This window comes from Anolis sagrei, chromosome 2 (genome assembly GCF_037176765.1).
Source record: "Anolis sagrei isolate rAnoSag1 chromosome 2, rAnoSag1.mat, whole genome shotgun sequence".
NCBI classification, from domain to species: domain Eukaryota; kingdom Metazoa; phylum Chordata; class Lepidosauria; order Squamata; family Dactyloidae; genus Anolis; species Anolis sagrei.
The window spans coordinates 282,031,912-282,175,178 of NC_090022.1; the positions used below are offsets into that span (position 1 = coordinate 282,031,912).

At 41.3% G+C, this 143,267-nt stretch overlaps 2 protein-coding genes across 3 annotated transcripts; both read right to left on the reverse strand.

The window, feature by feature from the left end:
• Positions 1–21,448: 21,448 nt before the first annotated feature.
• Positions 21,449–35,046, reverse strand: GRP (gastrin releasing peptide). 2 transcript variants are annotated; one of them, XM_060760795.2, is made up of 4 exons: positions 34,798–35,046; positions 25,840–26,090; positions 24,410–24,447; positions 21,449–21,862 (listed from the first exon to the last, which is right to left on the reverse strand). In XM_060760795.2, the coding sequence occupies exons 1-3, from the start codon at positions 34,958–34,960 to the stop codon at positions 24,436–24,438; spliced, it is 426 nt and encodes a 141-aa protein (XP_060616778.1). In that variant the 5' UTR covers positions 34,961–35,046; the 3' UTR covers positions 21,449–21,862; positions 24,410–24,435. The 2 variants fall into 2 exon arrangements, with proteins under 2 accessions (XP_060616778.1, XP_060616777.2); XM_060760794.2 differs by lacking the exon at positions 24,410–24,447.
• Positions 35,047–50,504: 15,458 nt separating this feature from the next.
• SEC11C (SEC11 homolog C, signal peptidase complex subunit) lies at positions 50,505–82,764 on the reverse strand. The gene is made up of 7 exons (XM_060761344.2): positions 82,557–82,764; positions 77,503–77,562; positions 71,917–72,026; positions 69,715–69,864; positions 66,534–66,653; positions 57,001–57,058; positions 50,505–52,936 (listed from the first exon to the last, which is right to left on the reverse strand). Exons 2-7 carry the CDS (start codon positions 77,542–77,544, stop codon positions 52,883–52,885), a joined length of 534 nt encoding a protein of 177 aa, XP_060617327.1. The 5' UTR covers positions 77,545–77,562; positions 82,557–82,764; the 3' UTR covers positions 50,505–52,882.
• Positions 82,765–143,267: the final 60,503 nt, after the last annotated feature.

The window sequence follows — 143,267 nt, forward strand, 5'->3', positions numbered from 1 at the left end:
TAGCAAAGCCTACTGAAATGAATGGCTCTATAATTTTGACCAGAAGGAACTAGAAAATTCCCAGTGAATTTCTTAGGTTCCCCAATGTGACTCTATGTTAACTTCTGGCAGGAGTATACCATAAAATCACCTGGAAGACCTAGACAATTTCTAGAAAGGGCATATTTTGTTGAATGCTGGTAGGCAAAACTACAAAATATACAAAAATATACAAAACGACAAACCAAAATTAAACTATTAACTGTATTTATTTTATTTATTTACGACATTTATAGCCCGCCTTTCTCAACCATAAAGCGATTCAAGGCGGGTTACATATTGGCATGATTTGATGCCATGCATTCATTAAAGTGTGATTAAAAACAGTCAACATACCAATATAAAAACATATATAGGTAAAGGTAAAGGTTTCCCCCTGACATGAAGTCCAGTCGTGTCCGACTCTGGGGTATGGTGCTCATCTCCATTTCTAAGCTGAAGAGCTGGCGTTTTCCATAGACACCTCCAAGGTCATGTGGCCAGCATGACTGCATGAAGCGCTGTTACCTTCCCTCCAGAGTGGCACCTATTGATCTACTCACATTTGCATGTTTTCGAACTGCTAGGTTGGCAGAAGCTGGGGCTGACAGCGGGAGTTCACACCGCTCCCCGGATTCGAACCTGCGACCTTTTGGTCAACAAGCTCAGCAGCTCAGCGCTTTAACCCACTGTGCCACCGGGGGCTCCAAAACATATATAAAAACCATTAAAACATGTAATCACCGATGTCATCTTGTCAAAATCGTTTTCCAGTAACATCGTCTGGCCCTTCCATGTTTATCATTCATAGTTTCATGTTATCTATTCTGCTGCATTCTCAAAAGCTTGCTCAAAGAGCCAAGTTTTTACTTTTTTTTAGAAAGTCAGGAGGGAGGGGAATGATCTAATATCCCTGTATTCAAAATAAGCACTCATTTTTTTTTAAAAAAAGTTGCACAATACAACACTTACATCTTTGCCTGTTACCAAAAGAACAACAAAGAGAGGGAGGGCATTCTGGCCTTCAAAAGGATTGAGTTCTGCATTGTAGGGCCATCTACCAAGAAGGTCCTCTTTCATGTTCCCAGGAGCTGTACCTGTGAAGTGTGAGATCTGAGGGGAAGACCTCTTTGGTCCTGTGGAAACAAGCAGGTTCTTTCAGAAGATAAGATAGGCCATATGTCCTGGACCTAATCCTACATCTTCTAAGCTTGACCTGCTGTTGCTTCTGTCAAACTTTGTTCATGGAACAGGTGCCTTGTTGGCTAGCAAAATACTTTGGAGGGCTGTTTCTAAATGACAGTGAATGACTAAAAGTAGGCATGCTTAAGTTCTCAAGCAATGGATTATAGCCTTAAACCTGGTGGCTCAAGACTCTGCGGGAATATTTTCCATAGCACATCTCAAGACCCAAGGCCAGAGGTTCACATGGAATGTAACAAGAGTATGACTTCAGGGTATCAGTGGAAATAATTCACCTTTTAAAATTAACCTAGGCACACATTCTTTATCACTATATAACCAAGAGAACAGAAGGAGGCAGAACTAGAACCTTATTTGCTAGGGGACTTGGCTCGACTAGAACCTTATTTGCAGATGTGCTAAACTTAGCACAACTCAAACATATCTACCAGCACAGCTCAAAAGGGTTTTTTGTGCAAGTGCAGCCAGAAGACTATTAGCAAATCCATCAGATACAGCCAGAAACTTGTGGATGTGCCAAGTGCAGGGCAGTATGAGGTAGCATTGGAAAAGCTGATCTATCTGATCCTCCACCTGCATCTAAAGTGTCATGTCTCATTCTGCTATAAATGTAGCTATGACTCAAATCCTTCCTTGCCACTATAGACCCTTGCGGCTTCTGAAGCAGTCACTGCGAAGTGTGGCACATTTGAACTAAAAGGTCAACAATCATGCTCTTATTTCGAAACTGAATAAACAAATCCTGCTTTCAGCTTGAAGGTTTTGAGAGAATTCTCACTTTGGGTGCATGCGGGGCAAAGTGGGTTTTATCTGGCACAGAGAGAAGGAGGCAAATGCTTTTCCCTGAACCACAAGGCCAGGCTCATTGTCTTGGGACACCTAGATTTTTTTTCTAAAATATTTCTCGTCTGCCTATGTGTTCCTGCTTTTTATTTTATTTTATTTTGTTGTGTCAGGAGCAAGTCACTTCTGGTGTGAGAGAATTGGCCGTCTGCAAGGACGTTGCCCAGAGGACGCCTGGATGATTTGATGTTTTTATCATCCTTGTGGGAGGCTTCTCTCATGTCCCCGCATGAGGAGCTGGAGCTGATAGAAGGAGCTCATCTGCCTCTCCCTGGATTCGAACCTGCGACCTGTCGGTCTTCAGTCCTGTAACCCACTGCACCACCGTTCCTGCTCAATTGCATGATATCATGATCTTGCTCTATAGTTTTCACTGTTTGTCTCCTATCTAAATATGAACCAGGCCTGATCTTGCTTAGCTTCCAAGATTAGATGGGATCTAGTGCCTTTAGGATATTTAGGTCCAACTACATTCTTAGGCACAGTTCTACAGTGTTCCCTCACTTATCGCGGGGGTTCTGTTCCAGGACCACCCGCAATAAGTAAAAATCCGCAAAGTAGGGACGTCATATTAATTTTAATATTTATACATGCTTTTATATATTTTATATATTATTTTCTTACTGCACTTCCTTACCTGCCTCCTGGCCCATCCCAAGGGTACCCGCCTGCCTCCCTGGCCTCCACAGAGCCTCCAGAACCAGGGAAGCAGGCCTTTCCTGCTGCACCTCAGGCTGCCACACTTCGGGGTCCCTGGCCTCCCTGGCCTCCAATATTTAATACGTAAATGTTTAATATTTTATATTTTTATTAATATTTTCAAAAACCCGCAAAACAGTGAATCTGTTAAAAACGAACCACGAAGTAGTGAGGAAACACTGTATTTATTCTTATCTTTGTTTTCGGAAGGGTCTCATTTTCCACACTAGTTCTTTGGATTGTCTTCTCATAGAGTTTTCAAAGTAGATGACTTTCTGATACAACAAATTCCTGCCCTTGAAATTCTTTCATATTTGTGTGTATTTTTTCTTCCTCTTGACTCTATTTGGTTGAGCATAAAGTTGTCAAACCAAAACAAATCCCACAGGACTAAATCCCTTGTTTCAGCTAAAAGTGCGTTGTGATTCTGAAAAAAGTTAAACTAATTTCTCATTTTCTACTCTTTAAAGCAGTGGTTCTCAACCTTCCTAATGCTACAACCACTTAATACAATTCCTCATGTTGTGGAAACCCCCACCCATAACATTATTTTGTTGCTAATTCATAGCCATAATTTTGCTACTGTTACAAATCGTAATGTAAATATCTGATATGCAGGATGTATTTTCATTCACTAGACCAAATTTGGCACAAATATCCAATACGCCCAAATTTGGATACAGGTGGGGTTGGGGAGGGGGATTGATTTTGTCATTTGGGAGTTGTAGTTGCTGGAATTTATAGTTCACCCACACTCAAAGAGCATTCTGAACTCCACCAGTGATGGAATTGAACCAAACTTGGTACACAGAACTGCCATGACCAACAGAAAATACTGGAAGGGTTTGGTGGGCATTGAACTTGAGTTTTGAAGTTGTAGTTCACCTACATCCAGAGAGCACTGCTGACTCAAACCATGATGGATCTGGACCATACTTGGCACAAATACTCAATATGCCCAAATATGAAGACTGGTGGAGTTTGGGGGAAAATAGACCTTGACATTTGTTGTAGTTAAGGGATGTATAGTTCACTTACAATGAAAGAGCATGCTGAACCCCACGAATGATAGAATTGGGCCAAACTTCTGACACAGACCCCATGACCAACAGAAAATCCTGTGTTTTCTGATGGTTTCTGGTGACTACTCTAACACCCCCCTCATGACTCCCCCCCCCCCCAGGTTGAGAAACGCTGCTTTAAAGTGATACAATATTTTCAGAATGCTAGTGTATGCATATCCACTCAAAACATAGTTCAACTGAGTTCAATAGGATTTACTCCCAGAGTTTCCAGGTAAGTATAGGATTGAAGACTTAGTTGTGCCCTTGAAAAAGCTGTCTTAAATTCTTTTCACAGCTTGGAATAATAACTTACACTACAGACTGACCATCCCCTATTCTGAATCCCCAAATTCAAGTTACTCTCAAATTCAGAATTGTCTTCATGGGCAATTGAGATTGTGACATTGTTGCATGCTGCTGGTTCAGTGTATACAAACTTTGTTTGATGAACGAAATGGTTTAAAATGTTGCATATGCGTATAAATTGCATATGAAACATACATGAATTTCATGATTAGATTTGGGTCCCATCTCAAAGATACCTCATCATGTACATATATGCAAACATGGATATTCCAAAATCTGAAAAAAATCTAAAATCCAAAAGACTTCTGGTCCCAAGTATTTCGGATATGGGATACGCAGCATGTACCATTCCCAGAATCCTAAAACCAATGTGCTAAGTAATCATGAGGGCTCAAGAAGTTGGGAAGTTACCATTCAAAGAAAGTAACTATTCCAAGATCGGGTCTCTGTATTTCATGCCTGGTGGGTGGTCTGATGTCTAGGGGAGGTCCACTTCCTTCCAAAGTCCTGGTGGTCCTTGATTTCATTTATCTATTTATTTATCTATCTATTTATTTATTTATTTGTATGTCTCACTCCAATTTTCTACCAAATCCTTCCTGGCAATCCCATACCATCATTTTTTGTAAGAAGGAGCTGATTTCCCAGAACAAAAGTACGGAAATGTCTCAGCCATCTCAACATGGTTGACCCTGAGGATGAGAATCAGCCACAGTTGCCCATCTGCACCAAGCCCATTGCTATTGTCCAAGCTGGGTTGAATTTTTTTTTAAAAAAAACACACACACACAAGGATTTTTTTATTTTTCATTATCTCTGTTACCACATTTAATGGGGCTGAGAACCTTTTAAATAAAACACTCCCTCCCTCGCCTCTGCCCCTCTTCCTTGGGCACAGGGTGCTTTACACACTCTGGAAATTGTGGCAATTAACGTTTCTCACTAGAGAAGACGCGGGCTCACAAGCCCCGGCATTGTCTCCTGGGCAGGATGGTTCAATAAAGAGTGGAGGACCTCTTCTTTCAACATTTCCCACTCATTGTGGGCAGACAAAGAGAGGCCTCTAATTATATTTTCACAATCTGTGCGTATCTTTCAGGGGGCCTGTCAGAAACAAGCTCGTCATCTTTGTTCGGCTTCGTTTAGGGGAGCTTTTTAACCTTCGCAATTTCTCCACATCCCTCCCTGACGGGGCTGCCCAACAATGGCGCTCCCATTTCTCAACTGGAGGGCTTCTTTTCTCAGATAATAATGGGAATCGCTGTATTTTGAAAACAGCCCTCTCTCCTCCTTCCTTCTCCTTCCAAACCCTTTGGCCTTCTCCTTTCTCTTGTAACCAAGTCGACAAGCCCAGAATGGCAGGCAGACAATGGCTTGCTTTGGGTGGCTTGCAAGCTATCAGAAAAGCAGCCAGGAGGACTTGCTTGGGGAAACAATGTGTCCCTTCCAAAATGAGGAACCGGACTTTGAGAGAAAGGCAGTTTCTCAAAAATAGGCTATAACTCCCATGTGGTCTTCCGAAAGGCATTTTTCCAAACGTTGACTGGCCCATTTACCCATTTACCTATTTGAAATATTGACATCCAAACTGCTGTCTTATCCACTTAAAAGTTGACTTACTTGCACAATGACAAAAGCATCCTATGATAACTACTGTTCTTATGATAATATTATTATTTCTTACTTGGGTCTTCCCATGGATTGAGTCAAATAACGGCATCATATTAAAATACATTTTGGAGCTCATCACTTAAGGAGATTCTGCCTGACCCTTCCCATGGAAGAGAAATACAGAGCAACTCTCTGTAGATGACTCGGTACTGCTTGAAATGAGATGTTATCTATCAATATTTGTGGGGGTTTTTTCAATTCAATAAAATTAGTTATTTTTTGTTATTTGCCAAACAAGACTTTGATTTACAGTGGTACAATGAATGAGGTATTTCCAAGAGTCAATAAACAATTACCCTACTTAAGTCTTGTAAACTCTGGCTATGGCTTCCTTGATTGAATCAATCCACCTTTAGCCCTGTCTTCCTCTTTTCCTTCTGACTTCCACTTTACCAATTATGAGGGTTGAATGAAAAGTAATGCCTCCACCTTTGTTATTTTGGTTTGGATAGGAATATTTTAATAAATCAAACACAGAAATAATCCTTAGAATGTGCTCTTTAACTACCACTCTTCACTTTTCTACATAATTACCAGACAATTGGATACATTTCTGCCAACGATGAACATGTTTTCTGAAGCCGTCACGGAAGAAGTTGGCATTCTGTTTCCGCAACCAGTGTCTCATAGTTCTCTCAACATCTTCATCAGAAGCATAATGATGTCCCCACAGATCTTCTTTCATTATCGGGAACAAATGGAAGTCAGGCAGTGCTAAATTTGAACTGTATGGAGGATGCCATATGGTGGTGAGATCCAGTCTCTGAAGTTCTGCTGTGCGCTTTCATTTCAGGCATCAGCATCCTGGGTACCCATTGTGCACAGATCTTCCGATAGCCAAGCAAAGCAATAATGTGACCCACACGTTCTTGTAAAATGCCGATGGTGCTTGAAATTTCGCTCTGGGTGATATGGCCATCACCCTGAATCAATCTGTCAAGCTTTTGTTTGTGAAACTTAGTGATTGCTGTCCAGGACATCCAACTCTTTGTCATGCAAATCAGATGTTCCCACCTCAGCATCTTTAAACTTACTCACCCAATGACACACAGTACTCACATCAACACAATCACCATAAACAGCTTGCATTTTCTGATGAATCTCCTTTGGGACGACACCTTCTGCTGTCAAGAATTCAATGACTGCACATTGCTTAAGTCGCATTGACCGACTGTCTGTGCAGGGTTCCATACTTTGCACTTTAACAATACAACCATTCAATGCTAAGGCTTCCCACCAAAATGAAACTGTAGAGGAGAGTCTACTGAACAAGCCAGTACCTGCCACATACCAGTACTGCCATCTGTTGAAGGGTTACGAAGGTGGAGGCATTACTTCCATTCAACCCTCATAATATAGTGTTTTCCAATGAGTCATGTCATCTCATGATATGTTCAAATTAGGACAGCCTCAGCTGAGTCGTGCTCGCTTGATTGGCTCAAATTCATCTGTCTCTTTAACTGATCAGAATTCTCCTTCAGCACCATGTTCTAATTCAGTAGTTCCCAACCTCTTTTTTTTGACCAGTGACCACTTTGACCAAGGACCACTCTCCAATATTAATACCAAAAAGGTTACAAATCAGTTTTTGGTCAACTTTAGATTTGATTTGGTTATTTGGGATGCAGATTCAGACAATTGCATTGGCTAGACCACATCAGCTCTAGTTTCGGATACAGAACATATGCCATCCAGTAGTCGCCACCTGCTCGCTCACAGAAAACCACATTCAATAATCTAGAGCTGATGAGGTAGTAGTAATCTTTCGTGAGTAGTCAGCCTCTTCCCTCTCAATATCCCCGTTGCCTTGGCACTATAAGAGGGTTTCATGAGACCAGTCACTCTCGTCATGCGGTTTTGAGGCAACGGTGTAGTAATGGTGAGGCTGCGGACCATATTTTCGTTCTTGTGGATCACTGGTGGTCCACGGACCACAGGTTGGGAACCACTGTTCTAATTTAATTGGATTTTTTCCTATTACTTTTCACTTTCCAGCTTTCATGGATATAATTTGGAGATACTATGGCATGGATTATTCTGAGTTTGGTATTTAAAAACATTGGTGAGTAATGAAAAAATATAAGGGTCCTAGAGGACTAATCTAACTCTCTGAACTGAAGCTGGCCATTCTTGATCAATAGTTTATTGAAGTCTGCAGATAATTTCTTCTTTTTAGTTTGGCTTTTCTGTTACTCAGCATCAACATTCATACATGGGCACAAAAACAACACTAGAATCACTTCTAATGTCATGTGTGGAAACAAGAAAAATAGAAGGATAGATAAGGTATTTCCCAGTAAACCACAAGCTTGACAACGGTCACATTTGTGGATCAAAATGTACTTTTTTGGCTGCACAGGGGAAGTGGGCTCTCCTCCATTAAAAAGCCCCCTGGGTTTTGTTGTTGTTGTCATGCTGAAACAAATTAACACAATTACCTCATTGAAAATGCTCAGAAAGTAGAAAGTTTGAAAACCACCAGATTAAAGAGACTCAAAATCCAATTGTTAGTTCCAGCCAGCGCAGACCCATTGAATCAACAAAACCTACTTTTGTGTTGTTTTGCTATGCAATTGGTCTACTCTACTTAACAACTGAATTGAAGCCAATTGTTGCTGTAATTATTTTTTAAAAACCCTTTCATCAGCTCATACATGGATAACTGAAATGCATTACAAAAATCATTTAAATTTGCAGATGTCGAGGAAGAAGGGAAATAAAGAGTAGATAAAGTTCTGCCGCATTTTGAGACTCCACTTGTAGAGTTTTGTGGGTTCCTTTTTTCTTTTTCTTTTCTTTTTTTTTATAAATATCTTCTCCTTAATTGGGTGCCGGGTCTAATAATCCTGCCTCAGCTTGTTAACTGTACAATGGCAGTCAAAGTTAATGACCCATTAGTGATTAATTCCTTAACCAGCATCTAATTGCTCACTGTAAAACCTTTTCTTAAAACTGGATTAAATCATCTGGATCCTTAACCACTTCTTTACTCTAAATTCGCTAAGGCTCTTAAGTCAGCCCTCCTCCTTTCTTGAATTACCGATTTCCTCTTTCACTTAGACTGTTTCTAAGCAAAGAGGTCAAGATTTTAAATGCAAGCGGCTAAATGCAATCTAGAATAGTGTAGAGCTGGAGGTGGAGAGACCAAAAAAGAAAATAATAATAAAGAAATATATTTTTTAAAGTGAAAATGTGCTTTTTAATTTTCTTGGCTCACTTCCTCCTTTCTTTCCTCTTCCTTTTTGTTTCTGCCCTTCTTTCCTACCTTTCATTCTTCCTGCACTCTCCCTCTCTTCCTCCCTCCCTCTCTTTCTTTCTTTCTTTCTTTCTTTCTTTCTTTGCCTCTTTCTTTGCCCTTACACTCTTTCTTTCCTCCCTTCCCTTCTTCTCTTCCTTCCTTCCTTCCTTTGCCCTTACACACTTTCCTCCCTCCCTCCCTCCCTCCCTCCATTCCTTCCGCTTAGATCCCTTCCTTCCTTCCCTTTCCTTCTTTCCTTCCTTCCTTCCTTCATTCCCTTTGCCCTCCCCTCCTCCCTCCCTCCCTCCCTCCTTCCTTCCTTCCTTCCCTCCCTCTTTCCCCCTTTCCTCCCTTCTGTCATCCTTCCTCACTTTTATTCTTCTTCCTTCCCCTCCGCTGCCTCTTCCTAGCCCTTTTCAACATCAGCTCAGCTACAGAGAGGCAGAGCTGTGTCAGTGAGGCTAAAGGCTTCCAGGCACTCACATTGTTTGCGGGGAGGTAGAAGATTTGCTGTAGATTTGTCCTCACTAATCCCTCCTGAACATGATCAGGTGCATCTGCTGTTGCTGGGCTTCATGCCGATAAAGCCAAATACTTGGTCACAGAGGAGGTGGCTAAACATATGGCCTTTGCTATATTGGGCAAGTGATGGATAAAAAGCAGGATGTCACCCCAAAGTGAAAACTTTCACCTCATTGAAAATGATAGAAATCTAGTGTCCTTATAGCTTTGCTTAGATTACTACCACACTTACTGAGATAGTCATGGAAAGGATTATTTTTCTGTAATCTATTCATTATTAATGTATTTACTTTTGGTAATCAGGATGGTGTTGTTGCATGCCTTCATGTCAACTTTGACTTATGTTGACCCCATCATAACTAATATTTATGCAAAGGTTTGTCATTAGTTTCTTTTAAGACTGAGAGGATGCGACTTGCAAAGGTCACCCAGTAGGTTTTCATGGGAGATAAACAATTCAAACCCTGTCTTCTTAGCAGACCATTGCAGCAAATTTGCTCTCCAATTGGCTTGTCCTGTTCAGCATAAAGTGCAGGAGCAAATCCAAAAACAGCTCAGCACATCTTATCTTATGGAAAAGACTCTACAAGACTTGTCCTGCTTCTTGGCAGGGGGTTGGACTGGATGGCCCACGAGGTCTCTTCCAACTCGATGACTCTAAACCATTTTGCAGCTAAAACTCACATTATCTCCCAGCCAGAGTGGGCTGGAGAAACCAGAAGTTATATTTCCAGGCAGCTGTATGCATGCATCTCTATCTCTAGTCTATTTCCACAGTTACACATATATTCAGTCATGAAATCAGTCCTGTCCTGTTACTGCCTAAAACTACAAGAGAACACATATTATATTTATGCACAGGTTTCACTAACAAGCCATATTATTTTGTATGGAATTTTCTCAATTTTTTTCATTTCCCAGAATTTGCGCCCAGTTTTTGCTGACGGACGGATGCATTTCTGATTTTACAGTGTAACTCCTATGTCAACAGAGGATATGTTCCCAGACTTCTCATGGATACATAAATCCCATTGAAATGAAGAACTTTTGACTCAAAAATACTACAATCAAACCGCAAAATGCATAGAGGGGACATATTTTGTCAGACGTACGTAACTGAAACTGCATGTACCAATTCCATGGAGTCCAACAACATCTAGAACAGCGTTTCTCAACCTGTGAGTCGGGACCGCTGGAGGGCTCACGAGGGGGTATCAAAGGGGTTGCCAAAGACATTCAGAAAACACAGTATTTTCTGTTGGTCATGGGGTTTCTCTGTGGGAAGTTTGGCCAAATTCAATCATTGGTGGAGTTCAGAATGCTCTTTGAATGTAGGTGAATTATAAATCCCAGCAACTACAACTCCCAAATGTCAAGGTCTATTTTCCCCAAACTCCACTAGCTTTCACATTTGAGAATTCATGTCAAGTTTGGTCCAGATCCATCATTGTTTGAGTCCACAGTGCTCTCTGGATGTATGCGAACTACAACTCCAAAACTCAAGGTCCACCAAACCCTTCCAGTATTTTCTGTTGGTCATGGAAGTTCTGTGTGCCAAGTTTGGTTCAATTCCATCATTGGTGGATTTCAGAATGCTCTGATTGTAGATGAACTATAAATCCCAGCAACTACAACTCCCAAATGACAAAATCAACTCCCTCCTCAAACCCACCAGTATTCAAATTTGGGCACATCAGGTATTTGCGCCCAATTTGATCCAGTGAATGAAAGTACATCCTGCATATCAGATATTTATATTATAATTCATAACAGTAGCAAAATTACAGTTATGAAGTAGAAACAATTAATTTTATGGTTGAGAGTCACCAACACATGAGGAACTGTATTACAGGGTCGCAGCATTAGGAAAGTTGAGAACCACTACCCTATGGAATACTGTTAGGTGTAGTTTGGTGAGATACTATAGCTCTTTGGCAAATAATTCTAAAAGCTCATGAAACTACAAATCCAAGGATTCCATAGGAACTGTATTAAGGGGTCACGGCATTAGAAAGGTTGAGAACCACTGATCTAGAAGATTATGGCACAGATCAATGAACCCCTATTTTAAGGTTTGTTAACCTAGGGTGAGCAGCGTTATATAAAAGAGAAATTCAGAAAATGTCCTAAATCGAAGGGTATGAGCACGGATAATGTGGCTATGTGAACTGACTATGAATTCACTTGCCTATCAAGCAATCTTTAGAGGACAAAAAAGGAAATGACATGATACAAGAATTGCATGCATTTTTGTTCACATATCCTGGCAATTTTGGTTTTTTAACTCTGGATAAATCAATCCCCCCCCCCCCCCCCCCAAAATCACACTTTTGCTTGACTGGCAAAAAGATATTTTCCAGAAATGCAGTGTGCCTGCTTTCATGTGAAGGAAAGAAGGATCCACAACACAGATACAAGACAAAGATGATGAACTCTTAAGAACCATAAGTAAGAGTAAAGACTTGGAGGAGGAAAGTAGCTTTAAGGTATTAATCTAAGCTGTACTACCAAGGTCATCAAGGCACCGTCTGTTTGATAAAGGTACTTTTAAAACTTACTCTCTCCAAATGTATTGAGGTCAGAACAAATGGCTATTCTTGGTGCTGAAATAAAAATGCATATTTCAACTCTATCATGTGGACTCTGTGATTCAGTGGCATGAAAACAAAAGAAAGATAATGCAAAATTCTAATTTGGAAAGGACTGGCAGAGAAAACCACTTTTCTTTTGTAATAGAGTCTTTTGTAATAGATGAGGGCATAGGAACAATTATGAATGGCAGTCTGGCATTTCAAAATAAAGTTTAATGGACCCATGGTCTGGCTTGTGCCCCTTCAACTACTCAGCATCCCTCAAGGCAGCACTGCATCATCCAAATTAAAATAATACAGGCAGTATTCAGTCCAAGACCCCTGTGGATACCAACATCTCTGGAGGCTCAATTCCCATTATATCAGTGGTTCCCAACCTGTGGTTCGTGGACCACCAGTGGTCCGCAAGAACTAAAATATTGTCTGTGGCCTCACCATTACTACATTTATGTTGTTATTTCTTTTATTTCATACACTTCTCATCCTCAAGGGGGGACTCAGGGTGGCTTCAAAGCAAACACCATTCAGTGCCATCTCAATAATAAAAACATTCAACAAATTCATTAAAACAACATTAAATAAACAGTTGTTAAAAACAAGCCAGTTGAAACCAAAGTACGGGTCAGTTCATTGTCACTTCAGATTGCTTATGTCATCTTCTCACTTGCCACTATTCAATGATCAAACGCTTGGTCCCACAACCAAGTCTTGAGTTTCCTTCTAAAGGAAGGTGGCCAATCTGATGTCCCTGGGGAGGGAAATCCACAGGCGGTGAGGCCACTGCTGAGAAGGCCCTGTACCTTGTCCCCACCAATTGCATTTGCGACAGCGGTGGGATTGAAAGCAGGGCCTCTCCAGATGATCTTAAACTTCATGATGGTTCATAATGGGAGATGCATTTGGACAGGTCTGGGCCAGAACCATGTAGGGCTTTAAAGGTTAAAACCAGTACTTTGAATTGTGCTCGGTAGCAGATCAGCAGCCAGTGGATCTGGCGTAACAGAGGAATTGCATGCTCCCTGTATGCTGCTCCGGTGAGCAACCTGGCTGCCGACTGTTGGACTAATTGAAGCTTCCAGGCAGTCTCTCGTTACATCATTGCAATGAGAGCGTCTGGTCTCACGAAACCCTCTTATAGTGCCAAGAGTTATTAAATATGTTTAATCAATAAGATTAAAAGAAAATGTATACAAAGTTATATGGAGATGGTATACTACGCCAGTCAAACAACATCAGATGGATAGCAAGCAAAGTAACCTCTGCTGGAGATGTGGCAAACACAAAGTGACATATTTTCATCTATGGTGGGAATGCCCCCAAGTGAAGAATTTTTGGAAGGATATATTTACCGAAATAAACAACATTATAGGATCAAATATTATGCCGGATGCTAGGTTAGCATTATTAATGGACACCACGAAGCTGAATGTAGAAATAACTAAGAAAGAATTGGTGACTATTTTGCTCACAGTGGGAAGAATTATAATAGCAAAGAACTGGAAAATAATAACCAATCTAACACTGGATGCATGGTATAGGGAAGTTTGGAATGTAGCTTTAAACGATAAACTAACAATGGAAATGAGGGTATTCAGGGGGGAAATTAACAGGTCAGATTTTGAGACATACTGGTCGGTCTTTATTAAATATGTCTTAGAGAGCGAAAATGGAAAACAACAGAATTTGGTTGGTCAGGAATTTTGGAGATGACATTTGATTAATGGCTGATTTATAAATACATGGTGAAGGAAATTATACTTGTTCAGGCCTTGGTGGTGGGGTTATGTGTTTGTAAAATGTTCACTGTTTTGGGTTTTGTCTATTTTGTAAGTTGTTATTGTATTTAAATAAAATCTTATAAAAACATAAAAAAATTAAATATGTTTTTCTGTGGGCAAGCAGATGGCAACTACTGGACGGCATATGTTCTGTATCAGAAACTAGAGCTGATGTGGTCTATCCAATGCAATTTCCTGAATCAGCACTGCATCAAACCAAATCTAAAATTGACCAAAAGCTGATTTATAACCCCCACTAATATTTTTGAGATTTCATTGTTTGAATCCATAGATGCAAAACCTGTGGATATGGAAGGCCAACTGCATTCAGTTATTTGGCTGATCAGCTTCTATATGGGAAATGCCATTTTGACCATTTCTTCAGAATATAAAATGTCTTGGGCTTCTCCTGAATGTAATAAGATAAGGAAAACCAAATAGGTTTCTACTAAAGGTCCAACATATCCAGGTGATTGAAAAAGTTGGAAAGAAAGTTTGCCCATGCCTGCCCTACAGTTTTTCAGACAGCATAACCACTAGACTTCCAGGATGTGAGATTCTGAGAACTGTAGTTCAGAAAAGTATTTTGTTTCTAACATTTGCTTCCACTCGTCCTTATTAACTACCCTCAAATAATTGGATGAAGGATGGGACCCATCTAGTGTCATCATGTTGAAAGGGTCCCTATGAACCATCAGATCCTATCACCTTCCCAGTGCCAGGATCTTACCTGGAGGATCCCATTCTAAATTGATAGATTAATAGGCATTTCCTATTACAAGAAATGAGTTCTAGGTTATCTCCCTAAGATCCTGAATCATATACAAACATTTTAATTAAACAGTGTTGAACATTGTGAATGTTTTCAATCAATGCTGGAGCTTTGAATAAGGGCCAAATATTTTGCGTTCTCATGTTCATTAAATTAAATTAATAAACGAAAGTTGCATGTAGTACCGCTGCCTTTGGGCTAAATGATTTGTTAATACAATTAACTTGTATTATCCTATTATTTTACTACTGCAACCGATATTATGTCATATTGAGGGTTTAGCTTTTCCATTGGAGTAGGCATGGAAAGCTTTCCAAAGGTATGTTCCGAAAAGGATGCGCAGACCAAGAGTGCCGCCTGATGGAATTGAATGGAACTTCTTCTGAATTTATGGAAGGATTTTCCAAGAAGTCTTTACAAACAGTCAAAGGTTTGGGTTGCTGTTTTTTGAGTGTTGCTCTTTATTTACTGTCCTGATGGAGCCCCTGGTAGTGCAGAGGGTTAAACCCCTGTGCCAGCATGACTGAAGACCGACAGGTCGCAGGTTCGAATCTGGGGAGAGCACAGATGAGCTCCCTCTATCAGTTCCAGCTTCTCATTAAGGGACATGAGGGAAGCCTCCCACAAGGATGGTAACACATCAAAACATCTGGGTGTCCCCTGGGCAATGTCCTTGCAGATGGCCAATTCTCTCACACCAGAAGCGACTTGCAGTTTGTCAAATTGCTCCTGACACGACCAAAAAATAATATTATACTGTCCTGATTTTAGAGTTTTTAAATACTGGTAGCCAGATTTTGTTCAATTTCATGGTTTCCTTGTTTCTGTTGAAATTGTTCACATGCTTGTGGATTTCAGTGGCTTCTTTGTGTAGTCTGACTACACAGAGCAACACTCAAAAAACACGGGAATTCCAGAAAAGAATCAATCAGGGCCAGCTAACACTTCCCAACAAAGGATCCCTTTAGAAAGCAATCAGCCAGGCCATAAAGCCATTACATGCTAATCAAGTTGGCCAATGGCAACATTCACACTTGCCTCAAGCAGACAAAAGTTATTTCTCCCACCCTGGACATTCCACAGATATGTAAACCTCGCTTGCGTAGTTTCCAACAAGCCTCACAACCTCTGAGGATGTCTGCCATAGATGTGGGTGAAACATCAGGAGATAATGCTTTTGGAACATGGACATATAGCCCAGAAATTTTGCAAGCCAGTGATTCTGGCCATGAAAGCCTTTGATAACAGAGTCAAAGTTTTAAACAAATACGGGTAAGGATAGCTAACAATTCCCTTCCAAGTGTAGCCCTTCCTAAAAATTGCCCTTCCCACTTCCTGATAAATTTTAGAGTTGGAGTTAAATTGCTGAGAATGATCTAGGGAAGTAATAGTACCCCATATTCTGTCTTGGTCAGGCCTCACAAGGAATACTTGTGTCCAGTTTTGGGCACCTCAATTCAAGAAGGATATTGCTAATTGTTTATTGTTTATTGTCATCAGTACAAAAGAAAAAACCCGAGGCCTCAGGCATTATTCTTTTGATCAAATCAAAACCTAGTTCCAAAAATATAATCCAGATCAGGAGAATTCAGAAGTTTCATGTAGTAACTGGCCTCATCATTAAGGAAAATGTGGTAGCTGCGTAAGGCAGGCTTATTACCTGACTGCATTATTAGTAATACATGCTGAAATGCCCACTTCATGGAATCATAGAACAATAGAGTTGGAAGAGACCACATGGGCCATCTAGTTCAACCCCCTGCCATGCAAGAAATAACAATCAAAGCACCCCTGACAGATGGCCGTCCAGCCTCTGTTTAAAAGCTTCCAACAAAGGAGCTTCCACAACACTCTGAGGCAGAGAGTTCCACTGTTGGACAGTTCATACAGTCAGGAAGTTCTTCCTAATGTTCAGGTGGAATCTCCTTTCCTGTAATGTGAAGCCATTGTTTTCTGCTGCCCCTAGTCTCCAGGGCAGCAGAAAACAAGTCTGCTCCCTCTTCCCTCTTCATTGGGTTTTGCTTGAGACATGTACCTTAACAAGTTAGCTGGCTTTAGGTGACAGATACTGTGAGTTGAAGGAGGTTGCCATGTACTGCTCTGGTTTGGATACAGAAACATATGCTGGCCTTATTCTTTCTAGACCTGATTTCTAGATCTGAGCATCTGGTCCAGAACAATTCACAGAGCTTGAAACACTCCATCCAAGTCCTTGAGAAGCTGTATCTTCACCTTCAAAGTGATCCCCCCTCCCAGCTTTAGTACATGCACAAAAATGACACATTCCAGGCTAAGTTCTTAGAATCTCTTCAAAAAATAACCCTAGACTTTGAAATTATCTGAATGTGAGACAAGGTGATCTGCTTTTATTACAGCCTTTCCTTGAGGAATCCTATGATAGGAGTGGATAACTTCAGCAGATTCAAAAGAGATTCTTCTGCTTTTGGCACACTTGTGGGGTCATGCTAACTTCCAAGATGCTAGAAAACTAACCATCTCTCAAGAATTGGTAAGAAGTCCACTTGTGATTTTGAATAATTGCCATTTTTTTAATGTCACCAAAACAACCTGTGTGTACCACATGGTCTCAGAGCTACACTTTGACTTCTCCCTACAAGATTACCTCACCATCTTGTCTCACCAGATTAGCTCTACATAGACATGAATTAGCCAATTGAAATTACTAGGACTTCAGTGTGTGGTGACTGGGCTGCACTTATTTCAATTGGTCTGTTCTAAACATCAAGGCTGGATCCAATCTGTTAGTTCTGGACAGGTACCGATGAATCATCCTTTAAAGCAGTGGTCCTCACCCTGTGGGTCTCCAGATGTTTTGGCCTTCAACTCCCAGAAATCCTAACAGCGGGCAAACTGGCTGGGATTTCTGGGAGTTGTAGGCCAAAACACCTGGGGACCCACAGGTTGAGAACCACTGCTTTAAAGAAATGTCTCAAGCACCTTTATTGTTGCTGTGCAACTTCAATTTATTCCGAACTTGTGGCGACCATAAGACGAACTTGTCACTTGACTTTTTGGAAAGATTTGGTGGGGGAAGGGGGCTGCCTTTGTTTTCATCTGAGAGTGTGACTTGCCCAGATGACCCAGTTGGTTTCCATGGATGAATGGGGATTCACACCATGGTCTTCATGAGAATTTCGGGGGGGGGGGGGGCTGAAGCCCCTCAAGCCCCCCCCCCCCCCCGGCTACATGCCTGTGCATGTCCATGCCTTCAAGTTACCTGTTGACCTGTGTGAATTTCATATAGTTTCTTGAGCAAGGGATACTCTGGGGTGGTTTTGACAGCTCCTTCCTCTGAAATATAACCTACAGCATCTAGTATTCATTGGTGGTCTCCCATCCAAATACTAACCAGGACTAACTCTGCTTAGTTTCCAATATCAGATAAGATCTAGTGTTAGGGTGCTTAGTAAAGGTAAATGTTTTCCCCTGACATGAAGTCCAGTTGTGTCAGACTCTGGGGTGTGGTGCTCATCTCCATTTCTAAGCCAAAGAGCCAGCATTGCCCATAGACACCTCCAAGGTCATATGGCCGGCATGACTGCATGGAGCGCCGTTACCTTCCCCCTGGAGTGGTACCTATTGATCTATTCACATTTGCGTGTTTTCGAAAAGCTAGGTTGGGAGAAGCTGGGGCTGACAGTGGAAGCTCATGCCGCTCCCTGGATTCAAACCTGCGACCTTTCGGTCAACAAACTCAGCAGCTCACCCACTTTAACCCACTGTGCCATCGGGAGCTTAGGTATGCTTAAACTCATTGGTGTTGGCCAATATGTCAGCCGTTAGCTACTATTTGTTGCTGCTATTGGGAGCCACAACACAATATTGCAGTGGATTTTCATTTTCCAACAGCACTGCTCCCATTCAAGCCAGTCAGCTACATCTTTCTCCAAGATAGTCCACACATACTATATTCTTCCCTCTCAGCCCATTTTCTTTTTGTGGCTGCTGAGCATGCTCAGTCCTTATTACGCTGTCCTTGGGCATGGAGGGATTGCCTACATAAGTAGTTATGTTAAAACACAAACACTTCTGCAAATCTCAGGTTTCCTATGTGTGTATCTCTGTTTTTTTCACGGCTACCATTTTTTCTGGCCATCAGAAGAAACTACCTGAGTTTGTTTTTTAAGAGTATGATTTTAAAATATAAGGAATTAGTTGGCTCTACCTCAGCTCTCTGCCTCCAGCTCTCCCTTTTCCCCAGAGTCATGAGCTGGATTCCTTCGAAAGTTTAAAAAGAGGTATGCAAATGAGGGTGACCTATATTAATACAGGTGTGGGCAAATTAAATTGCAACAGAGCTGACTGGAGCCATGGCCAAACATCTGGACAGCCATCCATTGTTTATCTTTTGATCTACAAAATCCAAAAGTGTTTCTACAATGAATTTCAAAGTAGCAATTATGTACTAATGAATGTTTTACATTATTTTTCTTGGCTGGTATCCTGTTGAGCAGTTCTGAATGTGTTAATTAAGATGCCGGTCGAGAAAAATAACAGGGAATACCAACTGGTAAGCTAAACTTACACATTTTACACTATTTGGTATTCATGTTCACAATCCTTGAACTATTGCCTCCCCCCAAACCTATCTTATTAGCCAGCAGCTGCATCAAGTGACTGAAGTCTGTTCCGCTAGCAATCAGGATGCAAAAAGATAACATCAGACCTTTTGCACTAATTATCTCCAATGAGATGTGGTCCTGCTTCTGATTGTTGCATCAGGATTTGCTGACATAAGGAAGCAGGAAACATCATCAGCATCATCCTGCTGCATCTTGATAAGACAATGCAACAGATCACCCTCACTTAGTGCAGCTGCAACCCATTAAGATAGGCTTGGGAAAGGCTCATATCAGAGGGTATTCCAGTTATGTATTCATAACTGGAAAGCTATATCAGTGATGCAGGATCTTGGCCTTTATTAGTTTACCAAGGGGGCTCTGATTTTATTTATTTATTTATTTATTTATTTATTTATTTATTTATTTACAGCTTTTATATTCTGCCCTTCTCACCCCGCAGGGGACTCAGGGCAGATTATAGTGTACACATATATGGCAAACATTTAATGCCAATTTTTGACATACAAACATTTACAGACATAGACAGAGGCTATTTAACCTTTTCTGGCCACCAGGGGAGGTGTCGCTTTCATTGTCCATTTGCGATGCTGATGAAGCACTTCCGCATTCCCCGCATGCTGCCCCACTGGAATGCTTTGCTGGAGTCTTCTTTATGGCCTCATACATCAGTTAATTTAGCCTCCCCACACTTTAAGGTGGTACCTTATTTTCCTACTTGACAGATGCAACTGTCTTTCGGGTTGCAAAGGTCGACAACAGGCTACACACAATTGGTTGGAAACCCACTCCAACCCGGGCTGGCTTCGAACTCATGACCTTTTGGTCAGAGTGATCTTAATGCAGCTGACACTCAGCCAGCTGCGCCACAATCCCAGTGATGGCCTGTATGGCTGAACTGTGATTAATATCCAACATACAATAGTATATTCATCATGGGGAGCATACACTGGCTGCCAGTCTGCTACCAAGCACAATTCAAAGTGCTGGCTTTGGCCTATAAAGCCCTAAATTGTTCTGTCTAAACACATCTCCCTCTATGATTCGGGGGAGGCCCTGCCCTTGGTCCCACCTTCCTCAAAGCATTACTGGTGGGGATGAGAAACAGGGCCTTCTCAGTAGTTGCCCCTCGTCTATGGAACTTCCTCCCCAGTGAAATTAGATTTGTCCCCTCCCTCCTGGCATTCAGGAAAAAAATTAAAAACATGGTTCTAGGATCAGGCTTTTGGTCAATAATGGGAACAGTACAATAAGAGAATATAATTTAACTTAATGATGACCCGGACTGACCCTGGAATATGACCTGGATTATGTGATTTTAATTGTTGTTTTAGTCTTATGTTTTAATTGGTTGGTTTTTAATGTTTTTAAAAAAATGCATTGATGTATGTGTACATGTGGCATTGAATTGTTGCCTTTGTAAGGCTGCCTTGAGTCCCCTTTGGGGTTGAGAAAGGTACGATATAAGTATGGTAAATAAAAAAATAAATCATGATTCAGATTTTAATTGTCAAAGCCTTTCATGGCTGGAATCACTGGATTGTTGTAGGGTTTTCAGGTTGTAGGGCCATGTTCTAGAAGCATTCTCTCCTGATGTTTCACCCACATCTATGACAGGCATCCTCAAAGGGTGAGGGATCTGTTGGAAACTTCTGAGGATGCCTGCCATAGATGTGGGTGAAACGTCAGGATAGAATGCTTCTGGAACATGGCCATACACCCCAAAAAACTCACAGCAACCCTACCCACTATGGCAGGCATCCTCAGAAGTTGTGAGGTCTGTTGGAAACTAGGAAAATTGGGTTTATATTTCTGTGGAAAGTCCAGGGTGGGAGAAAGAACTCTTGTCTGTTGGAGCCAGGTGTGAATGTTTCAATTGGCCGCCTTGATTAGCATTTGAAGGCCTGGCAGTTTTTAGGTGTTTCTTGTTAGTACCTGGGGGAATCCTTTGTTGAGAGGTGATTAGCTGTCCTGATTGTTTCTTGTCTGGAGTTCCCCTGTGCTTGAGTTTTGTTCTTTTACTTTCAGGAAAAGGGCTTCAGCTATCTAAGAGGTAGAATCTTATTTCCAAAATACATTCAGCACCCAGGATATGGCACCTTTGGCTCAGTAAAAAAAATACTCACTCACAATCTTAGAGAGAGAGAGTTATTTATTGTGAATCTTGCTTGATTGTGTAACATAAAAGATGAAGTGACTGGATGGAGAGAAAGAGAAAGAGAGAGAGCAAAGTACCATCATAGAATTGGAAGACCCTTCATCGACAATTATGTAAAACAAAGCAGTTAAAAAGAATCAAATGCTGCTTGCAAGGGAGGAAGCCGCTGGGGAGTGTAAATCATCGGTGTTAGAAATACAAGGGAACAGGATATTTTACACGGAAAGTAAATCTCGCTCAACACAAAAGGAAATTCATCCGTCATCATATACAACAAAATGCTAATGAAAACATAGTCTCTTAAGGATATTAGTCTATGCCTTCAGTTCCAGGTGACAGCAGCTTCAACTAGGAGAAGATTCTTTTCTATCCAGTGCTTGCAGAAGATAATCCATCATCTGATGAAAAAAAGAGAAGAAAGAATTTGAAAATCTTCTCGTAAAAACATCAGGTGTCCTTTGACATGTATGCAGGGATAGCTGGAAGATTCCTTGTCAGTGAGGTGGTGGATCTACTCTAGTTTTTGTCCCAAACTTTAAAGGAGCCATCCCAAGTGATGAATCCTGTTCCCAAAATAAGTTAAGCAGCCTTAGATAGCAACTTTAGGGTCCAGAACAAGACCTGGAATGGATTCAATTATCTCACTGATCTAGAAGCCACTAGTTTACCTGTCTGAACGTATCTCCTGCTTAACCATCACGAAGCTTAAGATCATCAGGAGAGGCCCTGCTCTCGATCCCACCACTCTTGCAAACACTGTTGGTGGGGACGAGAGACAGGGCCTTCTCAGCAGTGGCCCCCCATCTATGGAACTCTCTCTCTAAGGACATCAGGTTGGTCACCTCCCTCCTGTGATTTAGAAGACAACTGAAAACCTGGCTCTGGGGCCAGGCATTCAATTAGAGGCCAGAGGCAATAGGAAAAGGAAATTTGGATTTTGCGACATGGATTCTCCCAGCTTGGCTTAGTTTTACTGGCAGGTTAATCTATTAATTTATTATTAAATTTTACTGATGATGCTGTACAATGTTTTAAAATGATTTTATTGTGAATTGTAATTTTTATTATATTTATGCTGTTAGCATCCTCTGATGCTCATGTGAGGCTGCACTGAGTCCCCCTTGTAGGGAGAAGGGCAGGATATAAATATATGAAATAAATAAATAGTGAGCATTATGTGTTGTTGAAGGCTTTCATGGCCAGAACCGCTGGGTTTCTGTGAGTTTTCTGGGCTGTATGTCCATGTTCCAGAAGCATTCTCTCCTGACGTTTTGCCCACATCTATGGCAGGCATCCTCAAAGGGTGAGGAATCTGTTGGAAACCTCTGAGGATGCCTGCCATAGATGTGGGTGAAACATCAGGAGAGATGTTTCTGGAACATGGCCATACACCCCGGAAAACTCACAGCAACCCTACCCATTATGTGTTTATTATAAGCACAGTTTAAGGTACTCTACTGTCTGACGCAAACAGTGTTCGCCTGCCCCCATCCACATATTAATATATTTAAAGGAAGCCTAGACTATATATAGTATATGAGACAGAAAATTATGTGAGCTGCTCTCTCTATCTTTCCGGCATTAAAAACCCTAAGGTAACGTAGTAAAATAGCAAAATTTGCTATCTTGGGCTGAACTCCCATTAGACTCCTACAAGTGTATACATTCCTTTTTAGAAAGGCTTGGATACTTCAGTTCGATGCAAAGCATCGGTTCTTCATTCAAGGCTCCAGAAGTGGAGGTATACATGCACACAGACATGTATGCAAAATAAGGTGGGTGTACTTGCCAATTTCACATGGATTAATTGTCAATTGTCAGTTAATGACCAAGTAAAGTGACAAAAAGCATGAGACATTTAGTGTTCACTGATGTTGTGATATCATTTAGCCTAAGTAAGTAAATGAAAAATATTTAAAGGCGCAGGAGCATACAATGAAAAGAATAAAAATAATTTTGAATTGTTAAACTCATTTGACTCATACTTAATAGAATTCTGTTGGTATCTTATCTGTACTTAAAACAATTTAATGTTTTTGTCCAACAAGGAACATTTGTTTCAAGATAGCAGAAGCAAGTTTGTACATATATACACCTATGCATTACATACTCTGCACAGGGGGCTATGAACATTTTTGTGCTCTCAGTTGTACTTTTGGTACCTCTTTTCAGTTGTGCAATGCTGGCATTGAATACATAAGGTAACTGATCTACCATATAGCATAACTGACAATATTTACCCAACACAACTGAAATGTAGAAGCTCAGGTTTCTGCTGGTGGCATTTATGAAGAGTAACTTTGGATTATGCTAGAACATGTAAAATTAGGGATGATACAAAAGGTGATAAGACAAGAGAATGCACAAAACTGGGGAAACTGCTTTTATAAAAATAGCAGTTTTAGTCCCAAGTTCCCAAAAAGCAATTAGTTGTCATTATCATATAATCCCCATATCCACATGGAGTATGTTGCTACACTTCCCAAAAACACATGAACTCATAGATAAATAGAAGCCCTACTGAAATGAACCACTTTTGGTGGATGGATGCCATGGAATTGTGCTGGAAGTCCTATAAAATGGATGTGAAGATTTTTTTTTTCTCAAATGTGAAACTATGGGTATTGGTTGTGTGGATATGATGGTTGTACCAAAGTTGCTTCAAAAAGAAAGATCAAAACACAATGAGTGGAAATTTTAGGAAGAGAGAAGCAGGATTAGTCTGTGTTTCACCAGTGGAAGCATTAAGTTATGTGAGAAAGTGGGAGGACGTCTTCTATGCAGTGGAATGCTAAATGCCTTGGAAGTCTGATTGGTGGCAATAGCAGCCTCATGTCAGTGCCAAGTTACAAGCCTCATCCAAAGTCCTGAACTAATTTAGAAAAAGGGACCAGCATCTCTGACTCCTCCTTTACAGTTAGGACTAAAACCCAGAGTAAACTCACCATCCCATGAACACTGGCATCACTGGTCACCACTGGCCCTGCACAAAAAGTATAGATCAGGCTTACCTTGCAGAAAATAAGGCAAAAGTAACCACAAGGTGTTTGCTTCTTGGCAGAGCTGTTTATCTCCTACACAGTTTACTTCCTGAGATGGTGTGATAAATATCCAGAGCTGCCTAGCAGAAAATTCTAAGGACCTCACTGAACTACAAATTCCAGAATTTGAGAGCATAGGGTTATGATAATTAAAGTGGTATCAAACTACTATAACTGTGCCTGCATCAATAGGATGTGCCTGCTTCCCCTCTATTTTGCCGTGGTCAGACCACACCTGGAATACTGTGTCCAATTCTGGGCACCACAACTTAAGGGAGATGTTGACAAGTTGGAATGTATCCAGAGAATGGCAACTGAAATGATCAAGGGTGTGGAGAACAAGCCCTATGACAGTGGTTCTCAACCTGTGGGTCCCCAGGTGTTTTGGCCTACAACTCCCAGAAATCCCAGCCAGTTTACCAGCTGTTAGGTTTTCTGGGAGTTGAAGGCCAAAGCATTTGGGGACCCACAGGTTGAGAACCACTGCCCTATGAGGAGTGGCTTCAAGAGCTGGGCATGTTTAGCCTGCAGAAGAGAAGCTGAGAGGAAACATGATATGGACCATGTATACATATGTGAGGGGAAGTTATAGGAAGGGGGAGCAAGCTGGAGACTAGGACAAAGAGCAATGGCTTCAAACTACAGGAAAGGAGATTCCACCTGAACATGAGGAAGAACTTCCTAACTATGAGAACTATTCAGTGGTGGAACTCTCTGCCCCGGGGTGTGATGGAGGCTCCTCCTTTAGAGGCTTTTAAGCAGAAGCTTGATGGCCATCTGTCAGGGGTGCTTTGAATGTAATTTTCCTGCTTCTTGGCAGAATGGGGTTTGACTGGATGGCCCACAAGGTCTCTTCCAACTCTATGATTCTTTCCATTCCAGAGATCCGTATTTTGATCTCCTCTTTATCACACACTCAGAAGTTGACTTTCCTTTTTTGCCTAATCCTCCATTCTCTAAATGTAGAACACATACTTGATAATGCTGATCCTCTGGCGTGATTCTAGGGTCCAAAAAAGACTGTTGTAGACATAACAAGTTACTGCATGTTAAGGACTATGAGCCCTGAAAGCCCCATAGACATGCTAGAAATCAATGAATCAATTTGGTGTATAGAGTGCTTGAACTGGAAACTTTGCACAATTCTGTATAATACTTGAAAATGAGTAATTACGTCTCTTGGTTGTTGAGTTTTTCAGGTGTATTTTCAGCTCTATTGAACCATGCTTTGTATCAAATACAGTGTTTTCCCAACAAGTAATTGAGCTGAATTGAATGGCACCTGGCACCTTTATGTATTCATAATTAGAGGTTATTGCAAGTGCGGCACTTACGTCTTTGAGACTGCTGTTGTCCTCTGCCTCCCAAGCGTTCTTGGCAGAAAATGGCAATTCTTCCCTGAGGACCTGAGAGCTTCGGTTTTCGTTCCCATCTAGAAGCTTGAGGAACTGCTTGAACGTCTCCTCCCATTGCAAATAGTCTCCCAGCTGCTTGATGTTATCGGACAGTGAAGAGAAGGGGGACTCATTCCGTTCTTCGTATATATAAGGAAAATCCCCTGTGCTCTTTTTCCCCATGAAGTGGCCTGAAAATGGAACAGGAAATGTCATTTAAATTACTGTCAAAAGCTACTACCTTGTCTTCAGATGAGCAGGAGTGGGACACAGCATTGTGGAGTCAGAAGCACTTTTGGGTGGAGTTGAAGTAGGTGTCAATAAAAATCTATCAGGGACAAGAAGTCCAAGACATTTCTGGGACGAGAGGTGCAAGATCCTTGCAAAAGTGAGAAACTGGATTTTTTAAAATGCTACTTTTAAATCTGAGAGTACACCTTGTTGGAGCATGTAAGAAATCAGTTAGAGAGTGTGTGTGAACTGTAGAATAAGATGCACAAAGCTGACTGGCCCGGAGAGCTGGCTGAGCCTGGGACTTTTGGATACTGTTAGATTTTCAGACTTGAGCTATGCAGGTACTTGCAGAAAGACACACACAGAGAGAGTGAGAGTTTGGAGTGTGCTTGTGCTTCATGAGCTGCTGGAAGGAGTTTCTCCACATGGACAAAGACCATTTTAAATCTCTCTAAAAGGACATTATGTAATTAGATGCAACTGACCACATGATTGTTCTTTATTGATAATCTACGTGACATATTTTCTTGCTCTGGCAAGACAGTATGTGGACTGGTCAATCGTGAACTACGTGTGATTTTACATTACATCACATACTTCTCTTAGGCAGGATCCACACTACCAAATAAAATCCAGATTATCTATTTTGAACTGGATTGTATAGCAATATAATCCAGTTCAAAACAGACAATGTGGATTATCTGATTTTATAATCTGGATTATATGGCAGTGTAGATCCAGCCAAGAATCTTTAGATCCTCTAGCGTGATTCTAGGGTCAATGCACACTGGAATTCACTTTTGATGTTGTTTAAGCAAAGCATGACACACTTCATGTGTCAGAAGAGAGCAAGTGTGCACTTGGAAAACTAGTTTTTTTGGGTGGAGGTAAAACACTCTGTGCTGTATTGAATCTCAAAAGCCCAAGGAGTGGTTGAATAAGATTTATCTGGCCCAGGACAGGGCTTTGATTAAAAAAAGAAGCAAAATGCACTATGAAATATACATGCCAGAGAATATACCTTTTCTTGGTGGACAGTTTGGACTGCATGGAATATTGGAATTTTTCTTGGGTGCTGAATATCAATGGCCAGAAATATTATTCCTTTTGTAATAATTTTTAACAATAAGAAAAATCCCAGTTGGCAAGCCAGGATTTGAGATCTCATGTACAGAGAAAGGGATAGATAGCTTGGTATTTTGAGACAGTTTATCTTTCTCCATAGCTTCTCTTCCTTTATTCTTTACCTCCTTCTTTCTCCTTATCTCTGTACAAACTGATCGCCCCTTTCTAAAATAACGTGAATCTCTCTCCCCACTCCAAAGTTATGGAAGTGATCAAAAATCAAAGTTAGCAATCAGAAAGACTTAATCTTTTCCTGCTCTAGGTGGGACTCTTTTTCACTTTCTTCTACTCTTTTACACTTTGTTGTGGTTTGGGAAAAGAAAAGACTATGGACTTCATCACACTGACAATTTAAAAGTGTGGAAAAGTGGAGGGAATTATCTTAATTTGTTCCCTACCATCTTTCCCATTCTACTGGGATGGCTGGCAATGCCACACACTTTTCTGTGCTTTCCCCACTTGCTCCTTGTTTTACTGAGTCAGGCAGCACCCAACTCCTGAAATGGAGTCTTCTCTCCATTTTAACATCCTTGCAACACAGATTCCCATGGGCAGCCACCAGAAGTAGCCATACATCGTGGGGTGGCCTCCATGGGAATCCATTTTGCCAATGTGTTAAGATGGAGAGAAGACTACGTGGAATGAAGTCCTACGTCTAAAAAAAGTGTGGATTGCATATTATCTGAAACTTGCCTTGTTGTATTGTTGAAAGCTTTCATGGCCGGAATCACTGGGTTATTGTAGGTTTTTTCAGGCTATATGGACATGTTCTAGATGCCTCTAGAACATAGCCATATAGCCTGAAAAAACCTACAACAACCCACTTGCCTTCGAACCTGTTCATATCCTATATTCAGTGAAATCATAAAAGCATTTCTTCAACTTCCTCAAAACTGGAATACAAGAAATATTATACTCTTGTCTCTTTAGCCACGTGATCTACTGGTTTTGAAAACAAGCCCTATGAGGAGTGGCTTAAAGAGATGGCATGGTTAGCATGCAGAAGAGAAGGTTGAGAGGAGACATGATGAGGGCTATGTATAAATATGTGAGGAGGGAGCAAGCTTGTTTTCTGCTGCCCTGGAGATTAGGATGCGGAACAGTGGCTTCAAACTACAGGAAAGGAGATTCCACCTGAACATTAGGAAGAACTTCCTAACTATGAGAGCAGTTCAGCAGTGGAACCCTGGAGTGTGGTGGGAGTTTCTTCTTTAAAGGTGTTTAAACAGAGGCTGGATGGCCATCTGTCAGGGGTGCTTTGAATGTGATTTTCCTGTTTCTTGATGGGGGGTTGGACTGGATGGCCTGCGAAGTTTCGTCCAACTCTAGGATTCTAAGTTGGCTAAAGCAGTTTAGGATTTTCAATTCACTTAAATATTTTATTACTTGAAGCCACTATTCCAAAGCAGTCACACTATTGCTGATAGTGGCTGCATATCGGCATGAGTACCTTCACTATTGCACATTTGCAGAACTGAGTCATGATCCCACATTCTCCAAATAACCTCAGAACTCTGCCCTCCTGCACTTCCGTGGGTTTGTAATATAAACTTACTCCCATCAAATCCAATGGTTCCAATCTCTTCCCTTATCCAGCTTATCTCCTCTGTCTCCCATGCAGCTAAAACTGCCACCTTACTTTGAAGACACCTAAACACCTTTTAAACTTGCTTCCATCAGATTCAGTGGCTCCAAGCCCCTCTTCAACTCCAGCTTGTACCATCCATCTCTCTCTGACATCAGAACCAATGCTGGCATACCAGGACAGAAGTGGAATAGCCCATAGGTGAAGGCAATATGGCACAACTGGCAGTTATTGATTAGTTTTGCCCATTGAATATGGGAAACGGGTTAACGGCAGGAAGAGGGAGATGTTATACAACAGACCAGCATTTCTCCACCTAGGGGTTGGGACCCCTGGGTGGTCATGAGGGGGTGTCAGAAGGGTTGCCAAAGACCATCACCAAACACAGTATTTTCTGTTGGTCATGGGCATTCTATGTGGGAAATTTGGCCCAATTCTATTGGTGAGGTTCAGAATGCTCTTTGATTGAAACATTTTCAGCTGCTGGGGAAAGGACAGCATGGTTGGAGCAATCCTAGCCTCTCTGCCTTGGAGTCATTTCCAATCTATGGCAACCCTAAGGCCATACAGGATTTTCTGTAGAGAAAAAATTACTATTGCCTTTATCTGAAGCTTAGAGAATGTAACTTCCCAAGGTCACTCAATAGATTTAATGGATGAGCAGGGATTCGAACTCTGGTCCCCAGAATCATAGTCCAGTGCTCAATCCACTACACTACGGAAGTTAAAAGCCTGGGAACAATCACTGACAAAAATAGGTTAGGTTCTTCCATATATGTCCTGAAGCAGCGTTTCCCAACCTGGGGGTCAGGACCACTGGGGGAGTCACAAGGGGGTGTCAAAGGGGTCACCAAAGACTATCAGAAAACCCAGTATTTTCTGTTGGTCATGGGGTTGCTATGTGGGAAGTTTGGCCCAATTCTATCATTGGTGGAGTTCAGAATACTCTTTGATTGTAGGTGAACTATAAATCCCAGCAGCCACAACTCCCAAAAATCAAGGTCTATTTTACCCAAACTTCACCAGTGTACACATTTGGACATATTGAGGATTCGTGCCTAGTTTGGTCCAGATTCATCATTGTTTGAGTCCACAGTGCTCTCTGGATGTAGATGAACTACAATTCCCAAAACCAATGTCAATGCCCACCAAACCCTTCCAGTATTTTCAGTTGGTCATGGGAGTTCTGTGTGCCACGTTTGGTTCAATTCCATCATTGGTGGAGTTCAGAATGCTCTTTGATTGTAGGTGAACTATAAATCCAAGCAACTACAACTCCCAAATGACAAAATGAACCCCTCCCCTCCAAAATTTGGGGTGTATCAGGTGTTTGTGCCAAATTTGGTCCAGTGAAAGAAAATACATACTGCATATCAGATATTTACATTAAAATTCATAACAGTAGCAAAATTACATCTATGAAGTAGCAATGAAAATGATGTTATGGTTGGGGGTCACCGCAACATGAGGAACTGTATTAAGGGGTTGCAGCATTAGGATGGTTGAGAAACACTGCAATAGAGACTATCACCAAAGTTGACAATCCTGCTTCAATGCCAGTTTGTCTCTCTCATGTGATAAAGTCCAGAGACTTTAAACTGCCTCAAGAATCCATTTGCTTTCTGGTTCATTAGTTTAGCTCTTCTTTGTCAGTTAGCTGATGAAGTAGTGGTGTTAGGCAATGACTTCCAGGCAAACTCTGCTTCAGTTTAATCAGACTGAATGATGGTGAAAAAGGAGCACAAATACAAAGTGGGTTTTTTTGTGTGCCAAATATTCTTCCAATGAGAGGCAATTCTGACTTTTAGGTAAGTGCTTATGAAGACAAACTCAGCAGTCTCTGGCACTCCAAGAGTATGAAAAAAAAGAAAGCAGAGCTCATCCAAGATATTTGGTTACCTGACATAAAGAACAGTGCTGCATTCTATGTACAGAAGCTGTTCTTGAAATTGATGGTTACTTTAGCACTAAACTGAGGTGTATATGGCTCAAGTCCTGGCTATTTGAAGGGATGTGTCACGTTATAAGCACCTGTTTGGGCCTGAAGATATTTGGGAGACAGTTTCTTTCAGTCCCATTACTTCCCCAGACACATTTAATGGGAACAGTATGTCTGGAGTCTTGGCAGGGGTGAAAAGGAATTTGGGGACACCAGGTTTTGAGCAAGGAAAAATGGACTGGATTAACTACGGAACTTCTGTTCAGAACTACAGCCACTTGAGGCTTCCTTGTCTTAAACCAAAGCTATATACAATCTGAGTGTAAAGGCTTGCTTACTCAAGCAATTACTTGACCACCACCCAAGACAAGCAGAGCTTGGAAAGGTATTTGCACTACATTTCCCAAACACCCCCTTTCCAGCATCCAAACCAGTTTAGGCATTTTGGGAGTTGAAGTTTGGAAAACTAACTAAAGTAAGCTATGCCATGGCAAAATAGGTCTGTGGATGCAGACAACAAGCAATATTTCTATTCATCACTTTCCTACTTTTTGTAATAAACTATCATCTGTCTCCAACTGGTCACTATCGTCTGCGGAAATTGAAGTGGTGGACTTGTGGGAAACCAAAGTATTATCATGTTTAAATAATTGCTGCCAACTAGACTTATTGACAAGATCATAAACATGAACCAAACTGTGTTTTCGAAGGCTTTCATGGCTGGCATCACTGGGTTGCTGTGAGTTTTCTGTTGTGAGGTTGCTGTATGGCCATGTTCCAGAAGCATTATCTTCTAACGTTTCACATGCATCTATGGCAGGCACCCTCAAAGTTTGTGAGGTCTGTTCAAAACTAGGCAAGTTGGTTTTAGATATCCAACACCTCCCAACAAAGGATTCCCTCAGGCAGGAAACAGCCAGGCTTTGAAGCTACAAGGCTATTCAATGCTAACCAAGGTGGTCAATTGCAACATTCACACTTGCCTTAGGCAGACAAGAGTTCTTTCTCCCACCCTGGACATTATTCCACAGATATATAAACCTCACTTGACTAGTTTCCAACAGACTTCATAACCTCTGAGGATGCCTGCCATAGATGTGGGTGAAATGTCAGGAGAGAATGCTTCTGGAACATGGTCAAACAGCCCGGAAAACTCACAGCAACCCAGTGAACCAGACTGTTTGTGCTTTCTATTTATCTGGATGAAGAGAAAGTCACTGAATCTTACTAAACTACAAGGGATATTGTCAGCATTGCAAAAATCTGGACACCACAGTAGACATAAGAGATGTACTTCCTCAAAACTTGGGAAGTACAGGCAGTCCTCAAGTTACAAACATTTGACTTACATACAATTCATAATTAAGAATGGGGTGAGACAACAGGAAGTGAGAAATCAATCCCTCGGATGGGAAATTCACTTCAGAAGAGTTATCATGGCAAAAAGATGTCCAGTTCACGAATCCTTCTTTACACAATAAGCCACATTTTTCAAAATCCAATTATCACAGGGACAGAAAATGAGGTGAAATTTTCTGAACAGGGGTACAGACAGCAAAACAAACACCACGGGGCTGTTAACTCTTCCCTATGCTATTCAAAGCATGTGCGCATGCGCGCGCACGCACACACATATACATACACATATGCACACATGCATATATATGGCTGGAGCTACACTTTAAAAATGTGCCTGTTCCAACTTACATACAAATTCAACCTGAGAACAAACCTACAGAACCTATCCTGTTTGTAACTTGAGGACTGCCTGTATACATTTTAGACTATCCCAATTTCTTTACTTAGCAATTTTTTTCATGTCAGGAGTGACCTCCCCCCGCCCCCCCCCCCCGCCCCCACTCTCTCTATATACCTTTTTCTTCCCTTCCTCATGAACTTTGGGGCAAAGACTCTTTTTCCAGGAGATTGCAAGCACTGAAACTTCAGACCTCCACCTTGCTCACAGATTGGTTCTTAGTGAAATTGCAGGTGCATTTGTAGTATCAACACCCCTTTCATTGCCCTGACTCAATATTATGGGATCCTGGGCTTTGTAGCTTGGTTAGGCTTCAGCACTCTGGGGAAGGCAAGAGCAAACCTCTTTGCTGGGCAAATGTTACCAGGAGTGCCTTAGGGTTGCCATATGTAGGAAAGGACTTGAAGAAAGACACACACCTTTTCCTTCCCTTCCCCAGGAGCTTTGGAGCAAAGACCCTTTTCTCAGGTGACTGCCAGCACTGAAACCTCAGATCCCCACCTCGCTTAAATACTGCTTCTTACTGAGATTACAGGTGCATTTGTAGCATCAACACCTCTTTCATTGCCCTGGCTCAAAGCTATGGGAATCTGGGCTTTGTAGCTTGGTGAGGTTCCAGCACTTGAGGAAGGGAAGGGCAAACATCTTAGCTGGGCAAATCTTACCAAGAGGACCTTAGGGTTGCCCTAACTAGGAAAGGGCATGAAGAGATGGATAGATAGATAGATAGATAGATAGATAGATAGATAGATAGATAGATAGATAGATAGATAGATAGATGATAGATCATACTTTACCCCCGGGAATTTGGGGGTAAAGCCCCTTTACTCAGGAGATTGCAAGCACTGAAACCTAAGACCCTCACCTCACTCACAGACAGCTTCTTACTGAGATTACAGGTGTATTTGAAATATCAATGCTCCTTTCATTGCCTTGGCTTGATACTATGGGATCCTGGGCTTTGTAGATTGGTGAGGTTCCAGCACTCCGAGAAAGGCAAGGGCAAACTTCTTTGCTGGGCAAATCTTACCAAGAGGACCTTAGGATTGCCCTAACTAGGAAAGGGCTTGAAGATATAGGTAGATCAATAGATAGACAGACACACACACATTCCGCTATTCGTTCCCTTCCCCAGGAACTTAGGGGCAAAGACCCTTTTTCACGAGACTGCAAGCACTGAAATCTCAGACCCCCACCTTGCTCACAGACTGGTTCTTACTGAGATTACAGGTGCATTTGTAGAATCTTTAGCCCTTTCATTGCCTTGGCTCAATACTATAGGATCTTGGGCTTTGTAGCTTGGTGAGGCTCCAGCACTCCAAGGAAGGCAAGGGCAAACCTCTTTCCTGGGCAAATCTTACCAAGAGGACCTTAGGGTTGCCCTAAGTGTGAAAGGGCATGAAGCTAGATAGATAGACAGACAGACAGACAGGCACACATCTTTTCCTTCCCTTCCCCAGGAACTTAGGGGCAAAGACTCTTTTCTCAGGAGATTGCAAGCACTGAAACCTTGGACCCCCACCTGTAAGAATCTCACAGACTGCTCCTTACAGAGATTACAGGTGCATTTGTAGCATCAATACAGTGACACCCCTTTCACTGCCCTGGATCAATGATATGAGATCCAGGGCTTTGTAGCTTGGTGGGGCTCCAGAACTCCAAAGAGTGCAAACCTCTTAGCTGGGCAAATCTTACCAAGATGACCACAGGGTCACCCTAAGTATGAAAGAGCTTGAGGATAGATAGATAGATAGATAGATAGATAGATAGATAGATAGATACCTTTTCCTTCCCTTCCCTAGCAAATTAGGGGCAAAGACCCTTTTCTCAGGAGATTGCAAGCACTGAAACCTCGGACCCCCACCAGCCGGTAGGCTTTTAGGAATTGTGGGAGTTGAAGTTCAAAACACCTGGAGGAGGACCGAAGTTTGCCCATGCTTGCCTGTGCTACAGCAGAGATGCACCCGCGCACTCTCAGCCTCAGGGGAAAGCAAGTCGCACTCTCTCAGCTTCGGGAAAAGCAAGTCGCACTCTCTCAGCCTCAGGAAAAGCCACGTCAAGGCTCGCCATCTCAGAGGACGGCAGTTCACGCACTCTGGGCTTTAGAGGAAGGCGAGGGCGACCCTCTTCTGAACCCACTTGCCCAGGGGACCTTGAGGGTGGCCCTAAATGGGGAAGGTGCATCAGAAGGACCCTGTTCCCAGCTCCCTCCCGGCGGAAGGGCACTCTTTGGGGTCCCACAAGTCCTGCCCGACTCACCGACGGCCCAGTGGCTCCCCCGCGGGTAGACCTTGGCCATGGGGGCGGCCCCGTCGTTGCCCGGCAGCGGGACTGCGCCCCCTCCGCGCCCCTCCAGCAAAAGGCCGGCGGCGAAGAGGGCCAGGCAGGAGAAGAGCCAGCGCGGCTTGCGGGGCAGAGCCATGGACGGAGAGAGCCTCGACGGGGCGGAGAGGAGCCAGAGAGGCAGGAACAAGGAAGGCGAGACTCGGGCGTCTCTGCTGCTGGCTCTGCCGGCTCAAGTCGCTCTTATAGGCGGTGTGGGCGCGGTGGGAGGAAAGGCCAGCCTCCGGGCGCCTCCCCTCCAGTTCGGGAGATATCCTTTCGAGGGCTGGATCCGGGCAGAGAGCCTTCTCATCCCTTTGGGAGCGCCTCCGACTGGCTGCCTCCTTCTCAGCCCCCAGAACTGGAAGACCCAAAGTCGGGCTTTGAGCTCCCGAAAGTGGAGACCCGGGTTCGAATCCTGACTCGGTGGTTTCGGTGGGTCGCGCTGTCTCAGCCTCAGAAAACCCCGTTAGAGGGAGGGAGAGAAGTGACTTGATTAAGTAACTTATTTATTCAGTTCTTGTGGGTTTTTTCAGGCTATATGGCCATGTTCTAGAGGAATTTCTCCTGACGTTTCGCCTGCATCTATGGCAAGCATCCTCAGAGGTGAAGTCTGACCTCACCTCTGAGGATGCTTGCCATAGATGCAGGCGAAACGTCAGGAGAAATGCCTCTAGAACATGGCCATATAGCCCGAAAAAACCCACAAGAACTGAGTGATTCCAGCCATGAAAGCCTTCGACAACTTATTTATTTACAGTATTTATATTCCACCCTTCTCATCCCGCAGGGGACTCAGGGCAGATTACAATTGTTGCACTCCAGGACAGGAAAAGCCCTCTGACTTTAAACACCACACCCTTGGATAGGAAAACAATCCTTTTACTGAAGATAATTAAAAAGCAGTAAAGTAAAAAGCACTTTAAAGAAATAGGTAAACCCGATTAGGTAGGAAGATAAGCAGGAACAAAGTAGTCCAGGGTAATAGTGCAGCAAAGTCCATGAAACAAAGGCAAAACTTCTCTAATAAAAATCAGGCAACATGAACTCAAGGCATGAATATAAAATCATAGAATCCAAGAATCAAAACCATGAAACGAAAAGCACTTAAACATGAATCTTCCAAGTATGGTTTCCATGAAACAAGGACGAGAGCTTGACTTGATTCCAAACGATGCTTCATCTGACTATATTCCCTGTACTTGGAAATTTTATCCCCTTGTTAAGCTATCCCAAATGCTCAGAAATTGGTTTCTCTTTAACTGGGATTCCCTTATCTTCTTCTGTCTGAACCTGGCAGAATGTCGAAGCCACTGTTTGGCTTTTCTGTTTTGACTCATCTCCTCCCATCTATCTATTTGCTCATTAATTTTTGCAGCTGGGCCAGGTGCCGAACTGTTTTCAAACCCGAAATCATGAGAACTCTCTGATAACAATTCAGGGAGCAGACCATCATCCCCACACCCTTCAGGGACATTCTCAGAGGAAACTACACTTTGAACAGGAATCTTCTGGTCATTTTCTCCATCATTATCATTAACCAAACCATTGCCATCTTGAAACTCATTGACATCACTCCCCACATCCAAAGCACCCGGATCCTGAAACACAATCACAGGCAGGGCTCCAACAACAATGTACATATATATGGCAAACAATCACCTTTACCTTTTAACATGATTTTTGTTCCAAGGTTATAAATGCCATTTCCTAATTGTTTCCATCATAAAAACATGGCATTTTTTCTTATTAAACTGCAAACACTTTTTATTTTTGCGGGAGATCCTGCAGCACATTTTGCTATAGTTTTCAATGAACATCGCGCTGAGTCGCAATCAAGTCAACAAACATGTTGGACTACACAGAGAAGCCACTGAAATCCACAAGCATGTAGAAAATTGCAAACAGAAAGGAGGAAACAATGAAAATGAACAAGATCTATCTACCAGTATTAAACAAATCCAGAATCAGGACACTAAATAAAGAGCAACATTCCAAAAACAAGGGAATTCCAGACAGGAAACAATCAGGGCAAGCTAACCCCTCCCAACAACAGATTCCCTCAGGCAACAACAGCCAGGCTTTGAAGCTACAAGGCTATTCAATACTAATCAAAGTGGACAATTGCAACATTCACACTTGCTTCAACATACAAGAGTTCTTTCTCCCACCCTGAACATTCCACAGATATATAATCCTCACTTGCCTAGTTTCCAATACACCTCACAATCTCTGAGGATGGCAGCCACAAATGTGAGCAAAATATCAGGAGAAAATTCTTCTGGACCATGGCCATAGTAAAGGTAAAGGTTTCCCCTTGACATTAAGTCTAGTTGTGTCCAACTCGGGGGGGGGGTGCTCATCGAAGATCCAGAGACACCTCTAAGGTCATGTGGCCAGCATGACTGCATGGAGTGCCATACACTTCCTGCTGGAGCGGTACCTATTGATCTACTCACATTTGCATGTTTTTGAACTGCTAGGTTGGCAGAAGCTGGGGCTTACAGCGGGAGCTCACCCCGCTACCCAGATTCGAACCACTCACCTTTCGGGCAGCAAGTTCAGCAGCTCAATGGTTTATCCCGCTGCGCCACCTGGGGCTCCAAACCTCACTTTCCTAGTTTCCAACAGACCTCACAACCTCTGAGGAGGACTGCCCTATAGATGTGGGCAAAACGTCAGGAGAGAATGCTTCTAGAACATGGCCATACTGCCCGGAAAACTCACAGCAACCCAGTGGCATAGGCATAGACAAGGCATAGTTTTGGCTCTCAGTCAAGAGATATAATAATAATAATAATAATAATAATAATAATAATAATAACAACAACAACAACAACAACAATAACAACACTTGACTTGAAATGGATTGAATGGAGACAGTAATTTACTCTCCTCCTACAAGTCCCTGCAGGTCAGCTTTGACTTATGGCAGCCATCAATTCAGATCTTGCAAAGACAGCCCTCTTTTAAGACAGTGGTTCCCAACCTTTATTTGACCAGGGACCACTCTGACCAGGGACCACTCTCCAACATTAGTACCAAAAGGGTTACAAATCAGTTTTTGGTCAACTTTAGATTCGGTTTGGTTATTTGGGGTGCTGATTCAAAAATTGCATTGGATAGACCACATCAGCTCTAGTTTCTGATACAGAACATATGCCATCCAGTAGTTGCCAACTGCTCGCCCACAGAAAACCACATTTAATAATCTAGAGCTGATGTGGTAGTAGTAATCTTTTGTGGGTAGTAAGCCTCTCCCCTCCCTCAGCACTATAAGAGGGTTTCGCGATACCACTCACTCTCGTTGCCACATAGTTTTGAGGCAACTGTGTGTAATGGTGAGGCCACAGAATATTTTTTGGTTTTTGCAGACCACTTATTTATTTATTATACTTTTTAAAATTTATTTTTTCTGCTACATGCTTTCTGTCATGTTATTTTATTTTATGGAAACTTTAATAAAGAATATTTTTTTAAAAAAAACAATGATTGTGGGAAGGATCCTCTGACCTGATCCATTCTTCAACAGCAAATGTTAGCACTAAAAGGGCAAGGTAAATATGTCCTTTAAGAAAGTGCAGAATTCCCACTCAGAGTGGGCACTACCAAGTCCCCTGTTCATTTGAGACATGATTGGAAAGGATAAGGTTGGAGAGGGAAGAGGGTGGGTAGTGTGGAACGGCACAGAGGATTAAATCTAGGCAAAATCACAATATCAGTATGAAGCCTTCACAAGAGAAGAGCTTTTATAGATTTTGGGGGGATGCTTCTGAGCAAAACTCCCACAACCCCATAGCATTGTGTCATGACAGTTGAAGTGGTGTCAACCTGTATTCATTCTATAGTGTAGATATACTTTGAGAAGGGAAGCTCAGGCTCAGTCCAATTATATTGTCAACTAAAGTAGACCCATTGACTTTCATCTGATTGGTGGTCCCAATTAAAGTTAGACCTATTGAGCCAGGAGAACGTATCTTAAGTACTGACTTACCAATGCCTTTCCTCTTACTGATACTAGTCTGATCATTAGTCTTAGGATGTTGGCTGATACCTTGGAGATGAAAGAGAAAGCAAGGGAGGGATGAGGTGCCTTGCTTGGAAGGAACTTATTATTAGCCATCAAGTCAGCTTTGACGTACAGCAAGCCTACGAATGGGAAGCCTCTGAGAGTCCTGGCCATCAACTCAGGCCTTGCAAAGTCAGGACTATGGCTACAACTGGGTCTGGTTCCAGGGGTAATGTAACCTGTTCAACAGCTTCACTGGTCACTGGTTCATTTCCAGGCAGCATTAAAAGTGGTGGTTTTGACCTATAAACACTTGCAGAACTTGGGTGTGACAGTTGTCATCCAGTGCTCAAATCACCACACCATGCTGGCTCCCATTGCTTGAGATCTAGGAAAGGACTTGCCTGCCATGATATTTGATAACATAGATCATGCAGGATTTATTTTTTCATGTCAGGAGCGACTTGAGAAACTGCAAGTTGCTTCTCATGTGAGAGAATTGACCATATGCAAGGACATCCAGGGGACGCCCAGATGTTTTGATGTTTTACCATCCTTGTGGAAGGCTTCTCTCATGTTCCTGCATGGGGAGCCAGAGTTGACAGAGGGAGTTCATCCGTGCTCTCCCTGGATTCGAACCTGCGACCTGTCGGTCTTCAGTCCTACCGGCACAAGGGTTTAACCTATTGCATCACCAAGGGTTCCTGTCATGCAGGATAAGCAATGCTGAGTAGATGGGCCTTTGGTCTGACTGAGAAGTAGTCCAATTGATCCATTCATGAAAAAAAACTCGCTTTTTCCATGGTAAGTTTAAGGTTCATGACTGATTTGACCAAGACTCTATCAATGCAATTTATAATTTATTATAAACTGCTACAAGCTGCAAGTCAGAGCCAGATTTCACTATAATTTCTTCTTTTCCCTCGTTCTCACCCATGCAGTTGCAAGCCCCTGATATTTTCTGATGAATATGCAGTCCTTCATTCCCACTCCTCTTTTGGCAGGCCATTCATTCCTATCTCTCCTATGCATTAAACAAGCCCCCCTCCAGAGCTGGGCTATCGATGAGGAAAGAAGGTTGGATTTCCTTGTCTAAAGCAACCTCCATCATCCCCCTCCCCATATGGGGAAACTCCCCCATCCATAAATGAAGGGAGGGTCTTTGTTTACGTCTGTGGATGGTGAGGCTTGATAAGGCTTTGAGTTGCTGTCCTATTATCAAAACAAGGGGAAGGGGCTCTGCGTTTGTGGAGTTACTGCCACTGATAACAGCAAGGGTTTCATACAGGGATGCTCTTGCTTTTGATTGATGGAGCCTCCCTCGCATCCCGGGTTATTGTGTCCTGCACAGTACATTATGCCTGCGGTCTTTCAGAGATACTGGGGAACACCTCTGCAAACACCCACAACTTTTCCCCGACTGTGGGTGATTGGTGTCATCCGTTATTTCCAAACGGATCTTTCATTTCTGTGCTCCCACTCTTCCTCTGGCTCCTACCTTCTCCTGCTTGGAGACACACCGTGTTGTTCTGATAGTATCTTTGCAAGCACCTTACTTCCTTTATGAAATCTGCAACATCGGTTTCTAATCTGTGTAAAGCTTGTGATCTCAAAGTTCCGTAATGTGGGTACATATCAGATCCATTTGAATGCAGATGGGTTGTGTGTCTCTCTCTTTCTTCCAGTGATGCATGTATTATATTTATTTATTCAGTTAGTTGGTTAATACAACACTTTTCTCTTCGTATAGGACCCAAGGTAACTTACAAGCAATTAAAAATCAAGGACAGATAAAAATATTTGAACAAAAGTTTTTCAAAAACACAATTAAACAGTTCAGTTAAAAACACAATGTTAAAACAATACAGCTGGCTAGCCATATCCATGGATTTTGCACCCATAGATTCAATCATCCACAGATAGAGGTTCTCCTGGCCAGTCTGAAGGTATTATTTATTTTTATTTCAAACATTTGTACCCTGTCCTTCTCAACTCCCGAGGGGGGACTCAGGGCAGCTTACGTCTGGCAGCAATTTGATGCCAATACATACAACAAAACAATATAACACAAATTTGACATTAATTAAAACAATAAGTTATAAAATATCCAATTAAAAACATTTCTAACAGCAATATAATCACATCCAAGTCCAGTTCAGCATCCATAGTTCCAGTCCATAGCCTGTCCCTTATCAGTTCTCACGAATCATTGCAATTACTTGTTGGCCTGCTACCCAAATGCCTGATTATTCATTCAGTCACTTCTGACTCTTCGTGAACTCTTGGACCAGCCCATGCCAGAGCTCCCTGTCGGCTGCCACCACCCCCAGCTCCTTCAGAGTCAAGTCAGTCACTTCAAGGATACCATCCATCCATCTTTCCCTTGGTCTGCCTCTCTTCCTTTTTCCTTCCATTCCCCCTAGCATCATTGTCTTCTCTAAGCTTTCCTGTCTTCTCCTGATGTGGCCAAAGTACTTCATCTTTGTCTCTGATATCCTTCCCTCCAGTGAGCAGTTGGGCATTATTTCCTGAAGTATAGGCTGGCTGGATCTTCTCACGGTCCAAGGCACTTTTCTTCCAGCACCACCGTTCGAAAGGGTCTATCTTCCTTCGCTCAGCCTTCCTTATGGTCCAGCTCTCACATCCATAGGTTACAACGGGGAATACCATTGCTTTAACCATATGGATCTTTGTTGCCAGATCTTCCTCCATTGTTCAGCAGATACTGGCAATTTGGTCTCTCATTCCTCTGCCTTTTCTAAACCCAGCTTGTACATCTGGCAACTCTCGCTCCATGTATTGCTGGAGTTTACCTTGCAGGATTTTGAGCATTACTTGATGTGTGTGTGTGTAAAATGGGTGCTCTAGTTTTAATTTTTTTTACTGTTAATTATATTTTAGATATTTTTTAGTTTCTTATTGTTTTTAATATGTTGTTTAGTTCTTTTTCAGACTTTTGTAAGATGATAAAAGGTAAAGGTTTTCCCCTGACATTAAGTCCAGTCATGTCTGACTCTGGGGTGTGGTGCTAATCTCCATTTCTAAGCCGAAGAGCCGGCGTTGTCCGTAGACACCTCCAAGTTCATGTGGCCGGCATGACTGCATGGAGCGCCGTTACCTTCCCGCTGGAGCAGTACCTATTGATCTACTCACATTTGCATGTTTTCGAACTGCTAGTTTGGCAGAAGCTAGGGCTGACAGCGGAAGCTCATCGAACCAGCAACCTTTCGATCAACAAGCTCAGCAGCTCAGCGCTTTAACCCACTGCTCCACCGGGGGCTCCTAGTTTATTTTATTATATGTTTGTGTGTGTATGCATATGTGTATTGTAAGACACTTGGAACCCCATCTTGGGAGAGAAATGGGGTATAAATCCAATAAAGAAATAGATAAATAAATAAGTATAATCTATTTTGTAAATTCCCACAAAACTGGAAAAAAGGAGATTCTATGCACATAAGAGAACATCTGCTTGTCTAAGGAAGCTGGCTTTTTCTGTTCATGAATGTCTTCCAGCTGAAGCAGGAGACGCTTTCTTCAGGAAACCTTTAAGAAATAGGCTAGAATCAGAATATGAATCATTAGAACTCCTTTCCTATGCTATCATTGTAACCTTCAAAATCATTTCATATAGATAGATGTGCTATCATAACTCTGCATTTATCTTCATTTTCATTTATTCTGAGTTACTAAGGCTATATAAACAAAGAAGAGCTCCAAGTGCAACAAGAATATGAATCCACTTTAAGTGATTCATCCATTTTCCTTTGAATTGGGGTTTCCTTCCTATACATAGCTTACAGAAACATCTGTGTACAAATTCAGTTGATCGTTCTGCCTGTGTTCAGACATTTGGCTGACTAGCTTTAGGCAAGGGCCAATCAAAATGTGTTTATTGGGAAAGCATTAAATAGGGCTTGATTGTTGTATTCACATTCCAATTAGTATATTTTTACTTATTTCCATTCCTACCAAAACCATTCCTTCTTTATTGGGAAGATTTTATTAAAATAAGAAATTGTGTTTCCCAGAAGTCAGATCTGAATGTTCAGAGGTTGCAAAACACATTGCCAATATCTGAGTTTGCATGTTTGCCAGGTTGTGTCTAGCCAATTGTAGGCCAAAGATACCCTTCTCCTTAAAACAGTGGTTCTCAACCCGTGGATCCCCAGATATGTTGGCCTTCAATTCCCTGAAATCCTAACAGCTAGTAAACTGGCTGGGATTTCTGGGAGTTGTAGGCCAAAACACTTGGGGACACACAGATTGAGAACTATTGCTTAAAACCTTTCCAACTTTTTCTTTTGTTGAAATGTGGTTTGTTGTGCTGCTTAACCCATTCCCATAAACCAACTATAGCTTCTTAGTTCAAAGCCATGGTTTGTAGTGATCTTATTACAAGTCAACTCTCCATATCCATGGATTCTGCACCCATAGATTCAACTTTTTACAGCTTGGAAAATATATATCTATATCTATCGATCTATCTATCTATATATCTCCCCCACAAAGCAAACATTGGTTTGACCGTTTTCTATAAGAGATGGCATTTTCCTACTCTGTGTGCGGGTTGGTAAATGTGAATAAGCAGAATAAGCAGAAGCTTTACTACAGTATTTAAACCAAGGTATATTCTGCAATATAATAAAATGTCACTCAGGCTTGTGAAACAAGTAACAGTATCTTTACTTTAGTTCAAAGGTTCAAACAGGGTAACAATATATACATCAGTCTGGGTTGTTGTAGGTTTTTTCGGGCTTTATGGCCATGGTCTAGAGGCATTCTCTCCTGACGTTTCACCTGCATCTATGGCAAGCATCCTCAGACGTTATTGCAGTCTAGGTGGAACTAGGAAAAAGGGTTTATATATCTGTGGAATGACCAGGGTGGGACAAAGGACTCTTGTCTGCTGGAGCTAGGTGTCAATGTTTCAGTCTCTTTGAATTCAGGTAGGGAGCAGAGGAATAAAATAGTCTTTTTAAATAGTCTTTGAAATTAGCCTCATGCCTTGAAATGCCTTGTAAAGTTGATATGTTTTAATTTCCCATTCAAAACAAAGCTGCACCAAAATACTTCGGAATGTACCAATTCCCAACAATCTTTTGGTGAGAAAGACCACTTCAAAGGAGCCCTCACTGGCACAATGGGTTAAACTCTTGTGCCGGCAGGACTGCTGACAGAAGGATCAGTGGTTTGAATCCAGGGAGCAGGGTGAGCTCCCATATGTCAGTTCTAGCTTCTCATGCAGGGTCATAAGGGAAGCCTTCCCAAGGGATGGTAAAACATCCGGGTGTCCCCTGGGCAACATCCTTGCAGATGGCCAATTCTCTCACAACAGAATCAACTTACAGTTTCTTAAGTCGCTCCTGACACACATACACAGACACACACACACACAACAAACAAAAACAAAACAATCCTAGTGTATATTGCCATTAAACTCTGAGGAAAGAGAGACACCACAGGGAGGTGGCAGATATCCTTGCTCCTGCAAAGCAGAAAGTCTTAGGATTTTAACCTAATGAGACCTGGTTCCATTATATCACATTTGGAGAGATCAGGTGAGGTTTTTCCTCGTGCTTCTTAGCTACATAGTTGTCACTTTAATGGATTTTTCATAATGTAAGAATTACGGCCACAAATGGAAAGGTTATTACGGACCAAACGTGTCTGTGAATGCTCTCCTCGAACTAGCCTTAACCGCTCCTTCCTTCACTTTAAAAAATATATAACTAAAAGGGCATATGGAACGGATAAAAAAAGGTTCATGTAAAGAGCACACAGTCTTTTAAAGAGCAACAGCCTATTTGAAAAATGTTATTTTTTCTCTTTCTGTTGTGTTCAATCTGAAAAATGAAATAGATTTTCAAGAAAGGGTTTATAATGGTCACTATATTATAGGCATTTTTCAAACCTACACTTAACTGTTAAAACAATACGATCTCTCTGTGTTTGGTGTTATGATATGCCACTCTGGATTTGACACATTTCATCCTAAAGCTGTATAACTAGAAGGCCAAACTGCCCAGAACTGGGGAATTCAATAGAGGGACATACCCTACCAGCTATGTGTTGTTACTTTATCTCACAAATGATTTTTAAAACAGAAAGATATGTGTCCAGTCATTACAATGCCCCAAAAGCTCTCTTCAGGCATTTCAATATTGTTGCGGGGAAGCCATTTCCTTCATTACTGAATCAGTCACTTTCCATACAAAGCAACTTTCTCAAAGGAAGAGGGTCAATGTATATGATTTGCATTAGCCCACTCCCATTCCCACAGATGCTCTTTTGCAAAGAGCATAAAAACTTAATTAAATATATTAAAATTAGCTTAAATATAGAAATTTATTTATTTATTACATATATTTCTATCCTGTCCTTCTCCCCACAAGGGGACTCAGGGTGGCCTTATATAAGCATCCAATGATGCAATCCACATATACCAATAAATACAATTAAAAAATCCGTTTAAAACATTATCCAGTCTCCACAGTAAATTCATCAACAATAAATAAATTAGTGTGCCAATACACCAAGACCAAGCCAGGATGTTCAAAAGTTTTCCTTTCATATTGCTGTTCCCCTCTAGTCAAATGCCAGGTTCCAGAGCCAGGTCTTCAGTTGTCTTCTAAAGGACAAGAGGGAGGTGGCCAACCTGATGTCCTTAGGGAGAGTTCCACAGGTGGGGGCCACTGTTGAAAAGGCCCTGTCTCTCATCCCCACCAACCGCATTTGCGAAGGTGGTGGGATTGTGAGCAGGGCCTCTCCTGATGATCTTAAGCTTCGTGATGGTTCATAGCAGGAGATACGTTAGGACAGGTAATCTGGGCATTGCAAATTGAATTGACTTTAGGGTACTAAATGGAGCTATAAACCTGGGTTACGTTTATAGATTCCCCACCCTGAATTCAGCTCTCCCACCAAAAAAGGGTGAACATTGAGAGATCCTCCTGTTTTCCTTTTCGATCATTGCATGCCAACTTACCAAGGCATGAAAGAAGTCAAGGGTGAGTGATGCACTGATGGATTGGTTGACTGAAGATGTTCCAGAAATGGTTGATTTTGTTCCTTCTTCAGCTGACAAACCTGAAGAGTTGCCTCTTAGGTTTGTGGATTGGTGGTGGTGATGCATATATACTTGGAACAACAAAAAAGCATGAAACCTAAAGAAATAAATAGTGCAAGAGGTCTTCAGTTGAATGAAAAGAGGAACTGATGATGCTGGCAACGCAAGCTAATAAAACAGATGTCATTTGGGATCAAGTTGTTCTCCACCATGATTCTGTCTCAAACAAAATGATGCCTGTTGGATCGCAAGTTGATACTGTGGTGAATAGGAGAGAGACACAGCAGACTCTTGGGAGGATTATTGAGATGAAGTGCTGAGAAAAGTCCATAGATTAAATGCCAAGAGGAGTAGAAGAAGCCATTTGATAGCTTCATCCAGTCACTTGAAGATTTTGGCAACATTTCATGTTGGGATTGGAATCAAGTGATATTTTCTGCTTTAGTGGGAATGATGAATCTGTTCAGTGTTTCAGTCTGAACTTTAAAGGACCCATCCTGAATGTTGAATCCATCCCACCAACTGCTACAATTGTGTTGATCATATGTGTCAATCTCCAGCCCTGTGGTCCAAATCTCGCCTTCCATGTCATGTTATGTGGCTCTCCAGAAGCTGGACTTCAACTCCTGTGTTTCTCATCATTAGATATCATGACTAGAACTGATGGGAGTTGTGATACAGTAACATCTGGAAGGCTGAAGCTTGTTCCATTTAGTCAGGATAGTGGAGTTTGAGTTTAGATACAAGGTGGATATGATCTCCGACATTAACTTCTCCCCAGCCTCAGAGCCACAAGTGCTGCTCGGTTGTAATTCCCAATTTCCCCAGGCCGCATGACAGATAATAAAAAATGATGGGAGTTGTCATTCAATAACATCTGGGGACCCAAAGTGAGTAAAAACTAAAGAGCACCAACCACTATGTAAAAAAATTATAACCATCTGTATCCACAGATTTTCCATCCATGGATTCAATGGCACTCTGAAGGCAACCATAAGGCTGATGTGGCCCTCAATGAAAATGCCCCGGTGTAGAAAAACTGTCAGTGGGAAAAGTACAACCCTCCTGATGTTGGATTGCAACTCCCAACAATCTCACCACTGGCTGGGGCTGCTAGGACTTGCAGTCCAACAACTTTTGGGAAGGGATACTTTGCCTGTCCTTACTCTACATCTGCCTGTGGCTAACACTTTATTTTCAGTAGGTTGTAAAACAGTGGGAAATCGAATGTTTCTTCCAAGCTTTGCTTATGGGCTTCCCAGAACCATCTAATGGGCCACTGTAAGAACATGCTAGTCCAAATGGGCTTGTTTGGTCTTCTTCAGCAGGACTTGTCTTCATCATTGAGATCTTACACCAGTATCTTTGTTGTGACCTGTACATAAACTTTGAAACAGATGGTGAGCATGGTGATAGTGTATACTGAACATGTAAATGCGATTAGCACATATGAAAACAATTGCCAATCACAAAGATGCCAAAATGAAATATAGTATTGCTAATCTAGGATTAGGGAGCCTGCAGGCATTGCTGTGGAACACTAGACGTTATTGCAGTCTAGGTGATGACAACCTTTTCTCAGCACAAATTTTAATAAGGTTACTTGCTAATAAATATGAGGTGATGAATTGTATGGGCTGTGGTGCATATACCCTACCTTATCTCTTGTGTCATTTTTGGCTTACCCTGACTGCAACTACGATTATGCTTTAATTCATCTGAGCAAGCACGCAATGTGAAGCAGATGGTTTCTTGGGATGGCAGAATGCTTTTGCCTAAAACAACCTGGGAAATATAAATCTACATATGGCTCCTCCGGAGATCTTTTGTTGCAACCATACATGTATTTCCAGCCATAGCCAAACAGCTTGCACTCGTTTTGTCACATTTTCTAGAAAGTCAAAAAGATACTGTTTATTGATAAGATGGTTCTCTTAGCGTAGTCAGGCCACATGTAGGCTTATCATTTAGAGATACAGGAAAACAAATCTAGGAAATGGCCTTTGAAATGCACTTCTCTTCCATACATTTGTAGGAACACAATGGATTGCAAGAATGGTTAATGTAGACCACAAAACCTAAAATGATTGGTTGCTTATGCTATGGATTTAAAAGCCACATATCAAAAGATGAATGGAGGGTTGGGGCTGGAAAGGTCATCCAAATGGGTTCAATCATGCAATGCAAAATTTAGCAATACTTCAATCTTTTGGAATAGCTAGTTAAATGCTACTGGATGCACTGGATCTATAACTCTGAATAAAGTTCATTTGGAAGCAGGTTGTCAAGCGGTTCTCTCAATAATAATTGGGATGTGCCTTTTGCTGTTTATTTGGGCATGGATGAACTTTTCTGGAAATGACTGGCATGGAAAAACTATCAGATATGTACATTCAGTCCTCCATATTGCAGATTTGATGAAAATGTTCTCTAGGAGTCACTAGATCCTCCAGTGCAACTTGCGGTCAATTTTCACCAGAAAATGTACAGACAGAGCCATGCTGGAAGACTTTGAGATTCCTAGAAAGAATATCCACCTTCCAGTGTGATTCTATGTTTAAATTATTTGGGGGTTTTCTCTATTGCTGAACATAGTATGATTGCATGTACTTGCTTAGTTACTTAGAAAACACACTTTATACATGCTCCTGGGTTATCAAATCAATGGGCATTTCTCAACAAGCCTCTCTTATTTTGTAGTATTATTTTTCAGCTTTTATTATTTTACTGCATTGATTTTGGTTTTCTGAAACATTAAGCAAGAGACTAGGTTTGGAAAAGAATATGACTCTTAAGAACATATAAAGGTTTCCCCTTTATTGGTACTCATCTCCATTTCCAAGCCGAAGTGCTGCCATTGTCCGTAGATGCCTCCAAGGTCACGTGGCTGGCATGATTGCATTGAGTGCCATTACCTTCCCACCTAAGTGATACCTATTGATATACTCACATTTGCATGTTTTCAAACTGCTAGGTTGGCAGAAGCTGGGGCTAACAGCGGGACCTTACCCTGCTCCTTGGATTTGAACCATTAACCTTTCGGTCAGCAAGTTTAGCAGCTCAATGGTTTAACCCACTACACTAAGAACAAAACCACTTTTGAAAGGTCAATGTGCTTTGTCTTCTAGGAGTGGATATGGAGTTTAACCAGCATGGCTTTCCAAAAGCTTCATAAACATACAATTAAGAACTCGAGACACTAAAGAATTTAAATGTAAGAGCAAACAGAATCACCCAGGCAGCCAGAATAGTTGCATGCTTAGCTCTTCAATCTTTTGATCCTTATCTATTTGATCATGTTTGTGATACTGAATCAGGGTTCATCCTGCTTTTTCTCACTGTCTCACCTTTACCATCTGCACAGCAGACAGGTACATGATCTTCGAGATGCTGATAATAGCTGTATCCTTTTGTTCCAAATGATTGAAATTCTAGTCAATTTGTTTTTGTTCAGTTTACCAACACGCAACACATTTCTTTCCAAGTTTACCAGAAAGAATGTGACACTTTTTGAATGTTCCAAACTAATAGATTCCAATCTCTCACATACTTTTCAGCATATGACCTGCTTTATGGCCTACTTAATGGTCTGCATCAATAGGAGTCTAGATCCAGGGAAGTCATGCTACCCCTCTATTCTATTCTACCTTGGTCAGATCACACCTGGAATACTGTGTCCAATTCTGGGCACCGTAATTGAAGGGAGAGGTTGACAAGCTGGAATGTGTCCAGAGGAGGGTGACTAAAATGATCAAGGGTCTGGAGAACAAGCCCTATGAGGAGCGGCTTAAAGAGCTGGGCATGTTTAGTCTGCAGAACAGAAGGCTGAGAGGAGGTATAATGGCCATGTATAAATATGAGAGAGGAAGTTGTAGGGAGGAGGGAGTAGGCTTGTTTTCTGACTAGGACACAGAAGAATGTCTTCGAACTACAGGAAAGGAGATTCTATCTGAACATTAGGAAGAACTTCCTGACTGTGAGAGCTGTTCAGCAGTGGAACTCTCTGCCCTGGAGTGTGGTGGAAGCTCCTTCCTTGGAGGCTTTTAACCAGAGGCTGGATGGCCATCTATTGGGGTGCTTTGAATGTGATTTCCCTGCTTCTTGGCAGGGGGTTGGACTGGATGGCCCATGAGGTCTCTTCCAACTCTGATTCTATGATTCTATGATGAGGAACACAGGAGTTGAAGTCCAGCTTCTGGAAAGCCACATAACATGACATGATTTTCCTGCTTCTTGGCAGGGGGTTGGACTGGATGGCCCACAAAGTCTCTTCCAACCCAATGATTCTATGATATGTTTGCAGTCTTCTAAAGACAGCTGAAACTAGCAAGAAGTTGAACTCTGAGTCCTATAGCATGTTCTCCACCATTTCAACTACACACTTGGAGGAATTTGATCACAGAGTTGTTCTGGAGGACCTTTTTTCCCCTCTCGGGTGAAAAAATGGCACTTTTCCTATTTTTCTGCAGTGTTCCTAAGTCTTAACCTCAGTGAATGTGGAAGCTCTGCTGTAAGTGAACCTAACTGTGCCTCACAGGAATGAGAAATAACAGAAAAACCAAAAGATAGAAGGCCAACATTATTTCTAAGCAGCCAAGCATGAAAATGGTACTGCAAAAGACCGTAATAAAATCAATCAAGTCATATAAACAATACATCGATCTTTTCATGATATTATTGCATAGCATGATAAGACAAAGGAAGAGATATTTTGGGGCATCGCATTTCATAACAAAAGAACCCACCCCATTTAACATTATCAGATAGATTTAGCAATTGATAGTTTCCTTTTTTCCCTCTTATTCAAAAGGCAGATGGAATGTGGAATTGACACGTTTGTATCCGTGATTATGCAAAACGCGAGAAATAGTCCTGAAAAATAAAATTATCCACAAGGTTAAAGGGACTTTTCTAAGGCCACAAAAGGGTTGTGAAATGCCAAGAACGGGCCTCAAATGGCAAGAGTGCTCTCAAGACAATTAACAATTGAGTGGAGGACTGTGAGCAGCTTTACAAAATTATATTTCATCTGCAACAAGTATTATATAACCCAGGGATGCCATTTCACAGAACACTTCTGTGGACCTTCCTTGGGAGCTTGTTTTAATAGCAGCACTCTTGCAAAAACCTTTGTTTAACAACCTGCTGTTTACTTTTAAAAGGTTGTTCTGCGAACAGGGATGAGACACTGGGATATCTGGTGAACTCATTCAGAAGAATGGGCAGGAAATGCTCGAGGAAAGCTCAGAGATTTCTTGAACTGATCGTTAAGAAATAGTGACTAGGAACCTTTCACTTTCATTCATGAATCAATGAAGGAAGGAAATATTTGGAGCATGATCTGGCTAGTCTATTTCACTATTAGCTATTTTGGGCTAATAGGGGAAAATGTGTTGTTAAGGGCTTTCATGGCCGGAATCACTGGGTCGCTGTGAATTTTCCAGGCTGTATGGCCATGTTCCAGAAGCATTCTCTCCTGATGTTTCACCCACATCTATGGCAGGCATTCTCAGAGGTTGTGAGGTCTGTTGGACACAGCATATTATTTGAGAACACAGAAATGCTGGACCACTCTGCCATGTCAGACTACACTGAGAAGCCACTGAAATGATATATTGGAAACTAAGCAAGAAAGGCTTATATATCTGTGGAAGGTCCAGGGTGGGAGAGAGAACTATTGTCTGTTGGAGGCAAGTGTGAATGTTGCAATTAATCACCTTGATTAGAATTGCAAAGCCTTGCAGCTTCAAGGTTTGGCTGCTTTCTACCTGAGGGAATCCTTTGTTGGTAGGTGTTCGCTGGCCCTGATTGTTTCATGTCTGGAATGCCTCTGTTTTCAGTGTGTTATTCTTTATTTACTGTCCTAATTTTAGAAATCAGAAAAAGCAAACCATTAAAATGAACAAAATGTAGCTACCAGTATTTAAAAAACTCTAAAATTCAGACAGTAAATAAAGAACAACACTCTGAAAACAGGGGAATTCCAGACATAAAACAATCAGGGCCAGCTAACAAAAGATTCCCCCAGGCAGGATTCAGCCAGACCTTGAGCCTGCAAGGCTTTGCAATGCCACTGAACATGAGGAAGAACTTCCTGACTGTGACTGAACATGAGGAAGAACTTCCTGACTGTGAGAGCCGTTCAGCAGTGGAACTCTCTGCCCGGAGTATGGTGGAGGCTCCTTCTTTGGAAGCTTTTAAACAGAGGCTGGATGGCCATCTGTCAGGGGTGATTTGAATGCAATATTCCTGCTTCTTGGCAGGGGGTTGGACTGGATGGCCCATGAGGTCTCTTCCAGCTCTTTGATTCTATGATTCTATAATCAAGGTGATTAATTGCAACATTCACACTTGCCTCCCAGCAAACAAGAGTTCTCTCTCCCACCCGGGCATCCCACAGATATATAAACCTCTCTTGCTTAGTTTCCAATATATCTCACAAACTCTAAGGATGCCTGCCATAGATGTGGGTGAAACGTCAGGAGAGAATGCTTCTGGAACATGGCCATACAGCCCGGAAAACTAATTGCAACCCACTAATGGGGAAAGTTTAGGAATCTTTTATCAGACCAACACATACATATGATAACTGCATACAGTAACTGTTTCCAATCATGTCCCTCCCAGTAATTCTGCACCACTGTTCTCGATTAACCGCAATTGTCTGGACATGGAGAAAACCAAAGCAATAACGTGACCCAAACAGCAATGGACAGTGCTATAATCCATAGAGGCTGCAGTTGTAAGAACACTTAGAAAGCTCGTCCCAATGAAAGTTTACACATACGGACTATTTTTTTTAGAATGGAGAAAATTCATGTTGACAACACAGTGTTGTTTGCACATCACATAATGCTATATACAGACACAGGGATGTTTCAAATATATTAGTATCTCTTCATAGGTCTCTGCGCTTGAGTTGTGCAAGGCAATCCCATCTTCTTTTACGATTCTCGTTTCAGTAGTACATAGGCGCCCATTACTGCCAGGAGAGCGTACTGTAAAGGAAGCAAACTGGTTACTACTGTGCAGATATATGCTGTTGTCTTCACAGACACACACACATTGCTTTCCATTCTTTGGATACTGTTTAACTGTATACAGTTCTGCCCTCCACGTTTGTGGGTTTGAGTTTTATGGATTTGATCAAAACGTTCTGTCTAAGAAATTCTAGGTCAGTGTTTCTCAACCTTCTTAATGACGCGACCCCCGAATAGAGTTCCTCATGTTGTGGTGACTCCCAACCATAAAGTTATTTTCGTTGCTACTTCATAACTGTAATCTTGCTACAGTTATGAATTGTAATGTAAGTATCTGATACACAGGATGTATTTTTATTCGCTAGACCAAATTTGGCAGAAACACCCAATACACCCAAAATTTAATGCTGGTGGGGTTGGGAGGGGGGATTGATTTTGTCATTTGGGAGTTGTAGTTGCTGGGATTTATAGTTCACCTACAATCAAAGAGCATTCTGAACTCCACCAACGATGGAATTGAACCAAACTTGGCCCACAGAACTCCCACAACCAACAGAAAATATTGGAAGGGTTTGGTGAGCATTTACCTTGCATTTTGGAGTTATAGTTCACCTACATCTGGAGAGCACTGTGGACAGAAACAATGATATCTCTGGACCAAATAGGCCCAAATGTGAACATTGGTGGAGTTGGGGGGAAATAAACCTTGACATTTGGGAGTTGTAATTGCTGGGATTTATAGATCACCTACAATGAAAAAGTATTCTGAATCCCACCAAAGATAGAATTGGGCCAAGTTTCCCACACAGAACTCCCATGCTTTGAATGGACTCTCTGGAGCAAGCCTCCCTCCAGCCTCACATGCTCTCATTCGGCCACACAGTCATGCACTGAGCATGCCAGCTCTCCTCTCCCCATGTGGAGTCTCAGAAACAGCCCTTCCCTGGATGAGAGGCTGGCTAATCTCAGCGGAGGAGGGCTTTTGGTGGGAGACTTCACTGTCTGTTTCCAAAAAGGAAGAGAAGGACAGGTGGAGTGATCTTCAGCCTTCTCTGCTAAAGGGGTTCCTAAGACTATCAGAAATATGTTTTCTGATAGTCTTTGGTGACCCCTCTGAAACTCCTTCAAGACCCCTGGGTTGAGAAACATTGTTCTAGTTTCTCCAGGGCAATTTCCACCAGAAATTGACTCTAGGGCAGGCATGGGCCAACTTTGGCTCTCCAGGTGTTTTGGACTTCAACTCCCACAATTCCTAACAGCCTACTGGCTGTTGAAGTCCAAAACACCTAGAGGGCCGAAGTCCAAAACACCTAGAGGGCCGAAGTTGGCCCATGCCTGCCCTAGTATCACAATGGAGGGCCTAAAGATCCCTAGAGATAATACATCTTTAGGAATCTCAAAGTTCTGTTCAAATCCAGCAGAAGTTTATTGCAGAAGCATCCTGCAGGATTGCAGTTTCTGGAAAACAACAACTAGTGCAGGTGTTCCTTTTCTTTGCTACACTTGTTATATTTATCCTTTGTGTGCATGTGTATGCAGAACAAGACGTCAATAGAGTAAGTCAATGGAGCGGTACTTCCAGGTGCTTGCACTACGGGAAGAACATGCAGGGCTCGGGACAAGAGAGTGTATATTCATCCATGGATATACATCCCCACTTGATCAGAGCTCTAAATATTTCATCCTCATTTTGCATCCAATAGTTACTAAAGCAAACCTCAGAACGCTCACAGGATGTGTGCTGTTACTGCATGGTTATTTGCATATGGAAATTATGCCTACAGGTGATCTATACAGCAGGGATATCTGAATGTTGCCTTTAGCAAACTTACTTGGTATTCAAAATCTGTCCTAGGCAAAATGAAAAAGCAAGACTTTTCATGAACTATAGATTTATATATTCCCCCCAGCCCCACGAAGGGCAAACTCTCAAAAATGTTTCTTTCTCCATTGGGGGACGCCTGGCTTGAGAGCAGTACGTGTGAAAAAGATCTTGGAGTCCTCATAGACAACAAGTTAAACATGCGCCAACAATGTGATGTAGCGGCAAAAAAGCCAATGGGATTTTGGCTTGCATCAATAGGAGCATAATGTCTAGATGTAGGAAAGTAATGTTACCCCTCTATTCCGCTTTGGTTAGACCACACCTGGAATATTGTATCCAATTCTGGGCACCACAATTCAAGAGAGATATTGACAAGCTGGAATGTATCCAGAGGAGGGCGACTAAAATGATCAAGGGTCTGGAGAACAAGCCCTATGAGGAGCGGCTTAAGGAGCTGGGCATGTTTAGCCTGAAGAAGAGAAGGCTGAGAGGAAATATGATAGCCATGTATAAATATGTAAGAGGAAGCCACAGGGAGGAGGGAGCAAGCTTGTTTTCTGCTTCCTTGGAGACTAGGACGCGGAACAATGGCTTCAAACTACAAGAGAGGAGATTCCATCTGAACATGAGGAAGAACTTCCTGACTGTGAGAGCCGTTCAGCAGTGGAACTCTCTGCTGTGTGTGTGCGTGTGGTGGAGGCTCCTTCTTTGGAAGCTTTTAAATAGAGGCTGGATGGCCATCTGTCAGGGGTTATTTGAAGGCAATATTCCTGCTTCTTGGCAGGGGGTTGGACTGGATGGCCCATGAGGTCTCTATAATTCTATGATCCCCTGCTGAGGAATATTGACCATGAAATTTTGTGGCATTTTGTGGAGAATTCTAGGTCAGATTCTGGCTCCCACAGCGTATCAGCTATTAGAAGTTACCTTTTTACTTGAGCAAGACAATTTGTCTATATAACTCAGGGATGGACCATTCCCACAACCTTTCCTCAAGGGCTATAGTGGTGGGGGAATGACATGACGACAGCTCCCATCATCCCTCAATATAGACTCTGCTTACCAGGATGATGGGAGTTACAGACAACCTCCAGAGCAGTGGTCCTCAACTTGTGGGTCCCCAAGTGTTTTGGCCTAGAAATCCTAGCCAGTGTACCAGCTGTTAGGATTTCTGAGAGTTGAAGGCCAAAACATCTGGGGACCCACAGGTTGAGGACCATTGGCCTAGAGAAATCCAGTCAATGGAACCTGATGCAGGCTGTATCCTACTCAACAGGCAACAGGCCTGCACTAGCCTTCTCTAATATTTTATTTATTTATTTATTTATTTCGAACATTTTTACCCCGCCCTTCTCAACTCAGGGCAACTGGCAATAATTCAATGCTGCATCATAAGATACAAAATAGCAAATATAACAATTAAAAACATGAACATTAAGAAATAAAGATTAAACAGTATAATTACAATCCATTTAGCTACTGCCAATCTGGTGGCTATTTATCTAGCCATATATTGATGATTACTCTGCTTAACTTATCCAAATCCACTTCCAAGCCATAGTCAAACATTATCAATTGTCCTTTAACCTAATTGCCCGAAGGCCTGGTCCCACAACCACGTTTTTACCTTCTTTCTAAAGGTGAGGAGGGATGACGATAACCTAATTTCCCCGGGAAGCGAATTCCACAGGTGAGGGGTTACCACCGAGAAAGCCCTGTCCCTCGTCCCTGCCAAATGTGTTTGAGACAAAGACAGGGCCAAGAGCAGGGCCTCCCCAGAAGATTTTAAGCTTCAAGGTGGGACGTAGAAGGAAATACGTTTGGACAGGTACGCTGGACCAGAACCATATAGGGTTTTATAGGTCAAGACCAGCTCTAAACCTGGACCACACAGTAGAAGTTCCCCAATTTAATCTCTAAGGCTAAACTAGGTGTTCCCTCTTCATTTAATAAACTCAGAAATAGGAATCCGAGACAAAATTTGCACAAGAGCAACATTCATTTTACAATGCAGGTCGAGCATCCCTTATCTGAAATTCCAAATTCCAAAGTCTTCTTGCTATTATTATTATTATTATTATTATTATTATTATTATTATTATTTACTATATTTATATACCGCCCCTCTCAGCCTGCAGGTGACTCGGGGCAGTTTACAGTTGGTATCAAGACTACCTTATCTAGAGAAATTCACTAATGCCAATGTACTACCAGAGACCTTAATGATGGCTTTTTAACAACCTACTGGTTCACTTACCTTAAATTTTGGATAGTCATTCATTATTATAGTCACCATTCCAACATATGGCAAAAACCTGAATGAAAACAAGAACACATAAAACATAAGATCACTATATCTCAGCACAAAATGTCACTTCTGTTTTAATACAGCAGTTCCTCCACTATTGCAGGGATTAGAGGAACAAGGTCTCTGCATAAGTGGAAAGCCACAAATACAAATAAAAAACAAACAAGTTTTCTTTACTTGACAGAACAATTCTCTAGGTGTTTCTAGGTCCTCCAGCACAATGTTATGATCAATCTCCACAATCGTGGACAATCGTGCTGGGGGACCTAGAAATGCCTAGCGCAGTGGTTCTCAACCTGGGGTCACCAGATGTTTTTGGCCTACAACTCCCAGAAATCCCAGCCAGTTTACCAGCTGTTAAGATTTCTAGGAGTTGAAGGCCGAAACATCTGGGGACCTGAGATTGAGAACCACTGGCTTAGCAGGAATATATGTTTTCAGCTGTGTATACAACTGCAGCTAAATCATCAGTAAATATAGTATAAATGTCATTTCCTAATGGGTTTTATCATAAAAACATGCAAAAGATTTATTAAACTGCAAAACCTTTTGTTTTTTGCAGGACATCCTGCAGCACATTTTGCTATAGTTTTTCAATGAGTATCTCACTGAGCCTCAACCAATTCAACATAGTTCGTGGCAGCCACAAAAATGAAGTTTCTGGAGTACAACAACTATTTTCAAAGTAAGTTCTATACAATTAAACAGGAAATTTCAATTTCAAGCCAGGAACAATTTATTTTCCAAAATTTGTTACGTAGTGTAATCAAATTGCCAAATGCTTGAGCTACAAATGTGGAGGAATGGCTGCAGTAAGCTAATGCAAATATAAGGAAAATGTTTCCCAAAATTATCCTAGGGCCTTAGTGTTTCTAAGCTTTAACAATGTTTCACTGTTCTTTTAAAATTACATTTTATGGATTCATAGGTAAGAAAATAAAATGGGGCAGACAGGAAGATCCCACTCAGCTCTCTAAAACATTAATGAGTAATGGCTCTCTGTTGGCAGAATGATATCAAAGGACAGGCCAATCACTCCTCAAGTCATTGTGTTCCTAGCAGAAGCATCTGGGACCCCTTTTAAAGGTAAAGGTTTCCCCTTGACATTAAGTTAGTTGAGTTCAACTCTGCGGGGTGGTGCTCATCTCTATTTCTAAGATGAAGAGCTGGCGTTGTCCATAGATGCCTCCCAGGTCATGTGGCCAGTATAACTGCATGGAGCACCCCTACCAAAGCGGTACTTATTGATCTACTCACATTGCATGTTTTTGAACTACTAGGTTGGCAGAAGGTGGGGCTAACAGTGGGAGCTCAGCTCACCCTGTAGATTTGAACTGCTGATCTTCTGGTCAGCAAGTTTTGCAGCTTAGCTGTTTAACCTGCTCTGCCACCGCGGTCCTGAGGCCCCTTCTATACTGACCTTATATCCCAGGATTACATAAGTCTCCACTGCCATATAATCTAGAATAAGAAGATAATCTGGGATTTGTAGAAGGGTCCAGAGAGAGGTGGCATGTTCTAAATTTTACTCCTTTTTTCTTTCTTCTTTTTTTTTTGATTTTTTGATTTTATTTATAAATTTGTCAAACAAAATGTATAAGCATACATTCTTCTCTCTTTTTGCAATATCTTAGACAAAAGATTATATTATATACAATCTAACAGTAAAAGAAAAAAATATCAAAACCATCTTTAAGCATATTTCTTATCATTATTTTAAAATTTCCATTACAACTTACACTACATATAACTCTACCACACACCTTTTATTCACTTACACACATTGTATTTCTTTATAATTATTATTATACTGCATAATTATACCAATAATTATACCAAATTTTACTCCTTTCTGCCAAACAGGAAAAGACTTGGAGAAACAATAAGCTCTTAGTAGGTATTTCCCAGGAGCTAAAAGCAAAGAGTAACAACCAATAGATATGATGCAGAAAAAGACAAAATTTCAGACTGTTAAAAAAAAAAAAAGATGATCCTGAAAAACAGCCCTATGCGCTGATTAACAGTTGCCAGGCAAATGCTTTGGAGACACTTTTAAAAAATCCCCACATATTGATTTTAAAGTTCTAACTCCCTCAAGAAAGCCATAAATACATTTCCAGGTTGAAATGCTTTGGGCAGTCTTCAAGCATAAAATCATTTCTTTTTCAACATCCCGAGGCTTTGTCACATTTTCATATCATTTCCTAGAAATTTCCCCAAATTAGCCTGCAAATGGGAATGCTATTATTTCCATAAAGTGACAAAAATTAGAAAGGACAGACTATTGTGACTAGAAAGGGGGGGGGGGGGACGACGACGACTAGGATATTATTATTATTATTATTACTATTATTATTTGAAACACAACAAGATGAGTCCACAGCAGACATTCTACTGGCTGTTGTATTGGATCACACATCGGACACTTCCCAAATGTCTAGGACTGTGTGGTGTATCGGCAAATAATGTGTTCAGATCCCAGTAAGGTGGCCTTTTGCAGCTGGCAGATGGTAATCTTGTCAGCGCTGATTGTGTTTAAGTGCAGGCCAAGGTCTTTAGGCACTGCACCCAGTGTGCTGATCACCACTGGGACCACCTTTACTGGTTGGTGCCAGAATTTTTGCAGTTAGATCTTTAAATCCTTATATTGTGTCAGCTTTTCCAGTTGTTTCTCTTCAATCCTGCTGCCACCTGGGATTGCAACATCGACAATCCATACTTTGATTATTATTATTATTGAATCATTGAATCTGTACCTCAGCAATGTTTCTTTCAGCCATATTGCTTTTATATTGCTTTCAATTGTGTTGTTATTTGTGCTTGTCCTAGATGTACACCGCCCGCCCCCGCCCCTTGTACAAAAGTCTGTCTATCACCCTGTCTCTCTAGGATTTCTCCCTTACAAATAATTCTGCTCCTTTATCTCACCCTGAGTTTTTAAATCATTTTATGTACATGCGGCCCGCTTACTGTCACTATGCTGGGTTTAATGCTTTTTTCCCATGTTTTGTGTATATTGTTTATTGTATATGTTGTTTATTTTATTGTAATTTGCATTTTATTTTACTGTAATTTGTTGTTTGGGCTTGGCCTCATGTAAGCCGCCCCAAGTCCCCGTTGGGGGAGATGGTGGTGGGTTATAAATAAAGATTATTATTATTATTATTATTATTATTTTCTAATATTTTAATTGGTTAAAGTGTTTTACATGTGTATTTTAATTGTAATCTTGGGTGTGTCCCTTGTAAGCCGCCCCGAGTCCCCTAGGGGAGATGGTTGGCAGGGTATAAAAATAAAGTTATTATTATAGTATATTGGGTAGAGCATTATATAAAGGGATCTGGGAGTGCTAGGGCCAGGGGTGTTGCAGTGTTGATTTCACAAAATGTGGGATTTAAGATTGATTCAATTGATAAAGATGATGAAGGGCGAATCTTGATTATTAAGGGTACAGTAAATAATGAGGACTATGTACTGGTGAATATCTATGCCCCAAATAGTGGTCAAAGGGATTTTTTTAGAGGGGTTGACGAAAGGATGAGAAAAGTACAAACAGACAATATGATAGTGGCAGGGGATTTTAATGCAACATTTAATCAGGAACTGGATTCATCATCACAAAAGAGAGGGGATTTACAAGCGAGGCGTGCTTTTGTTCAGTTGATTAATAATTATAACTTAAAGGATGTACTGAGATTAATGAGAGGGAATGAAAAGATATACACATATTATTCAGCAGTGCACAAGGTGTTTACTAGAATTGATTATATTTTCATAACACCACCCCTAGCAAAATATGTTAAAGATGTCTATGTAAATTTAAATTCTATAAGTGACCATCGAGATGTGAATATGATATTAGATTACCAAATTGACTATGAGCCTCTAAAAAGAATGTGGATGGATATAAATATTATTAACAACAAATCTATAAGGGAAAATATTTTAAGAGAATGGGCAGAAATTTGGGAGTTGAATGCAAGGGAACCCCCTCATATGAGGTGCTCTGGGATGCAATGAAAGCAGTCTTGAGAGGACTGTTTAGTAAATATGCGGCTATAAGGAAGAAACAGGAAAGGAAACGAGAGAACCAACTGATAGGAGAAATAAAAAAACTGGAATCAATGTACCTGTTAACAAAGGATCTAAAGATTATAAATAACATTACAAGATTAAAGAAAGAGTTGGAGGCTAAAGATATAGAAAAAGTTAAAAAAGATATGATGTACACAAATAGATACTTTTTTGAATATAATAATAAAAGCTCAAAACTGCTGGCAAAATTAGCACAGACTAAAAAAGTAAGAAGGGAGATTGGATGTATCAAGGATAGTAATGGCATTATATGTGCCAGAATGGTAGATAAAATTAAAGTGATACAGGATTTCTACTCTAATATGTACAGAAATACAGAAGTGGATATAGCTCAGCTGGATAAATATCTGGAACAAAATTTAGGTAAGAAATTAAGTGAGACACACAGTAAGGAAATGGAGAAATCTATATCTCAAGAGGAAATTAAAGACATCATACATAAATTAAGGAAGGGTAAATCACCGGGTGAAGATGGTATTCCAGCTGAAATTTATAAAACTTATATAGAATTCCTAGTTCCCAAATTACAGATATTATTCAATGAAATATTAAGGGGAAAACCCATACCAAATTCATGGAAACATACTAGGATAATACTAATACCTAAACCGGGCAAAGATAAATTATTATTAGACTCTTATCGTCCTATTTCTCTAATTAACCAAGACACAAAAATTTTTATGGCAATTTTGGCAAATAGATTAAAAAACTTTGTAGAGGATTATATTAGCCCAGACCAATGTGGATTTGTTAAGGGCAGGCAAATGTCTGACTTGGTCCGCAGACTGATAAACATTATAGAGAATGCAAAAAACGAGAAAGCTCAAGTAGGCATTATTGCATTAGATATATATAAAGCCTTTGACTCGGTGGGTTGGACAGTGCTGAAATCATTAATTAAAAAATATGGTTTTGGAGAGGGGTTCCAACATATAATAGAACAAATATATTCAGAAAATAGGGCAAAAGTTATAATTAACGACTCGAGTACTGAATCCTTTAGTATCATGCAAGGAGTAAAGCAGGGTTGCCCTCTTTCTCCGGTACTATTTATATTAGTTATGGAATTATTGGCCTCGGCAATCAGGAAGGATAAAGAAATACAGGGAATGGGAGTGGACAACAAAATCAAAATTAGTTTATTTGCAGATGATACGCTCTTGACAGTTAGAAATCCAGATAGGGCACTAGACCGGATAAACCTATATTTAAAACAGTTTGGCAAAATAACAGGCCTAATAATTAATTGGAAGAAAACAGAGGTAATGGCAATAAACCTGGAGAGAAAAGACAAAGAGAAAATAATTGATCAATTTAAGGTTAAGATTAGAAACAAAATTAAGTATTTGGGAGTTACAATACCAGTCAATTATTCAGAGTTAAAAATATTAAATTTTGACAGATTATTTAGGGAAATTCAAGAAAGACTACTAGAATACAAAAAACTTAATCTCTCATGGTTTGGTAGAATCGCAATCTTTAAAATGAAAATATTATCCAAATTTAACTTCCTATGTAATATGTTACCTATTAAACTGCCAGAGGTTGATCTTAAAAAATGGCAGAAAATAGTAAATGAATTTTGTAATGGATCAAGAAGATCTAGACTACCGAGAGGCCTATGGTATATTTCTCAGAAATTAGGGGGATTAGGAATACCAGACCTAAAAACCTACCATCAGACACATATAATAAAGGGAGTGTTTAGGCTGCTTTCGGAACCTAAATTAATTTGGCGGGAAGTGGAAGGAAAATGCTGGCACAGAGATTATGGGGAAATGTTTTTTAGGTCAAAAATAGGCAAGGAAATTAAGGGGTGTAAAAATAACCTGGCTAAAGATGTCATGGAGACATGGGTCAAATTAAAAAATAAGATATTTCCAGGAGTTTCCCCCCTAACTCCAATAGTTTTACTGGAAAATTTTCCAGAAGACCTGAGAATTAAACTTAAACATAAAAAATTAGTGGAGGGGGAAACTGCACTCTCCTGGAAGGAATGGATACAAAACTCAAAGGGCAAGTTTAGTAAGCTAGAAGAACAAGGTGCCCTGAATTGGTTTGAGAGACAACAGCTGTATAATTGGAGAAAGGATTGGTTAAGCAAAAATCCCAGATGTAGAGCACTGAATAAATATGAGGAATGGTTAAGTAAGCTCAAGAACCAAGAAATAATGGGGAAAGGATTAATTGGGAAAATATATAATGGACTAATTGGTGAAGAAATAGGGCTGAAACTGTTAGAAAACGTATGGGAGGGAGACCTAGGGCCTCTGATAGATTTTGATTGGAAAAAGGTCCTGAAGTGGAGAGTGGCTAAGAACCTATCAATAAGATTAAAAGAAAATGTATACAAAGTTATATGGAGATGGTATACTACGCCAGTCAAACAACATCAGATGGATAGCAAGCAAAGTAACCTCTGCTGGAGATGTGGTAAACACAAAGGGACATATTTTCATCTATGGTGGGAATGCCCCCAAGTGAAGAATTTTTGGAAGGATATATTTACCGAAATAAATAACATTATAGGATCAAATATTATGCCAGATGCTAGGTTAGCATTATTAATGGACACCACGAAGCTGAATGTAGAAATAACTAAGAAAGAATTGGTGACTATTTTGCTCACAGTGGGAAGAATTATAATAGCAAAGAACTGGAAAATAATAACCAATCTAACACTGGATGCATGGTACAGGGAAGTTTGGAATGTAGCTTTAAACGATAAATTAACAATGGAAATGAGGGTATTCAGGGGGGAAATTAACAGGTCAGATTTTGAGACATACTGGTCGGTCTTTATTAAATATGTCTTAGAGAGTGAAAATGGAAAACAACAGAATTTGGTTGGTCAGGAATTTTGGAGATGACATTGGATTAATGCAGGGGTCCCCAAACTACGGCCCGCGGGCCGTATGCGGCCCGCCAAGGGCATTTATCCGGCCCGCGTGGCCACGCCGCGTGGCCACGCCCACCCGGCGCCGCTCCGCTAATTGCGGGAACCCTCTGCTCCGGCCGCTCTGCTCTCTGCGGCCACAGGGCGCCTCCCACTCCACTCCTAGCCGCGCTAGGAGTGGAAGCCAGGGGAAGGCAGGCTCGGCCCGGGGAAGGGACAGGCAGCGCTGCACCGAAGCCGCGCCACCCGCCTTCCCCTGGCTTCAGGAAGCCAGGGGAAGACAGGCTTGGCCTGGGGAAGGGACAGGCGGCGCTGCTCCAAAGCCGCGCCGCCTGCCTCTTCCCCCCGCCTTCCCCAAGCTTCAGGAAGCCAGGGGAAGGCAGGCTCGGCCTGGGGAAGGGACAGGCGGCGCTGCTCCATAGCCGCGCCGCCTGCCACTTCCCCCCGCCTTCCCCTGGCTTCCTGAAGGCTCGGCCCGGCTTGGCCCGGGGAAGGGACAGGCAGCGCTGCTCCAAAGCTGCGCCGCCTGACCCTTCCCCCCCCCCCCCCGCCTTCCCCTGGCTTCAGGAAGCCAAGAGAAGGCAGGCTCGGCCGGGGAAGGGACAGGCAGCGCTGCCCCGAAGCCGCGCCGCCTGACCCTTCCCCCGCCTTCCCCAAGCTTCAGGAAGCCAAGAGAAGGCAGGCTCGGCTCGAGGGTGGGACAGGCGGCGCTGCCCCGAAGCTGCGCCGCCTGCCCCCTCCCTTGCCTTCCCCCGCTTTCCCCTTACCTACCTCGCGCAGCCCCTTGTGCGAGCCAGACGCTCGCACTAACCATCCCCTGCCATGCGTTGCTGTGGCCCACATGGCTGTTCTGTGTGGGATGTTTGCCCAATTCTATCGTTGGTGGGGTTCAGAATGCTCTGTGATTGTAAGTGAACTCTAAATCCCAGCAACTACAACTCCCAAATGTCAAGATTCTATTTTCCCCAAACTCCATCAGTGTTCACATTTTGACATATTGAGTATTCTTTGGTCCAAATCCATCATTGTTTGAGTCCACAGTGATCTTTGGATGTAGGTGAACTACAACTCCAAAACCAAAGGACACTGCTCACCAAACCCTTCTAGTATTTTCTGTTGGTCATGGGAGAACTGTGTGCCAAATTTGGTTCAATTCCATCCTTGGTGGGGTTCAGAATGCTCTGATTGTAGGTGAAATATAAATCTCCGCAACTACAACTCCCAAATGACAAAATCATTTTTTTGAGTAAAGGACATACATTGGGTTGTTAGGTGTCCAATGGATTTTGAGTTCTGTTAATCCCACAAACGAACGTTACATTTTATTTATATAGATTTATTTCCTATATTTATGTTTTTGTGATTAATCACGATGCTTTATGTTCAGATTGTAACAAAAAAAATACATCATGCATATCAGATATTTACATTATGATTCATAACAGTAGCAAAATAAGACGTGCAGTGTGCATAGAAATTTGGTCACTTTTTTTAAAAAAATATAGTCCGGCCCTCCAATGGTCTGAGGGACAGTAATCTGGCCCCCTGTTTAAAAAGTTTGGGGACCCCTGGATTAATGGCTGATTTATAAATACATGGTGAAGGAAATTATACTTGTTCAGGCCTTGGTGGTGGGGTTATGTGTTTGTAAAATGTTCACTGTTTTGGGTTTTGTCTATTTTGTAAGTTGTTATGGTATTTAAATAAAATCTTAAAAAAAAATTATTATAGTATATATTATTATTATTATATTTATTTATATCTCGTTTTATCTCTCCTAAAGGAGACTCAAAGTGGCAACATTTGGAAAGGGATCTTGTCACTCCATGGCTTGGAGTAGACTTTTAGGCCAGTATTTTTCACCCACTGAATGAAAGTCTGAGCAAAAATAAACATATACAAAAATGGAATTGTTTATGTAGCAACTAGGGCCCCCTGGTGGCGTAGCAGGTCAAACTGCTGAGTTGCTGAATTTGCTGACCGAAAGGTTGGCAGTTCGAATCTGGGGTGAGCTCCCACTGCTAGCCCCAGCTTCTGCCAACCTAGAAGTTCAAAAACATGCAAATGTGAGTAGATCAATAGGTACCGCTTCTGTGGGAAAGTAACGGCGCTCCACGCATGACTTTGGAGGTGTCTTGGTTTAAAAATGGAAATGAGCGCCACCCCCCCAGAGTCGGACACAACCAAACTTAATGTCAGGGGAAAGCTTTACCCTATGCAGCAATCACATAAAGATGATAATTAAATTCACATGTATAAAAGTATTGAGGCCCTAGTACTAAAAATAGTATTTTAAAAGGAAACCTGGAAGTAAAAGACTAGCCAAAATAAGTTTAGCTGGGTTTTCTGTGTAGATCAGTACTTTCAGCTGTGGAAAGCAGGTGTTATATACCAAACCCTTTGTGCGATTTCTCATTTCCCTGCTTCGGAGTCAACTACATGCTGACCTTCATTAGAGAGAGGGAAAAGCACACATTGTGCTGTTACTTACCCCCGTGCCCTGCCTACGACGTCCTTCTTTTCCAGCCAGTTCTGTCCTTCTTTGTACAAGCCTCTGTCATCAACGTCATTATTATCCCCCTTGGTCAGAAATTTGATGTTGCCATTTTCTCTGCAAACAAACAGCACAGCAAGACCATCAGCACCTCATTTTAAAGTCATGAAGCAAAATGTTTGCAAAATAAGAATAGGCAGGTCTAGGAGATAAGGTATCAACATGTACAAGCTGTTTATGACAAGTATCATAGCATTTGGGTTTTAAAAAAAACTAATTTTACTCTTATTGACAGATCTAGACAACTATATTCTCCCTTGCTATGTTAATAATTGACTTCAGCCAAGCAGGCATAACAGTATCTGTTTAAGATTATATTTATGGAGTAGATGAGACCTGTCTTACTGTTATTAAGAGCAATCAGTTAATAACAACGACCTTGTCAGAAGACTACACAGAGGATCCACTGAAATCCACAAGCATGTGGACAATTTCAACAAAAAGGAGGAAACCATGAAAATCCACAAAATCTGACAACCAGTTTAAAAAAAACAGTAAATACAGAACAACACTCAGAAGACAGGGGAATTCCAGACAGGAAACTATCAGGGTCAGTTAACACCTCCCAACAAAGGATTCCACTGGGCAGGAAGCAGCCAGGCTTTGAAACTGCAAGGCTATTGAATGCTAATCAAGCCGGCCAATTGAAACAGTCCCTTCCAGTGTTTCCTTTAATCAAATGACAGCCAAGGCAAACCAATTTCTTATATCCTTAGAGGCCAGACTTTAAAAACCCCAGAAATTCTGCCATAGTCAGCACCATCTTTTCCCCAAACTTTGCCTTTGGATATTAAATATGTAAATCATAAGCTAACTCAGTTATCTTCTCTTCGTTCCCGTCCTCAGGCTGCGTCTCCCAAGAGGGGTGACATCAGCAGACACAAAATCTCCACTCATATGACCTCTGTCTTCCAAAGTGTCAGACTGCATATCTATTTGCCTGCCTACCTATCTATGTGCCCGTGCTCAAACTTGGACACAATGCTCAGTACCATCTGCAGCACTCTAAAGGATTTGATGAGTATCTCTCTGCAATCTGGACTACATTGGATATGCAATTCACTTCCCTCATTGACAGATCTGCTTTCATCAGTAGAATGGGAAGCAGTTGATATCCACACACTAATCCCCAACATCTGGAGATTTGGGAGGTAGAGAAGCTGCAAACAGATTTCTACTTGTATTACATTTTTCCCCTTCTACCATTTTGTGTGACCATTTCTAAGGAGAGTGTCAAGAGAAGATCTTGATAACTGTATGGTAAAAAGGGGATTTTTTGGTCAGAGCCAGCTTGTCCAATGGCAAGGAATTCTGCGAATTGGAGACCAAAACAGATGGACGCCGCAGGCTGGGAAGCCTGGTCTTGAGGTTGTACAACTGCAAGAAAAATGCAGTTTCTACCTTTGCTAACCTCATGGTTTGAATGAACACACAAACAGCAAATCTATCATATAGCCACCTAGGAGAACAATACTAGCAGGTCCATGAGAAAAAAAGGAGGCCCTTTCCTCATTCAAAGCAGACAAATACATACCCAGTGCACACTTGCAGATTCTTTACAAACCCAAGGAGGGAAACCAGGATTAGATACTCCCAGACTGCAACTAATCACCCGTCTATTATTGTCAAAGGGATACATTTGTGTTGTTGTTGATTTGTTCAGTCGCTTCTGGCTCTTCGTGACCTCATGGACAAGTCCACACCAGAGCTCCCTGTTGGCCATTGCCACCCCCAGCTCTTTCAAGGTCATGCCAGTCACTTCAAGGATAACATCCATCCATCTTGCCCTTGGTCGGCCCCTCTTCTTTTTTCTTTCCATTTTCCCAGCATCATGGTCTTCTCTAAGCTTTCCTTTCTTCTCATGATGTGACCAAAGTACTTCAATTTTGCCTCTAATATCCTTCCCTCCAAGGAGCAGTTGGCATTATTTCCTGAAGTATGGAGTGGTTGGATCTTCTTGAGGTCCAAGGCACTCTCAGCACTTTCCTCCAGCACCACAGTTCAAAAACATCTATCTTCCTTCGCTCAGCCTTCCCTATGGTCCAGATCTCACATCCATAGATTACTATAGGGAATACCATTGCTTTAACTATGCGGATCTTTGTTGCTAGTGCAATGTCTCTACTCTTCACTCTTTTATCAAGATTGGTCATTGCTCTCCTCCCAAAGAAGTAAGAGTCTTCTGATTTCCTGGCTGCTGTCTGCCTCTGCAGTAATCTTTGCTCCTAGAAATACAAAGTCTGTCACTACTTCCAAGTTTTCTCCATCTATTTGCCAGTTATCAATCAGTCTGGTTGCCATCATCTTGGTTTTTTTTTTTAATTAACTGCAACCCAGCTTTTACACTTTTTTCTTTTACCTTGGTTAGAAGGCTCCTCAGCTCCTCCCTGCTTTCAGCCATCACAGCGGTATTATCTGCATATCTAAGGTTCTTAATGTTTAATTCAGCCATTTTAATTCCAGCCTTGGATTCATCAAGCCCCATAAGTTGCATGTGTTTTGCATACAAGTTGAATAGGTTGAGTGAGAGGACACAGCCCTGCCATACTCCTTTCTCAATCTTGAACTAGCCTGTTGTTCTGTGGCCTGTTCTTACTTGGTCGTTATACAGATTCCTCAGAAGACAGAAAAGGTGACTTGGTATCCCTATACCACTAAGAACTTGCCACAATTTATTATGATCCACACAAAAGCTTTAGAATAGTCAATAAATTTAGTAGTTTAAATAATTACTAAGAAATTCCTGCTCTAAGGTTTTTACCCCATCTAGATGAAGCATGGACAACTTTCAGCCTGTTAGGGCTACACCTCCTATTTTCTTTCAAAACTTGCTGTTGGCAAGGGCTGGTGGGAGATGCAGTCCACCAACATTTGGAGGATCAGACTTGCCTAGCCTGTTTTAAACCATTCTACAGCTAATAAACAAGCAAGATTTAAACAGGCTGGATGGCCATCTGTCAGGGGTGATTTGAATGCAATATTCCTGCTTCTTGGTAGGGGGTTGGACTGGATGGCCCATGTGGTCTCTTCCAACTCTTTGATTCTATGATTCTATAAGATCACAGCAGGTGAAAATACAGTTATTTTTGTTGTTATAATTATCATCATTTGTCATTACTTTTCATGAACCTTGATTACTCTGTGCACAATTGGAATATCTCTTCCTTCAACTTTAAAAACCACGATCTCCCCGGCCCTGATGGGGTCGTCTCTGAAGTTTGTCAAGAACAGCAGGTCTCCTCTGTGAAAGGCTGGCTCCATGCTGCCACTAGAAGTCAAAGGAAAAAATGCATCAAAGGGTTGATATTCTGATACTCCATACACTGAATGAACATTTATCAGAAAGGTTTACAAATTAAATGACTCCATAGTTACATTGGCTAAAAACAAAGAATAGGATGCCGCAAGCAAGTAGGCTCAATGCAAGATACAACATTAATCTAATACTTGACAAGAACCATATTTTGCATTCCAAGATACAGCAGTCTTCAATAAATTATTGATAAATCCATTTAAATTAATAGCATGAATGTCAATAGTAAAGAGTTGAATAGGATTTTATACACAAAACCAGGGTTTAAGAAATAACTCACGGAGGAAAATAATTATATTGTGTGTTGTTGAAGGCTTTCATGGCTGGAATCACTGGGTTGCTGTGAGTTTTCTGGGCTGTAGGGCCATGATCCACAAGCATTCTCTCCTGACATTTTGCCCACATCTATAGCAAACATCCTTAGAGGTTGTGAGGTCTGTTGCAAACTAAGCAAGTGAGGTTTACATATCTGTGGAATGTCCAGGGTGGGAGAAAGAACTCTTGTATGCTTGAGGCAAGTGTGTATGTTGCAACTGACCAGCTTGATTAGCATTGAATGGCCTTGCAGCTTCAAAGACTGACTGCTTCCTGCCTGGGGAATCCCTTGTTGGAAGGTGTTAGCTGGCCCTGATTGTTTCTTGCCTGGAATTCCTCTTTTGAGTGTTCCTCTTTATTTACTGTTCTGATTTTAATACTGTAGCAATGTTTTATTCGTGTTCATGGTTTCCTCCTTTCTGTTGAAATTGTCCACATGCTTGTGGATTTCAACGGCTTCTCTGTGTAGTCTGACATAGTGGTTATTAGAGTGGTCCAGCATTTCTGTTCTCAAATAATATGCTGTGTCCAGGTTGGTTAATCAGGTGTTCTGCTATGGCTGACTTCGCTGGTTGAAGTAGTCTGCATGCCTTACATGGTCCTTGATTCATGTTTGGGTGCTGTGTTTGGAAACACTCAGGGCCATTTAACACCTTCCAACAAAGGATTCCCTCAGGCTGGAAGCAGCCAGGCTTTGAAGCTGGAAGGCCACTCAATACTTACAAGGTGGTCAACTGCAACATTCACACGTATCTCCAACAAATCTGAGTTCTTTCTCCCACCCTGGATATGCCAGATATATAAACCTCACTTGCATAGTTCCAACAGACCACACAACCTCTGAGGATGCCTGCCACAGATGTGGGCAAAATGTCAGGAGAGAATGCTTCTGGAACATGGCCACACAGTCCAGAACACTCAAAGCAACCCAATTATACTGTGGATCACCAACCCAGCCAGTTCCATCTTGTATTCTTTGCCCAGATGTGCCCCCCATTAACCTTACTATCAAAACCCACAAAATATAAAGAGACACTGGCACAGGAACCGCTCTGTTGTGTCTCAGACACAATTCAAATCCACTATCTGGGGTGGATTAAGATAGAGGGGAATAACCCTCTCAAGAACTGGCAAGCTGTGTACATGACATCAATGAGTCCAAGCCAGGTTCAAGCCTTTTTTTTTTTTTTTGTTTTGAAAAAGCAAAATTATGATGTACTGCCTCTTTAAACCAAATCTCCTTTTACTCCAGGTGAATAGTATTAAATGGGCAGAGGACCCCATGCTTGGCAGTTCTTGTATACAAACCCATGCTGGAGTTTGTGAAGAAATAATAGTTGCCTTTGCTGCCTTTGGATTCTTATCCGTTTGTGAGTTTGTCTTATATTAATTGCAACAACAGACATTACAAAAATCTTGCGGCATAGTAGCGCATTTCCTTTGGATTTTGTTTTTCTCAATCTACATCAACGTACAGTGCACAGTCTTGGGAAATCTCCCTCCCTCAAGCTAACTTCTTTCATAAGACTGTTGTGAGGAATCAACTCCCATGTGCGTTGGCCCCATCTTTCAGAAGGAAAAGTAGCATAAATGTGTAATCAACACAATCTAAAATTGTGTTAGATCAATTATCAGGGGCAGTAGTATAAGGGTAGAATCCAAAAACAGAATTTCCCGCATTGAGAGACATACCTGAGTACTACTACAATGGGGCTCTCACTTCCGGTGATAACGATGAGGCCTTTCCAAATCATTAATGCGGAAGACACAATCATAGCAAAATTTAAAACTTGGTAATAGAGCTGCAAGGAAGCAAAGATTTCCAGTTAGGAGAAACAGCAGATTTAAAACATGGCATAAAGAGAGGAGTCGTGTTTTGTAACATTCTAACTCAATGTTTCTCAACCTGGGGGTCGGGATCCCTGGAAGGAGGGTCATGAGGAGGTGTCAAAGGGGTCACCAAAGACCATCAAAAACATAGTATTTTCTGCAGGTCATGTGGAAAGTTTGGCCCAATTCTATCGTTGGTGGGGTTCAGAATGCTCTTTGATTGTAGGTGAACTATAAAGCCCAACAACTACAATTTCCAAATGTCAAGGGCTATCTTCCCCAAAATCCATCAGTGTTCACATTTGGGCATATTGAGTATCGTTCCAAGTTTGGTCCAGATCTATCATTCTTTGATCCCACAGTGTTCTCTAGATGTAGGTGAACTACAGGGTGGAGCAGCATAACTTCCTTTTTTTAAATGTGTGCCATTCAGTCTGTTGAAGACGTAGCGGATCGCTAGTGGTCTCGTTCGAGAGGCGGGAGTATAAAGTTTTGTCCTGAAACAGTTCCGTCGCCATCATGCGTTGGAACAGTGAGGAGCGTGCTTTTGCCATTGAGGACTACTTTTTGAGCGGATTTTGAGTGGCTGGCCCGCTCTCCAGATTTGGCCCCTTGTGATTTTTTTCTATGGGATTTTTTGAAATCCCATGTTTATGTGAACCGTCCAAGGACCCTACAAGATTTAAAGACCAACATCCAGGAAGAAATTGCCAACATAATGCCTGCTATGTTGGCAAGAGTCATGACAAACGTCAGAAATCGGTTTACTCAGTGTATGGAGAATGGAGGACGTCACCTACCTAAGTTGATCTTCAAAACTACGTAAAACAAAACTTTAGGTATGCGCCTACATTATTAAAAAAATCTGATTCATACAATGGGTTTTATTAAGTTTTGAAAAAAGGAAGTTATGCTGCTGCACCCTGTACAACTCCAAAACTCAAGGCCAATGCCCACCAAATCCTCCCAGTATTCTCTGATGCTCGTGGGAGTTCTATTTGTCAAGTTTGGTTCAATTCCATCATTGGTGGAGTTCAGAATGCTCTTTGATTGTAGGTGAACTATAAACCCCAGCAACTACAACTGCCAAATGACAAAATCCACCCCCTCCCAACCCCACCAATATTCAAATTTGGGCATATGGGGCATCTGTGCCATATTTGGTCCAGTGAATGAAAATACATCCTGCATATCAGATATTTACATTATGATTCATAACAGTAGCAAAATTACAGTTATATAGTAGCAACGAAAATAATTTTATGGTTGGAGGTCACCACAGCATGAGGAACTGTATTAAAGGGTTGCAGCATTAGGAAGGTTGAGTATCAATGTTCTAACTGTATGCCCTGAAGGTATGAATCCGGAAACACAACACACACAGGAACACCTGCATTCTCAATGAGTTTGCTCTAGCAGAGGCATGGGCAAACTTTGGCCCTCCAGATGTTTTGAACTTCAACTCCCACAATTCCTAGCAGCCTCAGACCCCTTCCTTTTCCCCCTCAGCCGCTTAAGCGGTCTGAGGCTGCTAGGAATTGTGGGAGTTGAAGTTCAAAACATCTGGAGGGCCAAAGTTTGCCCATGCCTGCTCCAGCATGAAGTACTTGGATACTGAACTTGTATATGGATTGGAGATTCCTAATCTTAAGAAACAAAAGCACTGGAATGTTGTCGAAAGCTTTCATGGCTGGGATCTTTGGGTTGCTGTACATTTTTTGGGTTGTATGGTCATGTTCTGGAACATGGCCAAACAGCCCGAAAAACCTACAGCAACCCAAAAGCATTGGTGTTCAAGGGGGTGCCAGGACATGAAATGACTCAGCTCCAGAACAATCTCGTCTGCCTCGTCATTGAAGCTCCCAGTCTCGCTCGAAAAAATACCAGGGACATTGTTTACCATTTGCACCTATAGGGAAGCCTATTTATTGTTTGGCTGTTTCTTTTGAACAAGCAGAAAAAGGGGCAGAAAGGGGTTCCTGAATTCTAAGATGTAACTGTGATAGATGCTTTATCTTCTGAGAAAACAGGGAGTTTTCGCAGCATCACGCATCTTCCCAGGGTGTCGTGCCTTTACAATGCGGCCAACAGCATGGCGGAGATGTGCAAAGTAGGACAATCAAAAACAGATTACCAGGAAGGGGAGACTAGCCAAACTACCACAAAAAAGGCACAAAGTAGATCAGCAGGTGGGAAAAGGAGGGCATTCAGCTTCTTCTACCTGCAAGGACTGACAGTACAGCATCCAAAACCAACAATGGCCCAGTTTCTCAGCTTTATTTTTTTTTTTTGAGCAGGCAAATAGTTAAAAGGGGAAACAAATAAAAACAAGTTATTCCCCTGACTTCTCAATATGAAAGCAACATGATTTGGGCACAGGCAGATCTCTGGACCATAATTCCCATCATCCATGACCACTGGTTTTGAGGGCTGAAACTCACAGGAGCTGTAGTCGAATATATCCAGAAGAAACAATATTTGGGGAAGGGTGAAAGTGACTGTAAGCCAGCTGGCTTACAACAACTGAAGAACTAGACAGTATTAATAGTAATAATGATAAACTTTATTTACACTTTGCCACTATCTCCTGGAGGGACTCGGGGCAGCTCACAAAGCACTCAAAGGTGCAAATACGCAAAATACAAAAATCGCAGAAACAATAACATAACAATAACAGCCAACATAAATATCTCACTTCATAAAACTCCCTGGTAAAATCAATAAAATATAGCAATAGTTGCAAGTATAAACAGTAATCAATTTCTGGGTTCTTGTAGGCTTTTCGGACTATATGGCCATGTTCTAGAAGCATTATCTACTGACGTTTCACCTGCATCTATGGCAAACGTCCTCAGAGGTTGTTGTTTCAAAATCATGAACATGTTCTTAAGACATCAGTTTGGTTGAGTGAGGCTTCCTTCCCTTAACTATACTGAAACCTTAACATAATGAAACATTCTCTATGTCCTTATCTACACTTCTCCTGCCCCACTTCTGGTAAAGGATTCTTCTCTCAATGTTCTCTATGAGCCCTTTTCTTGTATTTCTCAGCATTTCTTTTGTCACATGAGCCTTTTTCCCCCTGAAGACAGTCTTGGGCATCTTCTGGAGAGTAGAGGCAGCAATGTCTATGTAAATGGAAAAAGCCTCTAGCACTCAGATTTTAAATAAGATGGAAGAAAAGAAATTGGGACCTCTGAAGCAATGTTTTTCATCTCCAGATAATAAGATTTATTACTATTTCCTTTCACTTGTGTGTGTCATTTTTTATCGTAAGCCAGAGGGCAGGGAATTATTAAATTAACAAGTGTTAAGCACCATAAATATGGATGGTATAAATATATAATGAACTATATAGTGATCAAGTATTTTCAGTGACTCCCCCTATCCTTTTTCTACATACTTGCTATGAAACCGAAAATGGCCCCGTCTTGCTATCCCTCCAATAGCAAAGACTACACCTTTCAATATTTCAGCAGTAAATCATCTCATGCATGGTCAAGCTTAACCAGTTATTCATGATAAAGAGCACACAAGCTACAAGAGGCTGCAGCAATTTGCTTTTGAAACCTAAATCTATTAAGAGCAAATATTAACTACCGCTTCTTCTCTCCGCTTGCTGAGTTAACTGAGTGCAATCTGCTCTTATACTTTGAAATCTGCTTGCAGCAACTTAAGTAAACTGAGAACCAAATAAATAAATAAATAAATTATAGACTGCCATATCTCCCCGAAGGGATTCAGGACGGTTTCCCACATGTATGGCAAACATTCAATGCCAAAAGGGAAGACATACAAACAAATTACATCAGGACAGTCCACATCAAGCAATATAAAAGGAACCTAACTTTAAACTTAATAACAGACAAAATAATAAACAATGAAAACTTAAATTACTCACACAAACATAACTCTTAATATAAATTTAAGACTAGATAAAAAAAATCTAAGAAAAATAGCTAAAATCTTATAAAAAGATGACATAATAGTGAGAGGAGAGAAAAAACTGGGACATTTCAAAAGCAATTGAAAAAATGGAATGGCAGATAATTAATTGGGACTGTCTCTGCCAAATTGGAACAGTTGGAGAGTATAAAAAAAGTCATGCTTATGATACCTGAAGATTTTGAATGGAAAGGCTTTTAAGAATACATTGGATTATTTTAATTGCATCATTTTTAAACAGAATATTGCAATTGCATGTTTTTAATTGTATTTGATGCTCTTAATTGTCTATTCTATTTTAACATTCATCTTTTGTACTTTTAAACTACGGCATATATTAAACTACATAGTTTGAACACCACCCTGATTGCTTTTTTGGAGAAAGGTGGAGTATTATTAAAGATAATGAGAGAGAAACTACTTTACTACAACTGGCAACTTTCTGCCAAGTCTTGCAACCCATTGAAGGGAAAGAGATTTTACACAAAAGATGTTAAATCAAAACCCCTGTCACTTTCATAAGCTTTATATGTTGTTACAGCTTCCAAGTAATGAAACCATCTAACCTCTCCCTCCAAAGAAGTGACACTGACTTTATCACCAGCTTCGTGGACAGGCCAATTCTTACATCAATGTTTGAGGTTGTGAAGCATATGCATATAAATAGTGATTTAACAAGCCCCCATTAATTTATTTGGTGTATTCTAGCCAAGACCAATAACACAGCCGAACCACACAGAAAAATGTTTTCATGGTATTGTAGGCGTGTTCCTACAATACCATGAATTTGGAAAACTGCATTGGATAGACTACATCAGTTCTAGCTTCATAGATACGGTTATCATGATTCTTTATGAATTAACAAATGGCGACTGATATATGGCATATGTTCTGCTTCTCAAAACCTAGAGCTGATAGGGGAAAAATGGTGCCATTTTTTGAACCAGCAAGTCAAATACACTCATAAACAATCTAACATTTAGGGCACCAAACTGTGTGTTGGCCAGTGTAATTGAATTTTGGCTACATCACTCATATTACCATGGATATAATGGTCTTCTCTGGCTGGGACTAACAAATGACTTTAGGCCCCAACTCCCAACCTTTATCAAATACTGTTAAGTATAAATCAACACTGCATTGTAAGATTTTTTATTCAAAGATTTCCCTGACTGAACAACTAACAGCTTTTGAGATATATATATATTACATGTTGATATAGTTAATGTTTGTGCATTGCTCAGAATAATTTTCTTAAACACTGAGCTGCTTATAAATATATTACATACATGAACCAACCCAGACATCTCACTGCAAGCAACACAGGCCCCTTCTACACTGCCAGATTATTTGCTTTGAACTGGATTATATGGCAGTGTAAACACATATAATCCAGTTCAAAGTAGATAATGTGGATTAACATCTTTGATCATCTAGATTATATGGCAGTGTGGAAGGGGCTACAAACAGGCAGTGAAGCCAAGATGCATGCTTTTCTTTTACCTGGCGCTTGTTCATTCGCCGCAGGTCTCCAAATATATCCATGGCTGGAGCTTTCTGAGGCTGAAAATGACAAAAAAAGAGAAATCATTATTATTGTTACAATTATTATAATTATATTTAAAGTGTAAAGGAGTTCCAGGATTAAATTTATCTAGAAAAAAGGGGGACAGAATATTATTAGTAGTAATAGTAGTATACAGAGGAATAGGAGTTCCAGGATTAAAATATTTATAGACTAGGAAAGACAGAAAAAATATTATTATTATTATTAGTAGTAGTAGTAGTAGTAGTAGTAGTAGTACTCCACAGAGTAATAGTAGTTCCAGGATTAAAATATCAAAGCTAGAAAAGACAGAAAAAAGAATTATTATTATTATTATAAAATAATAATAGTAGATAATTAATATTAGATAATAGTAGATAATATTATGTAATACAATATAATAGTAATAATACAAACTGTGCCATCAGTTGGGAGCCCTCCCTTCAGCACCAACTGCTGCTCTGGGACCAAAGTGAAGAGAGAGCCCAGGAAGACAGTTCCACCTTGTCTCCTGTGTCATCAGTTGGGAGCCCCTTCCCCCAGTACCTACTGCTGCTCTGGGACCAGAGTAAAGAGAGGGCCCAGGAAGACAGTTCCACCTTGTCTCCTGTGTCATCAGTTGGGAGCCCCTCCCTTCAGCACCAACTCCTGCTCTGGGACCAGAGTGAAGAGAGGGCCCAGGAAGACACCTCACTACCTCTGAGGATGCTTGCCATAGATGCAGGCGAAACGTCAGGAGAAAATGCCTCTAGAAAATGCCATATAGCCCGGAAAAACCTACAGCAACCCAGTTCCACCTTGTCTCCTGTGTCATCACTTGGGAGCCCCTCCCCTAGCACCAACTGCTGCTCTGGGACCAGAGTGAAGAGAGGGGCCAGGAAGACAGTTCCACCTTGTCTCCTGCACTGTGCTAATAATATAATATATTGTATATACATATAATATTGATAATATTATAATGTAATACAATATAATAACAATACAATATTATAATTATCTATTTTATATTACATGTAATATTACTAAGAATATTACAGTATAATGGTATAGTACAATATAGTAATATATAATGCTAATATTGTGCTATGGGAATAATATAATATATTGTATTTACATATTACTTGTAAGCTGCTGAGTCCCCTTCTGGGTGAGAAGAGCAGGATATAAATGTAAATAAATACATAAATAAATAAATAATATATTACATGTACTATTACTAATCATATTCAAGTACAGGTATAGTACAATATACTAATATATAATACTGATATTACGCTATGTTTTATTTATCGTGCTATCAGCAACCAGACCATTGTATTAATTTCTAACCGAACAAAACAAACAAATAATTAAAAAAAACCCACAAATTTTGCAAACTTGGTAGTTGATTAAATGTCCTTTGACCAGTATCTGGCCACTTGGAGCGCCTCTGGTATTGCCACAAGAAGGTCCTCCATTGTGTTGTGCATGTGGCAGGGCTCAGGTTGCATTGCAGCAGGTGGTCTATGGTTTGCTCTTCTCCACACTCGCATGTCGTGGATTCAACTTTGTAGCCCCATTTCTTAAGATTGGCTCTGCATCTTGTGGTGCCAAAGCGCAGTCTGTTCAGCGCCTTCCAAATCGCCCAGTCTTCTGTGTGCCCAGGAGGGAGACTCTCATCTGGTATCACCCACGGATTGAGGTGCTGGGTTTGAGCCTGCCACTTTTGAACTCTCGCTTGCTGAGGTGTTCCAGCGAGTGTCTCTGCAGATCTTAGAAAACTATTTCTTGATTTAAGTCGTTGACGTGCTGGCTGATACTCAAACAGGGGATGAGCTGGGGATGTCACTGCCTTGGTCCTTTCACTATTGGCCGCTACTTCCCAGCGGATGTCAGGTGGTGCAACACCGGCTAAGCAATGTAATTTCTCCAGTGGTGTAGGGCGCAGACACCCTGTGATAATGCGGCATGTCTCATTCAGAGCCACATCCACTTTTTTAGTGTGGTGAGATGTGTTCCACACTGGGCATGCATACTCAGCAGCAGAGTAGCATGTGCTATGTTAATAATAGAATATATTGTATGTACATATAACTTATAAGCCGCTGAGTCCCCTTCTGGGTGAGAAGGGCAGGATATAAATGTTGTAAGCAAATACATAAATAAATAATATATTGCATGTACTATTACTAATCATATTGCAATACACTGGTATAGTACAATATTGTTGTTGTTCATTCGTTCAGTGGTCTCCGACTCTTCGTGACCTCATGGACCAGCCCACACCAGAGCTCCCTGTCGGCCGTCACCACGCCCAGCTCCTTCAAGGTCAGTCCAGTCACTTCAAGGATGCCATCCATCCACCTTGCCCTTGGTAGGCCCCTCTTCCTTTTGCCTTCCACTTTCCCCAGCATAATTGTCTTCTCTAGGCTTTGCTGTCTCCTCATGATGTGGCCAAAGTACTTCAACTTTGTCTCTAGTATCCTTCCCTCCAATGAGGAGTTGGGCTTTATTTCCTGGAGGATGGACTGGTTGGATCTTCTCACAGTCCAAGGCACTCTCAGGACTTTCCTCCAACACCACAGTTCAAAAGCATCAATCTTCCTTCGCTCAGCCTTCCCTAAGGTCCAGCTCTCACATCTGTAGGTTACTACAGGGAATAGCATGGCTTTGACTAGGCGGATCTTTGTTGCCAGTCTGATGTCTCTATTCTTTACTATTTTATCGAGACTGGACATTGCTCTCCTCCCAAGAAGTAAGTGTCTTCTGATTTCCTGGCTACACTCTGCATCTGCAGTAATCTTTGCACCTAGAAATACAAAGTCTGTCATAGCCTCCACATTTTTTCCCTCTATTTCCCAGTTGTCAATCATTCTTGTTGCCATAATCTTGGCTTTTTTGACGTTTAGCTGCAGCCCAGCTTTTGCGCTTTCTTCTTTCACCTTGATTAGAAGACTCCTCAGCTCCTCCTCGCTTTCGGCCATCAGAGTGATGTCATCTGCATATCTGAGGTTAATGTTTCTTCCACCAATTTTCACCCCAGCTTTGCATTCCTCAAGCCCCGCACATCGCATGATGTGTTCTGCATACAAGTTAAAAAGGTTGGGTGAGAGTATGCAGCCTTGCCGGACGCCTTTCCCAATCTTGAACCAGTCTGTTGTTCCGTGGTCAGTTCTGACTGTTGCTACTTGGTCCTTGTACAGATTCCTCAGGAGAGAGACAAGGTGGCTTGGGATGCCCATCCCACCAAGAACTTGCCACAATTTATTATGATCCACACAGTCAAAGGCTTTAGAATAGTCAATGAAGCAGAAGTAGATGTTTTTCTGAAACTCCCTGCCTTTCTCCATTATCCAGCGGATATTGGCAATCTGGTATCTCGTTCCTCTGCCTTTTCTAAACCCAGCTTGAACATCTGGCAACTCTCGCTCCATGTATTGTTGGAGTCTTCCTTGCAGGATCTTGAGCATTACCTTACTGGCATGAGAAATAAGGGTCACTGTACGGAAGTTGAAGCAGTCTTTCGCATTTCCCTTTTTTGGTATGGGGATATAAGTTGATTTTTTCCAGTCTGATGGCCATTCTTGTGTTTTCCATATTTGCTGGCATATGGCATGTATCACCTTGACAGCATCATCTTTTAAGATTTTAAACAGTTCAACTGGGATCCCGTCATCTCCTGCTGCCTTGTTGTTAGCAATGCTTCTTAAGGCCCATTCAACCTCACTCCTCAGGATGTCTGGTTCTAATTCATTCACCACGCCGTCAAAACTATCCTGGGTATTATTATCATTCCTATACAGATCTTCTGTATAGTCTCGCCACCTTCTCTTGATCTCTTCAGCTTTTGTTAGGTCCCTGCCATCTTTGTTTCTTATCATACCAATGTTTGCCTGAAATTTACCTCCAATGTTTCTAATTTTCTGGAAGAGGTCTCTTGTCCTGCCTATTCTGTTGTCTTCTTCCTCTTCCATGCATTGCTTATTTAAAAATAGTTCCTTATATAGAGAGACAAGGTGGCTTGGTATGACCATCCCACCAAGAACTTGCCACAATTTATTATGATCCACACAGTTAAAGGCTTTAGAATAGTCAGTGAAGCAGAAATAGATGTTTTTCTGAAACTCCCTGCCTTTCTCCATTATCCAGCGGATATTGGCAATCTGGTCTCTTGTTCCTCTGCGAGAGGAACGAGACACCAAAATATAGTAATAGTACAATATTATAATTATCTATTTTATATTACATTTAATATTACTAAGAATATTACAGTATAATGATATAGTACAATATAGTAATATATAATACTAATATTGTGCTATGGGAATAATATAATATATTGTATTTACATATTACTTGTAAGCCGCTCTGAGTCCCCTTCGGGGTGAGAAGGGCATATAAATGTTGTAAATACATATATAATATATTACATGTACCATTACTAATCATATTGGAGTACAGGTATAGTACAATATACTAATATATAATACTGATATTGTGCTATGCGAATAATATATTATATGTACATATAACTTATAAGCCGCTGAGTCCCCTTCCGGGTGAGAAGAGCAGGATATAAATGTTGTAAATAAATGCATAAATAAATAATATATTGCATATACTATTACTAATCATATTGCAGTACACTGGTATAGTATAATACACTAATATATAATATTAATATTGTGCTATGTTAATAATATAATATATTGCTTGTAAGCTGCTGAGTCCCCATCAGGGTGAGAAGGGCAGGATATAAATGTTGTAAATAAATACATAAATAAATAATTAAACAGTAGTACATAGAGTAGTAAGGAGTTCCAGGATTAAAATATCTAGGATAGGAAAGAGAGCAATTAATACACATATTTATTATTAGTAGTATTATCATCATTATACCATGATTTCTGTCTTAATACAACATAATTAAATACTGAATTATTGAAAACCCTGCAAATCCCATCCTAAGCCTAAACCAGTGAAACTGAGCAACTGCAGCACCCATTATCCACCACAATTAAAGCATTGATACCTTTCTTTCTACCAGCAATCAAGGATGAGGGGCATTTATGGCTTCAGGCCTCCCCCAGTCGCCAGCCCACTAGCCAGTGGGCTACTAAAAGCCTCTGGCCTCCACCGCAGTGCCTCCCTTCCTGCTCCCAAACACCATCCACACTCCCCAGGGCTGCCTGCCCAGGTGGGACAGAGAAAGACACGCATCTTAACCTAGGCCTCTGGGAAATGTAGTCCTGATACTCCCCTCGCGTAATAAGCCAAGCATTGCGCTCAAGTCGCAGGAAACTACATTACCCACAATGCCTTTCGCAGAACCGTTGGCCCATTGCCGTTTTGCGCTTGGGTGGCTACGCACTGCCTGAAGCATTTCTCTTTCTCAATGAAGGAAATCGATACCGATAAGGGAGAGAGGCGCGGCTTTTAAAAATAAAAAGAATTATGACAGAACTAGGACAAAAAGGTATATATGGGTTCATGGGAAATACATTCACAGACGTGAGCCTGGCATTGCGCGGGGCAGCTAAAGGTTTGAGTGGCTCAGCCAAGCCGTGTACCTTCTTCATTGGCGATGCGGTGAGAAGGGGCGGGGCTTAGTCGAGATTGGCACGGCGGCGAGGGGGCGTGGCAAGGAGACTCGAAGGGGGCGGGGCCAAACAAGGGGGCGGGGCCAGAGCAGAAGGAATTGGGATTTGGCGGGATTGTGCTGTGTGTTCTATTCTAGCCTGTCCCTTTATGGCAATGCTTCTCAACCTTCCTAATGCAGTGGTTCTGCATCACCTTAATACAGTTCCTCATGTTGTGGTGACCCCCAACCATTACATTATTTTTGTTGCTACTTCATAACTCTAATCTTGCTCCTGTTATGAATTGTCATGTAAATATCTGATATGCAGAATGCATTTTCATTCACTTCACCAAATTTGGCACAAATAGGCCCAAATTTGAATATTGGTGGGGTTGCAGGTAATTTGGGAGTTGTACTTGCTGGGAATTGTAGTTCACCTACAATCAAAGAGCAGGTTGTTGTAGGTTTTTTCAGGCTATATGGCCATGTTCTAGAGGCATTTTCTCCTGATGTTTCGCCTGCATCCATGGCAAGCATCCTCAGAGGTAGTGAGGTCTGTTGGAACTAGGAAAAAGGGTTTATATATCTGTGGAATGACCAGAGTGGGCAAAGGACTCTTGTCTGTTGGAGCTAGGCGTGAATGCTTCAACTGACCACCTTGATTAGCATTTGATGGCCTGGCAGTTGTTTGGTGTGGCTTGTTAGTGCCTGGCAGGCCTGTAGCGAGGGGGGGGGGTTAGGGGTTCAACCCTCCCCCCCCGAAAGGTTTATTCATGAATTTTAACTGGTTAACCAAATCCCCATGCAAAGTCTATGAGATGCAAAAAATTAAGAGTCCTTCCAGAACTGCAAGCACTATCTCAAGCAAATATTGACAATTTATTCACACTGTCATTACTTGCAGCAATAGCTGATGTAGTGAAGCAACCAAGTTGAGGGTGTGTGTGTTGAATGCTCTCATTAAGGAGGCCAGGCTTGGTGGAGGTGGTTGACAAGGGCGGAGCTGCAGGCTATTGAAGGATGCTCTGCCCCCTGCTATGCTCTTTGCTTCAGCGTGAGCTAGGAGGCAGGTTTCAACACACACACCCCCGCGAAATTTTCAACACCCCCCCCCTTGAAAATTTCAACCCCTCCCGAATTTTTTTTCTGGCTACGGCCCTGGTGCCTGGGGCAGTCTTTTGTTGAGAGGTGATTAGATGTGCCTGATTGTTTTCCCTCTGTTGTTTTGCTGTTGTAATTTTAGAGTTTTTTTTAATACTGGTAGCCAGATTTTGTTCATTTTCATGGCTTCCTCCTTTCTGTTGAAATTGTCCACATGTTTGTGTATTTCAATGGCTTCTCTGTGTAGTCTGACATTGTGGTTGTGAGAGTGGTCCAGCATTTCTGTGTTCTCAAATAATATGCTGTGTCCAAGTTGGTTCATGAGGTGCTCTGCTATGGCTGACTTCTCTGGTTAGTAGTCTGCAGTGCCTTTCATGTTCCTTGATTCGTGTCTGTGCAATGCTGCGTTTGGTGGTCCCTATGTAGACTTGTCCACAGCTGCATGGTATACGGTAGACTCCTGCAGAGGTGAGAGGATCCCTCTTGTCCTTTGCTGAACGTAGCATTTGTTGGATTTTCTTGGTGGGTCTGTAGATAGTTTGCATGTTGTGTTTCCTCATCAGCTTCCCTATGCAGTCAGTGGTTCCCTTGATGTATGGCAGGAACACTTTTCCTCTGGGTGGATCTTTGTCTTGACTCTCATGACTTGTTCTTGGTCTTGCAGCTCTTCTGATGTCTGAGGTGGCCTGTAGGGCCCAGTTTAGGTGGTTCAAAGGGCATTCTGAACTCCACCAGCAATGGAATTGAACCAGACTTGGCACACAGAACTCCCATGACCAACAGAAAATTCTGGGTATAAACCTTGAGTTTTGGAGTTGTAGTTCACCAACATCCAGAGAGCACTGTGGACTCAAACAATGATGAATCTGGATTAAACTTGGCATGAATACTCAGTATGCCCAAATGTTAACACTAGTGGAGTATGGGGAGAAAAGACGACATTTGGGAGTTGTAGTTGCAGTGATTTAGAGTTTGACTACCAGCAAAGAGCATTCTGAACCCCACCAATGAAAGAAATGGGCCAAACTTTCCACACAGAACCACGTTTGGTCCAGATACATAGTTGTTTGGGTTCACAATGCTCTCCAGATGTAGTTAAACTACATATCCCTTAAATCACTGCCAATTGCTTCCAAACCCCTCCAGTATTTTTTATTTGACATGGGAATTCTGTGTGGAGATCTCAGTGGTCTATGGAAGTCGGAGCTGAATTGGTTGAATGTACTGCAAATCCCATCATTTGTTTTCCATACTTCCCCAAACTTATTTTTTCTTATTAATCATGATGCTTTAATTATGCTGAATTTGTAACAATGAAAACACATCCTGCACATCAGATATTTACATTACAATTCACAACAGTAGCAAAATTACAGTTATAAAGGAGCAACGAAAATAATTTTATGGTTGGGGGTCACCACAACATGAGGAACCATATTTAGGGGTCACGGTGTTAGAAAGGTTGAGAACCACTGTCATAGGCTATCAGTGAGGACACATTTCCAGATGGAAGATGGTCCCAACAAGAGTTGGCTTGATGCTCCTTATTCCTTTGGACATGTTTCTCCCTTTCGCCCTTCATTTGTGCCTGTTTGAATTCCAGAGCACTACTGGTCACAGCCGACCTCTAGTTAGAGTGCTCAAGAGCCAGGGCTTCCCAGTTCTCAGTGTCTATGCCACAGTTTTTAAGGTTAGCTTTAAGCCCATCTTTCAATCTCTTTTCCTGTCCTCCAACATTCCATTTTCTGTTCTTGAGTTGAGAGTAGAGTAACTGCTTTGGGAGACAGTGATCAGGCATTCGGACAACACGGCCAGTCGAGCAGAGTTGAAGGTGTAGGATCATCACTTCAGTGATGATCCTCTTTGCTTCTTCCAGCATTCTGACATTTGTCTACTAGGCCTGGGCGGTTTCGTTCGTTAATTTTGTAATTCGTTAAATATTCGTTAATTTTAGCAATTACAAAACGATTACAAAACTTATTTTTAAACCCGGAAGTGTTTTTAAATATCGAAACAGCATGCGCCAAATATTTTTGTATTTCCGTCCATTTCGGAAATACGTAAGATGGCTACTGGCTAGATGCTTGCTGGGAGCTCCGGGAGCCAATCAAGTAAGCCGTTGCAGAACACTTTATTTTGCCAGGGGCGCCGAGAGCGAGGGACGCGGGAAGCTATCAGAGGCCAGAGGGACCCTGCTGCTGGTGGTATCGTCGAAGCCTGCTGCTCCTCCTCCTCCCATCCTCCTCCTTCTCCGCCTCCAGCAGCAGCAGCAGCAGGGTCCCTCTTCCTCCCCGCCCCCACCGAGCGGCGCAGCCTGCTTCTCTTGCCCTGGCTGCTCTTACCCCGCCCCTGTGGATGGCCCTTCCACTGCCGGCACGCCCTGTCACTCCAGGCTTGACAGGGAGCCAGGGGCGGGGACAGCTCAGCTGGCCACCACCCCGCCAGTCTCCCTGGTCATGGGGCCTTCCGTTCCTCCCCCCCCCCCAATCCTCCGACTCTTTCTATTCCTCCTCCTCCTCCTCAGGCCGCGCCGCTCGGAGATGCCGAGGGCGAGGGGGGAGGAAGAGGAGGAGGAGCGGCAGGCCCGGTTATCAGGGAGACTGGTGGGGTGGTGGCCAGCTGAGCTGTCCCTGCCCCCGGCTCCATCTCAAGCTTGGAGTGACTGGGCAGCGGCAGCAGGAAGGGGCATCCATGGGGGCGGGGCAAGAGCAGCCGGGGCGACCTCTCCCGCCGACCTCCTCCTCACTCCACTCCCAGCCACCCACTCGCCGTGAGTATATGGCAGTGCAGAGGGAGGTTTAGGGCAATCTGCACTGCACAACTACATGATCCAGAATACCAATGGCAGGGGGATGTACAAAAACAAAAAAAACCCCCAGAGTTGATTGGATTATCACAGGGCCCTTCCAGGCAGAACTTATATCCCAGGATCTGATCCCAGGTGTTCAGTTTATCCCAGATTAAAAATTAATAATTAAATTAAAAAAATATTGAAAAAATATTGAAAAAAAGGGCGCCATCTTTACAAAATGTTTTGTAAATATTAACGAAATTTCGTAAATACCGAACTTTTTTAAGGGAAAATTTTGTAATTATTTTAAATATCGAAACAAAAACAAAAAAACCCCAAATACAAATCGATTTTAGAAACAAATTTTTCCGTTGTTACCCAGGCCTATTGTCTACCTGTCTTTCCAAGAGATCTGCAGGATTCTTTGGAGGAAATACTGATGGAATTCTTCCAGAAGTTGAGAGTGACGTTAGTAGATGGTCCACGTTTTGCAGGCATATAACAGGGTTTGGAGAACAATAGCTTTATAAACAAGCATCTTGGCTTCCCTACAAATGCCCCGATTCTCAAACACTCTCTGCTTCATTCAGAAATGTTGAGACGGTGTTGTATTTCAGTGTCAATGTTGACTTCTGTGAAGAGGTGGCTGTCAAGATAGTGGAAATTTATTTATTTATTTATTTACTGCGCTTATATACCGCAATTCTCAGCCCAGGGGCGACTCATTGCGATGTACAACATAGAAAAACAAGTGCAAAATACAAGACATAGTGTAAAAATAATCCACAATTCATCATTATCAAAAACATCCTAATCAAAAACATCAACATTACTACAAAAGCCATTCCGTGTCGTCTCATCGTCAAACCCACAATCCGATATCATTTCCGTTGTTCCATTCCTATGGTCAATTTATCAATCATTGCACTTCTTGTTCAAATGCCTTCTTAAACAGCCAGGTCTTTAATTTCCTGCGGAATATCAACAGGGAGGGAGCTAGCCTGATGTCCACAGGAAGGGTGTTCCACAGCCGAGGCGCCACCACCGAGAAGGCCCTATCTCAACATCTTTGAACGTTACACCATTAAGATGTATTTCTGGCATTGCAGAGGGATAGGTTGGTGCCTACTGAAAGAGCACTTTGGTTTTCCCGATGTTCAAGCTTTTCGCATATTTCTGCAAAGGAGTTTAAAGTGGCTTGTAGGTCTTCCTCTGAAGGTAGAAGGCAATAGGAAAAGAGGAACATTCTGTCTCAAATGAGAAGCCATGGCACTGAGTTGGCAAGACCTGAGCAAGGCTCTTGAAATCAGAGTGATTCAGAAGACTTTCAAAATCAGAGTGATTCAGAAGGCTCTCATTCCTAGAACTGCCATAACTCAAAATCAATTTGATGGCAGTTAACAGTTTATCACCCTGAACAGCCCTTTTAAATTTCAGACAAAAACCAAGACTGGGTTCATCACATAACTGATGTTAGTGCAACCAGGGCACATTTGATTAATAAGGGTGTCTCCTCTTAATTCTGTCCACCCAGAAGGCTGCTTGTAAAGGTGAAACTAGGCTAAGGTGGCCCAGAAGGACTGATGGATCCCATGGCTGTAGATCAGTTGATCAGCACAGGGCAGTTCCCAGGTTTAGCAGCTGGCATCTCCAGGGTGGGTCAGAAAATAATCTTGTTTGAAGTGCATCTACACTGCAGAGTTAATACAGTTTGATACTACTTTAATTGCAATGACACAATGGTATGGAATCATAGGAGGTGAAGTTTTACAAGTACCACACTCATTATGGTCTAGTGTTGAACTAGTCATACATCTGTCAAGTAGGAAAATAAGGGACCACCTTGTGTGGGAGGCTAAATTTAACTAATTTATGAGGCCATAAAGAAAGAAGACTCCGGGGAATGTGGAATGCGGAAGAACTTCATCGGTGTCGTTGATGGACGATGAAAAGCAGCAGCTCCCCTGGCGGCCAGAAAAAAGTTAAATAGCCTTGGTGTATTTGTGTGTTAAATGTTGTTTGTCAAACTGGCATTGAATGTTTGCCATATATGTGTTGACTGTAATCCGCCCTGAGTCCCCTGCGGGGTGAGAAGGGCGGAATATAAGAACTGTAAATAAATAATAAATAAAAATACTGCAATCTCTCCGCTAATGGCTATTTCCATACTCTGCCACACTCTTTTCTTGCCAAAGAAGGCCTACTTGGCCCTTTCTTTAGTCACTTCCTGCTAATAAGAAAAGACAAGCTTTTGGCTCATAAACGGACCAGTAAATATGTGGAAATATGTTTCAATCAGATGCTTTTGTAGCATTTATTTTGTTTTCTTTTATGTCATGTTGTTGTATTGTGTTACTGCTGTTAGCTGCCTTGAGTGCCATATGTGGGAGAGGTAATATACAAATGAGTCAACGCGGTATAGTGGTTTGAGTGTTGATCAGGACTATGGAAAGCAGGGTTTGAATCAGCCATGTAAACCCTCTGTGTGAACCCGAACAAGTTATGATTTCTCAGCCTCAGAGGAATGCGAAGGCAAAAACCCCTCTGAACAAATTTTGCCAAGAAAAATCCCTGTGATACATTCGCCTTAGAATCACTGTTCTGCCCCCATGCTATCTAACTGCTTGGAAGGTGAACTAGTTGTGCAGGAAACAAATGGAGAACACTTAGACAAACAGTCAACAAGAATTTAACCCCTTTCTCTTCCCAGGTCTAGACTGACCCCCCTCCCCACCCCACACAAAACTGTACATGAAACTAAAAAGGGCTGAAATAGGGGTAAACAGTGAGAGTCTTTACAGAGTCATGACAATCACCATACGTTGGAAACAACTAGTTGGCACACAACAACAGCAATTATACAAATTTAAATAAGAGAGCATATAATAAAGAGGTTTAGCACTCTAACTCTCTATCATCACATTTGCTTTCTTCTATGATGTTAGACATTCCCAGCTTTTAAAATGCATTTTAGCCCACATTTTGAGCAGCAGCAGGTACTATAGTGTACTATGACAATACTGAAAAATGTTTTGTAAATTCGCTGATAGGATGGGCTAACGATTCTAGGTCCTTGATAGTTTTAACAAAAAATGAATAAAATATGGGGGGAAACACACCTTAAAATGTTAATGGAAGATTTTAAAAACATTCTCAAAGTTTGTCAAAAGTTTAACTCGTGTAACTGGAAACAAATCTTAACATACCAGATGAACTGAATATAAGACCAGAAAAAATGAAATATAAAGAGAAAAACATGAGTAAGATAGGCTGAACATCTGGGTACCTGGATGCCTATATCTGTATTAGAGAAACCCCTTTGTGTAAATAACATTCTTAGCTTTTGTTAGCTCTGAATTTAATTAGTTGTTGTTTTCCCCATTTGTAGATTCATCATCAGGGGCTCGAACCAGAACAGAGGAATAGATGCGTATACAGATATAGAGCCTGCAGCCGTCTTGCTTCGCTCCAGTCCTTGTAGACTTCTAGATGTTATTGCTACCCATATATCAAATGAAACAAGCCCTGTTTTGTCTCAAGGCTGTTTGCCTTCCTGAGAGCCATTCACTTTGGAATAGCTCGGAGCTTCAGTCAGAGCTGAAGAATGCTGGTTAACAGACAGAGCTATACAAACAATGTTTATTACATTTTGGCACCTCTGCAGAAGAAGAAACAAGATTGATACTTGTCCTGAAAAGCTTTCCTGAAGGAACATCCTGAGCAAACTCTTTTTTCGCCCATCCTTCCAGCTGTTTGTAGAAAATCATAAATCACAATCCAGAATGCAAAAACTTCCTACTGATTGCTATTAGAAGGATTCTTAATAAAAACTCTGCTAAACTGTGCAGTCTAACCCATGGAAGCTATTCAAGCTGTCCAAAATAAAACTATCTGTGACCTACAAAACCAGCAGGTAGCTTTCCTCCTCAATTGTTTTCCTCAGACCTTCCAATAACCCAACAACCTCTTTCAAGCATATAAGTAAAGGCTAAGGTTTTCCTCTGATATTAAGTCTAGTCGTGTCGGACTCTGGGGAGTGGTGCTCATCTCCATTTCTAAGACGAAGAGCCGGCGTTGTCCGTAGAGACCTCCAAGGTCATGTGGCCAGAATGACTGCATGGAGTGCCGTTACCTTCCCACAGAAGCGGTACCTATTGATCTGCTCACATTTGCATGTTTTTGAACTGTTAGTGTGCTGTCGCACGCTGGGCCTGTGCATTAGACTGTACACAGGACATAAATTCTCTGTGCCCAACGGGACGCCGGGGCTGCCTCAGAATAAAGGCCCTTAGATTCCCCCAAACAGAGTCTTTAGAATGCTTAAAGTAAGTCCAACAAAGTTCTTTTATTAAGGAACAAACAGGTACTTTAACGGTTTTCTTTACAGTCTATAGGCTCTTTCAATCTTGTCCACTAGGAACAGGCACTGTCTTCTTAACTGTAACTAACTGATGGGGAAATCCTACCTTCTAATCCGGGCAGTCTGTACTTGCCTCTGTTGACGTTGAGCCCCTGCACCCGGTACCAACTGCGTCTGGCTTCCGCGAGTGACCCTTGCCTCAACAGAGCTTTGTAGACCTCCAGGGAAAAAGAAGGAGTTCAGGTTGCTGTGATGACCGGCTGGAGTCCCTCAGCCAAGCTGTGGCTGTATGTCTCCTGGCCAAGCCGTAGGGCTGTATAACCCCAGCCAAGCTGTAGAGCTGTGTAACCCCGGCCAAGCTGTAAAAGACGAAGCTTTTCTACAAGAGCCACTTTGTTCTATGTCCTGTGCGCAAGGCTTCTCTGTGAGAACTGAACTCAAAAAGGCTCCTGTTCCCTCCAAAACTCAAAAAGGGGCGGGACCAGGGAACCTAACTATAACTGGCAGGTGGCTTACCCTATAAATGCAAATTATAACAGGAAACCCCCTGCTGCAAAATCCCAAGCATGGGATTGCACACAAACATTTAAACACAGCAAATAAATCTGGAGCTCCTGGAACAGCTGTTCCAGAACAGCTAGCTTGGCGGAAGCTGTGCCTAACAGTGGAGGCTCACCCCGCTCCCCGGATTCGAACTGCCAACCTTTCAGTCAGCAAGTTGAGTGTATATATGAATATATATTAATGTATATAATTTGTGGATGTGAATGTATATAATTTGAATGCATATAATTTGTGGATATCCATGGCTTCTTTAAAAAATTCAAATTAGTTTGGGGAGAAACTTTCAAAGAAAAAAAAAAGCATAATTAGTCCATCTTTCCCCCACAAGCTCATATGAAAGAAAAGGGGCATTTCAGTTTTCAACTACCATGCATAACTGAGGCTCTGTTCACACTACATAGTTACAGCACGTTGGTGGAGTTGTTGTGAAAATACTTGTGTATGAATTTCCAAAGCATTGGATTCCAAATGTGTAAGGCTACAACTACTTATGTTGGGCACTATAGTCCAGGACATCCAGAAGTCTGAGCTTCCTCCTTTGTATTTGGGTTCCTTCAGCTGCTTCAAAATAAATTCAAAATGCAGAGGTAGTTTTCATTGAATTCACCCAGCATGGATGTTGATGAAAATCAGGACCCCCAAAATGTAGTCCTAAACCTACGGCTCCATAGGGGCTTTGCAAGGGAGTCCACAATTACATTTTCCCAAATTTCCTGTAACTTCCGAATTAACTCACAAAAATTGCATAACCATGACATACACACCCCACACCTCAGGGAATTTCTCACCATTTAGTTTAAGGAAAAGCTCTAATCCCCTCACAATTACCTTGGAAGACTCATAATGGTATCAGGAAGAGCCAGGGTTATTTTCCAGATTTTATCTCACTTTATTCCTGGGAACATTTCCTCATCCCAATCGCCAGACCCTTGCTGGGGTCCCCGTTGAGGCTATACCAACAGCTCTTGGCCAGCTGAAACCCATTGTCCTGTTCCAGCCAGGCAGGAAAAGAGCCATTAAATCCCATAAAACACGTTCCTTTCCTCCCACACCCCTTCCCTGGGTAGTTCAAGAACAACCATTAGACTTCACATCATGAAATTACATTACCCACCACACCCAGAACCAATAAGCAACAGTGATGGACAACACTCCTCCACCTATCAAAGAGTGGATCCTAGCCAGCACCAACCTGGACAAATTAATGACCAATGTGGCAAAGTCTCTTTGTCAAAGTACTATAGATAAATCTGCTTGTTGACAATTGCGAGTATGTCAGTTTTTGGAGCACAAACTCTGGAGGCATCCACACTTGGCCAGGATGAAAAGCCTCTGTTCTTTCTCTTCTTCTCATCTGTGTCTTATTCGGTCTTTTGGGAGCTTGACGCGCAGGCTTCTGAACCTGCTGTTTTTGCAAAACTGAACTCACTTAACAGGGAAAAGTGGGATGGGATCTTGCTTTTCCCAATAGGTTCGTGTCAGATAGGAGTAGCTTGTTGTCCTTTCCCAGTAATTTTGGACAACTTAATCATACTCTCATGTTGCTTGGTCATATCTCGCAGTTTTCATCCATGAAATGTTGGCAGGTATGTGACACATCTCCTTCTTTTCCAAAAGTAATTTTTGCCAAAATGATATTGAGCTCATGCTGTCCTCAAAAGCCATTATGTCACAGAGTAAAGACGTTTTGTTCCCACTTGAAAGAGCCTGGAAGGGTTTGGTAGTCTCTCTATCAAAGGAAACTGATCTTGTTATGATTGTCCACTATACCAAGGAGGGAGAAGATGTTCTTCTTAGTATGTTGTGACGCTGATAGTTTGTTTACTTCAGAGGCTCAGAACTTTCCACAAAAGTCAAATCAGCACATCAGTGCTAAAATCTTTGAAAAGTTTCATATTTCCTGAATGAAAAACAGAGATGGCAACTAAACTGTAGGAAGCAGGCCTAGATTATGATAGTCTTTAAGAGAACAAAGAATAATAATAAGTCGCCAATACATCGCATATTCCTAGACACTTGGGAAGTGTCTGGTGTGTGATCTAATACAAAAGTCAGCATAGAGATCTCATTTGCTGTGATATACTGTGTTTTTGTTTCAGTAAAACAATAATAATAATCCAAACTTTTTTCTTTTCCACAATTGATAATAATAATAATAATAAGAAGAAGAAGAAGAAGAAGAAGAAGAAGAAGAAAACATGGCTGTGGCTCACAAATGGAACTTTGAAAAGGAGACAGAGTGCCTGATTCTGGCAGCCCAAGAACAAGCCATTAGAACAAAGGCCAACAAAGCCAGAATTGAAAAGTCGATGACAGATCCCAAATGTAGACTCTGCAAGGAAGCAGATGAAACAATAGATCACATCCTCAGCTGCTGCAAGAAGATTGTGTAGACAGACTACAAGCAGAGGCATAACACCATTGCTCAGATGATTCATTGGAACTTGTGCCACAAATACCACCTGCCTGTGACAAAGAAGTGGTGGGATCACAAGCCTGAAAAAGTTACAGAAAATGATCACGTCAAGCTACTCTGGGACTTCCGAATTCAGACAGACAGAATTTTGGAGCACAATATTCCCGACCTCACGATAATGTTAAAAAACAAAGAATGGATTGTTGATGTTGCAATCCGAGGTGACAGCAGAAGAGAAACAACTGGAAAAGCTGACACAATAAGAGGATTTAAAGATTGAACTGCAAAGACTCTGGCACAAGCCAGTAAAGGTGGTCCCAGTGGTGATCGGCACACTGGGTGTAGTGCCTAAAGACCTTGGCCTGCACTTAAACACAATCGGTGCTGGCAAAATTGCCATCTGCCAGCTGCAAAAGGCCACCTTATTGGGATCTGCATGTATTATTTGCCAATAAATCACACAGTCTTAGACACTTGGGAAGTGTCTGACATGTGATCCAATATAACAGCCAGCAAAGTGATCTTGTCTGCTGTGGACTCATCTTGTTGTGTTTCAAACAACAATAGCTGCATCAATTGACACATGTTTATTAGGGCTGGTCAATTCGTTTCGTTAATTTGTAATTCGTTAAAAAATTCGTTAATTTTTGAATTACGAAACGATTACAAAACTTTTTTTTAACCTGGAAATGTTTTTAAATATCGAAACGGCAGGCGCCAAAAAATTTTGTATTTCCGTCCATTTCGGAAATACGTAAGATGGCCGCCTGCCGATGCTTGCTGGGAGCTCTCCTCTCTCGGCGCCGGCTGAGCAAGCGAGTGAGAGGGCGAGCGAGAGGGGCGAGCGAGCGGCGAGCGAGAGGGGCGAGCGAACGGCGAGCGAGAGGGGCGAGCGAACGGCGAGCGAGAGGGGCGAGCGAGAGGGGCGAGCGAGCGGCGAGCGAGAGGGGCGAGCGAACGGCGAGTGAGAGGGGCGAGCGAGCGGCGAGCGAGAGGGGCGAGCGAACGGCGAGCGAGAGGGGCGAGCGAGAGGGGCGAGCGAGCGGCGAGCGAGAGGGGAAAGCGAACGGCGAGCGAGAGGGGCGAGCGAGCGGCGAGCGAGAGGGCCCGCCAGAGTGAGTGCCTGCCTTCCCTCCTTAATAATAATTTTAATTTCTCCTCCCTATTCTACTAAATTAATAATTAAATTTAAAAAATATTTAAAAAAAATATTGAAAAAAAAAAGGGCGCCATCTTTACAAAATGTTTTGTAAATATTTACGAAATTTCGTAAATACCGAACTTTTTTTTTGGAAAATTTTGTAATTATTTTAAATATCGAAACAAAAAAAAACCCCAATTACAAATCGATTTTAGAAACAAATTTTTGCGTTGTTACCCAGGCCTAATGTTTATGTATGTTTGTGCATAAGAAATATAAAATAGCCTGATCAGGGGTAGATAGCTATATTTATATTGCAGCAGATCTAGGACTCATTGTTTTCATCTTGTTTTGCTCTGAAAATGATGGTGCCAAGACAACATCACAATTGTCTTGGTGCCTTCCACAGCTGCAACCATTGGAACTGAAGCCTAGAATAGACCCAATGTATTGTAACCATGTTAGAGCATAGGATTCTGGTTTTTGCCATCTGGCCTCCACTCAACCTGCAAAAATCTTGGGAAGTTTGCAACAAAATATGGACTTGATACCTCCACTGAAACTGCACAAATCTTGGGAAGTTTGCAACAAAATATGGACTTGATACCTCCACTGAAACTGCAAAAATCTTGGGAAGTTTGCAACAAAATATGGACTTGATACCTCCACTGAAACTGCACAAATCTTGGGAAGTTTGCAACAAAATATGGACTTGATACCTCCACTGAAACTGCACAAATCTTGGGAAGTTTGCAACAAAATATGGACTTGAAACCTTCTGGAAATTGCTTGGCCCAATGTCTTTATTTGCATGCAAACAAGAGTGACATTCATTCCTCAAAAGTACAATGGGGTAGAAATAAAATGACCAAGCGGCACATACTGATACAGATATGCCCTCCAATTATGGTGAGTTGTCTTCTTCGGTAACTACTCTGCATTTTAACTTGGAGGGAAAGTGGCAATGACTTAAAGCAAAAAGGGTGCTTTGATATTGCTTTACTATTGATGCTGAATACTAATATGGCTCTGTCTGGCTTACAAGGCATTCTGCAGGGTCTCAAGCAGAAATCTACCTAATGCATTAAATCTAACAATATTGGAATCTGAATACAAAATAGGCTGGGAGAAATAATATTAGAAAACTGGATGAAAATGACTACAAAATTATATCAAGGGAACACATTAATGGCTACTAAATCCAGTTTAATATAATTAGTGACTTATTTCTAAAAAACTTTTTTTAACTCCAAGTAATAAATAATACTTAAAGAAGTTAATGAAATTGGGTCATCCACAGTGTCTTGGTTGCCTCGATCTTTCTGGATGCTTCATTTGAAATAGTGGACGAAATGGATGAACTTGGAAGTCGCATCAAACCATAGGCTAGTAGTTAAAGAATTACTACGTTATTTGTTTGAATACACTGTCTCCCCATATTCCTCCCTCAGTGATTGCAACTGTACTTTTGATAGCTTTTGCTCCTATGTTATATCAACCAACATTTAGTGTATTAGTTAAAGTTTAACCCGTGGTTAATTTTAAACATGTTTAGTGAAAAAAATGGTACTTTATAAATTATGGTTCCATTGTGCATAGTTGTGTGAAAGAAGTGTGTGAAATCTATGCAGAAGCCTACTAAGAACAAGGTCATGCTGAACTATGTCAATCCCATTATGCTCCTTTCAGGAAGCAAGAAGATTGTAACACCAGTTTTTAGTGGAATTTGTTATTAGAATCTTAAAATATTAATGTTGAGAGAGACCACACAAGGCATTTAGTCCAACTTCCAGCCATACAAAAGAAGCACAACAGATATCCATCCAGGCTCTGTTTAAAGTTTCCAAGGAAGGAGCTTCCACCACACTCCGAGGCAGAGAGTTCCACTGCTGAACAGGTTGTATGGTCAGGAAATTCTTCCTAATGTTCAAGTGAAATCTCCTTTCCTGTAATTTGAGCCCATTACTCCTAGTCCAAGTTTAAAGGGCAGCAGAAACCAAGTCTGCTTCCTTTTCCTTATGACACCCAGCTTAAAATAGTTTGCTTTGTGTGATTTGCTGCATGTGTACAAGTTGTAGTTTTACAAATTCTTTAGTCTTTTTTTTGCCAAAGATTAATGGTGATACCCTCAATTCATTTTTGACATGATAAACAAACAAATAAATACCAAACTACAAGTCTCAGGATTTGATAGCATTGTGCCATGGCAATTAAAGTGGTGTCAAATTGTAGTCATTCTTTTGTGTTGATACATCCTTAGTCAAATGACACCATAAATGTTTAAAAACATTGGGGATAGAATAGCACACTGTGGGATGCCATATAACACCCCACCCCATCCCAGGCATTCCAGAAGGATACCATGGCTGAAGGTATCAAAAGCTGCTGAGAGGTCTGGAAGGATCAACAGGGACAAACACCCTTTGTCAGTGTTGAGGCGGAGATCATCCACTAAGGTGACCATGGCAGTCTCAACTCTGTGTCCTGCTCTGAAGCTGGTTTGAAATAGGTCAAGGAAATGTGTGCCATGCAAGACTGCCTGGAGTTGAAAGGCAACTGCCTTCTCAATCACTGTGACGGGGCGAGTGGCGCCACGTATGTATAGAACTGTAAGTTGTAAGATTTAAACTGTTGTATCATGCTTAATCCTGCCCCTTTTTACCCTGCTTATGTATAGTTGTATGGATTGGTTGCTTGTAGCTGTCAATCAGTACTGTTTGGCTCCACCTCTTCCTGCAGGAGGGGAGAGCTTCCTTTTTTCTTCTCATTCTGCCATCAGAGTTCATACCACATGGACGTGAGTAAAAGACTTGATTCTAAAGGTCCCTGATTTAAGTTACCTCTTAGCACCAGTTCTGAGGTTTTTTACCCTAGGGACTCATGCTTTATGTCCAGATCATCCTTGATAACATTGAGGAGATCCCAAGCGCCTTCAAGCTGGTTCTTTTGGCACCAGAAGAAGATCCTGAGTCTTCAAAACATAGGCCATCTGAACTGGCCATTGAGGCCATTGAGGAAAGAGGAAATTTGGTGAGGCTTCTCAGCTTCAAACCCATTGGACCCAGGACTAATTGAGACTGTAATGTATACTTTCCTTCACCCCCAGAAGTTTTCCAGCTCATTGCTTTAAAGAAATGACTTTGTGATAAATAAAACTTATCTTGAGCTATTTACAGCGTGTGCAGAGGAGAAAGATTTCTTCGCTGCATGTATTGCCACCTTATAGGAGCAAAGGTGCCCTCTATAGTACTGCATCTTGTCATATAAAAGTCAAGGGGTATATATATATATATATAACCATTCAAAAATTATATTTTCAGTCTGCAGTACTGTACTTGCATTTTTTTCTGAGTAGAAATGGACAAGATTGTGTTGTGCGCTAGATCAAAATTATACTCAGAAAATTCCCATTTCCTCTGGCAACCATCTACTTACTCATTTGCATTTATATTGTTTTTCATTGGTATTTTTTTATATAGGGTAGTTTATTTGTGTTTAAAACTTCTTTACAATCATAACCATTAGTTTCTAGCTGTTTGTTTCTTTTCTCTGCTGTAGGTTGCCTTTGGTTCCAGGTGAAAAGGAAGAAGGAATAATAATAATAATCTCCCAGGGGACTCGGAGCAACTAACAACATAAATAATACAATACGTGCAATACAATAAAATACATAAAATGGAATAACAATTAATAACACATCCTATAGATATAAAACACAAAACAATTAAATAGTTATTGCTCCCATCTGTAGCCAATGTTACACTTGTAGACGCCTCTGCTCCTTCTGCATTTTGCACAGCAACATGCATGTTCAGAGGACAAAGTAATGCCATGTCCATTTCTTTTTGAGTGAGAATAAAGGAGAAATTAAAACCAAGGGGGAAATAATCAATTACTTCATTTATTTACATTTTGAATTATTCTTTAATAATTCCTAGTTTTCGTTCCATGTACTCAAGGCAGCCCTTACCCCCAATTTACTTTCACGACAACCCTGTAACCCAAATCAGGTTATGATAGAGTAACTGGATCAGGATGGCCAATGCGCTTCATGTTACAGATTGATAGGTATGTGGGATGTTGTCCCCATTGCTACACCGTCCTCTCAAAAAAAGAATTATCATTCTTCAGAGAATTTTTCCTGTAATCTTCAAATTCTGACCAAAAGGTCATGAGTTTGAAGCCCGCCCGGGTTGGAGTGGGTTTCCAACCAATTGTGTAGCTTGTTGTCGACCTTTGCAACCCGAAAGACAGTTGCATCTGTCAAGTAGGAAAATTAGGTACCACCTTGTGTGGGGAGGCTAAATTAACTAATTTATGAGGCAATAAAAAAGACTCCAGCAAAGCACTCCAGCAAAAAAAGCATGCAGGGAATGCGGAAGTACTTCATCAGTGTTGCAGATGGACGATGAAAGCGACAGCTCCCCTGGCTGCCAGAAAAAGTTAAATAGCCTCTGTGTATGTCTGTATACGTTGTATGTCAAAATTGGCATTGAATGTTTGCCATATATGTGTACACTGTAATCCGCCCTGAGTCCCCTGTGGGGTGAGAAGGGCAGAATATAAATGCTGTAAATAAATAAATAATAAATAAATTACTATCCTTCAGGCCCGTAGCCAGGATTTCGTTTCGGGGGGGGGGGGGGGCTAAAAAATTTTCAGGGGGGGTTTCGGGGGGGCTGAGTTTCGGGGGGGGGGGCTGAGTCTGAGTGAAAGAGGGTCTAGCTTAGCAAACCTTTTGTATCATTACCCCAATACCCCCATACATATGGGATATATTGAGAATGGTGATCAAATCATGATATTAATAAACATAACAGTTTAAATAATGCACCAGTAAGGCCTTTTCGCGAACCACCATGAGAATTTCGGGGGGGGGGGGCTGAAGCCCCCCGAGCCCCCCCCCCCCCCCCCCGGCTACATGCCTGCTATCCTTGCAGAAACACTGAAAATTAATTCTTATTTTTGTTGCGTTCTCAGTCCCATATGTCTTATCTTTGTTTCTCCTTTTTCTTTAGATTTCTGAATTGGATTACTAAATGCTCAACTGTTTTTAAAGTTACTATAATGCTAGGAAGTTGTAGTTTGAAGGAAAATTTTATTGGGAGAGGCAGAGTTGTTATTTGAGAGAGCAAAAGCTTTATGTTCTCCTATTACTACACTCCGGTGTAACAGGGAATTGACTCCATATTTCCTGTGAAAGTCATATTTGATGTGCTTTTAACCACAACATGCATACAATACATCTGTGGGCAAACAGAAGGCTCTGACTGGCATTCTACAATGTATATTTTCTTCCTTTTCCCCTTTCTCCGCTCACTTCCCCCCTTTCCTTGTGGGAGATTAGACAGATAACCTTTTAGTAGTCATCTGAAATTCAAATAAAGAAAAATCCACTCCAAGCATGCCCTAATATTTGTGAAAGGTTTTAAACAAAGTAGCTTTTAAGCCCCATTATTGGTCTGGCATTGGAGTGTGTACTCTTGAGTGCTCAAAGGGAAGTAATATTAACAGAATGAAAAGGTCAGAAAATTATAGGAGCTTCTTTTTAAAAAAACTAAATATGTGTGGTATACCAAATTCTCAGCAGACATTGCATTGGATGTCTGCAGCAGCTTTAAAAAACAGGAAACGTTGAGCTCTCTTGAGAGGTTAAACTGTACTAGTAAAGGCTCTCCTAAAATATCTGATGGTACAAAGATTTCCATGGATTGGGACTTAGAATAATTAACACCATATTCCATCAGCCAGTCCCATTAGCAGTCCTGTGAACTGGGGCAAAGTAACAGACTCTGAACTTTCTATGACACAAATAAGTTGAAAAATTGCTTAAATTACTGAGCAAATTGGTACAAAGGCTAAAACCTTTGCATGACCTTTAGGGAATTTCCTTTTTAAACTTTTTTTTATGCAGCCTTTCATTTTGAGCCTCAAATAATATTTTCTTTCTATTCACTTTCAGTGCTGCCTCAGATGCTCCAGATAACAAAAAGTCTCTCCTGCTCCATGGATGTGCTAGAAGGCCTTTATATTCACCCGTAATAGGATAGATAGATAGTCAGACAGATAGATATAGATAGTACCGGTGAATATAAAGGCCTTCTATTACATCCATGGAGTAGGAGATACTGGTAGACCAGATCAGGAGGGATGTGTCTGATCTAAAATTCTTGATTTCAATGAATCACAAAATTCTCCGGTCAGAAACACCATCAAAACATGCCTCTTTCATCATCTCTCAACTCTGATGTCGAATCTCTTTTTATTTGGCTACCAAATATGCTGCGAGTCCTTTAAGAATTATAGTCAGCTCTTCCCTGAAGGGTAAAGATTACCAAGTGTGTCCAGTGGTTTTCAACCTTCAGCCTTCCAGATATTTTGGACTAATTCTCTTTTAATAGTTCAATAAATAAATAGTTCAAATAGATTTTTATTATATGCCCCTTGCAGATTTTTTGGCACAGGGCAGTTTACAGATATTTTAGTGGGCTCTCAGTGTCTAATGGGATTTGGTTCTAGGATCCCCACAGATGTCAAAATCCATGTATGCTCAAGTCCTATTTTATACAGTGGCATAGTAAAATGGTGCTCCTTATATAAAATGTTGAACAACTCAAACAAGTGTCTGAGAATATGTGAAAGAGCAGGAGGCTACAGTAGAGTATAACTACACATCAGGAGAGGGCTCAACATGCAGCAAAGACAAGGTTTGTTTTTGATTTTTTTAAATATATATATATATATTACTGAGCTACGGTTGGTTGAATCCCTGGATGCAGAATCCCTGGATATGGCAAGTTAATGGTAATCTCTAGAGCAGAGATCCCCTTCCAAGTGCTGTTAACTATAGCTTCCTTGACCCTTTAACATCACTTAAACTGGAATAGGTTCATGGGAGCTAGTTTGATAATATCTGGCAATGTACAAATTGCCCACTTTGTTTGAACTCAGAATTGTAAACTTCCAATTGTGGTTGGATTGCAATTTCCATCTGCCCTCGTCAACACAGCTGGTGGAAAGAGTTGCAGTCTTCCCACCTCTGTTCTCAGCTTGCCTGTTTTTATGTACAGAGAGCTTTAAATCCATTTCCTTGGTAATACTCAGCTCCAAGTTCATCTCTAAGGCAGATCACCTACTTTGACATGGTTGTTTTTCTTCTGCATATGCTTCACAAGCCCTGCCATCCCTTAGTACAATGGGTCTTCCCTCCAGGGAAGCATGTACACGAACAATCATAGCCTTAACGGCCTGTTGTGCTAAGTGGCCATCTGCATGAGGAGGGATCGTTCTCTTCTGTCTCATGCCCCACTTCCATTCATTTCTCTGTACTTCTCTAAAAATTGTGTCTTCCAAATTGGCAGTTCTGTTGTCTTTCACTGAGTTCGTGCTGTGAACTATAAGCAGCACCGGATATTGTAGTTTTTGCCATCTAACACGTTTTCTCCCACTCATGACTTCATGTCCAATTCTCTGATGAGCAGCCCAGAGTTCAGGATTGGTGTAGGAGCAGCTCAAAACTTGCAGAAGCTGATTGACAAAGCCAAGGACAATTAATTAACTCAAAGGACCAGGGCCTGATATAACTCTAAGGATGAATACAGTTTAACCTCACTTTAACTGCCATGGTTCAATATTATGAAGTTTGGTTAGGCACCTACAATCAAGATCTCACAAAGTTACAACTCCCATTGTTCCATAGCATTGAGTCATGACAGATAAAGAGTTGTCAAACTACCTTAATTATACAGTATAGCTGCTCCCTGGAGAACTTTGGTATGCCATATGTTGGGTGTCATTTTCCATTGGTGATCTCCAGTCACTCAAACTGATGGATGGGATAGATTTAGGCAAAAAACAAAAACAAAATGGTGCCATCTCCCATTCCATGTGGAAATGTTGACTCAACAGTTGAATCTTATTTCAATGCTGATGACTCCTCCATTGTCTGAGAGAAGCAGAGGTGCTTAGGGGCACAGAGCAAGGTGAATGGTACTGGGCAATCTTCTTCCACATCTTGCTTCTGCCTTCTGATAGCTCTTGTTGGAAGCAACTTTTTCATTCTAATGGTAGGACTAACCAGCTAACTTTTGCATTTCCTGTAATGTCCCTGATACAGCATCACTGGCCTGAATCCTGTCATTTAGTCCCAGATAGAGCAGATCCTACCAATTCAGTGAATCTACTCTAGTTGAGATTAATAACAGGAGCCAGTCCAATGTCTATCGAGGCTTCCACTTCTTTTTTGCATTAAAATCTTGTCCTGCGACTGTGTACAAAATACTCCAAAGGCTTGCAGATGTATACTTTGTTGACATAGAGTACTGCCTTAGAAAGGAGATGACAGAAGCATGGTTGGTTTTGTAGAGCTGTTTGTTATCCTTTTGATCCAGGAGTTGTATGATTGGTAACTGCTGATGCTGCCATCTTGTGCCTACTAATTAATCCTGATACATATTAAAATCTGTGTCAGAGCTTGGAAATGTTTCTTTTCAATATAAAAACTTCCAGAATCCCCCAGCGAGCATGGCCATACATTCTGACGGTTGTAATAAAATAATTAAATATGTTAGCATACTAGATTATACATGCCAAATACATACATCCATGTGCATAAAAAAACATCAACCAGAGTAGATTTGACCTACTGATATTTCAGGGGTCACTAAAATAGGTCTTGGGAAATTTTGGCATTTAGCATGGATTAAGAAGTCTGTATCTCTCCTGATAGCACTTTCTCCTGGAAATTCTTTTCTTCTCAGTCCCTTTCTGTTTCAACAGGGATCTAAGATCTATATCAGCATTTCTCAACCTGTAGATCAGGACTCCTGGGGGATCATGAGGGGGTGTGTGTTGGTCATGGGGTTTCTGTGTGGGAAGTTTGGCCCAATTCTATCATTGGTGGGGTTCATAATGCTCTTTGATTGTAGCTGAAGTATAAATACCAGCTGCTACAACTCCCAAATGTCAAAGTCTATTTCTCCCAAACTCCACCAGTGTTTATATTTGGGCATATTGAGTATTCACTCCAAGTTTGGTCCAGATCTATCATTGTTTGAGTCCACAATGCTCTCTGGATATAGGTGAACTAGAACTCCAAAACTCAAGGTCAATACCCACCAAACCCTTCCTGTATTTTCTGTTGGTCATGGGAGTTCTGTGTGCCAAGTTTGGTTCAATTCCATAATTGGTGGAGTTCAGAATGCTCTTTTGATTATAGGTGAACTATAAATCTCAGCAACTACAACTCCCAAATGACAAAATCCACCCCTCCCCAACCCCACCAGTATTCAAATTTGGTTATACTGGGTAATTGTGCCACGTTTGGCCCAGTGAATCCTACACATCATATATTTACCTTATGATTTATAACAGCAAAATTACAGCTATGAAGTAGCAATGAAAAGAATTTTATGGTTGGGGGTCACCATAACAGGAGGACCTGTATTAAGGGGTTGCAGCATTAGGAAGGTTGAGAACCACTGATCTATAGGAAAGTACAGAATGGATAAGAAATAGATTTCCAAGAGAAAAGGGCTGGGATAGATAGGGGACAGGATTTATTCTTGCCATCCCTGCATGCATTTACATTTCCCCGTCCTATCCCATTTTCCCCGTCCCACTTTAAAGTATGATTCACACTCTATTAGATGTGTTTACTAGTTACAATGTCTTTTTAAAAAGCGTTTATTTCTTGCTCTTCCTCACAAAACGGCCTAGGTTGGCTTCTCCACACCTCTGGAATGTAATATATGTATACATAGTTGACTTGTTTAATTGCTTGTGAACAATAATAGCCTCTTGTTTGTTTACAGCATTTAGTAAAACTGATCAGGTAATATGAAAGTATCCAGGCTGTGAAACAAAGAGGTTAACTGATGCCAGCATTGCATTGCAAATAAGAACGTGACCCCAGAAGGCCCCTTTTACATCCTTCAGCTCTTTGATGCTTGAAACAAAACCCGCAGGTCTACTCATTCCTTCATCCAGAGGGGATATTTATACCGATTATTCTCATCAATGTTAGATGGAGAGTTGACCTGATCTCTACCCATGTCAAACAAGCCTCCTGAGTCTTAATTAAGAGCTGTAGCTTTCAGACGCTGAGTTGGGCTCCAAAGAATACAGGAGGAATGCGGTGGATAGAGGGTTGAAAAAGCACAGGGAAGAGTTAGTTTTGGATGATGAACATTATACAGTCAGCCCTCCATAGTGATGGGTTCTGCATCCTCAAATTCAACTAACCACAGCTGGAATTTTTTTTTTCAATTCCAAGAAACAAACCTTGATTTTTCTATTTTATATAAGGGTTACCATTTTAGCACACTCTTTTATCCAATGGGACTTGAACATCCACAGGTTTGGGAAACCATGGAGGTGACCTGGAAACAAATCCAGCCGATAACACTGAACTCCAGTGATGTAGTCGTGATTTTTGGAAGTCCCCCAACCATGTTCCCAAGGAAAAAAGGAAGAAGGTTAACTTCCACAGTATGGTAAATTAATGCACTTAATTCATGGCTCAAAATACACACATTTTCTGGACACATTCACAGTTATTATGGAAATCCACATGAAACAATGCAAACTTCTTTCACCACCGGATTAAGTCAAATTTCAGTAGTTTGTGAACTTCATTTGTATTCTTCTTCTCTCTCATTGAAATTTGAAAAGATGAACAAGCATGTTTTGAGAGGCTTGAACTTCAGAGAGGCAAGGAACAAAACCGTTGATGGAACCAAATTGCCTTCTCATTAGAGATGGGCAAATAGTTGCTAACTAAGAAAAGAATGATTTTTTCTAGGACCATTTAAAACAGTGGTCCTCAACCTCGGGTCCCCAGATGTTTTTGGCCTTCAACTCCCAGAAATCCTAACAATTGGTAAACTGCCTGGGATTTCTGGGAGTTGTAGGCCAAAACACCTGGGGACCCACAGGTTGAGAACCACTGATTTAAAATATTTCTACATTACAGATGAAAATAGAACACTTTTAAAGCAGCAACAAACTGAGAATCTGTCATAGTTGTGCCTACCTAAAAAAAATAGGCACTGAAGTAAATTTTTTGTTGTGTCAGGAGCTACTTGAGAAACTGCAAGTCGCTTCTGGTGTGAGAGAATTGGCCATCTGCAAGGACGTTGCCCAGGGGATACCCAGATGATTTTTGATGTTTTTATCATCATTGTGAGAAGCTTCTGTCATGTCCCCGCATGAGGAGCTGGAGCTGATAGAGAGAGCTCATCCGCCTCTCCCCGGATTCGAACCTGCGACCTGTCGGTCTTCAGTCCTACCAGCAAAGGGGTTTAACCCACTGCGCCACCGGTGAACCACTGAAGTAATGATAAAGTAATGATTGATGCTAGTTCTAATGACAGATCAAGTTGTTAAACCATAGGCCAATTCTATGTGACTGAATTTTGAACTCGTATACTTCTTCTTTCAGTCTAATGTAGCTGCCTCCCATTATTAATTAGACTAACCAGATTCCTGCTTCTTATTACTAATTACACTTCAAAAGTGGTAGGACCCTTCTTAGTTGCAACTTTCAACTATTCATAAGTAGAGTTCATAAACCATATTTGATCCAAGCTTATTTAAATATACAAACATTTAAATTAACTGGAGTTCCTATCATCACTACATCCGGGCATAAGGTGAAACTCTACTTAGTTTCCCGCTTTGTGCTGGCCAGTAACTGTAATAAAGTTTTGTTGTTGTTGACTCTAGTGAATAAACCACAAATTTGGTGCTATGTTGCAGTTTGAGTGTTGAACAAGCACTTGGGAGATTAAGCTTTTAGTCCCCAATTATTCATAAAATTGGTTAGCTGACTTTGGGCCAGTCACCTTTGTTACAGTAAGTTGTAGTAGGACCGTGTGTGTGTGTGTGTTGAAGAAAAACCTTATGATGGTAATTAGTATGTACAGCTGGTAATGTAGGTCAACCAGCAATCTTGAGCCCCACCTGATAGGGTATAACTGTATGGGTTTTTAGAATACAGTTCTGGAGAGTTTTTTCTCTGAGGAGGTCTATGCTCAAAGGCTTTGCTCTGAGGAGCAGGTTGAAGAGAAGCTGTTGTGCTGCTCTAAAGGAGGCTATGGTGGAATAGCTGTTTACTCAAGGTTTATGCTTTTGCTCTCTCATTTGACTTAAGATGAAGATGCCTTATTTTGTGTTACTTATAAAGACTAAGTTTCTTGCACTGTTTGTTTTTTGTATGCAACATTGCAAGCTTGTGTTTCATCTCTGCTATTAACAGTAAAGATTTTTCTGTTCACTTTTCCTCTTGTCTGTGTGTCTTGTGCATGGGACATGGGTAAGATCCGCTTGCTCTGCAACAGCCCTCTCCCTCTGTTGACTGGAGGCCTAGGTTGCCTTCACTTAAAGTGAAGAGGAAGCAAAACTATGTAGCAGTTATACCCCAGCTTGAAGTCAGTGGAAGAAAGAAATATTGTTGAAGCTGCTGCTGTGTACCTAAGGCAAACTTATCGCAAATTTTATTGGTAATATTTGTTCAGAGAGAACCAACCTTTGCCTTTCTCTGAGGCTAAGATTTTTGGGAGTTGAAGGCTAAAACATCTGGGGACCCACAGATTGAGAACCACTGTTCTAAAGGAAATCAAGTCTCAAGATTTTCAGGATGGAATTCTAAATTTGGAAAGTTATGACAATGTTCCAGAAAAAGATGACTTGGGTATATTTGAATAATGCAGATTGTTGTACGATACTTAATAAAAACAAAGACATCCTCTGAAAATAAGCCATAGTGTGTCTTTTTGAGGAAAAATAAATATAAGACAGTGTCTTATTTTCGGGGAATCATGGTACTTACATTTCCAGTTCCTTCCATGTACCTAGAACACCAGGGAGCACATGAAACCAAGGTTTATTGCTGCTTGCTCTTACAACTAAACCACATTGCATAACCATCCATATACATAATGCACTGAGCATATAATTTATTGATCAAGTCAGATATAGCAGAGGGGAATAATCCCTAAAGCATTGTCTTTCAGTGTAAATAGAACTGAATGTTATTGATACTCAGTATAAACTCCCCCCAGTCAGAGAATAACAAACAAGACTCTATATCCTTGACAGCTCATTGCCTGGAGTCTCTGGCCTTAGTCAATGCAAGTTGAACATATGGAGGGTGTTTGGGAAAACACCTTTGCACAAGGGAAGGGAAAAGGGAATAGTTAGTATTGGTATAGGAAATACAGGAACAATTATTTTCATTTTCCAAAGCCCTTGGATCTCTCTTCTTCTAAGGCCCATATGCACCCAGACACCTGAAAACCACCCACTGCTGCCCCCCCCCCCTTGTTTCTCCCTTCAAAACACTTGGTCACCTGAAACTACTGAAATAGCAGCTGGTGACCGGACCAAATAGGAACCACAAATTACTTATCACTTTTTGTTTGCCCAGAACATTTCTGTATAGTGATAGATGGAGGGCCTGTGGTCAGAAGTTAGACCTTGGTTCTTGCATAGCTGCCTTTCTCTGCCGTATACATTTCCAAAGCCAATGAAAACTGTAAATGGGAAGATCAGGCAAAATGAAGAAGTGAAGAGCACAGTTTGGACCTTTGTTATTACACAGTCTTTCTTAACCAAGACAGTGGAAGGAATTTATTGCATGAAGCCATTATTCCACAGGAGTCATTTAAGTCTTCATGGTGAACAGCAGCTGTGATGAAGAACTGGATGTTCACAAACTGTGCCTTTGCCTTGCATTTTATCCTTGCACCCTGCTTCATGCAATCAATCAGCTGTTATTTTGGTGTAGCTGTCATATTGTTCCATTTTTGAGAGATCCTTGAATCTTGGATGGGAACTGAGTAGATCTGGGCTCTGGAATCATGACACTACAACAGGCTTTAAAAAGCTGTTACATTTGGTCCTTCACAACGGAACCTCTTGGCGCTTGCAAGGCAAAGACCACGTGAATTCTCGAAGGGGCATCTCAACCATCACAGTCAATGCCAGTCCAACCACAAAGGTTAGCAGGCAATGTCCAAGGAAAAGGTAGAACTAAAAAAAGAAAAGTGCTCATGAAACAAATGATTTGAGATATGTAGAGTTAAGTTTGGACATAACATTGATAGAGATGGAAAACAAACTGCTTAGTAACCTTATTCAATGCAGGTTAATATTACCATGACTGTGTTGAACTGGAATAAGGGGGAAAGGACTAGTGAAAGAAGTACAGAAATAGAATATGGTACAGTTCTTTAAAGACAAAACCAGTTGAGAGGACTCTTTGCAAGCATTCACTGACCTTTTGTGAGCATTTGAATTATTCTCTCTCTCTTTCTCTCTCCACACACACACATACACACACACATACACACTTACCAAACCAAACACTACCAACCCTTTGCAAGCTTAATCCCTGAAAACTCAAGCACTGAGGGTCCCCCACACACATGCATACGCATACACACGCACACAACTACCAAACCAAACACTACCAACCCTTTGCAAGCGTAATCCCTTAAATCCCAAGTAGTGAGGGTCCCCATGCATTCCTTTTGGATATAGCACTCACCATATTGATGTCTGAATAGTGTATAAATGTTTCTTGAAGTCCATTATACAATAGAATTAACATTGGATGCACCAAATAGCAGGCGTAGCTTATCTTTGCAGCTACAGTCCAAATGCCCCATGAAAGCATGCCATTAATGAAGCCTGTAGAGGGAAAACATCGCAGAACGTTAAGTGAGAAGGTTTATCTATCGATCCTGTGCGAAGAAGTGGAATATCTTATCTGATTTGCAGTGTACAAAGATATTCATGTGAAATACAGCTACTCAACACATCTAGGGAAAAATGGGGAGGTGCTGGGTGTTAGATTGGTCCCACAAGGGATTTTTGAGAACCACGCCACTTTTGTTGCACCCTACCACCACCCCAAATTGACTTCCTCCCCTGCAGAATGCTACCCCAAGGCAGTATGGGGGTAAATGTTTTATGAACTTTGTGAACTATTTTAGGTCCAGAATAAGCCTTTTCTAAAGCAATGTTGCTTGATAGTTGTAGTTCAAAGAGAGATAACTTTCCCAAACCACAGTCAATACTATGCTGACACATTTAAGAGTAATAGAAAAGTCATAGACAAGTGAGCATAAATATGTGAGAGGAAGCCACAGGGAGGAGGGAGCAAGCTTGTTTTCTGCTTCCCTGGAGACTAGGACGCGGAACAATGGCTTCAAACTACAAGAGAGGAGATTCCATCTGAACATGAGGAAGAACTTCCTGACTGTGAGAGCCGTTCAGCAGTGGAACTCTCTGCCCCGGAGTGTGGTGGAGGCTCCTTCTTTGGAAGCTTTTAAACAGAGGCTGGATGGCCATCTGTCAGGGGTGATTTGAATGCAATATTCCTGCTTCTTGGCAGGGGGTTGGACTGGATGGCCCATGAGGTCTCTTCCAACTCTTTGATTCTATGATTCTATGATTCTATATTGTCAGGTGCACTTTCTCTTGAGTAGTGCATCACTATAATGAATGGATCTGAAGATCTACTAGCAATCACCATTTAAAAAAGGAGTCCCATTATTTCGCCATACAGTACCTCCGTAGCCTTCTTTGCATGCAAAAATGATCCATCCCACAGCAGCTGCCCAAATCGTCCTGTGAATGGCTTGGTATAAAGCATGGGCAGGTGAATAATACTTGGAGGTATCATCTAGTGAATAGGCCAACAGAACTACTATGAACATAGAAAACACTGCACAAAACCAACCTATGAAAGCCTGAATCTGTAGAGACACAAGACAAGAGGAATGTACTATTAATGATTTGTTAATCAGTATTAAAATGTATCTCCTCCTATGAACCACCTAGGAGCTTAAGATCATCTGGGAAGGCCCTGCTCTTGATCCCGCCTGCCTCGCAAGTGCAATTGGCAGAGATGAAGGACAGGGCCTTCTCAGTGGTGGCCCCCAGGCTATGGAACTCCATCCCCAGGGATATTGGATCAGCCCCCTCCCTCCTTTCTGAAAAAAAGTAAAGGCCTAGCTCTTTGAGCAAGCTTTTGAGAATGCAGCGGAATAGATAACACGTAACTATGAATGATGAATATGAATGGCCAGACGATGTTACTGGATAACATTTTTATCAGGATGATACCGATGATTATATGTTTTAATAGTTTTTATTGATATTTTATATTGTAATGCTGATTGTTTTAATGGCACTTTTACGAATGCCTGGCATTTAATTGTGCCAGTCAGGTTCGGATCCCGGGAGAGGCGGATGAGCTCCCTCTATCGGCTCCAGCTCCTCATGCGGGGACAAGAGAGAAGCCTCCCACAAGGATGACAAAACATCAGAAATCATCCGGGCGTCCCCTGGGCAACGTCCTTGCAGACGGCCAATTCTCTCACAACAGGAGCGGTTGCTCCTGACATGACCAAAAAAAAAAATTGTGCCAGTCTATAACCCGCCTTGAATTGCTGTATGGCTGAGAAAGGCAGGCTATAAATATCGTAAATAAATAAATATTGAATAATGCAAGGGAATGCTCATTGGCTCAACCACGTGGCCAATTCAGATACAGCAACTTGGGAATTCTGACGGCCCAGACTCTGGCCAAAACTGCATTGCTAAATATCAGCAGTAAACTTGGAGTTTCCATTTGAACCAAAAGAAATGTAGTTTGCTGATGAATAGCAGAGACAACACATAAAAATAAAAACGGACACTTCCAGCTTCTTTGAAAAGCAGTATTTCTAGTTTGCCACCTAAAATTCTGTGGTATGTGCCCAGGAGGTGGCCGTTGTAAGACTGGCTCCCAAACCCATTGACATTGCCAACTCTTGATCTTATCATTGCTTTGTTGGAAATACAAATGGTTTATAACCAACGACTAACTGCAGTGTGGAGAAATGGTATTTTTGTGGTGTTAAGCACCCTTTTAAGTTACCTTTGTTCTTAAGACTGGCGTTTGCTGATGGTAGATAAAGAGCCCTAAAATGATGCCAACTAGAAATGGACCATATCGGCAATAAGGTTTTGAATAGTACTCCATGAAATACATCACAGTAGATGTCTTCCTGCAAGAAGATTGGAAATGTTTATACTAAAGGTTTGAATGAGCTAAAAGAACATAAACAAATAACAGTTCCCCCTTTAAAATGATCCTTCTTATGTAGATAAATATGAATATTACTTCCATTAAGAAACTAGGACAAAAACAGAACTGTAAATGGAAATGGCGTAAGCCAAGGATTCTCCTCTGGGAAAAAAGTACTGTATAATAGCACCAGCTGTTTATGTACTTCATAAAATTCACAGATTTGGTCTTTTAAGAAGAAAACAAATAAGATATGACTCATTCATATGAAAGCTCCCCAGTTCTCTTTTCTCCCCCCTCCCTCTCTTTTCTCCTATATCTAGGTCAGGCTTAGAGTATGACTGCTCCAGAGTCACCCACTGAGTTTCATGGCTGATTGGGGACTTGAAATTGGGTTTCCTAAGAAGGAAGCAAGCCCCAAGACGTATTTCCAGGAACTGCATAATTGCTTTTGTTCACAAATCTTTTATCTCCTGGTCAGAAGAAGCAAAATAAAATACAGTATAACCCGATCCTTTCTCTTCTGAAGTAGTCTAATGCCCAACAAGGCTCTTGAGTTGTCAACTTCTGTTTTTGTTTTAACTCAGATCCTTCAGGACAGTGGTTCTCAATCTTCCTAATGCCACGACCCCTTAAGACAGTTCCTCATGTTGTGGTGATCACCAACCATATAATTGTTTTCGTTGCTACTGTTATGAATCATAATGTAAACATATGATATGCAGGATGTATTTTTATTCACTGGACCAAATTTAGCACAAATACCCAATACACTCAAATTTGTATACTGGTGGGGTTGGGATTGGGAGATTGGTTTTGTTATTTGGGAGTTGTAGTTGCTGGGTTTTATAGTTCACCTACAATCAAAGAGCATTCTGAACTTTGCCAGTGATGGAATTGAACCAAACTTGGTACTCAGAACTCCCATGACCAACAGAAAATACTGGAAGGATTTGGTGGGCATTGACCTTGGTTTTGGGAATTGTAGTTCACCTACATCCAGAGAGCACTGTGGACTCAAACAATGATGGATTTGGATCAAACTAGGCACAAATCCTCAATATGCCCAAATGTGTACACTGGTGAAGTTTGGGGAAAATAGACCTTGATATTTGGGAGTTGTGGTTGCTAGGATTTATAGTTCACCTACAATCAAACAGCATTATGAACCCCACCAATGATAGAATTGGGTCGAACTTCCCACATAGCAACCCCATGACCAACAGAAAATGCTGTGTTTTCTGATAGTCTTTGGTGACCCTTTTGACACCCCCTTGCAACTCCCCCAGGGGTCCTGAACCCCAGATTGTGAAATGCTGATTCAGGACATACATGAAAGAACCTAACCTATTTTTTTCAGTGATTGTTCCTAGGCTTTTAACTTCCATAGTGTAGCGGACTAAGCACTGGACTATGATTCTGGAGACCAGAGTTCAAATCCCTGCTCAGCCATGAAATCCATTGGGTGACCTTGGGAAGTCACATTCTCTAAGTTCCAGAGAAAGGCAATAGCAAACCTCTTAACTACACAAAATCCTGTAAGGGGATTGTCTTAGGGTTTCCATAGATTGGAAATCTCCAAGGCAGAGAGGCTAGGATTGCTTCGACCATGCTGTCCTTTCCCCAGCAGCTGAATGTTTCTGTATCAACAGAAGTCTTTGAACTGACTGCAAAGGCTTTTGAAAGCATGCTGTTCTATTGATTTTACCCTTTACCAATAATTCCATTTTAACAAAAAGATCTTGTATTTTTTTAACCTATATGTTTTTATCTGTGTTATGTTTTGTAATCTACTTTCAGTCTTAACTCTGGTGGGAAACCAGGACAGAAATGATTACATAAATAAATACAGTCAGCCCTCTGATTCCATGGATTCGGTTTCCATGGAGTGGAAAAAGCCACCCATGGCTTTATAATATCTGCCCCCCACCCTGCCAAAAAAAAAATTCCAAAATGCAAATATTGATTTTATCATTTTATATAAGGGACTCTGTTTTACTACACCGTTATATATATATATATATATATATATATATATATATATATATAATGGTACTTGAGCATCCACGGATTTTGGTATCTACAGCATGTATCCTGGAACCAAACTGCAGTGGACACCAAGGGGCCATTGTCAAGTTTTAACCATTGGGAAATGGGGAAAAGAGAACATCTCTTGTTTCCTTACATATCTCTCTGAATCAAAAAGAAACTCATTCAAGAATGGGAATAAAATGTTGCCATGCTGGTGCTAAGAATTACCAGAAAATAGTCCATGGGAACAAAAACACAATTTTGATTTATTTTTTTTTTAAAAAGAAAACAAACCCAGAAACCCATGGCAACACATATGCACCCAGTGAATACTGCCTGACACATTTGTCACGTCTGGAGGAGTTCCATGTGATTGCTGTGCACAAATGAGCTGAATTTTGCTCACTGCTTCCACCTTTTTTTATGTTTCTCCAGGATCACAAAAAGAAAAACTAGTTCTTTTTCTGTGAAAACCGTGATCCTCCAGGGTATAATATCCCCATAACTTGAAAAACAGATTACACAACCAAACTGCATTGCAGGATCAAATAATCAAGCCTTTGCATACTCTACGATTGGACTAAAGGAAAATGTAGGTTTGAATGCTGTGCTTCTCAGCTTTCAGCATATATATGGACAGAAATGATATGATTACAACCCTAACTCTCCCATTGAAACCTACAAGACTTAAACATGTTCAACTAAGTGAGATTATACTCTAGGTTTCTGGCTATTCAGCTATGCAGCAACATTTGAAAGTCTATGGGGAAGCAAATGGAGGAACCATGCATTGCAAAATTGGAATCACTTTTGTTGTTTTACTGACTCCACTTCTTCTTCCTCCTCCTCTTCTTCTTTTCCTTCACTTCTCTCTACTATTACTTTTTCTTCCAACTTCTCTTCCTCTCCTTCATAGAATCATAGAATCCTAGAGTTAGAAGAGACCTTGTGGGCCATCCAGTCCAAGCCCCTGCCAAGAAGCCAAAAATCGCATTCAAAGCATCCCTGACAGATTGCCATGCAGCCTCTGTTTAAAAGCTTCCAAAGAAAGAGCCTCCACCACACTTTGGGACAGAGAGTTCCACTACTGAACAGCTCTCACAGTTAAGAAGTTCTTCCTCATGTTCAGGTAGAATCTTCTTTCCTGTAGTTCCCTTCCTCTTCTTCTCTCACGTCCAGTATAAGTTTGTTTCCCAATTCCCACCCCCCAAAACAGGCACTTTGTCATTTAAAATTGACAAAAGAAAAGGGCCACAATTTCTCCAGGCAGACCCACTTTAAGCAGGCTCACAGTTCGGTTTTGAATCCACCTCCTCAAACTATCATGAGATGTCCTACTATTGATGGAGATTACCATATTTATTCAAATCTAATGCTCTCTTTTTTTTTGGCTAAATTACCTTGCCAAAATTAGGGTGCACATTAGATTAGAGCTGAGTCAAAGCAAAAGGGGAGGTTGCTTCAAGAGCACTGGAAGCTCCTATTTGAGGGATGTCTTCTCTAATTTAATGGCCATGGCTCAATGATATGTAATATTGGGATTTGTAGTTTGGTGAGGTATCAGCATGATCCCAAACTGCATTCCCCATGACCCCTTAGTATTAAGCTAGGCCAGTTAAAGTGTGGTGTAGGCTCCTTCTTTGGAAGCTTTTAAACAGAGGCTGGATGGCCATCTGTCAGGGGTGATTTGAATGCAATATTCCTGCTTCTTGGGAGGGGGTTGGACTGGATGGCCCATGAGGTCTCTTCCAACTCTATGATTCTATGATGGTGCATTAGACTTGAACAAATACCAGAATTTCAATATCTCACCTCATATCATGTGGATTTGCAACAGGAAGTTTATAAAGTGATGAAAGGAGGGCTGTAACTGTGAAAGTTGCCAGAAACAGGAAGATTACTGAGATGATCAGCCAGCGTTTCCTTCTGCCAAAAAAATAGAAATGTCAGTAACAGATGGGACTTTTCCCTTGCACATCAAGGTGGATAATTGCAGAACGTCCATGGGATAGTCTTTTGCAAAAGATGCTAGTAACAATGCATTACATTTATTTATATTCTGTCTTTCTTCCAAAAGTGAGACTTGAAGCTAGCTTTCAATTAAAATAGAAAAATGCAGCTAAAATATGCAAAAAGTGAGCATTAAAATGAAATTAAAGTAGTCACAACATTAAAACAATGTCAATCTCATAAACTTAAAAGATGTGAAAAAATCTGATGTGAAAAAAAGATGTGAAAAAATACAACCCCCCTGTTGCGCCAACTCCACTGGCTACCGATCTGCTACCGGGCTGAATTCAAAGTGCTGGCGTTGGCCTTTAAAGCCCTAAACGGTTCCGGCCCAAGATACCTATCTGACCGCATCTCTGCCTATGAACCCACCAGGACTTTGAGATCTTCCGGGGAGACCCTGCTCTCGATCCCGCCTGCTTCTCAAGCTCGGCTGGCGGGGACGAGAGATAGGGCCTTCTCGGTGGTGGCTCCTCGGCTGTGGAACGCCCTTCCTACGGACATTAGACTAGCACCATCTCTAATGGTATTCCGCAAAAAGGTGAAGACCTGGATGTTTGTGCAGGCGTTCGAGTAATTTAGTGCAATCTGGTAATGGAACATAGGAATGGAACAATGGACGACGAACCTGGACTACGCTTGGATGATGAGAAGATTGGGTACGGTTGTTTTTTGTAATAATTGTGCATTGTAATTGCTTATTGGTAATTTATGGATAATGTGTTAAGTCAATTGTTATATGTTGTATGGAACCACTGCTGTTTCTACTGTTTTTACTGTTTGTGAACCGCCGTGAGTCGCCTTCGGGCTTGAGATACAGCGGTATATAAGCAAAGTAAATAATAAATAAAAAGAAGAACAATGGTCCAAAATAGTCCCATCCAGCAACAACAGCAGAAGCAGTCGCATCAGTACCTTTTCTGGAGGTTTGCTCCACAAATACCTCTCCTCACAATTTCTCGGAACACACTATTTCCACAAGGAATTATGGATAAACATATAGCAGACACTCATTTCCTTAATGAAAAGGATACTCACTGGGTGGAGAAAAAGACCAGCAGAGGTGTTGTGAAATGGAACTGGAAATCATTTGCAAGGTACCAGGTCCATCCATTACACTGAAAACAAGGCAGGATGCGAAAAGAAATGAATACACACACACACACACACACACACACAGAGAGAGAGAGAGAGAGAGAGAGAGAGATAGGTTGAACATCCATTATCCAAAATCATGGAACCAGAATACAGTAGAGTCTTGCTTATCCAATATAAACGGACTAGGAAAAACGGATAAGCAATATGTTGGATAATAAGGAGGGATTAAGGAAAAACCTATTAAACATCAAAATATTATGATTTTACAAATTAAACACCAAAAAAATAATGTTTTACAACAAATCAACAGAAAAAGCAGTTCAATACACTGTAACGTTATGTAGTAATTACTGTATTTATGAATTTAACACAAAAACATTGCAATGTATTGAAACAGCTGTGGATCCAGGCTGAAGGCAGACTGCATTGGATAATCCAGAATGTTGGATGAGTGAAGATTGGATAAGCGAGACTCTACTGCAGGGGTCTCCAGACTAAGGCCCGGGGTCTGATACGGCCCTCCAAGTTCATTTAGCCGGCCCTCGCTCAGGGTCAACCTATGTCTGAAATGACTTGAAAGCACACAACAACAACAATCCTATCTCATCAGCCAAAAGCAGGCCCACACTTCCCGTTGAAATACTAATAAGTTTATATTTCTTAAAATTGTTCTTCATTTTAATTATTGTACTGTTTTTAAGTGTGTGTGTGTATGTGGGGGGGGGGTTGCAATGTAAATAAGATATGTGCAGTGTGCATAGGAATTTATTCATTTTTTTTCTCAAATGATAATCCAGCTCTACAACAGTTTGAGGGACTGTGACCTGGCCCTCTGTTTAAAAAGTTTGAGGACCCCTGCTCTACTGTATATACATAATGAGATAACTTGGAGATGGGGTCCAAGTCTAAACACGAAAGTTATTTATATCTTATACCTTATACACATAATCTGAGGGTAATTTTAATACAATAATTTTTAAATGTTGTGCATGAAACAAAGTATGTGTACATGGAAGCACCAGAAAGCAAAGATATCTCAGTCACCCACATGAACAATTTTGTTTTTGGGGTATTATGGATTTTGGAATTCTGCATCAGGGATATTCAGCCTGCATATGTGTGTGTGTGTGTGTGAATGAAAAGAAGATCCTTTGATTTGAAAGCCTTTCTCCCAATGTATGGATGGATATAACTGTTTATAAGAAAATAGTTATCCTTCCTAAGTCATATCACGAGCCTTCTTCATTACATGATTTGGAATACAAACACATCCAGCTCATAATATGAATCAAGCACCATTTCCTCAGAAGTTTAAAGTATTAAAGAAAATTCTGTGCATGCGCCATCAGATCCAGATCATAATTCTTGATGAAACTCTCATACTGGTGCCATCCCATGATCTAAATCCAATAGTTAGTCTCAATGCAAAAATGCCCACTGAATTACTGAAATTTATGGATTCATTATTAAATTACTGATTCAGTGGGCTACTCGAATGGCAACCAGCAATTGTACTTAAACAGAGCTAAAACAGAATGGCCATAGCTCAAGGCAGAGCAGACGTTCTTCGTGCAAAAGCTCCCAAGTTCAATTCCTGACCTCCCCAAGTAGTGTTGGAAATGATGTGGTCCTCCAGGTATCGCTGGACTGCAAATCTCAGTAGGCCTAGCCCATAAGGCTACAAAATAATGAGAGTTGTCATTTAGCAGCACCTGGAGAGCTGCTAAACTCCACTATTGAGCAGTATGAAATCTTGGAAAGCCAGTGCTAATCCAGAGCAGGCAATATTGAGCATGATCGAAAATTTGTCTGACTTTGTAGTCAAGGTAACCAACTTTGAGCTACATCTGACTGGCTCATCACAAGGCAGCTTTGATGTGCATGCACATAAGTGTTTTAATGATTCTCTCAATAAAATGTTGCTCAGTTGCTTTGTGATACACTGTCAAACCACCCAACCAAGCATAAAGGAAGACATTATCCATTCGGTTTATTCTCCTAGGTGGAATATCCCTAGTTGAAAAAAAGCTTCCTCCATACTTCCTTTAAAACTGCTAAAGAAGTTCCCTACCCATAATGGGAATATGAATATGAACACATCACCCAATACTATATGTGCAACTTAATCTTGGCAGATACATGATTAGAGTACAAAATTCCTCACAAAATTGAAGAAAATTCCTTTTTTGAAAAGTTACTTGGTGCAGAGAGTGGAAACATACTTTTGGACTGCAGCTACCAAATCCCTCAGCCAACCTGGCTATTGCATTGCCTGAGGATTCTAAAAGGTGTAGTCTAAAAACAGCTTCCACACATTTTGCCAGGGTGGCAGTCTTTTCCTCAGCCACTTATTTTACATAATATGCAGTATGAGGGTATCACTCAAAATGGCTCTTCACAGAACAACCTGACTCATGTGGTTCATCCTATATCTCTTCATTCAGAAGAAATAGGGAAGAAAGTAATGGGAACTGGGCCACTGCATGGGTAATTCTTTTTGCTCCTATAATTCCATTTATAGACTTACGGATTCAGGTCCAGTGATGAAATTGTTGATCAGAAATAAGTTACTCCACCACATATTTCTACAGTTATCCACCTCAAGCTTTGAGTATTCCCATAATGGTCCCCAAGGAACAATGGAATACAATCCAACTAAAAGACACACAGAATACATATGGAGTGGCTGAAGCCTGCAAATGCAACAGCAGAAAAATGTTACGTTACATAGAGGCACATATTTTTTACCATCTTGATAGTCACCACAAAGCTTACAATTGATAGCTCCTGCAATCCAGAGTCACAAAATATTTCCATCTGGACTGGAAGGACAGGGAAATATGTAATTCCTTTTCCTGCAATTTTGGCTTCACACAAGTAATTTGTGATGGACCCAAAACAACTTTGAGGAAGGCATTCAGAGTCCAGATAATTCATTTCCTCCAAGAATGTCTGGAGTTGACTAGCCACACATCCAAATATGTTGTCCAAAAAGAGGGATATTAGAGATGGGCAAATCAAGTCTGATCCTAAAACCCAAGATGAATAAACTGAGGGTGCCATATGATGAGAAGATATGACTCACTAGAAAAGAAAATAATGCTTGCTATGGTGAAAGATAGTATGAAAAGAGGAAGACCACATCACAGATTGATAAGATCCAATCAAGGAACTCATAGTCTTGAATCTGCAAGACCCGAGTAGTAGAGGACTTGGAGGTCTCTCATTCATAGGGTTTCCGTAAGCTGAAGTTGACAATGACAGTCAACCACAACAAGAGACAGGTTGGTAGTTTTTACATATCTATAGATCCAAGGAGGTCCTCTTCAGAAGAAGTCACAACACAGCTTCCTTCAAGGCAGTAAGCAGTTCTCTGATATACTGAGATATTTGTTACCCCCTAGACTCACCAATCACTCTGTCAGCTAGATTTTACAAGCCAAGATTAACAAGGTCTTATTTGTGGTGGGACAAAATAATTCCATAGTCTTGTCCACATCTAAAGCTGGAATTTCAAACCATATACATGTGAAGATTTACTTAGTAGGACCCAAAAGCCTTAATCAAAAGTTCTACTTAGCACTGGAATGGCACCAATGCTGGAGCCAATCAGGTCTCTGAGAGAAGGTATTCCACAAGCAGAGAACACAACTCTTTACCTCCATTTTGGTAAGTATAGGGAACTCAAGGAATATCACCTGTGATCTTCAGTTTCTGTTCTGTGTGCCACAGATCACAAATTGCCATTTGGCAGTGACGCCAAGATATCCCATTTTAGTGAAATTCATCCTGTCAAGAAACATCGTTTCTTCAACACGCCAGATATCATGGCTAGCATATATTCAGCACTTATGGCTTTCTCTGTTGTGAACGAATCCAAATTTTGTATTTTTTCTTTTCATTTTCTTGGATTGTGACATTTTTTGATGGGATCTATAAGCCATGTTGGGAGGAGTGCAAGTGAGAAAAGATACAGAAATGTTTTCTACATTATTATCAACAAATCAATTCCTTGAACAACTGAGAGAGGAAATGCTTGGAAACTGTACCGAAAAAGTCGGCTCCAAAGGTATTTCAACATAACATGGACACCCATCTCTTTTCCTGAGCGATTCAACAGATTTATGAAAGACCAGGAACTTAGTAAGCCACTGTAGGAAAAGAAATTGGTATTAATGCACAACTCCACTTTTCCAAAGCTTTCCTCTTTGTCATCCTTTCCTGTATCCATTTAGTTGCTCCTGAGGTTTGAGCTCATAAGCTTGTGTACTCCCTGAGACAATGGATGGTGAGCAAAATGGAACCACAGATCCTGAATGACAATATTTATACGAAGCTATGAATACTTATCTGCTAAGAAAGGTCACTGGTTATTGCTTTTAGTTCTCTTTACGCTGCCATGAGATGCTAAATTAACATTCAAACCCAGTGACCTCTAGATATGTTATACTGGGTGATGATGGGAATGGTAGTCCAACACAACCAGAGAGAACTATATTGCCGAAGCGAGTGGGCTCTTGAAGAACAATCTGAGGAAGTATATGTTTTCACAATTAACAATACCTGTTGTTCCATTCTTGGGATAGGGAGCACTATTATATCTTTCTGTGATAGAACTACATCAATGCATTTCTATCTATTATAGAACTACATCAACAAATGCCACAATTTCTAGCAAACTCTCCACAAATTTGACCATCTGGGGGAGCCCTCTGTTAATTCTGCAACAACAAAAAATTACAGTTTCAAAACCATGGAGCAGTGGTTGTGCCAATCTATATAAATAAAAATATAATGTTCATTTGTGGGATTAACATAACTCAAAAACCACTGGATGAATTGACACCAAATTTGGACATGATACACCTATCAGGCCAACGGGTGACCATCACTCATAAAAACACTGAAAAACACAGCAGAAGAGACTTTTAAAGCCAAAAAAATAAACAAAAATACATTACAACAATGTGGAAAACCACATATATACACATATACACAAATATATACACACATATACACACACAAAACACATATACACAGACTGGGCCACAGCAACACATGGCAGGGGACGGCTAGTGTCTAATAATTTTGTGACTTACCTAATGAGGAAAAATGTGTCCACACCTAAATAAAATGGCCCACTGAGAGAATATATGAAGACAGGATTTTTTAGGAGTTTTGCTTCCCACTCCAACTCATTATCTGCAACAGCAACACATATAAGAAATAGATATTAAAGCCAAACAGAGACAAGGGATTTTGGGATATATGTTTACCTTGAATCAAAATGTACATGTTTCTATCTCATATTACACCGTGATTCTATTGCCGTGACTATGCTTTAATACCCATAGCTTTAATATTCTACTCTGCCCAAGTACCCAGTGAAATGGATTGAAAGGCTTTCCTTTTCATCCTTAATAGACTACCATATTAACTTGAGTCTAATGTGCCATCACATCTAATGCACACCTCAATTTTCAAAACTCTGAAACCAAAAAAGTATTTGCTGCCAAATGCCATGCTCAATGGCAAAAAGTGCATGCTTTGTAATTTGGCCAAAAAAGGTGTGCATTACAGTTGCTGTGTGCTTAGAAGTCCTGCTTTAAAAACAAAAGTGTTAGAGCATAAAAGCTTCCAGCAATAGAAAAGAAAACCTTGGGTTGAATCTATGCTGTAGAATGAATCTACTTTAATTGCCTTGGTTCAATGCTATGGAATCAGGGGGCTGTAGTTTTACAGGGTCTTGAGCCTTCTCTGGCAAAGAATGTGGATGCCTCATCAAACTACAAATTCCAAGATTGCATAGCATTAAACCATGGCAATTAAATTAGAAATTACATCCCCCAAACAGGAGCCCCAGAGGTGCCCCTGAAGCAGCTTCCCCTTTCGCTTTGGCTCAGCACCAAGATTACCATATGACATAAATCTAATGTGCATCCTAATTTGGGTGAGGTAATTTAGCCTTGATGGCATACAACAACACATACTTGGGTTATATGTAGTGGTCAGGTTGTTTTATATTATATTGCATTCATATGATTGTATGTCATTGTTTTATATTTGTATCACTCCTTTCTTCCTATCTGTATGTGTGTGTATTAGATTGTATGCCATTGGCAGCGCTCCTTTCTGTAGTGAATTTATTCGTAAAGCACTATGTACACTGATGGCCCCGTATAAATAAATGATGATGATGATGATGATGATGATGATACTTAAAGGAAGAAATTAAAAGAAAACCTGCCTGAAAGTTCTGTCATTGGAGTATACGTGGTTTTCTGTAAACGGTGTGTCCCAAAGGAAGACTGCCTTTTCTAGATGTCCTAGTCATCCGCAAACCACATCAACAATTGGGTCACACTGTTTACAGAAAACCCACACACACAGTTAGATATCTACATAAAAACTCCAACCATCACCCAAGTCAAAAAAGAAGCACCATCAAAGCCTTGGCAGACCGTGCAAAAAGAATCTGCGAACCCCACCTCCTCCAAGATGAACTGAACCACCTCAACTGGGCTCTACAGGCCAATGGATACTCCACCTCAGACATCAGAAGAGCTGCAAGACCAAGAACAAGCCACGAGAGTAAAGATGAAGATCCACCCAGAGGAAAAGTGTTCTTGCCATACATCAAGGGAACCACTTACCACATAGAGAAGCTGATGAGGAAACACAACATACAAACTATCTACAGACCCACCAAGAAAATCCAACAAATGCTACATTCAGCAAAGGACAAGAGAGATCCTCTCACCTCTGCAGGAGTCTACCGTATACCATGCAGCTTTGGACAAGTCTACATAGGGACCACCAAACGCAGCATTGCCCAAACACGAATCAAGGAAAATGAAAGGCACTGCAGACTACTTCAACCAGAGAAATCAGCCATAGCAGAGCTCCTGATGAACCAGCCTGGATACAGCATATTACTTGAGAACACAGAAATGCTGGACCACTCTGACAACCACCATGTCAGACTACACAGAGAAGCCATTGAAATCTACAAGCAGACATTAATTAAATTTACTAGCACAAAAAGACTTCCATCAAAGAAGAATTCTTTTTGGAATTCTAAAGTCTGGGAGAAACCATTAAAAAGTCCTCGTCTCTCAAGTCTACGTAGCAGCTTCATTTCCACCACTTATTTCAAAGAATCAAGAACAACAGAAAAATATGTTCATAATAATGATGGGAGACATGAACCAAAGCCTCTGGAACATAGCTGCTTTCAACTTTATGACTGCTTAAGAACTTGTCATCCTGGCTTAATGAGCCACCTCTTCACATTTGGTTATGGTCCACAAAAACAGAGCCAGGCATATTTGATAGAAAGGTACAGCCCAGAAATCATAACCCTTATTATCAACTATGGAATAAAACAGTGGTTGGCTTGATAAATGAGTATATGAAAGCAGTCCTGAGTTTCTTTTTAATCATAAATATAGCTGCATTAGTATCTTGAGCTCATACCTAAGTTCTGCCATGCTGTCATCTGACTAGTATGTCCAGAAATTATCCACAAAAGACTCAGAGTTCTGATGCCATTTAGAGCCAAGGAGATGTCTTGAGAAGGTTTTATCACCCAAAGGGCTGGTAGATTTTTTTGCAAGGAAAAGCATTTCAGGATGAAATCCAAGGTCCCTGAAGAGTTTGAAAAACCAAACATTCATTCTGATACATTATCACATGTTCTAACATATATTACACATGTTATGACAAAGTGAAGAAAGGTTCTTGCTTTAACCTAGTAGAAAATATAATATCACAGGTGCCTGTCTATCCATGAGTAATCCAGTACAGTTGTTTTTCTACACTTCACATCATCCAAATTAATTTTTAAGATAATATATAAAATGTTGGTTTAACATTAATCATGTCTATGCAAACATAATACAACATTAATAAAAGAAGGAAGAGGCACTGAATGTTAGCCTATACTGTCTGGAAAGCAATATTGAGGATTACCAGCAAAAGACTGTCTTTATTTAAGAGGAAGATGTTCTTAGATAACTATACACTTGGGAGCTCCTGGTGGCACAGTGGGTTAAAGCATTGAGCTGCTGAACTTGCTGACCGAAGGATCGCAGGTTCGAATCCAGGGAGCAGCATGAGATCCCGGTGTTATCCCCAGCTTCTGCCAACCTAGCAGTTCGAAAACATGCAAATGTGAGTAGATCAATAGGTACCACTCCAGCAGGATGGTAAAGGTGCTCCATGCAGTCATGCTGACCACATGACCTTGGAGGTGTCTACGGACAACGCCAGCTCTTCAGTTTAGAAATGGAGATGAGCACCAATCTCCCAGAGTCAGACACAACAGGACTTAATGTCAGGAGAGAACCTTTACTATACACTTGGGAGAGAGGAAAGGTGGGCTCTATCACTACTTGTTGCATTACTAAGTAAGAATGTGGTAGGATGTGACATTAAACTTGGATCTATAAATCTATAAATCAGTGGTTCCCAACCTGTGGTCCATGAACCACCAATGTTTCGCAAGAACTAAAATATGGTCCACAGCCTCACCATTACTACACCATTACAACAAGAGTGATTGGTCTCGCAAAACACTCTTATACTGCCGAGGCTTATTAAATATGGTTTTCTGTGGGTGAGCAGATGGTGACTACTGGATGACATATGTTCTGTATCAGAAACTAGAGCTGATGTGGTCTATCCAATACAATTTTCTGAATCAGCATCCCAAAATAACCAAACCAAATCTAAAGTTGTCCAAAAACCAATTTATAATCCTTTTGGTACTAATGTCCCTGGTCAAAGTGGTCCCTGGTCAAAAAAGGGTTGGAACCACTGGTTTAAATAAGCAGCCTAAATGGAAGTAACAGAACTACACACCATGCAGCTTGCAGCAATTGTTTCCATGGAGTCACCCAAGCTGCGATGAGTAACTGAATGTATCTTAACAGGCTGATGGGTTCAAATTACAAGTGAAGTATATAACTACACATTACAAATATTTTAATCACAGTTCAACAGTGGAGCAAATTATGTGAGTTGGTAAAATTGATTTTAAAGTGGAGATTATTGGTTTTAGTGTTTATGTACATTTATAGTTTATTTTATGTTCCACCATTGAATATTTGCCACACACACACACACACTGCCCCGAGTTCCCTTAAGGTTGAGAAAGGCGAAATATAAATAAATAAAAACATGGAGATTTTTTACTAGAGTTTGATGGCCCTCTATTAGGGTGGCTGGCCGGGTAGATTTCTTTCTGTGATTTGAGAAGGAAGAAAAGGAGGTGGAGGAACAAGAAGAAAAGGGGGATGGTAATTATGGTGGTGTTTGTAGCTCATAATAATAATCATCATTATCAGCAGCAGCAGCTGATGATGACCCAAAATGCAGACTATGCAAAGAAGCTGATGAAACCATTGATCATATCCTCAGATGCTGCAAGAAAATCACACAGACAGACTACAAATAGAGGCACAACTCTGTGGCCCAAATGGTTCATTGGAACCTATGCCACAAGTACCACCTGCCAGTAGTAAAGAACTGGTGGGATCATAAGCCTGCAAAGGTAGTGGAAAATGAACGTGCAAAAATTACAAATATTTTAATCACAGTTCAACAGTGGGACTTTTGAATCCAGACTGACAAGGTTTTGGAACACAATACACCAGACATCAAGATTGTGGAAAAGAAAAAACTTTGGATTATTGATGTGACAGTCACATTGACGAAAAACAACAGGAAAAAAAAACCATTATCAGGACCTCAAAATCAAACTGCAAAGGCTCTGGCATAAATCAGTACAAGTGGTCCCAGTGGTAATTGGCACACTGGGTGCCATGCCAAAAGATCTCAGCTGGCATTTGGAAACAATGAACACTGACAAAATCACGATCTGTCAACTGCAAAAGGCCATCTTACTTGGATCTGTGTGCATCATTCAAAAATACATCACACAGTCCTAAATGCTTGGGAAGTGTTCGACTTGTGACTTTGTGATACAAAATCCAGCATTTATATCTTGCTTGCTGTGTCATACTGTGTTTTTGTGTCAGTAGAGTAATAATAATAATAATAATAATAATAATAATAATAATAATAATAATAATATCCTTCCTACTTTGTTTTGAATCATCAGATGCAGCCAGCAATGTTGATGCATTTTCATGATTATGTTTTCCTCCTGCTTTTAGTTTTCTTCTATCTTTTTCAATTGAAGATGGGCTCTCATGATTTGCAGAAAGCAAACTATCTGACGGCAATTCATTGTGCCTAACTTTTTTCCATCCATCAGCAACGTAAATAGTCCCAGCGAGTGGCAAGATGATGAAGAAAATGCTAACAAACCTAGAGAAAATATAAGCTTATTACTATTGAGTGGCAATCAGACCTGGAAGGCACGATGTTTCAAGACAGTGGCCAGTTTAAGCCTCCAAATGCACACCATCCCCCCCAATCTCTGTACTTACAAACAAACTCCTACAAATGCATCAATGGAGAAAAGGCCTGTTGTGCATCTAGCCACCTGTGTGAATGAGACTGTTGAATTCAGAGCAAACGGAGATGGGAAAGGCAATAGAAAAGAGATGGCCTTGAATTTAAATACATCTGTCAAGAAAGAATAACGTTAATATTCCAGAGTCAGGATAAAACATCACTTTGCCGTCACAGATGTTAGCAGCATCTTCAAGGGAGTAAATGGAAACATCTGCCCTTTTTAAAATTCCAGGGAGTGTTTGTATTCAGCGCACAGAATTTTTATTGCAAATTTTCTTTTTGAAAAGTTATAAATGGTTAGCGCTCTGGTCTCGTTCACATCTTCCTCTATGAGTTTCATCTTTTTCACAGAGAGATGGAAGACACGGAGCTGTTATAAATCAAATGGGTAGTTAGACAAGCGCCAGATGCAAAGTCTAATTACATGCTATCAACAATGACCTATGTTTTAGAATAAGCACGAGTAAGGAAGAATTTCAAGAAGTAAAGTGGCATCACAAGAAGGGATCTGAACTCTTCTTCTAGGTGCTCCCAACCCATTAATCTGGTTTCCCCTTTCAGAGCCTGACTAGGCAATATGCCTTGAGCATAGAAGGGAAATGCCTCAAAGGATTCAATATTCTCCTCCCACTTGTTTCCCAGCTGGAAACCTTCCTCACCCTCTCCAAATAATGACAATTCTTTAATTATAATCTACACAGGGTTGGTCATGTGTCCTACTGTATAGGAGACAGTCCTCTGAAGCCGTCATCTTTTGAAAGATGAATACGCCTAAGAAGAGATACAGCTAGCATGGTTAAGCTGTCCAAGTGTTTGAATGCGGTTTTCCTGCTTCTTGGCAGGGAGTTGGACTGGATAGCCCATGAGGTCTCTTCCAACCCTATGATTCTGTGAATCTATCTTGGGTTAAGACTTGAGGAGACCAGGGTTTAAATCCAGAAGCAAGTCACATTCTCTCAGTTGCAGATAAATCTGGATAAATTTTGCCAAGAAAAACCTAGGTTAGAGTCAGCCCCAGATTATGACTGCGAGTGGAATGATTTTAATATTTATTATAATGTTTATATGTTTTAATGTGTATTTAACTCTAGAAGTTCATTATGTTTTTCTATTTATTGCAAGGCTTAACTGTTCTTGCTGCTTCATTCACATGTGCCAATAATGCTATGTAACACCATTTTTGTTCCTGGGTTATAAATGCCATGGTTTGATGGTTTTTAACTTGGAATTTTTAAATACTGTTTACATATATTTCATCCTGTTTTATTGTTTGCATATTTGTATAATTTAAATTGTATGCTATTTTTTGTTAAGCTGCTTTGAGTCTCCCATGGGAAAGTGGGGTACAAACAACAACAACAACAACAACAATAAACAAAAAGTCAATTTTTTGGCATAGGGACCTATCTCCATTCTTTTGTGTTATTTATGCTCTTGTTAGTAAATTTTCTGTTAATGAAGTAATACCCAGGAGCACAACTGCTCCATGAGCGAAGGTATATCTGTATTAGCCTAAATTACAGCCATTCTTCTATTATCATACCTATTTTAACATGAGCCAACTTTATGCTAATTTGACTGAGGGGAATGACCACTTATATATTACCAAAGTTTTTGGTGATGTGCAAGTGGAATAGGTTCCTTATGTGTGTGAACCAACTATTTTATTCATTTGGAACATACGCGGGGACATGAAAAAGACCAAAGGTTTAACTCAACTGTGTTTTAAAAGACCAATCTACCCTTGCAAAAATGTATACAGCATATAGTAGACTGATACATGTTACATCTTTAGATAAAGTGACATCATCAACAATATGTTATACAACCCAGGCATGGTTCATTTACCTAACATGGCTAGTGCTGTAATTTCCTCTTCATGGCAGGAATTAGGGACACATATTCCATTGTAGTAATCAATTCCGTCCTAGAAGTATAATGTTTTTAGTGCCATCATTAAATAGATTTTGGAGAAAGAGAAGATTTAAGAGCTGATATTGGCAAAAGAAACAAGTGAAGCAGATAACCCCAAAATGCATTGATTTCTATATCAACTTGACAAATCTTGGGTTTATGGACACCAGTGAAGCAGTAGACATACTAGAACATAGGACTCATAGGAAAGATTACTATTGGAATCCCTAGAGAACATCACGGGTTGTGTAATAAAGACAAAGTTTAATTGATCAATAGTCTGAGTTGGTAGAAAGAGAAGATACAGCACATGTTAAGCCTTCCTTCACACATTTATGAAAAAGGTGCTGGAGGAGAGTTTTATGGATAACTTTGACTTCAAAACAACAAACAACAACAACAACAACAACAACAACAAACTGGATCTTAGAGCAAATCAAGCTTAAAGAGTAAGATCATGTCAGATTTTAGAATGGTCTTTATAACTTTACTTTAAACCATCGTCTCCATCTTAATATATGTCATCTGAGGCAAAAGCATTGAAACAACCATATCTTTAATACTACAATCAACATCCCCAGAGAGTAACACACCTGTTGTACTTGGAGTTTGCAATACTGCCCTTGGAATTTTCCAGAAGAAGCTTCAGCAGAAATGCATTCAGTATATGATCCTAGTCTGTCTGTATTTCCACCAAGAACATTGCTGCCAGGTTTTCCAATAGAATCATACACTGTAATATTGAAGAACAGAAGCTAAACAAAAACACTTTGCACATCTGGAAAACATGGTCAAATTCTGCACTGGTGTAAGGAACTTGTGGTTCTCGAGACATTAGACATCAATACTCATCATATCTGACAGTTGGCCTTACTGATTGGGTCTAATGGGAGTTGGAGTCCAATAATTCTAGGAAGGCCAGATTCCCTATGCAAGGGGCCTCTTCATCCTCCATGCAGCAACCGGGGATTGGAGCTATGGGGCAGCCAGGCCCGTAGCCAGGATTTTGATTTGGGGGGGGGGGCTGAGTTTTTTCATGGGGGGTTTCGGGGGGCTGAGTTTCGGGGGGGGCTGAGTCTGAGTGAAAAAGGGTTTACCCTAGCAAACCTTTTGTATCATTACCCCAATACCCCCATACATATGGGATATATTGAGTATGGTGATCAGATAATGATATGAATAAATATAACAGTTTAAATAATGCACCAGTAAGGCCTTTTCGCGAACCACCATGAAGCCCCTCAAGCGCCCCCCCCCCCCGGCTACATGCCTGGGGGCAGCAGAGAGAGATTGGCCATTATCAAGCACCAACCAAGTAAGGAGAAAGCTCTAGACAGCATGGTAGTGGTAGCAACATAATAGTTGCTAGGCCTGTTCCACAAGAATTATAACTGCTAAGTAAATAGTAGTGGTTAATACTTTAGTCCTAGGTTTCATGAAGCCTGTGGTAGACATGTTTGACCCATAATGGACTTTTGAGTAGTAGGAAATTTTTCAGGTCAAGGAGACCCTAGCCTTCCTGGCATAACATTTAGATTGGTTTGACCTTTTTTGTTCTCCATGTAACAAAGAAAATGTTTCTTAAAACACCAGGTATTCTTTTTTGGGACTAGCCTGTTCATAGGAAAATAAACTCGTAGCCATTAGTTGAGGAATTCTGGAATTTGCAGATCTGAAACATCACTTTTTGAACTAGTGTTTTGGAAACCATTTCCAAAGCCGGGCTATTTTCCAAGGTCTGTTTCATAGAAAATATTCCGCTTCAGACAATGGAATTTCTAGCTGATGAGTACTTTTGCCAGGGGGTGTTACTAAGTAGCATGAATTAAGAAATGTATCATTAGCAGCATGGGAGGGAAACTTTATCCCATAAGAGAGTCCAGCCACTTGACTGCTGTGTTGCATTTTGATATCTTGTAAGGAACATCAGATAGTAAGTAGGTTATACATATTTGAAATAAATTCACTTTCCAAGCAACTGAGACAAGTACACTTTTTAAGACTTCTACTTACTCTTTATGGCATAATCTTTAGGTTTGTCAGCATTCAGGTCAGAAAGGAATTCAGTGACATCTTCCCAACATCCAAGTGTAACATTGATGGAGAAAGAAACACAAGGCAACAAAGACAGCATGACAAGCTTCAGTATAGAAGGCACCATTTCTCTCTCTCTCCTAATTTTCTTTAGATTTATTCTGTTAGGTCTCATGCAATATTTAAGGACTTCCAGCCCCTCATCATACACTGAAAAATAGTGGCAGCGCAATGGAAAGAGCATAAAGCGTGAAAAGTCATTTGAAAAGTACCAATGTTTCCTGGATATGTTCCCCAATTTCCTGTGTCCTTTTATCCAACAGCTACAATTTGTTCCAGAGATTAAGACATACATTACCTTTTGACGACATTCTCATCATGATATCAGAATTATCCTGCATTTGTACACTTCCGTACTTAGACACACGATTATAAGAAGTGTTACTCATCCAGAATAATCTACAGTATATCTGCATGGCTTGGAAAAAGGAGTTTTCTGGCTGACATCTCTCCCTCAACCCTACAGCTAGGAAACTGTACAAATGGTTATTCAAATACATGACTTTTCCAAGTTTTGAGCTTGGCTCTACTTGAGATCTTGAGAACTTTGTGCAACCAAAAACCCAACTACACATGACCCAAAGGATGGTTGGGGATCAGGATGGTGGGTAAGGAGGAGGGCTTGGCCTTTTCCTCTCCCATCATGGTCCCTCAAGATGCTATTAGTAGTAGGAAGTAACATCTCATTAATAATGATATTATTTTGCTATTATTGTATTTACTGCCAGGAGATACATAGATACTTTGTGGGTTTCTATTACAGGTACAAAAATAAATTGGCTGGCCTGGAGTAGTGTGTACTTCAATTTTGGAGGTAAGGTGGCATCTGCTGCAAAATTCCATGGCTATCCCAATCCCAGCCCAAATGTAGGTTCAAAAATAAAAAGTAGCACTTTTTACAATGTCCAAAAACAAAATTGGGCCCTAGAAAGTATCTTTTAAATAGAACTATCTGTTTCAACAATGAGTTCCAGTTAATTTGTAATCCAGGGAGAACTATGGTAAAATTATTTTTCCCAAGATGAAAAAAAAAACCTATGGAAAGACACCCCTGGTTTCTCATACCACTGAAACCTTTTGAAAGAGGAACAGATGATAGACAAAGATGAGATTTGGGCCACATGTTTTATATTACAGCAATACTTCCAGGTAAAGGTAAAGGTAAAGGTTTTCCCCTGACAATAGGTACTTAAGAAAACTACTGAGATAGATTTTTGTTGTTGTTTATTTGCTCAGTCATTTCTGACTCATTGTGACCTCATGGGCCAGCCCACACCAGAGCTCCCTGTCGACCATTGCCACCCACAGCTCCATCAAGATCCTTCAAGGTGAGATAGGTACTTTGCTTCAAAGAAACTGATGGTGACACAAAGCTTGTGTGTGGTCTTCCAGGAGTGGTGGGCTTCAACTCCCATGAGCCCTAGCCAGAACAGCCAGCAGGGTGGGATAATAGAAGCCGAAGTGGAAGGCTACATGGAGGGCCACATATTTCCCCTCTATGGTTTAAGGTGTTTTTTCTCTTGAAGACAGCAATGGGAAGGAAATGCAGAAATACATAAATCAACAACCATTAAAAGGTGTCTGTAATAAAAAGGTAACTTTTATTATTTCATTCACTCTGTACAAAAGAAACCCAAAACTACCATCCCCGCATAGTGATGGCCCATTTGGCTATACAAGTCAAAAAAGTGCACATCAATGAGCATGAGGCTTTCAGAGGTACACAGTTTTCTTTTTGTTTTAAAGGCAGTGATAAGCTAGTATACATCACTGACAGAAGTGTAACAGAAACCCAAATATTCAGCTGCAAGAATCTAGAAATTTTCCATTAATCATCCAATATTTGATGAGTACAAATAGTAGGGGTAGGAATGGGAAGAACCACAAGTGTTCACTGGTCACCATCTGTGAAACAAAGAGCCAAAAATGTCCCAAGACACTAAGAACATCTTGTTTCTGACGGAGTATCTACAAGATCAGTATCTCCTCTCTTTAAAATGGGTGATGAATAATTTGTCAATAAATACAGAATTTTATAATTCTTTCAGGGCAATAAAAGCAAAATACATTGCCCCACATTTATTTACATGTAAAATGTGTTTAATACAATAACTATGGACAAAATGTGTAACATCTGAGAGCAGCAACATCTCCCCTTGGTTTTTAAGAATGGAACGTTTACTAGAGGTATAAACATGCAGGCATCTGTTTGTCTCCCTATACATATTTACATACATACATAAATACACAAGTTTTTTTTCCATTTCTAAAAAAGTACAAAATTGGTTTAGGGAACACATATATGACACAAAAGCAAAATAACAACATCACCTCCAAAAGTTGAAAGGATTTCATGTTAAAAGGGCAGCATATGGTACCTTTTTTAGACTCCCTAAATTAATTATTAACTAGTGAGAGCAGGTACATTTGGAGATGTTTCCTACCATCACCACCAAAAAGCACCAAATGTAACACTGAGGAAACTGGTAGTATTTTGAAAATGCATATCAAAAGCAATAAACAGGTTGAGACTTCCTTATCTGGAATTTCAAAATTTTGAAAGACTGCAAAATTGTCCTCATGAGTGGCTGAGATGGAGACTCCTTTGCTTTCTAATGGTTCAATGTACACAAACTTTGTCTCATGCACAAAATTGTTAAAAACATGTATAAAATCACCTTCAGGTTATGTGTAAAGGTGTATACAAAACATAAATGGATTTCATGTTTACAACTGGATCCCATCTCCAAGATATATCATTACGCATGTGTGTGCGATACAGGTATTCCAAAATCTTTTAAAAAATCCAAAATCCAAAACACTTTTGGTCCCAAACATTTCACATAAGGGATACTCAACTTATATTTATGTTTGGAGAGGAAGAACATTATAAGCAAGGCACCCAATAAGGATGTCTTTTGACAACATTCAGCCTAATTCATGAGTTTTGGTGTAAACTGTTATACTGCTGTGTTTATACAAGCACCATGCTTCCCTTAACAAATCAAGGAAAGATATTTTGAATCAAATAAGAATTCCCTTTGGTGCCTTTCCCTCTATTGCAGTGGTGTTTTGGACTACAACAGCCAGAAATCCCAGCCAATTTACCAGCTGTTAGGATTTCTGGGAGTTGAAGGCCAAAACATCTGAGGACCCACAGATTGAGAACCACTGCTCTATAGAAACATAAACAATGCCCAACATAAACAATCCTCGGCTTCTTAGCTATACATGGTTTTACTTGCATTTATTTTATCCTGCATCCTTGAAAAAACTGTGTTGAGTCCCATTCTTGAGAGAAAGGCAAGATATAAAGTAACTTGTAATTAGAGAGACTCGCGATCATGGCTACAGCCCAACTTCCTCAACTGTTATTTGGTAATGAGGAGCACATTCAGGGATGATTCCCATAAAAGGAAGATGACAGATCAATGCTACTCAAATTGGTGGTCCAAGAACCACCACTGACCTCTTGAGCCATCACCTGCCAGTCAGTGTCCCAGAAAGAAAGAAACAATGGCAACCAATGGACATAAAGAATGTTCTGATCCCTGGAAGATTTGGGAGGAAACTGTTGCTCCCCCACATCAGACAGCTTTAAGAAGAAGCAGTTTACAGGCCATTTGCTAAACTCATATAAGAAACTTATGTATCAGGAAGGCAAATCTGCGTACATTGCTTTACTATGGAAAATTGGCCTGGATGTTCTTTAGCTCTTCACTACACCAACAATCATAGCCATAAGATCTAGTAAGTCTTATTTTTTTTTAAAAAATGCCAGTAAAAAACAGAAGTTTTTCTTAGTAAGCCTAGCAATGATTAAAAACCCAAATACTGTATTTTTATTTAGAATTCCGGGTACTGCATTACATTCAAAAGGACTAAGATAATACTATTTGTCCCAAGATACTGCGAGTATAATCCAAGACAGGTATGAGCTGATGCACTGCTGTGAGTCAAGTGCAGGCATGGGCAAACTTTGGCCCTCCAGGTATTTTGGACTTCAACTCCCACAATTCCTAACAGCCAGTAGGCTGTTAGGAAATGTGGGAGTTGAAGTCCAAAACACCTGGAGGGCCAAAGTTTGCCCATGCCTGGTCAAGAGCATGACCTGGAAATCCTAGCTTCTACTTTTCTTTGAGCTCTGAACTCATTCTGTGGCCTCAGGATTGTACCCCAACCCTCATTTACAATACAAATATAACAATACTGATCTAATTTGTGGAAACGTTTTAAGGATAACTGAAAATATGTATTTGAAACACTATGTATAGTTTAAAGCACGAGTGGGCCACACATGGCTTGTGGCCTGCATGCACTTCCCTTGTTTTTATAGCAGCATCTCACTGCTAGAGGAATGGTTTGAGTTCTGGATTACAACCCTGGAAGACCAGGATTTGTTTATTTGTTTGTTTAATTGATTATTTTTAAACTTGAGACCAGGGTGTGTATACCTTCCCAGTCATGGAAACTCAAAGAGTGACCTTTAGCAAGTGATACTTTCTCAGAGGAAGGCCATGGTAAATCACCTTGGAACAAATCATGCTGACAAAGCTCTGCCGTTAGTCAGAAATGACTGGAAGAGACACACCAGAAACAACTCACTGCCAAACAAGACAGATCTGAAATTTGCCAATGTGACAATTCCCTTTCAACACAAAGCTTTTGGGAGTGTGTGCCCAGTTTTCAATCTTAACGGTGCTTTTCAAAGGGATTCATCATGGAGCATTAGTAAACTTGAAAACAAAGTGCATGCTGCCTTCACTCATTGATTTGATTTATCTTGTCATTGCAGCTTTTTCAATTGACAAAATTGGTCTTTTTGACAATTTCTTGCACTCACAGTTGCCAGCCACTTCCTGTCCTCAAGCTGTTACTAGCATAGAGTCACAGACCTGACAAGAGACCACAAGCGCCACCCAGTTCAACCCGTTGCCATACAGAAACATACAGTCAAAACACTGCCAACAGAATCACTCAGAAACTTTCAGCATTCTATAGGATGGCCAAGTTTCAGAAGCATTCTTTCCTGACATTTTGCCCACATCTGTGGCAGGAATTCTCAGAGTTTGTGAGGTCTGTTGGAAACTAGGCAAGTGAGGTTTATATATCTGTGGAATGTCCAGGGTGGGAGAAAGAACTCTTTATCTGTTGGAGGCAAGTGTGAATGTTGCAACTTACTATCCTGATAAGCATTGAATGGCCTTGCAGATTGAAAGCCTGGCTGCTTCCAGTCTGGGGGAATTTATTTATTTATTTGATGCACTTATTAACCGCCATTCTCAGCCCATAAGGGCGACTCATGGCGGTGTACAGTACACATAAAAGACAATTACAAAAAAGCCAGTTTCAACAACATATAAACTATACAACAATTACAGACTACACTAAACATCCGCTTCGTCTCTTAGTGGAATCATAGCCAGTCTCATATTCCTTGTTCCATTCCAGTTCTCATTACCGTATTGTTTAGCACTTAATTAAATGCCCTCTCGAACAGCCAGGTCTTAAGGCTTTTTCGAAAGGACATGAGGGAAGGCGCCTGTCTGATGTGTGCAGGGAGAGTGTTCCACAGCCGGGGGGCCACCACCGAGAAGGCCCTCTCCCTCGTCCCCGCCAGCCGTGCCTGTGATGCCGGCGGGATCGAGAGAAGGGCCTCCCCAGACGATCTCAAGGTCCTCGTGGGCTCGTAGGCCAAGATGCGGTCAGAAAGGTATTTTGGGCCGGAACCGTTTAGGGCTTTGTAGGCCAAAACCAGCACCTTGAATTGGGTCCGGTAGCAAATCGGCAGCCAGTGGAGCTGGGACAACAAGGGCGTTGTGTGCTCCCTGCCACCCGCTCCAGTTAGTAACATGGCTGCCGCGCGCTGAACCAGCTGAAGCTTCCGGGCCGTCTTCAAGGGCAGCCCCACGTAGAGGGCGTTGCAGTAGTCCAGGCGGGATGTGACAAGAGCGTGTACCACCGTGGCCAAGTCAGACTTCCCGAGATACGGGCGCAGCTGGCGCACGAGCCTGAGCTGTGCAAATGCTCCCCTGGTCACCGCTGAAACCTGGGGGTCCAGGCTCAACGATGAGTCCAGAGTCACACCCAAGCTGCGAACCTGCGCCTTCAAGGGGAGTGCGACCCCGTCCAGCACAGGCTGTAACCCTATACCCTGTTCGGCCTTGCGACTGACCAGGAGTACCTCTGTCTTGTCTGGATTTAGTTTCAGTTTGTTCGCCCTCATCCAGACCGTTACAGCGGCCAGGCACCGGTTCAGGACCTCGACAGCCTCCTTAGTAGCAGGTGGGAAGGAGTGACAGAGTTGGACATCATCTGCGTACAGATGACACCGCACCCCGAAACTCCGGATGATCTCACCCAGCGGCTTCATGTAGATATTAAACAGCATGGGGGACAGTATGGAACCCTGTGGCACCCCACAAGTCAAAGGTTGTGGTGCGGAACAGGAGTCCCCCAATAACACCTTCTGGGTGCGGCCCTCCAGAAATGACTGGAGCCACTGCAGAGCAGTGCCCCCAAGACCCATTTCCGCAAGGCGCCCCAGAAGGATACCGTGGTCGACGGTATCGAAGGCCGCTGAGAGGTCCAGGAGCACCAACAGGGACACACTCCCCCTGTCTAGCTCCCGGCGCAGATCATCCACTAAGGCGACCAAGACCGTCTCGGTACCATGCCCCGGTCTGAAACCAGACTGTGCCGGATCCAGATAATCCGTGTCTCTCAAGAATACCTGGAGTTGTGAGGCCACCACGCTTTCCATGACTTTGCCCAAGAAGGGGAGATTGGAAACAGGCCGAAAGTTGTCTAATTTAGTGGGGTCCAGTGATGGCTTCTTCAACAGCGGCTTTATGATAGCCTGTTTTAGGCTCGCTGGAATCTTGCCTTCCCGAAGGGAGGCATTCACCACCACTGTTACCCACTCAGCCAATCCCCCTCTGGCCTCCCTCAGAAGCCAGGATGGGCAGGGGTCTAGGATGGACGTGGTGGGCCTCATTCCTCCAAGTATCTTGTCCACATCCTCGGGTTTCACAAACTGAAAAGAACCCATCAAAATAGGACAAGCAGGTGCTCTTGTTACATTCTCGGAGTCTGCATCTAACGCGGCGTCCAGCCCAGAACGGATCAAGGCGACTTTGTCTGCAAAGAACCGAGCAAATGCTTCACAGCGCGCGACCGAATTGTCAGGGCTCCCACCTGCAGTGGTGGGAGTTAAAAGACCTCTGACAATCCGAAACAACTCCGCCGGACGGTTCTTTGCAGACGCAATAGTGGCCGCAAAGAAAGTTTTCTTTGCGGCCTTTATTGCCGCGGCATATGCCCTAAGAAAGGACACAAACCGTGCTCGGTTTGACTCGCTCGGATCTGAACGCCACACGCTCTCTAGTTCCCTCTTCCTTCGCTTCATCACTGCCAGCTCCTCAGTAAACCAAGGGGCTGGTTTAGCTCGGCTACTTGAGAGGGGACGTTCCGGAGCAATCATGTCAATAGCCCTGGCCATCTCCCCATTCCAGAGAGCCACCAAGGCTTCGACATGGTCACCTACCGAGGTGGCGGGAAAATCCCCAAGAGCCGTCAGGAATCCATTCGAATCCATCAGCCTCCTGGGGCGGACCATCTTAATAGGTCCTCCACCTTTGCAGAGGTTAGGGGGCGCAGTGAGCCTAAATCTGATCAGGAAGTGGTCGGTCCATGGCAACGGAGAGATGGACAACTCCTCCACACCGCCACCCTGTTCCCATCCCTGGCAGAAAACCAAATCCAATGTGTGTCCAGCACAGTGGGTGGGGCCAGATATTTGTTGGGACAGCCCCATGGTTGCCATGGCAGACATGAAGTCCTGAGCCGCACCTGTGAGGGTCGCCTCGGCATGGATGTTGAAGTCTCCCAGCACAAGGAGCTGTTGAGACTTCAACGCCAGGCTCGAGACCACCCCCGCTAGCTCAGGTAGGGAGACTGTAGTGCAGCGAGGTGGACGGTACACTAACAGAATCCCTATTCTGTCCCGGTCACCCACCCTCAGGTAGACGCTTTCAAAATTTGCGGTCTGCGGGATGGGGCACCTGGTCAGATGGATGGAATCTCTATAGACCACTGCGACCCCGCCTCCCCGCCCTCCGGATCTCGGTTGGTGCTGCACGGAGAAGCCCGGAGGACAAAGCTGGGTCAGATTTACTCCTCCAGCTTCATCCAACCAGGTCTCCGTGATGCACGCCAGATCTGCCCGCTCGTCCAGGATTAGGTCCTGGATCCAGGTCGTTTTTCCGTTGACAGATCTGGCGTTCAACAGCACCACCTTCAGTCCAGAGGGTCCGCTCACCTGGTTACACCAATTTACCTTAGGAGACCGAGTTGGAATTGTTAATGTTTTGGATAAATGGTCCGAATTTGGCCGAATTTGAGGTCTCCTTTTCCCGCATTTCCTCCTTCCCACCACGACCTCTATGGGGGCCCCTCGGCTAGTGGAACACCTCCCCTCCTCCATGCCGCAGTTCCTGACCAGGGTCTTAATCTCTATTTCATCAGATGTTTGAAATGTTGGCGTTTTTTCTTTGTTGGAAGGTGTTAGCTGGCCCTAATTGTATCATGTCTGGAATTCCCCTGTTTTTTTAATTTTTGCTCTTTATTTACTGTCCTGATTTTAGAAGTTTTTTTAAATACTGGTAGCTAGACTTTTTTATTTTCATGGTTTCTTCCTTTCTGTTGAAATTGTCCACATGTTTGTGGATTTCAATGGCTTCTCTGTGTAGTCTGACATGGCAGTTGTTAGAGTGGTCCAGCATTTCTGTGTTCTCAAATAATATGCTGTGTCCAACAGACCTCACAACCTCTGAGGATGCATGGGCAAAATGTCAGGAGAGGATGCTTCTGGAACATGGCCATACAGCCTGGAAAACTCACAGCAACCCAGTGATTCCGGCCATGAAAGCCTTCAACAACACATTCTATGGAATGTTTGAGTTGTACACTAGATGCAAAACAAAACAAAACAAAACAGAAATTACATTTTTTCCCTTGCAAAGACAAACATTATTCATTTATTGAACCCTTTTTGTATTTAAAGTGCAATTGTCCTTATCTCAATGATCCATCTGTGATACATGCCTGACACAGACGTCTAACTACGTCAGTCTGTCTTTTCCTTTTTCAAAAAAATGTTCACCCTTCTGAAGTAGAAATCTTTCTTTACATTACTTCGGCAACATATAATTCAATTCTGATATCAAGAACCACTTAAACGCGCATGAATCCTCCTCATCTATAGAATCTGGGAGACTAAAACAAGATGAACGTGACAATCAGTAGTTTTAGAGCAGGCATGAGCAAACTTCGACCCTTTAGGTGCTTTGGACTCCAGCTCCCACTATTCCTAACAGCCGCTTAAGCTGAGGGGGAAAAGGAAGGGGCCTGAGGCTGTTAGGAATAGTGGGAGCTGGAGTCCAAAACACCTAAAGGGTCGAAGTTTGCCCATGCCTGGTTTAGAGGCTCTTTGCTTAATTGAAGCCACTATGCAGGAAGGAAATTAAACTAGTGTCAGAATACAGCACTGAATTCAAAGCAGAAAGACAGTAACGGAAGTGAGTCGCTAAAAGACTGTGAGAGTAACAGGTGGTTGAAACACATTGGGTGGCAAATTTAGGGGTATCTTTTTGAACCAATTCACAATTGTCCATAAATATCCACAGAAGCCACTGCAAACCTTAAATGGCTTAAAGGACAAATAAAAAATCCGTGCAATAGCAGAGCTGGAAAACATACAAAAACCTGTTAACAGGGCTTTCCCCAAAAATCAGTGTCTTAACCCATTGGCCGGTGGCGCAGTGGGTTAAATCCCTGTGCCAGCAGGACTGAAGCCCGACAGGTTGCAGGTTCGAATCTGGGGAGAGGCAGATGAGCTCCCTCTATCAGCTCCAGCTCCTCATGAGAGGGGACATGAGAGAACCCTCCCACAAGTATAATAAAACATCAAATCATCTGGGCGTTCCTTGGGCAATGTCCTTGCAGACGGCCAATTCTCTCACACCAGAAGCGACTTGCAGTTTCTCAGGTCGCTCCTGACACGACAAAAAAAAATCCTTAGTTGGGATAAGTGAATTCTTATAGCATAGAGTCATAGACTCTATTGCTTAAACAATTCCTTTCCATTCTATCTCTATCCCACTTACTGTGTACAATAAATTCTATTTCTGTTATCATATGGAAAGAATTCATTTTTAAAAATATAGGGCAAAGATTTATCCTGCATGGGGTCATTTGGAGTAAAGATTATTTTTTTAAATTCCGTCTACTTTTTTTGTGCAGGCTACTGGGCCTCTGAAGCCCTCAAAATAGGTTTGGTGGGATGTGTACAACCCACACATTCTCCATCCCTGTTTTACACCCATCTCAAAATACTGCTTGTGCTTTGTACAATACTGTCCTTTTGAACACGTGCTCCAAGCTATCTGTGCATGGGAGAGCAGATGAATTGCATGCAAAAGGTTCCAGTTTCAAATCCTTAGAGTAGTGGCTCTCAACCTTCCTAACACCACAACCCCTTAATACAGTTCCTCATGTTGTGATGATCCCCAAGCATAAAATTATTTTCATTGCTACTTCATAACTGTAATTTTGCTACTGTTATGAATCGTAATGTAACTATCTGATATGCAGGAAGCATTTTCATACACTGGACCAAATTTGGCACACATACCCAATACGCCCAAATTTGAATACTGGTGAGGTTGGGGGAAGGACTGACTTTGTCATTTGGGAATTGTAGTTGCTGGGATTTATAGTCCACCTACAATCAAAGAGCATTCTGAACTTTACCAGCGATGGAATTGAACCAAACTTGGCACACAGAATTCCCATGACAAACAGAAAATACTGGAAGAGTTTGGTGGGCAGCGATCTTGAGTTTTGGAGTGGTAGTTCACCTACATCCAGAGAGTGCTGTGCACTCAAACAATGTTGGATCTGGACCAAACTTGGCATGAATACTCAATATGCACTGGTGGAGTTTGAGGAAAATAGACCTTGACATTTGGGAGCTTTAGTTGTTGAGATTTATAGTTCACCTACAATCAAAGAGCATTCTGAA

Coding starts and splice junctions, on each gene's coding strand:
- SEC11C (XM_060761344.2), bottom strand. CDS start 77,544: ATGGATATATTTGGAGACCTGCGGCGAATGAACAAGCGCCAG. Junction 57,059..66,533: donor GTCGTAGGCAGGGCACGGGG/GTAAGTAACAGC, acceptor GTTTTCATTCAG/GTTTTTGCCATATGTTGGAA. Junction 52,937..57,000: donor ATGACTATCCAAAATTTAAG/GTAAGTGAACCA, acceptor CTTCCTTTACAG/TACGCTCTCCTGGCAGTAAT.
- GRP (XM_060760794.2), bottom strand. CDS start 34,960: ATGGCTCTGCCCCGCAAGCCGCGCTGGCTCTTCTCCTGCCTGGCCCTC. Junction 26,091..34,797: donor GGGGAGCCACTGGGCCGTCG/GTGAGTCGGGCA, acceptor TTCCATTTTCAG/GCCACTTCATGGGGAAAAAG. Junction 21,863..25,839: donor ACAACAGCAGTCTCAAAGAC/GTAAGTGCCGCA, acceptor TTTTTTCATCAG/ATGATGGATTATCTTCTGCA.